This window comes from Taudactylus pleione, unplaced genomic scaffold, assembly GCF_031769625.1.
Source record: "Taudactylus pleione unplaced genomic scaffold, aTauple2 ptg001716l, whole genome shotgun sequence".
Classification (NCBI taxonomy): domain Eukaryota; kingdom Metazoa; phylum Chordata; class Amphibia; order Anura; family Myobatrachidae; genus Taudactylus; species Taudactylus pleione.
This window is the reverse complement of record NW_028286113.1, coordinates 728,184-872,362: the sequence shown is the minus strand read 5'-3', so window position 1 is coordinate 872,362 and position 144,179 is coordinate 728,184. Positions and strand designations below refer to the sequence as shown.

Genomic DNA, 144,179 nt, shown 5'->3' with positions numbered 1-144,179 from the left:
GACTCCTAGATCCCTTTCCTCCTCAGTACTTTCCAGTATAGTGCCATTAATACTATATTTAGCCTTTATGTCACCTGAAATAGTGACTCCTTGATCCCTTTCCTCCTCAGTAGTTTCCAGTATAGTGCCATTACTACTATATTTAGCCTTTATGTCACCTGAAATAGTGACTCCTAGATCCCTTTTCTCCTCAGTAGTTTCCAGTATAGTGCCACTAATACTATATTTAGCCTTTATGTCACCAGAAATGGTGACTCCTACATCCCTTCCCTCCTCAGTAGTTTCCAGTATAGTGCCATTAATACTATATTTAGCTTTTAGGTCACCTGAAATAGTGACTCCTAGATCCCATTCCTCTTCAGTAGTTTCCAGTATAGTGCCATTATTACTATATTTAGCCTCTAGGTCACCGGAAATAGTGACTCCTAGATCCGTTTCCTCTTCAGTACTTTCCAGTATAGAGCCATTAATACTATCTTTAGCCTTTATGTCACCTGAAATACTGACTCCTAGATCCCTTTCCTCTTCAGTAGTTTCCAGTAGAGTGCCATTAATACTATATTTAGCCTATAAGTCACCTAAAATAGTGACTCCTAGATCCCTTTTCTCTTCAGTAGTTACCAGTATAGTGCCATTAATACTATATTTAGCCATTTTGTCACCAGAAATAGTGACTCCTAGATCCCTTTCCTCTTCAGTAATTACCAGTATAGTGCCATTAATACTATATTTATCCTTTATGTCACCTGAAATAGTGACTCCTAGATCCCTTTCCTCCTCAGTAGTTTCCAGTATAGTGCCATTAATACTATATTTAGCAATCATGTCACCTGAAATAGTGACTCCAAGATCCGTTTCCTCTTCAGTACTTTCCAGTATAGTGCCATTAATACTATATTTATCCTTTAGGTCACCTGAAATAGTGACTCCTAGATCCCTTTCCTCTTCAGTACTTTCCAGTATAGTGCCATTATTACTATACTTAGCCTTTATGTCACCTGAAATAGTGACTCCTAGATCCCTTTCCTTTTCAGTACTTTCTAGTATAGTGCCATTAATACTATATTTCGCCTTTATGTCACCTGAAATAGTGACTCCTAGATCCCTTTCCTCTTCAGTAGTTTCCAGTATAGTGCCATTAATACTATATTTAGCCTTTATGTCAACTGAAATAGTGACTCCTAGATGCCTTTCCTCCTCTGTACTTTCCAGTATAGTGCCATTACTACTATATTTAGCCTTTATGTCACCTGAAATAATGACTCCTAGAAGCCTTTCCTCCTCAGTACTTTCCAGTATAGTGCCATTAATACTATATTTAGCCTTTAGGTCACCGTAAATAGTGACTACTAGATCCCTTTCCTCTTCAGTACTTTCCAGTTTAGTGCCATTAATACTATATTTAGAATTTATGTCACCTGAAATAGTGACTCCTAAATCCCTTTCCTCTTCAGTACTTTCCAGTATAGTACCATTAATACTATATTTAGCCTTTATGTCACCTGAAGTAGTGACTCCTAGATCCCTTTCCTCCTCAGTAGTTTCCAGTATAGTGCCATTACTACTAAATTTAGCCTTTATGTCACCTGAAGTAGTGACTCCTAGATCCCTTTCCTCCAAAATAGTTTCCAGTATAGTGCCATTTCTACTATATTTACCCTTTAGGTCACCTGAAATAGTGACTCCTAGATCCCTTTCCTCCTCAGTACTTTCCAGTATAGTGCCATTATTACTATATTTAGCCTTTATGTCACCTGAAATAGTGACTCCTTAATCCCTTTCCTCCTCAGTATTTTCCAGTATAGTGCCATTACTACTATATTTAGCCTTTATGTCACCTGAAATAGTGACTCCTAAATCCCTTTTCTCCTCAGTAGTTTCCAGTATAGTGCCATTAATACTATATTTAGCCTTTATGTCACCTAAAATGGTGACTCCTAGATCCCTTCCCTCCTCAGTAGTTTCCAGTATAGTGCCATTAATACTATATTTAGCCTTTAGGTCACCTGAAATAGTGACTCCTAGATCCCTTTCCTCTTCAGTAGTTTCCAGTATAGTGCCATTAATACTATATTTAGCCTTTAGGTCACCGTAAATAGTGACTCCTAGATCTCTTTCCTCTTCAGTACTTTCCAGTATAGAGCCATTAATACTATATTTAGCCTTTGTGTCACCTGAAATAGTGACTCCTAGATCCGTTTCCTCTTCAGTACTTTCCAGTATAGTGCCATTAATACTATATTTACCCTTTATGTCACCTGAAATAGTGACTCCGAGATCCCTTTCCTCTTCAGTAGTTTCCAGTATAGTGCCATTAATACTATATTTAGCCTTTATGTCACCTGAAATAGTGACTCCTAGATCCCTTTCCTCTTCAGTAATTACCAGTATAGTGCCATTAATACTATATTTATCCTTTATGTCACCTGAAATAGTGACTCCTAGATCCCTTTCCTCCTCAGTAGTTTCCAGTATAGTGCCATTAATACTATATTTAGCAATCATGTCACCTGAAATAGTGACTCCAAGATCCGTTTCCTCTTCAGTACTTTCCAGTATAGTGCCATTAATACTATATTTATCCTTTAGGTCACCTGAAATAGTGACTCCTAGATCCCTTTCCTCTTCAGTACTTTCCAGTATAGTGCCATTATTACTATACTTAGCCTTTATGTCACCTGAAATAGTGACTCCTAGATCCCTTTCCTTTTCAGTACTTTCTAGTATAGTGCCATTAATACTATATTTCGCCTTTATGTCACCTGAAATAGTGACTCCTAGATCCCTTTCCTCTTCAGTAGTTTCCAGTATAGTGCCATTAATACTATATTTAGCCTTTATGTCAACTGAAATAGTGACTCCTAGATGCCTTTCCTCCTCTGTACTTTCCAGTATAGTGCCATTACTACTATATTTAGCCTTTATGTCACCTGAAATAATGACTCCTAGAAGCCTTTCCTCCTCAGTACTTTCCAGTATAGTGCCATTAATACTATATTTAGCCTTTAGGTCACCGTAAATAGTGACTACTAGATCCCTTTCCTCTTCAGTACTTTCCAGTTTAGTGCCATTAATACTATATTTAGAATTTATGTCACCTGAAATAGTGACTCCTAAATCCCTTTCCTCTTCAGTACTTTCCAGTATAGTACCATTAATACTATATTTAGCCTTTATGTCACCTGAAGTAGTGACTCCTAGATCCCTTTCCTCCTCAGTAGTTTCCAGTATAGTGCCATTACTACTAAATTTAGCCTTTATGTCACCTGAAGTAGTGACTCCTAGATCCCTTTCCTCCAAAATAGTTTCCAGTATAGTGCCATTTCTACTATATTTACCCTTTAGGTCACCTGAAATAGTGACTCCTAGATCCCTTTCCTCCTCAGTACTTTCCAGTATAGTGCCATTATTACTATATTTAGCCTTTATGTCACCTGAAATAGTGACTCCTTAATCCCTTTCCTCCTCAGTATTTTCCAGTATAGTGCCATTACTACTATATTTAGCCTTTATGTCACCTGAAATAGTGACTCCTAAATCCCTTTTCTCCTCAGTAGTTTCCAGTATAGTGCCATTAATACTATATTTAGCCTTTATGTCACCTGAAATAGTGACTCCTAGATCCCTTTCCTCTTCAGTAATTACCAGTATAGTGCCATTAATACTATATTTATCCTTTATGTCACCTGAAATAGTGACTCCTAGATCCCTTTCCTCCTCAGTAGTTTCCAGTATAGTGCCATTAATACTATATTTAGCAATCATGTCACCTGAAATAGTGACTCCAAGATCCGTTTCCTCTTCAGTACTTTCCAGTATAGTGCCATTAATACTATATTTATCCTTTAGGTCACCTGAAATAGTGACTCCTAGATCCCTTTCCTCTTCAGTACTTTCCAGTATAGTGCCATTATTACTATACTTAGCCTTTATGTCACCTGAAATAGTGACTCCTAGATCCGTTTCCTCTTCAGTACTTTCCAGTATAGTGCCATTAATACTATATTTACCCTTTATGTCACCTGAAATAGTGACTCCGAGATCCCTTTCCTCTTCAGTAGTTTCCAGTATAGTGCCATTAATACTATATTTAGCCTTTATGTCACCTGAAATAGTGACTCCTAGATCCCTTTCCTCCTCAGTACTTTCCAGTATAGTGCCATTAATACTATATTTAGCCTTTATGTCACCTCAAATAGTGACTCCTAGATCCCTTTCCTCCTCAGTACTTTCCAGTATAGTGCCATTAATACTATATTTAGCCTTTATGTCACCTGAAATAGTGACTCCTAGATGCCTTTCCTCCTCAGTACTTTCCAGTATAGTGCCATTAATACTATATTTAGCCTATATGTTACCTGAAATAGTGACTCCGAGATCCCTTTCCTCCTCAGTAGTTTCCAGTATAGTGCCATTAATACTATATTTAGCCTTTATGTCACCTGAAATAGTGACTCCGAGACCCCTTTCCTCTTCAGGAGTTTCCAGTATAGTGCCATTAATACTATATTTAGCCTTTATGTCACCTGAAATAGTGACTCCTAGATCCCTTTCCTCCTCAGTACTTTCCAGTATAGTGCCATTAATACTATATTTAGCCTTTATGTCACCTGAAATAGTGACTCCTATATGCCTTTCCTCCTCAGTACTTTCCAGTATAGTGCCATTAATACTATATGTAGCCTATATGTTACCTGAAATAGTGACTCCGAGATCCCTTTCCTCCTCAGTAGTTTCCAGTATAGTGCCATTAATACTATATTTAGCCTTTATGTCACCTGAAATAGTGACTCCAACATCCGTTTCCTCTTCTGTACTTTCCAGTATAGTGCCATTAATACTATATTTATCCTTTAGGTCACCTGAAATAGGGACTCCTAGATCCCTTTCCTCTTCAGTACTTTCCAATATAGTGCCATTATTACTATACTTAGCCTTTATGTCACCTGAAATAGTGACTCCTAGATCCCTTTCCTTTTCAGTACATTCTAGTATAGTGCCATTAATACTATATTTAGCCTATAAGTCACCTGAAATAGTGACTCCTAGATCCCTTTCCTCTTCAGTAGTTTCCAGTATAGTGCCATTAATACTATATTTAGCCTTTATGTCACCAGAAATAGTGACTCCTAGATCCGTTTCCTCTTCAGTAGTTTCCAGTATAGTGCCATTAATACTATATTTAGCCTTTATGCCACCTAAAATACTGACTCCTAGATCCCTTTCCTCTTCAGTACTTTCCAGTATAGTGCCATTAATATTCTATTTAGAATTTATGTCACCTGAAATCGTGACTCCTAGATCCCTTTCCTCTTCAGTACTTTCCAGTATAGTACCATTAATACTATATTTAGCCTTTATGTCACCTGAAATAGTGACTCCTAGATCCCTTTCCTCCTCAGTACTTTCCAGTATAGTGCCATTAATACTATATTTAGCCTATATGTTACCTGAAATAGTGACTCCGAGATCCCTTACCTCCTCAGTAGTTTCCAGTATAGTGCCATTAATACTATATTTAGCCTTTATGTCACCTGAAATAGTGACTCCTAGATCCCTTTCCTCCTCAGGAGTTTCCAGTATAGTGCCATTAATACTATATTTAGCCTTTATGTCACCTGAAATAGTGACTCCTAGATCCCTTTCCTCCTCAGTAGTTTCCAGTATAGTGCCATTACTACTATATTTAGCCTTTATGTCACCTGAAGTAGTGACTCCTAGATCCCTTTCCTCCAAAATAGTTTCCAGTATAGTGCCATTAATACTATATTTAGCCTTTAGGTCACCTGAAATAGTGACTCCTAGATCCCTTTCCTCCTCAGTACTTTCCAGTATAGTGCCATTAATACTATATTTAGCCTTTATGTCACCTGAAATAGTGACTCCTTGATCCCTTTCCTCCTCAGTAGTTTCCAGTATAGTGCCATTACTACTATATTTAGCCTTTATGTCACCTGAAATAGTGACTCCTAGATCCCTTTTCTCCTCAGTAATTTCCATTATAGTGCCATTAATACTATATTTAGCCTTTATGTCACCAGAAATGGTGACTCCTAGATCCCTTCCCTCCTCAGTAGTTTCCAGTATAGTGCCATTAATACTATATTTAGCTTTTAGGTCACCTGAAATAGTGACTCCTAGATCCCATTCCTCTTCAGTAGTTTCCAGTATAGTGCCATTATTACTTTATTTAGCCTCTAGGTCACCGGAAATAGTGACTCCTAGATCCGTTTCCTCTTCAGTACTTTCCAGTATAGAGCCATTAATACTATCTTTAGCCTTTATGTCACCTGAAATACTGACTCCTAGATCCCTTTCCTCTTCAGTAGTTTCCAGTATAGTGCCATTAATACTATATTTAGCCATTTTGTCACCAGAAATAGTGACTCCTAGATCCCTTTCCTCTTCAGTAATTACCAGTATAGTGCCATTAATACTATATTTATCCTTTATGTCACCTGAAATAGTGACTCCTAGATCCCTTTCCTCCTCAGTAGTTTCCAGTATAGTGCCATTAATACTATATTTAGCAGTCATGTCACCTGAAATAGTGACTCCAAGATCCGTTTCCTCTTCAGTACTTTCCAGTATAGTGCCATTAATACTATATTTATCCTTTAGGTCACCTGAAATAGTGACTCCTAGATCCCTTTCCTCTTCAGTACTTTCCAGTATAGTGCCATTATTACTATACTTAGCCTTTATGTCACCTGAAATAGTGACTCCTAGATCCCTTTCCTTTTCAGTACTTTCTAGTATAGTGCCATTAATACTATATTTCGCCTTTATGTCACCTGAAATAGTGACTCCTAGATCCCTTTCCTCTTCAGTAGTTTCCAGTATAGTGCCATTAATACTATTTTTAGCCTTTATGTCAACTGAAATAGTGACTCCTAGATGCCTTTCCTCCTCTGTACTTTCCAGTATAGTGCCATTACTACTATATTTAGCCTCTATGTCACCTGAAATAATGACTCCTAGAAGCCTTTCCTCCTCAGTACTTTCCAGTATAGTGCCATTAATACTATATTTAGCCTTTAGGTCACCGTAAATAGTGACTACTAGATCCCTTTCCTCTTCAGTACTTTCCAGTTTAGTGCCATTAATACTATATTTAGAATTTATGTCACCTGAAATAGTGACTCCTAAATCCCTTTCCTCTTCAGTACTTTCCAGTATAGTACCATTAATACTATATTTAGCCTTTATGTCACCTGAAATAATGACTCCTAGATCCCTTTCCTCCTCAGTAGTTTCCAGTATAGTGCCATTACTACTAAATTTAGCCTTTATGTCACCTGAAGTAGTGACTCCTAGATCCCTTTCCTCCAAAATAGTTTCCAGTATAGTGCCATTACTACTATATTTAGCCTTTAGGTCACCTGAAATAGTGACTCCTAGATCCCTTTCCTCCTCAGTACTTTCCAGTATAGTGCCATTATTACTATATTTAGCCTTTATGTCACCTGAAATAGTGACTCCTTAATCCCTTTCCTCCTCAGTATTTTCCAGTATAGTGCCATTACTACTATCTTTAGCCTTTATGTCACCTGAAATAGTGACTCCTAAATCCCTTTTCTCCTCAGTAGTTTCCAGTATAGTGCCATTAATACTATATTTAGCCTTTATGTCACCTAAAATGGTGACTCCTAGATCCCTTCCCTCCTCAGTAGTTTCCAGTATAGTGCCATTAATACTATATTTAGCCTTTAGGTCACCTGAAATAGTGACTCCTAGATCCCTTTCCTCTTCAGTAGTTTCCAGTATAGTGCCATTAATACTATATTTAGCCTTTAGGTCACCGTAAATAGTGACTCCTAGATCTCTTTCCTCTTCAGTACTTTCCAGTATAGAGCCATTAATACTATATTTAGCCTTTGTGTCACCTGAAATAGTGACTCCTAGATCCGTTTGCTCTTCAGTACTTTCCAGTATAGTGCCATTAATACTATATTTACCCTTTATGTCACCTGAAATAGTGACTCCTAGATGCCTTTCCTCCTCAGTACTTTCCAGTATAGTGCCATTAATACTATATTTAGCCTATATGTTACCTGAAATAGTGACTCCGAGATCCCTTTCCTCCTCAGTAGTTTCCAGTATAGTGCCATTAATACTATATTTAGCCTTTATGTCACCTGAAATAGTGACTCCGAGATCCCTTTCCTCCTCAGGAGTTTCCAGTATAGTGCCATTAATACTATATTTAGCCTTTATGTCACCTGAAATAGTGACTCCTAGATCCCTTTCCTCCTCAGTACTTTCCAGTATAGTGCCATTAATACTATATTTAGCCTTTATGTCACCTGAAATAGTGACTCCTAGATGCCTTTCCTCCTCAGTACTTTCCAGTATAGTGCCATTAATACTATATGTAGCCTATATGTTACCTGAAATAGTGACTCCGAGATCCCTTTCCTCCTCAGTACTTTCCAGTATAGTGCCATTAATACTATATTTAGCCTTTATGTCACCTCAAATAGTGACTCCTAGATACCTTTCCTCCTCAGTACTTTCCAGTATAGTGCCATTAATACTATATTTAGCCTATATGTTACCTGAAATAGTGACTCCGAGATCCCTTACCTCCTCAGTAGTTTCCAGTATAGTGCCATTAATACTATATTTAGCCTTTATGTCACCTGAAATAGTGACTCCTAGATCCCTTTCCTCCTCAGGAGTTTCCAGTATAGTGCCATTAATACTATATTTAGCCTTTATGTCACCTGAAATAGTGACTCCTAGATCCCTTTCCTCCTCAGTACTTTCCAGTATAGTGCCATTAATACTATATTTAGCCTTTATGTCACCTGAAATAGTGACTCCTAGATGCCTTTCCTCCTCAGTACTTTCCAGTATAGTGCCATTAATACTATATGTAGCCTATATGTTACCTGAAATAGTGACTCTGAGATCCCTTTCCTCCTCAGTAGTTTCCAGTATAGTGCCATTAATACTATATTTAGCCTTTATGTCACCTGAAATAGTGACTCCAAGATCCGTTTCCTCTTCTGTACTTTCCAGTATAGTGCCATTAATACTATATTTATCCTTTAGGTCACCTGAAATAGTGACTCCTAGATCCCTTTCCTCTTCAGTACTTTCCAGTATAGTGCCATTAATACTATATTTAGCCTTTATGTCACCTGAAATAGTGACTCCTAGATCCCTTTCCTCTTCAGTAGTTTCCAGTATAGTGCCATTAATACTATATTTAGCCTTTATGTCACCAGAAATAGTGACTCCTAGATCCGTTTCCTCTTCAGTACTTTCCAGTATAGTGCCATTAATACTATATTTAGCCTTTATGTCACCTGAAATAGTGACTCCTAGATCCCTCTTCTCCTCAGTAGTTTCCAGTATAGTGCCATTAATACTATATTTAGCCTTATGTCACCTGAAATAGTGACTCCAATATCCCTTTCCTCCTCAGTAGTTTCCACTATACTGCCACTAATACTATATTTAGCCTTTAGGTCACCTGAAGTAGTGACTCCTAGATCCCTTTCCTCCTCAGTAGTTTCCAGTATAGTGCCATTACTACTATATTTAGCCTTTATGTCACCTGAAGTAGTGACTCCTAGATCCCTTTCCTCCAAAATAGTTTCCAGTATAGTGCCATTAATACTATATTTAGCCTTTAGGTCACCTGAAATAGTGACTCCTAGATCCCTTTCCTCCTCAGTACTTTCCAGTATAGTGCCATTAATACTATATTTAGCCTTTATGTCACCTGAAATAGTGACTCCTTGATCCCTTTCCTCCTCAGTAGTTTCCAGTATAGTGCCATTACTACTATATTTAGCCTTTATGTCACCTGAAATAGTGACTCCTAGATCCCTTTTCTCCTCAGTAATTTCCAGTATAGTGCCATTAATACTATATTTGGCCTTTATGTCACCAGAAATGGTGACTCCTAGATCCCTTCCCTCCTCAGTAGTTTCCAGTATAGTGCCATTAATACTATATTTAGCTTTTAGGTCACCTGAAATAGTGACTCCTAGATCCCATTCCTCTTCAGTAGTTTCCAGTATAGTGCCATTATTACTATATTTAGCCTCTAGGTCACCGGAAATAGTGACTCCTAGATCCGTTTCCTCTTCAGTACTTTTCAGTATAGAGCCAGTAATACTATCTTTAGCCTTTATGTCACCTGAAATACTGACTCCTAGATCCCTTTCCTCTTCAGTAGTTTCCAGTATAGTGCCATTAATACTATATTTAGCCTATAAGTCACCTAAAATAGTGACTCCTAGATCCCTTTTCTCTTCAGTAGTTACCAGTATAGTGCCATTAATACTATATTTAGCCATTTTGTCACCAGAAATAGTGACTCCTAGATCCCTTTCCTCTTCAGTAATTACCAGTATAGTGCCATTAATACTATATTTATCCTTTATGTCACCTGAAATAGTGACTCCTAGATCCCTTTCCTCCTCAGTAGTTTCCAGTATAGTGCCATTAATACTATATTTAGCAGTCATGTCACCTGAAATAGTGACTCCAAGATCCGTTTCCTCTTCAGTACTTTCCAGTATAGTGCCATTAATACTATATTTATCCTTTAGGTCACCTGAAATAGTGACTCCTAGATCCCTTTCCTCTTCAGTACTTTCCAGTATAGTGCCATTAATACTATATTTAGCCTTTATGTCACCTGAAATAGTGACTCCTAGATGCCTTTCCTCCTCAGTACTTTCCAGTATAGTGCCATTAATTCTATATGTAGCCTATATGTTACCTGAAATAGTGACTCCGAGATCCCTTTCCTCCTCAGTAGTTTCCAGTATAGTGCCATTAATACTATATTTAGCCTTTATGTCACCTTAAATAGTGACTCCAAGATCCGTTTCCTCTTCTGTACTTTCCAGTATAGTGCCATTAATACTATATTTATCCTTGAGGTCACCTGAAATAGTGACTCCTAGATCCCTTTCCTCTTCAGTACTTTCCAATATAGTGCCATTATTACTATACTTAGCCTTTATGTCACCTGAAATAGTGACTCCTAGATCCCTTTCCTTTTCAGTACATTCTAGTATAGTGAAATTAATACTATATTTAGCCTATAAGTCACCTGAAATAGTGACTCCTAGATCCCTTTCCTCTTCAGTAGTTTCCAGTATAGTGCCATTAATACTATATTTAGCCTTTAGGTCATCGGAAATAGTGACTCCTAGATCCGTTTCCTCTTCAGTACTTTCCAGTATAGTGCCATTAATACTATATTTAGCCTTTATGTCACCAGAAATAGTGACTCCTAGATCCGTTTCCTCTTCAGTACTTTCCAATATAGTGCCATTACTACTATATTTAGCCTTTATGTCACCTGAAATAGTGACTCCTAGATCCCTTTCCTCCTCAGTACTTTCCAGTATAGTGCCATTAATACTATATGTAGCCTTTATGTCACCTGAAATAGTGACTCCTAGATCCCTTTCCTCCTCAGTACTTTCCAGTATAGTGCCATTACTACTATATTTAGCCTCAATGTCACCTGAAATAATGACTCCTAGAAGCCTTTCCTCCTCAGTAATTTCCAGTATAATGCCATTACTACTATATTTAGCCTTTATGTCACCTGAAATAGTGACTCCTAGATCCCTTTTCTCCTCGGTAAATTCAAGTATAGTGCCATTAATACTATATTTAGCCTTTATGTCACCTGAAATAGTGACTCCTAGATCCCTTTCCTCCTCAGTACTTTCCAGTATAGAGCCATTAATACTATATTTAGCCTTTAGGTCACCTGAAATAGTGACTCCTAGATGCCTTCCCTCCTCAGTAGTTTCCAGTATAGTGCCATTAATACTATATTTAGCTTTTATGTAACCTGAAATAGAGACTCCTAGATCCCTTTCCTCCTTAGTACTTTCCAGTATAGTGTCAATAATACTATATTTAGCCTTTATGTCACCTGAAATAGTGACTCCTAGATGCCTTTCCTCCTCAGTACTTTCCAGTATAGTGCCATTAATACTATATGTAGCCTATATGTTACCTGAAATAGTGACTCCTAGATCCCTTCCCTCTTCAGTACTTTCCAGTATAGTGCCATTATTTCTATACTTAGCCTTTATGTCACCTGAAATAGTGACTCCTAGATCCCTTTCCTTTTCAGTACATTCTAGTATAGTGCCATTAATACTATATTTAGCCTTCATGTCACCTGAAATAATGACACCTAGATCCCTTTCCTCTTCAGTTCTTTCCGGTATAGTGCCATTAATACTATATTTAGCCTTTATGTCACCAGAAATAGTGACTCCTAGATCCCTTTCCTCTTCTGTACTTTCCAGTATAGAACCATTAATACTATATTTAGCCTTTATGTCACCTGAAATAGTGACTCCTAGATCCCTCTTCTCCTCAGTAGTTTCCAGTATAGTGCCATTAATACTATATTTAGCCTTTATGTCACCTGAAATAGTAACTCCTAGATCCCTTTCCTCCTCAGTAGTTTCCAGTATAGTGCCATTAATACTATATTTAGCCTTTAGGTCACCTGAAATAGTGACTCCTAGATCCCTTTCCTCTTCAGTAGATTCCAGAATAGTGCCATTAATACTATATTTAGCCTTTATGTCACCTAAAATAGTGACTCCTAGATCCCTTTCCTCTTCAGTACTTTCCAGTATAGTGCCATTAATACTATATTTAGAATTTATGTCACCTGAAATAGTGACTCCTAGATCCCTTTCCTCTTCAGTACTTTCCAGTAAAGTACCATTAATACTATATTTATCCTTTATGTCACCTCAAATAGTGACTCCTAGATCCCTTTCCTCCTCAGTAGTTTCCAGTATAGTGCCTTTACTACTATATTTAGCCTTTATGGCACCTGAAGTAGTGACTCCTAGATCTCTTTCCTCCAAAATAGTTTCCAGTATAGTGCCATTACTACTATATTTAGCCTTTAGGTCACCTGAAATAGTGACTCCTAGATCCCTTTCCTCCTCAGTACTTTCCAGTATAGTGCCATTCATACTATATTTAGCCTTTATGTCACCTGAAATAGTGACTCCTAGATGCCTTTCCTCCTCAGTACTTTCCAGTATAGTGCCATTAATACTATATTTAGCCTATATGTTACCTGAAATAGTGACTCCGAGATCCCTTTCCTCCTCAGTATTTTCCAGTATAGTGCCATTAATACTATATTTAGCCTTTATGTCACCTGAAATAGTGACTCCGAGATCCCTTTCCTCCTCAGGAGTTTCCAGTATAGTGCCATTAATACTATATTTAGCCTTTATGTCACCTGAAATAGTGACTCCTAGATCCCTTTCCTCCTCAGTACTTTCCAGTATAGTGCCATTAATACTATATTTAGCCTTTATGTCACCTGAAATAGTGACTCCTAGATGCCTTTCCTCCTCAGTACTTTCCAGTATAGTGCCATTAATACTATATGTAGCCTATATGTTACCTGAAATAGTGACTCCGAGATCCCTTTCCTCCTCAGTAGTTTCCAGTATAGTGCCATTAATACTATATTTAGCCTTTAGGTCACCTGAAATAGTGACTCCTAGATGCCTTCCCTCCTCAGCAGTTTCCAGTATAGTGCCATTAATACTATATTTAGCCTTTAGGTAACCGTAAATAGTGACTCCTAGATCCCTTTCCTCTTCAGTACTTTCCAGAATAGAGCCTTTAGTACTATATTTAGCCTTTGTGTCACCTGAAATAGTGACTCCTAGATCTGTTTCCTCTTCAGTACTTTCCAGTATAGTGCCATTAATACTATATTTACCCTTTATGTCACCTGAAATAGTGACTCCTAGATCCCTTTCCTCCTCAGTACTTTCCAGTATAGTGCCATTAATACTATATTTAGCCTTTATGTCACCTCAAATAGTGACTCCTAGATCCGTTTCCTCCTCAGTACTTTCCAGTATAGTGCCATTAATACTATATTTAGCCTTTATGTCACCTGAAATAGTGACTCCTAGATCCCTTTCCTCCTCAGTACTTTCCAGTATAGTGCCATTAATACTATATTTAGCTTTTACGTCACCTGAAATAGTGACTCCTAGATCCCTTTCCTCCTCAGTAGTTTCCAGTATAGTGCCATTAATACTATATTTAGCCTTTAGGTCACCTGAAATAGTGACTCCTAGATCCCTTTCCTCTTCAGTACTTTCCAGTATAGTGCCATTAATACTATATTTAGCCTTTATGTCACCTAAAATAGTGACTCCTAGATCCCTTTCCTCTTCAGTACTTTCCAGTATAGTGCCATTAATACTATTTTTAGAATTTATGTCACCTGAAATAGTGACTCCTTGATCCCTTTCCTCCTCAGTAGTTTCCAGTATAGTGCCATTACTACTATATTTAGCCTTTATGTCACCTGAAATAGTGACTCCTAAATCCCTTTTCTCCTCAGTAGTTTCCAGTATAGTGCCATTAATACTATATTTAGCCTTTATGTCACCTGAAATGGAGACTCCTAGATCCCTTCACTCCTCAGTAGTTTCCAGTATAGTGCCATTAATACTATATGTAGCCTATATGTTACCTGAAATAGTGACTCCGAGATCCCTTTCCTCCTCAGTAGTTTCCTGTATAGTGCCATTAATTCTATATTTAGCCTTTATGTCACCTGAAATAGTGACTCCTAGATCCCTTTCCTCTTCATTACTTTCCAGTATAGTGCCATTAATACTATATTTATCCTTTTGGTCACCTAAAATAGTGACTCCTAGATCCCTTTCCTCTTCAGTACTTTCCAGTATAGTGCCATTATTACTATAATTATCCTTTATGTCACCTGAAATAGTGACTCCTAGAACCCTTTCCTTTTCAGTACTTTCTAGTATAGTGCCATTAATACTATATTTAGCCTTTATGTCACCTGAAATAATGACTCCTAGATCCCTTTCCTCTTCAGTTCTTTCCAGTATAGTGCCATTAATACTATATTTAGCCTTTATGTCACCAGAAATAGTGACTCCTAGATCCCTTTCCTCTTCTGTACTTTCCAGTATAGTGCCATTAATACTATATTTAGCCTTTATGTCACCTGAAATAGTGACTCCTAGATCAATCTTCTCCTCAGTAGTTTCCAGTATAGTGCCATTAATACTATATTTAGCCTTATGTCACCTGAAATAGTGTCTCCTAGATCCCTTTCCTCCTCAGTAGTTTCCAGTATAGTGCCATTAATACTATATTTAGCCTTTAGGTCACCTGAAATAGTGACTCCTAGATCCCTTTCCTCTTCAGTACTTTCCAGTATAGTGCCATTAATACTATATTTAGCCTTTATGTCACCTAAAATAGTGACTCCTAGATCCCTTTCCTCTTCAGTACTTTCCAGTATAGTGTCATTACTACTATATTTAGCCTTTAGGTCACCTGAAATAGTGACTCCTAGATCCCTTTCCTCCTCAGTACTTTCCAGTATAGTGCCATTAATACTATATTTATCCTTTATGTCACCTGAAATAGTGACTCCTTGATCCCTTTCCTCCTCAGTAGTTTCCAGTATAGTGCCATTACTACTATATTTAGCCTTTATGTCACCTGAAATAGTGACTCCTAAATTCCTTTTCTCCTCAGTAGTTTCCAGTATAGTGCCATTAATACTATATTTAGCCTTTATGTCACCTGAAATGGAGACTCCTAGATCCCTTCACTCCTCAGTAGTTTCCAGTATAGTGCCATTAATACTATATTTAGCTTTTAGGTCACCTGAAATAGTGACTCCTAGATCCCTTTCCTCTTCAGTAGTTTCCAGTATAGTGCCATTATTACTATATTTAGCCTTTAGGTCACCGGAAATAGTGACTCCTAGATCCGTTTCCTCTTCAGTACTTTCCAGTATAGTGCCATTAATACTATATTTAGCTTTTACGTCACCTGAAATAGTGACTCCTAGATCCGTTTCCTCTTCAGTACTTTCCAGTATAGAGCCATTAATACTAAATTTAGCCTTTCTGTCACCTGAAATACTGACTCCTAGATCCCTTTCCTCTTCAGTAGTTTCCAGTATAGTGCCATTAATACTATATTTAGCCTATAAGTCACCTGAAATAGTGACTCCTAGATCCCTTTTCTCTTCAGTAGTTACCAGTATAGTGCCATTAATACTATATTTAGCCTTTATGTCACCTGAAATAGTGACTCCTAGATCCCTTTCCTCTTCAGTAGTTAACAGTATAGTGCCATTAATACTATATTTAGCCTTTATGTCACCTGAAATAGTGACTCCTAGATCCCTTTCCGCTTCGGTACTTTCCAGTATAGTGCCATTAATACTATAGTTAGCCTTTATGTCACCTGAAATAGCAACTCCTAGATCCCTTTCCTCTTCAGTACTTTCCAGTATAGTGCCATTAATACTATATTTAACCTTTATGTCACCTGAAAGAGTGACTCCTAGATTCCTTTCCTCCACAGTAGTTACCAGTATAGTGCCATTACTACTATATTTAGCCTTTATGTCACCTGCAATAGTGACTCCAAGATCCCTTTCCTCCTCAGTAGTTTACAGTATAGTGCCATTAATACTATATTTAGCCTTTAGGTCACCTGAAATAGTGACTCGTAGATGCCTTCCCTCCTCAGTAGTTTCTAGTATAGTGCCATTAATACTATATTTAGCCTTTAGGTCACTGGAAATAGTGACTCCTAGATCCCTTTCCTCTTCAGTACTTTCCAGTATAGAGCCATTAATACTATATTTAGCCTTTGTGTCACCTGAAATAGTGACTCCTAGATCCGTTTCCTCTTCAGTACTTTCCAGTATTGTGCCATTAATACTATATTTACCCTTTATGTCACCTGAAATAGTGACTCCTAGATCCCTTTCCTCTTCAGTGCTTTCCAGTATTTTGCCATTACTACTATATTTAGCCTTTATGTCACCTGAAATAGTGACTCCTAGATCCCTTTCCTCCTCAGTACTTTCCAGTATAGTGCCATTAATACTATATTTAGCCTTTAGGTCACCTGAAATAGTGACTTCTAGATCCATTTCCTCTTCAGTACTTTCCAGTATATTGTGCCATTAATACTATATTTATCCTTTAGGTCACCTGAAATAGTGACTCCTAGATCCCTTTCCTCTTCAGTACTTTCCAGTATAGTGCCATTCTTACTATACTTTGCTTTTATGTCACCTGAAATAGTGACTCCTAGATCCCTTTCCTTTTCAGTACTTTCTAGTTTAGTGCCATTAATACTATATTTAGCCTTTAGGTCACCTGAAATCGTGACTCCTAGATCCCTTTCCTCTTCAGTACTTTCCAGTATAGTGCCATTCTTACTATACTTTGCCTTTATGTCACCTGAAATAGTGACTCCTAGATCCCTTTCCTTTTCAGTACTTTCTAGTTTAGTGCCATTAATACTATATTTAGACTTTATGTCACCTGAAATAGTGACTCCTAGATCCCTTTCCTCTTCAGTACTTTCCAGTATAGTGCCATTAATACTATATTTAGCCTTTATGTCACCTGAAACAGTAACTCCTAGATCCCTTTCCTCTTCAGTACTTTCCAGTATAGTGCCATTAATACTATATTTAGCCTTTATGTCACCTGAAATAGTGACTCCTAGATCCCTCTTCTCCTCAGTAGTTTCCAGTATAGTGCCATTAATACTATATTTAGCATTATGTCACCTGAAATAGTGACTCCTAGATCCCTTTCCTCTTCAGTACTTTCCAGTATAGTACAATTAATACTATATTTAGCCTTTATGTCACCTGAAATAGTGACTCCTAGATCCCTTTCCTCCTCAGTAGTTTCCAGTATAGTGCCATTAATACTATATTTAGCCTTCATGTCACCTGAGATAGTGAATCCTAGATCCCTTTCCTCCTCAGTACTTTCCAGTATAGTGGCATTATTACTATACTTAGCCTTTATGTCACCTGAAATAGTGACTCCTAGAACCCTTTCCTTTTCAGTACTTTCTAGTATAGTGCCATTAATACTATCTTTAGCCTTTATGTCACCTGAAATAATGACTCCTAGATCCCTTTCCTCTTCAGTTCTTTCCAGTATAGTGCCATTAATACTATATTTAGCCTTTATGTCACCAGAAATAGTGACTCCTAGATCCCTTTCCTCTTCTGTACTTTCCAGTATAGTGCCATTAATACTATATTTAGCCTTTATGTCACCTGAAATAGTGACTCCTAGATCCCTCTTCTCCTCAGTAGTTTCCAGTATAGTGCCATTAATACTATATTTAGCCTTATGTCACCTGAAATAGTGTCTCCTAGATCCCTTTCCTCCTCAGTAGTTTCCAGTATAGTGCCATTAATATTATATTTAGCCTTTAGGTCACCTGAAATAGTGACTCCTAGATCCCTTTCCTCTTCAGTACTTTCCAGTATAGTGCCATTAATACTATAATTAGCCTTTATGTCACCTAAAATAGTGACTCCTAGATCCCTTTCCTCCTCAGTAGTTTCCAGTATAGTGCCATTAATACTATATTTAGCCTTTAGGTCACCTGAAATAGTGACTCCTAGATCCCTTTCCTCTTCAGTACTTTCCAGTATAGTGCCATTAATACTATATTTAGCCTTTATGTCACCTAAAATAGTGACTCCTAGATCCCTTTCCTCTTCAGTACTTTCCAGTATAGTGCCATTAATACTATATTTAGAATTTATGTCACCTGAAATAGTGACTCCTAGATCCCTTTCCTCCTCAGTAGTTTCCAGTATAGTGCCTTTACTACTATATTTAGCCTTTATGTCACCTGAAGTAGTGACTCCTAGATCCCTTTCCTCCAAAATAGTTTCCAGTATAGTGCCATTACTACTATATTTAGCCTTTAGGTCACCTGAAATAGTGACTCCTAGATCCCTTTCCTCCTCAGTACTTTCCAGTATAGTGCCATTAATACTATATTTATCCTTTGTATCACCTGAAATAGTGACTCCTTGATCCCTTTCCTCCTCAGTAGTTTCCAGTATAGTGCCATTACTACTATATTTAGCCTTTATGTCACCTGAAATAGTGACTCCTAAATCCCTTTTCTCCTCAGTAGTTTCCAGTATAGTGCCATTAATACTATATTTAGCCTTTATGTCACCTGAAATGGAGACTCCTAGATCCCTTCACTCCTCAGTAGTTTCCAGTATAGTGCCATTAATACTATATTTAGCTTTTAGGTCACCTGAAATAGTGACTCCTAGATCCAATTCCTCTTCAGTAGTTTCCAGTATAGTGCCATTATTACTATATTTAGCCTTTAGGTCACCGGAAATAGTGACTCCTAGATCCGTTTCCTCTTCAGTACTTTCCAGTATAGTGCCATTAATACTATATTTAGCTTTTACGTCACCTGAAATAGTGACTCCTAGATCCGTTTCCTCTTCAGTACTTTCCAGTATAGAGCCATTAATACTAAATTTAGCCTTTCTGTCACCTGAAATACTGACTCCTAGATCCCTTTCCTCTTCAGTAGTTTCCAGTATAGTGCCATTAATACTATATTTAGCCTATAAGTCACCTGAAATAGTGACTCCTAGATCCCTTTTCTCTTCAGTAGTTACCAGTATAGTGCCATTAATACTATATTTAGCCTTTATGTCACCTGAAATAGTGACTCCTAGATCCCTTTCCTCTTCAGTAGTTACCAGTATAGTGCCATTAATACTATATTTAGCCTTTATGTCACCTGAAATAGTGACTCCTAGATCCCTTTCCTCTTCGGTACTTTCCAGTATAGTGCCATTAATACTATAGTTAGCCTTTATGTCACCTGAAATAGCAACTCCTAGATCCCTTTCCTCTTCAGTACTTTCCAGTATAGTGCCATTAATACTATATTTAGCCTTTATGTCACCTGAAAGAGTGACTCCTAGATTCCTTTCCTCCACAGTAGTTACCAGTATAGTGCCATTACTACTATATTTAGCCTTTATGTCACCTGCAATAGTGACTCCTAGATCCCTTTCCTCCTCAGTAGTTTCCAGTATAGTGCCATTAATACTATATTTAGCCTTTAGGTCACCTGAAATAGTGACTCGTAGATGCCTTCCCTCCTCAGTAGTTTCTAGTATAGTGCCATTAATACTATATTTAGCCTTTAGATCACTGTAAATAGTGACTCCTAGATCCCTTTCCTCTTCAGTACTTTCCAGTATAGAGCCATTAATACTATATTTAGCCTTTGTGTCACCTGAAATAGTGACTCCTAGATCCGTTTCCTCTTCAGTACTTTCCAGTATTGTGCCATTAATACTATATTTACCCCTTTATGTCACCTGAAATAGTGACTCCTAGATCCCTTTCCTCTTCAGTACTTTCCAGTATTTTGCCATTACTACTATATTTAGCCTTTATGTCACCTGAAATAGTGACTCCTAGATCCCTTTCCACCTCAGTACTTTCCAGTATAGTGCCATTAATACTATATTTAGCCTTTATGTCACCTAAAATAGTGACTCCTAGATCCATTTCCTCTTCAGTACTTTCCAGGTATATTGTGCCATTAATACTATATTTATCCTTTAGGTCACCTGAAATAGTGACTCCTAGATCCCTTTCCTCTTCAGTACTTGTCAGTATAGTGCCATTCTTACTATACTTTGCCTTTATGTCACCTGAAATAGTGACTCCTAGATCCCTTTCCTTTTCAGTACTTTCTAGTTTAGTGCCATTAATACTATATTTAGCCTTTTGGTCACCTGAAATAGTGACTCCTAGATCCCTTTCCTCTTCAGTACTTTCCAGTACTAGTGCCATTCTTACTATACTTTGCCTTTATGTCACCTGAAATAGTGACTCCTAGATCCCTTTCCTTTTCAGTACTTTCTAGTTTAGTGCCATTAATACTATATTTAGACTTTATGTCACCTGAAATAGTGACTCCTAGATCCCTTTCCTCTTCAGTACTTTCCAGTATAGTGCCATTAATACTATATTTAGCCTTTATGTCACCTGAAACAGTAACTCCTAGATCCCTTTCCTCTTCAGTACTTTCCAGTATAGTGCCATTACTTACTATATTTAGCCTTTATGTCACCTGAAATAGTGACTCCTAGATCCCTTTCCTCCTCAGTACTTTCCAGTATAGTGCCATTAATACTATATTTAGCCTTTAGGTCACCTGAAATAGTGACTTCTAGATCCATTTCCTCTTCAGTACTTTCCAGTATATTGTGCCATTAATACTATATTTATCCTTTAGGTCACCTGAAATAGTGACTCCTAGATCCCTTTCCTCTTCAGTACTTTCCAGTATAGTGCCATTCTTACTATACTTTGCTTTTATGTCACCTGAAATAGTGACTCCTAGATCCCTTTCCTTTTCAGTACTTTCTAGTTTAGTGCCATTAATACTATATTTAGCCTTTAGGTCACCTGAAATCGTGACTCCTAGATCCCTTTCCTCTTCAGTACTTTCCAGTATAGTGCCATTCTTACTATACTTTGCCTTTATGTCACCTGAAATAGTGACTCCTAGATCCCTTTCCTTTTCAGTACTTTCTAGTTTAGTGCCATTAATACTATATTTAGACTTTATGTCACCTGAAATAGTGACTCCTAGATCCCTTTCCTCTTCAGTACTTTCCAGTATAGTGCCATTAATACTATATTTAGCCTTTATGTCACCTGAAACAGTAACTCCTAGATCCCTTTCCTCTTCAGTACTTTCCAGTATAGTGCCATTAATACTATATTTAGCCTTTATGTCACCTGAAATAGTGACTCCTAGATCCCTCTTCTCCTCAGTAGTTTCCAGTATAGTGCCATTAATACTATATTTAGCATTATGTCACCTGAAATAGTGACTCCTAGATCCCTTTCCTCTTCAGTACTTTCCAGTATAGTACAATTAATACTATATTTAGCCTTTATGTCACCTGAAATAGTGACTCCTAGATCCCTTTCCTCCTCAGTAGTTTCCAGTATAGTGCCATTAATACTATATTTAGCCTTCATGTCACCTGAGATAGTGAATCCTAGATCCCTTTCCTCCTCAGTACTTTCCAGTATAGTGGCATTATTACTATACTTAGCCTTTATGTCACCTGAAATAGTGACTCCTAGAACCCTTTCCTTTTCAGTACTTTCTAGTATAGTGCCATTAATACTATATTTAGCCTTTATGTCACCTGAAATAATGACTCCTAGATCCCTTTCCTCTTCAGTTCTTTCCAGTATAGTGCCATTAATACTATATTTAGCCTTTATGTCACCAGAAATAGTGACTCCTAGATCCCTTTCCTCTTCTGTACTTTCCAGTATAGTGCCATTAATACTATATTTAGCCTTTATGTCACCTGAAATAGTGACTCCTAGATCCCTCTTCTCCTCAGTAGTTTCCAGTATAGTGCCATTAATACTATATTTAGCCTTATGTCACCTGAAATAGTGTCTCCTACATCCCTTTCCTCCTCAGTAGTTTCCAGTATAGTGCCATTAATACTATATTTAGCCTTTAGGTCACCTGAAATAGTGACTCCTAGATCCCTTTCCTCTTCAGTACTTTCCAGTATAGTGCCATTAATACTATAATTAGCCTTTATGTCACCTAAAATAGTGACTCCTAGATCCCTTTCCTCGTCAGTAGTTTCCAGTATAGTGCCATTAATACTATATTTAGCCTTTAGGTCACCTGAAATAGTGACTCCTAGATCCCTTTCCTCTTCAGTACTTTCCAGTATAGTGCCATTAATACTATATTTAGCCTTTATGTCACCTAAAATAGTGACTCCTAGATCCCTTTCCTCTTCAGTACTTTCCAGTATAGTGCCATTAATACTATATTTAGAATTTATGTCACCTGAAATAGTGACTCCTAGATCCCTTTCCTCCTCAGTAGTTTCCAGTATAGTGCCTTTACTACTATATTTAGCCTTTATGTCACCTGAAATAGTGACTCCTAGATCCCTTTCCTCCTCAGTACTTTCCAGTATAGTGCCATTAATACTATATTTATCCTTTGTATCACCTGAAATAGTGACTCCTTGATCCCTTTCCTCCTCAGTAGTTTCCAGTATAGTGCCATTACTACTATATTTAGCCTTTATGTCACCTGAAATAGTGACTCCTAAATCCCTTTTCTCCTCAGTAGTTTCCAGTATAGTGCCATTAATACTATATTTAGCCTTTATGTCACCTGAAATGGAGACTCCTAGATCCCTTCACTCCTCAGTAGTTTCCAGTATAGTGCCATTAATACTATATTTAGCTTTTAGGTCACCTGAAATAGTGACTCCTAGATCCCTTTCCTCTTCAGTAGTTTCCAGTATAGTGCCATTATTACTATATTTAGCCTTTAGGTCACCGGAAATAGTGACTCCTAGATCCGTTTCCTCTTCAGTACTTTCCAGTATAGTGCCATTAATACTATATTTAGCTTTTACGTCACCTGAAATAGTGACTCCTAGATCCGTTTCCTCTTCAGTACTTTCCAGTATAGAGCCATTAATACTAAATTTAGCCTTTCTGTCACCTGAAATACTGACTCCTAGATCCCTTTCCTCTTCAGTAGTTTCCAGTATAGTGCCATTAATACTATATTTAGCCTATAAGTCACCTGAAATAGTGACTCCTAGATCCCTTTTCTCTTCAGTAGTTACCAGTATAGTGCCATTAATACTATATTTAGCCTTTATGTCACCTGAAATAGTGACTCCTAGATCCCTTTCCTCTTCAGTAGTTACCAGTATAGTGCCATTAATACTATATTTAGCCTTTATGTCACCTGAAATAGTGACTCCTAGATCCCTTTCCTCTTCGGTACTTTCCAGTATAGTGCCATTAATACTATAGTTAGCCTTTATGTCACCTGAAATAGCAACTCCTAGATCCCTTTCCTCTTCAGTACTTTCCAGTATAGTGCCATTAATACTATATTTAGCCTTTATGTCACCTGAAAGAGTGACTCCTAGATTCCTTTCCTCCACAGTAGTTACCAGTATAGTGCCATTACTACTATATTTAGCCTTTATGTCACCTGCAAAAGTGACTCCTAGATCCCTTTCCTCCTCAGTAGTTTCCAGTATAGTGCCATTAATACTATATTTAGCCTTTAGGTCACCTGAAATAGTGACTCGTAGATGCCTTCCCTCCTCAGTAGTTTCTAGTATAGTGCCATTCTTACTATACTTTGCCTTTATGTCACCTGAAATAGTGACTCCTAGATCCCTTTCCTCTTCGGTACTTTCCAGTATAGTGCCATTAATACTATATTTAGCCTTTGTGTCACCTGAAAGAGTGACTCCTAGATTCCTTTCCTCCACAGTAGTTACCAGTATAGTGCCATTACTACTATATTTAGCCTTTATGTCACCTGCAAAAGTGACTCCTAGATCCCTTTCCTCCTCAGTAGTTTCCAGTATAGTGCCATTAATACTATATTTAGCCTTTAGGTCACCTGAAATAGTGACTCGTAGATGCCTTCCCTCCTCAGTAGTTTCTAGTATAGTGCCATTAATACTATATTTAGCCTTTAGATCACTGTAAATAGTGACTCCTAGATCCCTTTCCTCTTCAGTACTTTCCAGTATAGAGCCATTAATACTATATTTAGCCTTTGTGTCACCTGAAATAGTGACTCCTAGATCCGTTTCCTCTTCAGTACTTTCCAGTATTGTGCCATTAATACTATATTTACCCTTTATGTCACCTGAAATAGTGACTCCTAGATCCCTTTCCTCTTCAGTACTTTCCAGTATTTTGCCATTACTACTATATTTAGCCTTTATGTCACCTGAAATAGTGACTCCTAGATCCCTTTCCTCCTCAGTACTTTCCAGTATAGTGCCATTAATACTATATTTAGCCTTTAGGTCACCTGAAATAGTGACTCCTAGATCCATTTCCTCTTCAGTACTTTCCAGTATATTGTGCCATTAATACTATATTTATCCTTTAGGTCACCTGAAATAGTGACTCCTAGATCCCTTTCCTCTTCAGTACTTTCCAGTATAGTGCCATTCTTACTATACTTTGCCTTTATGTCACCTGAAATAGTGACTCCTAGATCCCTTTCCTTTTCAGTACTTTCTAGTTTAGTGCCATTAATACTATATTTAGCCTTTAGGTCACCTGAAATAGTGACTCCTAGATCCCTTTCCTCTTCAGTACTTTCCAGTATAGTGCCATTCTTACTATACTTTGCCTTTATGTCACCTGAAATAGTGACTCCTAGATCCCTTTCCTTTTCAGTACTTTCTAGTTTAGTGCCATTAATACTATATTTAGACTTTATGTCACCTGAAATAGTGACTCCTAGATCCCTTTCCTCTTCAGTACTTTCCAGTATAGTGCCATTAATACTATATTTAGCCTTTATGTCACCTGAAACAGTAACTCCTAGATCCCTTTCCTCTTCAGTACTTTCCAGTATAGTGCCATTAATACTATATTTAGCCTTTATGTCACCTGAAATAGTGACTCCTAGATCCCTCTTCTCCTCAGTAGTTTCCAGTATAGTGCCATTAATACTATATTTAGCATTATGTCACCTGAAATAGTGACTCCTAGATCCCTTTCCTCTTCAGTACTTTCCAGTATAGTACAATTAATACTATATTTAGCCTTTATGTCACCTGAAATAGTGACTCCTAGATCCCTTTCCTCCTCAGTAGTTTCCAGTATAGTGCCATTAATACTATATTTAGCCTTCATGTCACCTGAGATAGTGAATCCTAGATCCCTTTCCTCCTCAGTACTTTCCAGTATAGTGCCATTATTACTATACTTAGCCTTTATGTCACCTGAAATAGTGACTCCTAGAACCCTTTCCTTTTCAGTACTTTCTAGTATAGTGCCATTAATACTATATTTAGCCTTTATGTCACCTGAAATAATGACTCCTAGATCCCTTTCCTCTTCAGTTCTTTCCAGTATAGTGCCATTAATACTATATTTAGCCTTTATGTCACCAGAAATAGTGAATCCTAGATCCCTTTCCTCTTCTGTACTTTCCAGTATAGTGCCATTAATACTATATTTAGCCTTTATGTCACCTGAAATAGTGACTCCTAGATCCCTCTTCTCCTCAGTAGTTTCCAGTATAGTGCCATTAATACTATATTTAGCCTTATGTCACCTGAAATAGTGTCTCCTAGATCCCTTTCCTCCTCAGTAGTTTCCAGTATAGTGCCATTAATACTATATTTAGCCTTTAGGTCACCTGAAATAGTGACTCCTAGATCCCTTTCCTCTTCAGTACTTTTCAGTATAGTGCCATTAATACTATATTTAGCCTTTATGTCACCTAAAATAGTGACTCCTAGATCCCTTTCCTCTTCAGTACTTTCCAGTATAGTGCCATTAATACTATTTTTAGAATTTATGTCACCTGAAATAGCGACTCCTAGATCCCTTTCCTCCTCAGTAGTTTCCAGTATAGTGCCATTACTACTATATTTAGCCTTTATGTCACCTGAAATAGTGACTCCTAAATCCCTTTTCTCCTCAGTAGTTTCCAGTATAGTGCCATTAATACTATATTTAGCCTTTATGTCACCTGAAATGGAGACTCCTAGATCCCTTCACTCCTCAGTAGTTTCCTGTATAGTGCCATTAATTCTATATTTAGCCTTTATGTCACCTGAAATAGTGACTCCTAGATCCCTTTCCTCTTCATTACTTTCCAGTATAGTGCCATTAATACTATATTTATCCTTTTGGTCACCTAAAATAGTGACTCCTAGATCCCTTTCCTCTTCATTACTTTCCAGTATAGTGCCATTAATACTATATTTATCCTTTTGGTCACCTAAAATAGTGACTCCTAGATCCCTTTCCTCTTCAGTACTTTCCAGTATAGTGCCATTATTACTATACTTAGCCTTTATGTCACCTGAAATAGTGACTCCTAGAACCCTTTCCTTTTCAGTACTTTCTAGTATAGTGCCATTAATACTATATTTAGCCTTTATGTCACCTGAAATAATGACTCCTAGATCCCTTTCCTCTTCAGTTCTTTCCAGTATAGTGCCATTAATACTATATTTAGCCTTTATGTCACCAGAAATAGTGACTCCTAGATCCCTTTCCTCTTCTGTACTTTCCAGTATAGTGCCATTAATACTATATTTAGCCTTTATGTCACCTGAAATAGTGACTCCTAGATCCCTCTTCTCCTCAGTAGTTTCCAGTATAGTGCCATTAATACTATATTTAGCCTTATGTCACCTGAAATAGTGTCTCCTAGATCCCTTTCCTCCTCAGTAGATTCCAGTATAGTGCCATTAATACTATATTTAGCCTTTAGTTCACCTGAAATAGTGACTCCTAGATCCCTTTCCTCTTCAGTACTTTCCAGTATAGTGCCATTAATACTATATTTAGCCTTTATGTCACCTAAAATAGTGACTCCTAGATCCCTTTCCTCTTCAGTACTTTCCAGTATAGTGCCATTAATACTATATTTAGAATTTATGTCACCTGAAATAGTGACTCCTAGATCCCTTTCCTCCTCAGTAGTTTCCAGTATAGTGCCTTTACTACTATATTTAGCCTTTATGTCACCTGAAGTAGTGACTCCTAGATCCCTTTCCTCCAAAATAGTTTCCAGTATAGTGCCATTACTACTATATTTAGCCTTTAGGTCACCTGAAATAGTGACTCCTAGATCCCTTTCCTCCTCAGTACTTTCCAGTATAGTGCCATTAATACTATATTTATCCTTTATGTCACCTGAAATAGTGACTCCTTGATCCATTTCCTCCTCAGTAGTTTCCAGTATAGTGCCATTACTACTATATTTAGCCTTTATGTCACCTGAAATAGTGACTCCTAAATCCCTTTTCTCCTCAGTAGTTTCCAGTATAGTGCCATTAATACTATATTTAGCCTTTATGTCACCTGAAATGGAGACTCCTAGATCCCTTCACTACTCAGTAGTTTCCAGTATAGTGCCATTAATACTATATTTAGCTTTTAGGTCACCTGAAATAGTGACTCCTAGATCCCTTTCCTCTTCAGTAGTTTCCAGTATAGTGCCATTATTACTATATTTAGCCTTTAGGTCACCGGAAATAGTGACTCCTAGATCCGTTTCCTCTTCAGTACTTTCCAGTATAGTGCCATTAATACTATATTTAGCTTTTACGTCACCTGAAATAGTGACTCCTAGATCCGTTTCCTCTTCAGTACTTTCCAGTATAGAGCCATTAATACTAAATTTAGCCTTTCTGTCACCTGAAATACTGACTCCTAGATCCCTTTCCTCTTCAGTAGTTTCCAGTATAGTGCCATTAATACTATATTTAGCCTATAAGTCACCTGAAATAGTGACTCCTAGATCCCTTTTCTCTTCAGTAGTTACCAGTATAGTGCCATTAATACTATATTTAGCCTTTATGCCACCTGAAATAGTGACTCCTAGATCCCTTTCCTCTTCAGTAGTTACCAGTATAGTGCCATTAATACTATATTTAGCCTTTATGTCACCTGAAATAGTGACTCCTAGATCCCTTTCCTCTTCGTTACTTTCCAGTATAGTGCCATTAATACTATATTTAGCCTTTATGTCACCTGAAATAGTGACTCCTAGATCCCTTTCCTCCTCAGTAGTTTCCATTATAGTGCTATTACTACTATATTTAGCCTTTATGTCACCTGAAGTAGTGACTCCTAGATCCCTTTCCTCCAAAATAGTTTCCAGTATTGTACCTTTAATACTATATTTAGCCTTTAGGTCACCTGAAAAAGTGACTCCTACATCCCTTTCCTCCTCAGTACTTTCCAGTATAGTGCCATTAATACTATATTTAGCCTTTATGTCACCTGAAATAGTGACTCCTTGATCCCTTTCCTCCTCAGTAGTTTCCAGTATAGTGCCATTACTACTATATTTAGCCTTTATGTCACCTGAAATAGTGACTCCTAGATCCCTTTTCTCCTCAGTAGTTTCCATTATAGTGCCATTAATGACTATATTTAGCCTTTATGTCACCTGAAATGGTGACTCCTAGATCCCTTCCCTCCTCAGTAGTTTCCAGTATAGTGCCATTATTACTACATTTAGCCTTTAGGTCACCTGAAATAGTGACTCCTAGATCCCTTTCCTCTTCAGTAGTTTCCAGTATAGTGCCATTATTACTACATTTAGCCTTTAGGTCACCGGAAATAGTGACTCCTAGATCCTTTCCTCTTCAGTACTTTCCAGTATAGAGCCATTAATACTATATTTAGCCTTTATGTCACCTGAAATACTGACTCCTAGATCCCTTTCCTCTTCAGTAGTTTCCAGTATAGTGCCATTAATACTATATTTAGCCTATAAGTCACCAGAAATAGTGACTCCTAGATCCCTTTTCTCTTCAGTAGTTACCAGTATAGTGCCATTAATACTATATTTAGCCTTTATGTCACCTGAAATAGTGACTCCTGGATCCCTTTCCTCTTCAGTAGTTACCAGTATAGTGCCATTAATACTATATTTATCCTTTATGTCACCTGAAATAGTGACTCCTAGATCCCTTTCCTCTTCAGTACTTTCCAGTATAGTGCCATTACTACTATATTTAGCCTTTATGTCACCTGAAATAGTGACTCCTAGATCCCTTTCCTCCTCAGTACTTTCCAGTATAGTACCATTAATACTATATTTAGCCTTTATGTCACCTGAGATAGTGACTCCTAGATCCCTTTCCTCCTCAGTACTTTCCAGTATAGTGCCATTAATACTATATTTAGCCTTTATGTCACCTGAAATAGTGACTCCTAGATCCCTTTCCTCTTTGGTACTTTCCAGTATAGTGCCATTACTACTATATTTAGCCTTTATGTCACCTGAAATAGGGAATCCTAGATCCGTTTCCTCCTCAGTACTTTCCAGTATAGTGCCATTAATACTATAGTTAGCCTTTATGTCACCTGAAATAGTGACTCCTAGATCCCTTTCCTCTTCAGTACTTTCCACTATAGTGCCATTACTACTATATTTAGCTTTTATGTCACCTGAAATAGTGACTCCTAGATCCCTTTCCTCCTTAGTACTTTCCAGTATAGTGCCATTAATACAATATTTATCCTTTATGTCACCTGAAATAGTGACTCCTAGATCCCTTTTCTCCTCAGTAAATTCAAGTATAGTGCCTTTAATACTATATTTAGCCTTTAGGTCACCTGAAATAGTGACTCCTAGATGCCTTCCCTCCTCAGTAGTTTCCAGTATAGTGCCATTAATACTATATTTAGCCTTTAGGTCACCGTAAATAGTGACTCCTAGATCCCTTTCCTCCTCAGTACTTTCCAGTATAATGCCATTAATACTATATTTAGTCTTTATGTCACCTGAAATAGTGACTCTTAGATCCCTTTCCTCTTCAGTACTTTCTAGTATAGTGCCATTAATACTATATTTAGCCTTTATGTCAGCTGAAATAGTGACTCCTAGATCCCTTTCCTCCTCAGTAGTTTCCAGTATAGTGCCATTACTACTATATTTAGCCTTTATGTCACCTGAAGTAGTGACTCTAAGATCCCTTTCCTCCTCTGTAGTTAACAGTATAGTGCCATTAATACTATATTTAGCCTTTATGTCATCTGAAATAGTGACTCCTAGATCCCTTTCCTCCTCAGTAGTTTCCAGTATAGTGCCATTACTATTATATTTAGCCTTTATGTCACCTGAAATAGTGACTCCTAGATCCCTTTCCTCCTCAGTAGTTTCCAGTATAGTGCCATTAATACTATATTTAGCCTTTAGGTCACCTGAAAGTGACTCCTAGATCCCTTTCCTCTTCTATAGTTACCAGTATAGTGCCATTAATACTATATTTAGCCTTTAGGTCACCTGAAATAGTGACTCCTAGATCCCTTTCCTCTTCAGTAGTTTCCAGTATAGTGCCATTAATACTATATTTAGCCTTTAGGTCACTGGAAATAGTGACTCCTAGATCCCTTTCCTCTTTAGTAGTTACCAGTAGAGTGCCATTAATACTATATTTAGCCTTTATGTCACCTGAAATAGTGACTCCTAGATCCCTTTCCTCTTCAGTACTTTCCAGTATAGTGCCATTACTACTATATTTACCCTTTATGTCACCTGAAATAGTGACTCCTAGATCCCTTTCCTCCTCAGTACTTTCCAGTATAGTGCCATTAATACTATATTTAGCCTTTGTCACCTGAAATAGTGACTCCTAGATCCCTTTCCTCCTCAGTATAGTACCATTAATACTATATTAATTGTTCTTAGTCGCTCGTCGCTAGTTACTGGATGGTAGTCGCTGGTCGTTAGTTGCTGGTTGGTAGTCGCTGTTCGCTAGTTACTGGTTGGTAGTCGCTGGTTGCTAGTTACTGGCCTGTAGTCACTAGTTGCTAGTTACTGGTTGGTAGTCGCTGGTCGCTAGTTACTGGTTGGTAGTCTCTGGTCACTAGTTACTGGTTGGTATTCGCTGGTCGCTAGTTTCTGGCCTGTAGTCACTGGTCGCTAGTTACTGGTTGGTAGTCACTGGTCGCTAGTTACTGGTTGGTAGTCGCTGGTCGCTAGTTGCTGGTCGCTAGTTGCTGGTTGGTAGTCGCTGGTCGCTAGTTACTGGTTGGTAGTCGCTGGTCGCTAGTTACTGGTTGGTAGTCGCTGGTCACTAGTTACTGGTTGGTAGTCACTGGTCGCTAGTTACTGGCCTGTAGTCGCTGGTCGCTAGTTACTGGTTGGTAGTCACTAGTTGCTGGTTGGTAGTCGCTGGTCGCTAGTTACTGGTTGGTAGTCGCTGGTCGCTAGTTACTGGTTGGTAGTCGCTGGTCACTATTTGCTTGCCTCCTCCTTGCTCCCATTTTTGTGCACTTGTCAGGTTAACTTTGACACTTAGATGGTGTTGTTTGTGCTCTCATTCAATCTGATATAAACGCGATGTGCTGCAGATATAGCCACTATAACATGGCATGATCAAAGACTCGTACTCGCGCTCTAGTAGTATCACAGCCCCACCATTCTTTCTCTGTGCCGTTGCTCCACGCAGTGTAACACTTGTAGCTTGCCTTACGAAGCCGTCACTATTAATTGTTTAGTGAGCTACCACACAATGCCACGATCATCGGCTTTTAGGCTGCACTCACCCGTGTATACATGTTGCACTCAAACATAATTTATATTAAACAGCATGTTATTGAGGAGAGAGAGTAATTATAAAGCTTAGGTCACGCTATGCATGGCGTGCCTCTGCAGTCCTGACGCACGTTTCACTTGTCAGCTTAGTCATAGGAGCAAACAGACCACTGGGTTCCCTCAAGCTATATCCTGGTCTTCCTCCAATTACTATCGGATTCCATGATTGACATTTTGCTAAACCAATAGGATGTGCTTGTCATAATTTCTATTGGTGATGGTAATCCTTCGCTAACCCCCCTTTCCCTAGCCTAAACCTAGCCTTCCATGGGGGTGCCTAACCCTAAGTCCCCCCCGGGAACCCTAAACCTAACCCTCCCCCCCACAGCTATCCACGCTTGGCACCCGGTGTCGGGCTCCCAGCGTATGTCTAATAACAGGCGTAGACCCTTGCCGGGATATAACAGTCGGAAGACGGCGGTCAGGATTAGGTCCGCTGGCTTCCCGACTGCATACCGAAAACATAAGTGTCCACTATAAAGTTACACATCTAGTCCTACTTTTATATATGATACATAGTTATTAGGTAAATAAAATATATTTATAACCTGAATATATATTACATGAATAATAATTGTATAAATCCAAAATGTATACATCATTAGTTCTACTATTTATTGCAAGCATATCTTAATTATTGTGTCTGAGAAACACTTCAAATAAATAGAATATTTTAATAACCCTACTATATAATTATAAATATTAATAACCAATAGGAAATAATAAGATAATGTGAAACATTGATTGATGCTACATCCTGTGAGTAAGACGTAATATATATATTTCATTTATTCCCAAAAGTGACAATACAATTTTTCAAACAAAAATTATAATAAAATAAAATATACAAAATACCTCCAGTATGTTATAAATATGATAATTATAATATTATTCACTAATGAAAACATACTATAACATTTATAATCCTTCAATATTCATAACAGATATATCTTAATGTGTCTAAATAGAATTTAACCTTTCTATATACTTACAGGCATTAATGTCCAATGGAAAACAATAAAATAATAATTAACAACCCAATGTGAAGTGTTGATTGATGCTACATCCCGTGAACCAAACTTAATATATTTGATTCATAATTACCAAGTCATAATACAGTTTTACAAAGTATATAATGAAAAATACCTCCAGCGTGTTATGAATATTAAAATTATAATATAATTCACTACTTAAAATACACTGTAAAAATATATAATCCATTACTCAAATCAATCATAATTTTTTTTTAAATACTATTAAACCATCCCGAATACTCTCATGTATTTTGGATCACCATGATGGTGGCTATAGAAGTGTCTTGAAACCGAAGAGAATTGTTTAAACTTCACCAGGTCCGACCCAGAATTCCTTATATTACCTGCATGTTCAAGTACTCTGTTTAAAGGGTCTAGATGTCGTGCCAATATACCGTTTCTCACATGTACATGTGATCCAGTATAATACCCCAGCAGTATTACAATTAATGTAATCATGTATTGTGTGTTCTTTATTATATTTATCCTTGAACTTCGTTGTTCAGGTCATGTAGTTGCAAGCCTTGCAGCAGAGCCGTAACTAGACTTTTTGGTGCCCTGTGCCAGAAAGAGCACTGGCGCCCCCCTCATTTTTCAAAGGGACATAATACACCCAAAAAAGGGCCATGACCTCATTGGGAAGGGCCAGGGAAGAGATAGGGGAGGCCAGGAGATGCTGGGGATAAATAGGGACATAATATAGTGCATCTGAGAGAGGGCCATGGCCTCATGGGGAAGGGCCAGGGAAGAGATAGGGGAGGACAGGAGATGCTGAGGATAAATAGGGACATAATATAGTGCACCTGAGAGAGGGCCATGGCCTCATGGGGAAGGGCCAGGGAAGAGATAGGGGAGGCCAGGAGATGCTGGGGATAAATAGTGACATAATATAGTGCACCTGAGAGAGGGCCATGGCCTCATGGGGACGGGCCAGGGAAGAGATAGGGGAGGCCAGGAGATGCTGGGGATAAATAGGGACATAATATAGTGCACCTGAGAGAGGGCCATGGGCTCATGAGAAGGGCCAGGGAAGAGATAGGGGAGGCCAGGAGATGCTGGGGATAAATAGGGACATAATATAGTGCACCTGAGAGAGGGCCATGGCCTCATTGGGAAGGGCCAGGGAAGAGATAGGGGAGGCCAGGAGATGCTGGGGATAAATAGGGACATAATATAGTGCACCTGAGGGCCATGGCCTTATGGGGAAGGGCCAGGGAAGAGATAGGGGAGGCCTGGAGATGCTGGGGATAAATAGGGACATAATATAGTGCACCTGAGAGAGGGCCATGGCCTCATTGGGAAGGGCTAGGGAAGAGATAGGGGAGGCCAGGAGATGCTGGGGATAAATAGGGACATAATATAGTGCACCTGAGAGAGGGCCATGGCCTCATTGGGAAGGGCCGGGGAAGAGATAGGGGAGGCCAGGAGATGCTGGGGATAAATAGGGACATAATATAGTGCACCTGAGAGAGGGCCATGGCCTCATGGGGAAGAGATAGGGAAGAGATAGGGGAGGCCAGGAGATGCTGGGGATAAATAGGGACATAATATAGTGCACCTGAGAGAGGGCCATGGCCTCATTGGGAAGGGCCGGGGAAGAGATAGGGGAGGCCAGGAGATGCTGTGGATAAATAGGGACATAATATAGTGCACCTGAGAGAGGGCCATGGCCTCATTGGGAAGGGCCGGGGAAGAGATAGGGGAGGCCAGGAGATGCTGGGGATAAATAGGGACATAATATAGTGCACCTGAGAGAGGGCCATGCCCTCATTGGGAAGGGCCAGGGAAGAGATAGGGGAGGCCAGGAGATGCTGGGGATAAATAGGGACATAATATAGTGCACCTGAGAGAGGGCCATGGCCTCATGGGGAAGGGCCAGGGAAGAGATAGGGGAGGCCAGGAGATGCTTGGGATAAATAGGGACATAATATAGTGCACCTGAGAGAGGGCCATGGCCTCATGGGGAAGGGCCAGGGAAGAGATAGGGGAGGCCAGGAGATGCTGGGGATAAATAGGGACATAATATAGTGCACCTGAGAGAGGGCCATGGCCTCATTGGGAAGGGCCAGGGAAGAGATAGGGGAGGCCAGGAGATGCTGGGGATAAATAGGGACATAATATAGTGCACCTGAGAGAGGGCCATGGCCTCATGGGGAAGGGCCAGGGAAGAGATAGGGGAGGCCAGGAGATGCTGGGGATAAATAGGGACATAATATAGTGCACCTGAGAGAGGGCCATGGCCTCATGGGGAAGGGCAAGGGAAGAGATAGGGGAGGCCAGGAGATGCTGGGGATAAATAGGGACATAATATAGTGCACCTGAGAGAGGGCCATGGCCTCATGGGGAAGGGCCAGGGAAGAGATAGGGGAGGCCAGGAGATGCTGGGGATAAATAGAGACATAATATAGTGCACCTGAGAGAGGGCCATGGCCTCATGGGGAAGGGCCAGGGAAGAGATAGGGGAGGCCAGGAGATGCTGGGGATAAATAGGGACATAATATAGTGCACCTGAGAGAGGGCCATGGCCTCATGGGGAAGGGCCAGGGAAGAGATAGGGGAGGCCAGGAGATGCTGGGGATAAATAGGGACATAATATAGTGCACCTGAGAGAGGGCCATGGCCTCATGGGGAAGGGTCAGGGAAGTGATAGGGGAGACCAGGAGATGCTGGGGATAAATAGGGACATAATATAGTGCACCTGAGGGAGGGCCATGGCCTCATGGGGAAGGGTCGGGGAAGTGATAGGGGAGAGCAGGAGATGCTGGGGATAAATAGGGACATAATATAGTGCACCTGAGAGAGGGCCATGGCCTCATGGGGAAGGGCCGGGGAAGAGATAGGGGAGGCCAGGAGATGCTGGGGATAAATAGGGACATAATATAGTGCACCTGAAAGAGGGCCATGGCCTCATGGGGAAGGGCCGGGGAAGAGATAGGGGAGGCCAGGAGATGCTGGGGATAAATAGGGACATAATATAGTGCACCTGAGAGAGGGCCATGGCCTCATGGGGAAGGGCCAGGGAAGAGATAGGGGAGGCCAGGAGATGCTGGGGATAAATAGGGACATAACCTAGTGCACCTTAGAGAGGGCCATGGCCTCATGGGGAAGGGCCAGGGAAGAGATAGGGGAGGCCAGGAGATGCTGGGGATAAATAGTGACATAATATAGTGCACCTGAGAGAGGGCCATGGCCTCATGGGGAAGGGCCAGGGAAGAGATAGGGGAGGCCAGGAGATGCTGGGGATAAATAGGGACATAATATAGTGCACCTGAGAGAGGGCCATGGCCTCATGGGGAAGGGCCAGGGAAGAGATAGGGGAGGCCAGGAGATGCTGGGGATAAATAGGGACATAATATAGTGCACCTGAGAGAGGGCCATGGCCTCATGGGGAAGGCCCAGGGAAGAGATAGGGGAGGCCAGGAGATGCTGGGGATAAATAGGGACATAATATAGTGCACCTGAGAGAGTGCCATGGCCTCATGGGGAAGGGCCAGGGAAGAGATAGGGGAGGCCAGGAGATGCTGGGGATAAATAGGGACATAATATAGTGCACCTGAGAGAGGGCCATGCCCTCATTGGGAAGGGCCAGGGAAGAGATAGGGGAGGCCAGGAGATGCTGGGGATAAATAGGGACATAATATAGTGCACCTGAGAGAGGGCCATGGCCTCATGGGGAAGGGTCAGGGAAGTGATAGGGGAGACCAGGAGATGCTGGGGATAAATAGGGACATAATATAGTGCACCTGAGGGAGGGCCATGGCCTCATGGGGAAGGGTCGGGGAAGTGATAGGGGAGAGCAGGAGATGCTGGGGATAAATAGGGACATAATATAGTGCACCTGAGAGAGGGCCATTGCCTCATGGGGAAGGGCCGGGGAAGAGATAGGGGAGGCCAGGAGATGCTGGGGATAAATAGGGACATAATATAGTGCACCTGAAAGTGGGCCATGGCCTCATGGGGAAGGGCCGGGGAAGAGATAGGGGAGGCCAGGAGATGCTGGGGATAAATAGGGACATAATATAGTGCACCTGAGAGAGGGCCATGGCCTCATGGGTAAGGGCCGGGGAAGAGATAGGGGAGGCCAGGAGATGCTGGGGATAAATAGGGACATAACATAGTGCACCTGAGAGAGGGCCATGGCCTCATGGGGAAGGGCCAGGGAAGAGATAGGGGAGGCCAGGAGATGCTGGGGATAAATAGTGACATAATATAGTGCACCTGAGAGAGGGCCATGGCCTTATGGGAAAGGGCCAGGGAAGAGATAGGGGAGGCCAGGAGATGCTGGGGATAATAGGGACATAATATAGTGCACCTGAGAGAGGGCCATGGCCTCATGGGGAAGGCCCAGGGAAGAGATAGGGGAGGCCAGGAGATGCTGGGGATAAATAGGGACATAATATAGTGCACCTGAGAGAGGGCCATGGCCTCATGGGGAAGGCCCAGGGAAGAGATAGGGGAGGCCAGGAGATGCTGGGGATAAATAGGGACATAATATAGTGCACCTGAGAGAGGGCCATGGCCTCATTGGGAAGGGCCAGGGAAGAGATAGGGGAGGCCAGGAGATGCTGGGGATAAATAGGGACATAATATAGTGCACCTGAGAGAGGGCCATGGCCTCATTGGGAAGGGCCAGGGAAGAGATAGGGGAGGCCAGGAGATGCTGGGGATAAATAGGGACATAATATAGTGCACCTGAGAGAGGGCCATGGCCTCATGGGGAAGAGATAGGAGAGGCCATGAGATGCTGGGGGTGAAATAAGAGGAAACTACAAGTGAGAATGATAATAAACAGAAATTTGACAGGCACAACCAGCGCCCCCTGACCTGTGCGATGGCACCGGCTGCACTACCCTTAGCTACGGCCCTGTCTTGCAGCTAGCATTTAAAAGAACCTCCTTCTGCCATTTTTCTCTCTCTCTTACTGCTAAAATGACTACGAACCAATTTATCCTTTAAATTAGCTGACCGTCTCCAGCTTATTAGGGCCTTGGATCCGAGAGCTTCATCTATGGTAAGTACAGACCATTATTTTTGTATTATTTGCCATTCCCTACAGAAATCCCCCACGAAGTGAATCACTTCCAGTTCACCAATCTAAATTCTATCAGAGTATAGTAAAGAATTTCTATTATTTTGATTGGCTTCTTGCCATGCCATTTACTATACCACCTCTTCAACAGGATCTTGCTAAAGACCTCAGACCCAAGGCCTCAATAAGCTGTAGCCTATTAATTGCTAGATTGCGATGAATATTTCATAAGGACATGAATAGGATGTGAAAACCATGCAGGCCACACATATGATATATTGACACTAAGGGCCTGATTCAGACCCACTCGCAAGCGGCTGTCCGCTCGCAAGTGGGTCGATGTTGTGCACAGCGCATGCGCACGACGGCGGGAGCTCCGTCGTGCGCATGCGCCAGACGCGACGAGCGTAGGACTTTCCTTCGCTCGTTGTGCCTGATCAAAGGGGGCGTGCTGTCGATGTTGATTGACAGCACGCCCCCTTTGGTGGGCGTGCCTCCCTGACGGGGACGTTCCCAAGGGAACGCCTACCGTCAGAAGCAGGCCCACTGACATCACTAGTGATGTCAGTGGGAGTGATTTTGGCTCTGATAGAGCCAAAATCACTCCGGGCCTTGCGGTTGAAAAACTCAACCGCAGGCTCCGGCTCGCAGTGGCGATGGTCGCGATGGTCAAGACCATCGCGGCCATCAATCTGCACGCTCGTATAGGCTATGGGTGGTGACCCACAGCTATACGAGCGTCCAGGAGAACGCTCCATAATTATGGAGGGCGGCCCTCATTCAGAGCGTACGGCTCTGAATGAGGGCCTAAGTGTCTCTATTCATAGAATTCAAACTAACAATTCTTTTTGAGGTTTATTTTGAAACAGTGTCAAATAAACTATTAGTGGCAAATGTAACATACAAGTAAGATCTATAGGATCAGAGGTGTAGGGGATATTGAATTAAGTTTCTTCTGGATAGTTACCATATTGAGCACCTATTTGAATTACTGAGTTTAATTGGTACGAGAACATAAGTGGGTTATCACTCAAAGCAAAAGCAATATATAATAAACATATTACACGGTGCAATAATAAATTATATGTATGCACTCAAAATATTAAGCAGATATACATGTGGCATATGTACCATAAGACTATGACTTAGTAGACTATTGTGGAGGACACAAGTTTTAATCTAATAGCACATTTTTGTTTTCACGTTATTTTATAACATATTTCACTGACCTCATTTTCAAGGCCTCAATAAAAGTAACATTTTATTAATTGAAAGGTCACGAGACGTTGTAGTATTAGATATGATTAATCCATGAGTGCACCCGCTATAGGGATACTTTGCTGTGTCCAGGCTTCTTCTCTAACAATGAGCATGAGGGAGAATAAAGAAGTGTCCAAGATCTATCACTACTCTCTTATACTCCTCACTCTCTGTGATCTCCTCTGTATCCAGGCTTCTTCTCTCTCAAATAATGATGAGGGAAAATATAGAAGTGCCCAATATCTCTCACCACTCTCTTATACTCCTCTCTCTCTGTGATCTCCTCTGTGTCCTGGCTTCTTCTCTCTCTAACAATGAGGATGAGGGAGAATAAAGTATACAAGATCTCTCACCACTCTCTTATACTCCTCACTCTCTGTGATCTCCTCTGTGTCCTGGCTTCTCTCTCTAACAATGAGGATGAGGGAGAATATAGAAGTGTCCAATATATCTCACTACTCCCTTATACTCCTCACTCTCTGTGATCTCCTGTGTGTCCTGGCTTCTTCTCTAACAATGATGAGGGAGAATAAAGTATCCAAGATCTATCACCAATCTCTTGTACTCCTCACTCTCTGTGATCTCCTGTGTCCAGGCTTCTTCTTTATTCTCCCTCATCCTCATTGTTGGGTGAAGCCTGGACGCAGAGATCAAAGTGAGGAGTATGAGTTGTGAGAGATCTTGGGCACTTCTTTATTTTCCCTCATTATCCTCATTGTTAGAGAAGCCTGGACACAGAGAGTGAGGAGTATAAGAGAGTGGTGAGAGATCTTGGACACTTCTTCATTCTCCCTCATCCCCATTGTTAGAGAGAGAAGCCTGGACACAAGAGATCACAGAGAGTGAGGAACATAAGAGTGGTGGGAAATCTTGGGCACTTCTTTATTCTCCTTCATTGTTGGAGAGAAGCCTGGACACAGGAGATCACAGAGTGAGGAGTATAAGAGTGGTGAGAGGTCTTGGACACTTTGTTCTCCCTCATCCTCATTGTTGGAGAGAAGTGTCCAAGATCTCTCACCACTCTCTTATACTCCTCACTCTCTGTGATCTCCTGTGTGTCCAGGTTTCTTCTCTCTCTAACAATAAGGGTAATGAGGAAGAATGAAGAAGTGTCCAAGATCTCTCACCACTCTCTTATACTCCTCACTCTCTGTGATCTCCTGTGTCCTGGCTTCTTCTCTCTCTAACAATGATGATGAGGGAGAATATAGAAGTGCCCAATATCTCTCACCACTCTCTTATACTCCTCACTCTCTGTGATCTCCTGTGTTCAGGCTTCTTCTCTCTCTAACAATGAGGATGAGGGAGAATATAGAAGTGTCCAATATCTCTCACCACTCTCTTATACTCCTCACTCTCTGTGATATCCTGTGCCCAGGCTTCTTCTTCTCTCTAACAATGAGGGATAATATAGAAGTGCCCAAGATCTCTCACACTCCTCACTCTCTGTGATCTCCTGTATCCTGGCTTCTTCTCTCTCTAACAATGATGATGAGGGAGAATATAGAAGTGCCCAATATCTCTCACCACTCTCTTATACTCCTCACTCTCTGTGATCTCCTGTGTCCTGGCTTCTTCTCTCTCTAACAATGATGATGAGGGAGAATATAGAAGTGCCCAATATCTCTCACCACTCTCTTATACTCCTCACTCTCTGTGATCTCCTGTGTTCAGGCTTCTTCTCTCTCTAACAATGAGGATGAGGGAGAATATGGAAGTGTCCAATATCTCTCACCACTCTCTTATACTCCTCACTCTCTGTGATATCCTGTGCCCAGGCTTCTTCTTCTCTCTAACAATGAGGGAGAATATAGAAGTGCCCAATATCTCTCACCACTCTCTTATACTCCTCACTCTCTGTGATCTCCTGTGTCCTGGCTTCTTCTCTCTCTAACAATGAGGATGAGGGAGAATATAGAAGTGCCCAATATCTCTCACCTCTCTCTTATACTCCTCACTCTCTATGATCTCCTGTGTCCTGGCTTCTTCTCTCTGTAACAATGAGGATGAGGGAAAATAAAGAAGTGTCCAATATCTCTCACCACTCCCTTATACTCCTCACTCTGTGATCACCTCTGTATCCGGGCTTCTTCTCTAACAATGATGAGGGAGAATAAAGTATCCAAGATCTATCACCAATCTCTTGTACTCCTCACTCTGTGATCTCCTGTGCCCAGGCTTCTTCTCTCTCTATAACAATGATGATGAGGGAGAATATAGAAGTGTCCAAGATCTCTCACCACCCTTTTATACTCCTCACTCTCGGTGATCTCCTCTGTGTCCAGGCTTCTTCTCTCTCTAACAATGATGATGAGGGAGAATATAGAAGTGTCCAAGATCTCTCACTACTCTCTTATACTCCTCACTCTCTGTGTTAGGAGCAGATTTAACTTCCAGGCCTCTGGGTATTATTTGATTTGACTTCTAGTATTGAAATGTAGTAAATTCCCACCAAATCCTACTTTATTACAAGCCTGTATAAAAGATATATTCCTGTGAGTAGGTGGAATACGATAATAGAATCCCAGTTGTGGTTACCTTCTACACCTGCAAGAGTTCACAAAAAGGTTTGGAAACTTACGACACCAGTGTGGACTTTACAGGACAATACTGAATGTACCCTAATAAGAAGGCATTTATTTATTCATTGTTTATTCTATAAAATACAAACATTATGTTTAAGGTGTTACATAGATTGTAGCTTCTCATCAATTACAGCACAATTGTCACCGACACACCACTCAAGCAGATATAATTGTGGAGGCATTATTTACCACACAATTGCTTTATAAAGTACCTCAGTGATGTCACTGGTTCAAAGGGAAGTGATAGATAGCATTATCAGTGATGTCACTGGTTCCTAGGGAAGTGATAGATAGCATTATCAGTGATGTCACTGGTTCCTAGGGAAGTGATAGATAGTATTATCCGTGATGTCGCTGGTTCCTAGTGAATAGGATTAATCATAGATATTCTTTCAGCCCACTAAAGAACTGTAAAAGTTGCAAGTTCAACATGAGTAAAATGTTCGTTTTATGTTGTCTTTTGTAAGTCACACTCATGGCATGCTCTCACATGACCACACACATTAGGATCTCACATGCAGTGTCATTCACATGCATAAGGTCACACTCACGGCAGGTTCTCACATGTAGGGTAATTTACAGCAGGTTCGCACACGTGCATAAGGTCACACTCGCAGCAGGTTCTCACATGTAGGGTAATGTACAGCAGGCTCTCACACTCACAGCAGGTTCTCACATGTAGGGTAATTTACAGCAGGCTCTCACACGTGGATAAGCTCACACTCACAGCAGGTTCTCACACGTGCATAAGGTCACACTCACAGCAGGTTCTCACATGTAGGGTAATTTACAGCAAGCTCTCACACGTGCATAAGGTCACACTCACAGCAGGTTCTCACATGTAGGATAATTTACAGCAGGCTCTCACACGTGCATAAGGTCACACTCACAGCAGGTTCTCACACGTGCATAAGGTCACACTCGCAGCAGGTTCTCACATGTAGGGTAATGTACAGCAGGCTCTCACACGTGCATAAGGTCACACTCGCAGCAGGTTATCACATGTAGGATGATTTACAGCAGGCTCTCACATGTGCATAAGGTCACACTCGCAACAGGTTCTCACATGTAGGGTAATTTACAGCAGGCTCACACACTCACAGCAGGTTCTCACATGTAGGGTAATTTACAGCAGGCTCTCACACTCACAGCAGGTTCTCACATTTAGGGTAATTTACAGCAGGCTCTCACACTCACAGCAGGTTCTCACATGTAGGGTAATTTACAGCAGGCTCTCACACGTGCATAAGGTCACACTCGCAGCAGGTTCTCACATGTAGGATGATTTACAGCAGGCTCTCACACGTGCATAAGGTAACACTCGCAGCAGGTTCTCACATGTAGGATGATTTACAGCAGGCTCTCACATGTGCATAAGGTCACACTCGCAGCAGGTACTCACATGTAGGGTAATTTACAGCAGGTTCTCACACTCACAGCAGGTTCTCACATGTAGGGTAATTTGCAGCAGGTTCTCACATGTAGGGTAATTTACAGCAGGCTCTCACACGTGCATAAAGTCACACTCACAGCAGGTTCTCACATGTAGGGTAATTTACAGCAGCTTCTCACACGTGCATAAGGTCACACTCACAGCAGGTTATCACATGTAGGATGATTTACAGCAGGCTCACATGTGCATAAGGTCATGCTCGCAGCAGGTTCTAACATGTAGGATGATTTACAACAGGCTCTCACACGTGCATAAGGTCACACTCGCAGCATGGTTCTCACATGTAGGGTAATTTACAGCAGGCTCTCACATTCACAGCAGGTTCTCACATGTAGGGTAATTTACAGCAGGCTCTCACACACAGCAGGTTCTCACATGTAGGGTAATTTACAGCAGGCTCTCACACGTGCATAAGGTCACACTCACAGCAGGTTCTCACATGTAGGGTAATTTACAGCAGGCTCTCACACGTGCATAAGGTCACACTCGCAGCAGGTTCTCACATGTAGGGTAATTTACATCAGGCTCTCACATCCACAGCAGGTTCTCACATGTAGGGTAATTTACAGCAGGCTCTCACACACAGCAGGTTCTCACATGTAGGGTAATTTACAGCAGGCTCTCACATGTGCATAAGGTCACACTCGCAGCAGGTTATCACATGTAGGATGATTTACAGCAGGCTCTCACATGTGCATAAGGTCATGCTCGCAGCAGGTTCTAACATGTAGGATGATTTACAGCAGGCTCTCACACGTGCATAAGGTCACACTCGCAGCAGGTTGTCACATGTAGGGTAATTTACAGCAGGCTCTCACATTCACAGCAGGTTCTCACATGTAGGGTAATTTACAGCAGGCTCTCACACGTGCATAAGGTCACACTCACAGCAGGTTCTCACATGTAGGGTAATTTACAGCAGGCTCTCACACGTGCATAAGGTCACACTCACAGCAGGTTCTCACATGTAGGGTAATTTACAGCAGGCTCTCACACGTGCATAAGGTCACACTCACAGCAGGTTCTCACATGTAGGGTAATTTACAGCAGGCTCTCACTCACAGCAGGTTCTCACATGTAGGGTAATTTACAGCAGGCTCTCACATGTGCATAAGGTCACACTTACAGCAGGTTCTCACATGTAGGGTAATTTACAGCAGGCTCTCACTCACAGCAGGTTCTCACATGTAGGGTAATTACAGCAGGCTCTCACACGTGCATAAGGTCACACTTACAGCAGGTTCTCACATGTAGGGTAATTTACAGCAGGCTCTCACACATGCATAAGGTCACACTTGCAGCAGGTTCTCACATGTAGGGTAACTTACAGCAGGCTCTCACACTCACAGCAGGTTCTCACATGTAGAGTAATTTACAGCAGGTTCTCACACGTGCATAAGGTCACACTCGCAGCAGGTTGTCACATATACAGCACAGCAGATATATAGGGAAGACAAAGGGTCACACAGAAACTATATAGTGAACCCCTCCCTCTTACCTTATATTTGAGGCTGCCTAGTGGTTACCCTGGAGCTGCTCATCCCTTTTCCATCTATCATGGTGCATCTAGGAGTCAGTGGCAAGAGCTATATACCTTCCCTCTGGATCAGACTTTCCCCTACCCCTTTGCCTCTATGGCAGCTTACCGTTTTGCAGTTATTAATAATGGAAACCAGTGTTATCTGCTCCCCTCATTGCCATTGAAGTATGCTCAGTACATGTAATTATGCTCATTTCCATTACTATGCATAATAGCATAGTTAGAGTTGCTGCATCACTGTACTGGAGTTTGAAGTATGATTTCCGCCAAGGTTTTATTTGTGTGGAGTTTATATGTTCTCTCCATGCTTGTGTGGATTACCACTGCTTATTCTGATTTTCTTTCACAAAGTTCATAACAAACTGCAATTTTTAGTAGCTTCTGACAAAAAATGGAACATGGTGTGTAATATGGAACTAGATTGTAAGCTCCAGTGTGGCATAGACCAACATGACTGAATACATAGAATACTTTGAACACGCCCAAGATGGCTGCGTACTCTTAGACAAATATGCAAAGTTCTTTGACCCCCTATTGTGAAAAAGGTGCTATATACACACAAATTAGTTATTTTATGTAAAATATTAGAGTAACCTCATTTCAGGTCTATCAACTAGAGAAAATTAAACTGTGAACTTTATGATGCCTTGCAATAGCTGGTTCTCACCTGTGTGACTTTTCTGATGTCTATCGAGTTGTGACTTCTGAATAAAACTTTTCCCACACTCAGGACATAGAAATGGTTTCTCACCTGTGTGACTTCTCTGGTGTATAATGAGATTTGATTTCTTTGTAAAATATTTCCCACACTCAGAACATGAAAATGGTTTCTCACCTGTGTGACTTCTCTCATGTCTAACAAGATTTGATTTATCTGTAAACCGTTTCCCACACTCAGAACACAAAAATGGTTTCTCAACTGTGTGACTTTTCTGATGTGTAACAAGCTCTGATTTACATGTAAAACATTTTCCACACTCAGAACATGGAAATGGTTTCTCACCTGTGTGACGTCTCTGATGTGTAACAAGATCCGATTTCTGTGTAAATCTTTTCCCACACTCAGAACACGGAAATGGTTTCTCATCCATGTGAGTTCTCTGATGTTTAACAAGATCTGATTTACATGTAAAACATTTCCCACACTCAGGACATGGAAATAGATTCTCACCTGTGTGACGTCTCTCATGTCTAACAAGATTTGATTTGCGTGTAAAACGTTTCTCACACTCAGAACATGGAAATGGTTTCTCACCTGTGTGACTTCTCAGATGTATAAGAAGATCTGATTTGTGTGTAAAACATTTCCCACACTCAGAGCATGGAAATGGTTTCTCACCTGTGTGACGTCTCTGATGTGCAAAAAGATCTGATTTCAGTGTAAAACATTTCCCACACTCAGAACACGGAAATGGCTTCTCACCTGTGTGAAATTTTTTGTGTCTAAAAAGAGTAGCTTTATCTGTGAAACATTTCATACACTGAGAACATGGGAATGGTTTCTCACCTGTGTGACTTCTCTGATGTGTAACAAAATGTGATTTCTGTGTAAAACATTTCCCACACTCAGAACATATAAATGGTTTTTCACCTGAGTGATGTGTCTGATGTCTAATAAGGGACATTTTCTCTGTAAAACATTTCCCACACTCAGAACATGGAAATGGTTTCTCACCTGTGTGACATCTCTGATGTCTAACAAGCTCTGATTTACGTGTAAAACATTTCCCACACTCAGAACATGGAAATGGTTTCTCACCTGTGTGATATCTTTGATGTGCAACAAGATCTGATTTACGTGTAAAACATTTCCCACACTCAGAACATGGAAATGGCCTCTCACCTGTGTGACTTCTATGATGTGTAACAAGACATGATTTCTGGGTAAAACATTTCCCACACTCAGAACATGGAAATGGTCTCTCACCTGTGTGACTTCTCTCATGTATAACAAGAGCAGATTTGTGTATAAAACATTTCCCACACTCATGACATGGAAATGGATTCTCACCTATGTGACGTCTCTCATGTATAACAAGATCTGATTTCTGTGTAAAACTTTTCCCACATTCAGATGAAATGACTGTATCACTGCTATGATCTGTACTATGTGCAGCAATATGTGAGTTACAAGGAGAACATTCCTCAAGATTAGAGGGATCAGATGATATATCTGCACTAAGAAGAGTTGGATGTATATTTAGGGTAATGCGGTTTTCTTCTGGAGACCCTTGTGCGATGTCCTTATCTTCTAATTTAAAATCTGCATACCATACGAGATGCCCCTCCGAGGTCTTCCGTGTATTGTGTCCATCTGGTAGAAATAAAATAGTTATCCAAGTATCCCACAGCAAAGCCATCATTAATCATTATTTATCTCACCCCTATTCCCATAGGTTTGTGCTTAGTACAACTTTATGTGAAACACTTTGGGCTGGTACCGGTCACACTCAAACAATACTGGAGAAGAAAGGAAAGAAGGGAACTTTTGGAGTGTGACTGGGTAGCCCAGCAGATGGAGCTGTTTGTCTCTTACTCATCCCTGTGGATGTCAGATCTGGAGAATATCATTGTGTGAGACATGCAGGTTTTTCCTTTTGTAGTGCAATGGCAAGCTTGAACCCAAAGGCATTCAAACTCAGCCAATCAGTGCCTCCAATTTCAAGCATGGAACCCCTGGTGTGCGATAGAAGGCACTGCCAGTTGTCAGCAGATCCGCAAGCTGTGAGTTTGGAGAGAGCTGAGACCAGCAGCAGCAAGAAGACTCTGAGGTGGCACCTAAGCAGTAATGACAGTGACTAGTGATGAAATTCAAGAGAGAAGCGGAGGACTGGAGAGGTCGGCAGTGGTGGGAAGCGAGAGAGCTATACAATGCTTTCCATGAAGTCTTTCCCTTTAGACCAGGTCGGTGTCCTTGGGACCTCTCTACTTACCTATAACCCCCTGGACCACCAGGGAGTACTAGGCCCATAAGGACCCTAAGTTCGGGTGCTGGGTCTGAGGTGCATAACAATTTCAGGTGCTAAGCCCGTAACTCTTGATAGGCATGAGACTTTATCTAATAACAAAAATGTTCAAATATCCTGCGCTCCCGTAATGCAGCCTAGTTCACGCTCTGGAGCACCACACCTTCAGATACACAGAAATATGAGCGGTTCCAATGACACTGTCCTTTGGGGGTTCACGTCTGAATGTGGCTGTTGAATTACACCAGCCCCATAAGAGAAAGACACTGTTATATCACAATCGGTCTATATTCTGTTTTTTTGTAGGTGGAGATATTATTCTCCACTCACCTGATCACAAAGAAATGTGTTCACTGAAAGGTATCTCTAGTATTCACCTCATGTAGTCTAGCAAGCATATATCGACATAGACAATGTCCCAAATGGAACCAAGCTCACCTGAATGTAAGTACAGGCGTTCCGCAAAAGGTTTCTTTAGGCTTCAACTTTTATAGGAGGAGAATTCATAGGCACCATACAAAGTAGTATTCTTCATATATATTTATTCCAAAAAGTTTAAAACAAAGAAACGTCAAAAAACAATAACTGGGTAATCCCTCCGGTGATAGATCACTATATTTTGATGCAGTGTAACACCTGAGGAATTACCCAGTTATTGTTTTTGCAGTAACTCGAGTTTGAATGTTCTACATTACTTAAAGGAGCAAAAAGAGATCTTTATTCATATATGTCATTTCACAAAGTGCCGTCTCCTTTCTTTGCTTATCGCTGTGTGCATGCATAAGGACCCTTGTGCAAAATCTGGTCAAACAGAAGACTCCAGCTTTTGGGTCCGCTTGGTGAGCCACGGTGCTCCGTGACTAGCAGCCGATGCTTCCTCTCTTTAGCCGGGCTCTGTCGGCAAGGTGGCATGCGAAGGTAACCGCTGGATCGCACGGCTTCTGTGTGCGCTTCTCTCACCAACTAGTTTCTCCCCATCACAGGGCTTCCTCAGGGTCATGTCAAATTGGTTCTCCTTGCACAGGATCATGTTAGGCACTCATATGAAAATGTAAAAAGAACATCCCTAAGGGATGGGGGAGGTCAGAGACCGCACTTCTAGAAGGCAGTGCCTGCTGAGCTGCAGCAGATAGCATTCAAAACCAGAAGTGACAACCGACTCAGGGTTTCCACCAAGTCTAAGGTTGTTGCTCCTTTGACAGTTCTCAAGGTCTTATGTCTCATTCTTGGTGGTGAAGGCAGTTAATTTTGTAAAGAGCATCAGCAAGAAGTATAAAATCAGCATTCAGTTTAGATCCTGTAGCCTCCATCTGTTGTAACAAATCAGAAACATCCTTATGAGCCTCCCCAATCACTTTTGTTGGAGGTCAGCAGTGACTTTGTACCAAAACTATTCTTCATATCAGATTTAGTAACCAACCCGCAAGTGTGATCCATATCAGCATCCATAAATAGAGGAAGAAGGGGATTGTGGAGGCACTTCCTGGCTGGACTGCAATCCCTTCTTAGATTAAAGTGAACTCTTCTGCATGGTATCGAGAGAAAAATAAAAATATAATACAGGCATCAGGGAATTAAAAAAAAAAAAAAAACTATTCGGGAGGGCTTCTAAGGGACAAAAAAACAAATGAAAAAAACAGCATCCCAAAATAAATGTCCTCAGTGGCACAGAGCTGTACAGGGAAACATAGATGCGCACGATTACAGGAAAAGAGTGCTGCCCAAATGAACAGGAGCTGTACAGGGTCCAAAGAAACTGGTAAAAGGCCGAGACGATTGTAGAATGCAGGGAGGCACCACGATGTGTCAGCAGAGTCCAGCAGATGCCAAGAAAAACCTGTGTACAGTGGTCAGGTCGCCGTGAAGGTTTCTCGGGTAGGTGGGGAGCACCAGAACATGATGCAATGTGTGACGGGCAGCCTCCAACAGAGCACCGGAAGAATCCAAGACAGAACAGCACCTCAGGTCTTCTTGGCACTGACAGTCCAATATGCACCATAAACTTCCCAGGGAGCCACAGGCATCAGAATGGACCCCCCCTACAGCCTTCATGACAGGAGCAGCTGCAGATCCGATGTGTGGCACACAGTAAACGGATGGTAAAGCCTCTTCAGGTAAGGCCGCGCACAGAAACAGGAGGGCTACCACAGAAACTGGAATGATGAACACTCCAGTCAAGTAGAGCTGCCAGGGCCCGCTAGCGCCAAGGACTCAGCGCATCCAGGGGGAAGAGGACGACTGTCAAGGAAAGGCTTGCAGGCCTCACAGTGTAGGAGGCCATGGATCTTTGGGTGTCAGCTGTGGTTTGTAGCACTATGAAGCTGTAACAGGGTAAAGCCAGGAGACCAGATGATGTGGGTTTAGAGATGGGCAACATAGGGCTTTAAAGACTAATATAAGTGGGTTTAAAATTCAGGCTTCAGAGCCACTCAGGGGCGCGTCTAATTTGGTTGCCATCAGGGCGTGCTCTCCTCTCCCTACTTATTGTTGTTTGGACAATCACGTCATGTGGCAAAGAATCTGTAATTGTACTGGAATGAGGAAGAGAACGGTGGAGGAGAATCGGCAACAGCTGAAGACCACTCATGAGTTGGCAGAAAAGCACATTGGGTCCCGGGTACACTCTCATACAGGATCAGCTGAGACTGAACCATTTATAGTGGAACAACAGGTCCTGGTATAAGTGAAGAGTGGTAAACTGTTGGAGAGCTGGGAAGTATTGCTCTAGACAATCAAGAGGCTCCTGAAGGACTGGTGTAAGTGGCCAGTGTAATGTACCCAGATGGCGATGAATGGAGGAAAATCTTACATCATAGTATGTTATGACATCGCCTCTTTCCGGACTGTGTGACTGCAGAAACCCCTAGGGATGCTAAGGAAGACTGAAGAATGCCAGTGATCCTAGATACTTCCACCCATGGTCCTTCAGAGTCTACGACTGCACCTTTACGTGGGGGATCACTACAAAACGACTTTGGCTGGCCAGCAGGGTTATTTGCTTAGTAAATTTACCCCTATTAGTCAGGTCAGGATGTTCAGTTATTTCATTTCAATTCGCAAAGAGAGATAATTTTATTAGAAAGATAAATGTACAAACAGCAAATAGGACTCTTGTTATATGGATAAAATATCACACACAGCAAAGACCCAGCAAAGAGTGTCACTGCCCTCACATACACACAGTCCTCACACACACATTGCCCTCACATACACACACACTGCCCTCACATACACACACACTGCCCTCACATACACACACACTGCCCTCACACACACACACACTGACCACACATACACACACTGCCCTCACATACACACACACTGCCCTCACATACACACACTGCCCTCACACACACACCCTGCCCTCACACACACACCCTGCCCTCACATACACACACTGCCCTCACATACACACACTGCTCTCACATACACACAAACTGCTCTCACATACACACAAACTGCTCTCACATACACACACTGCCCACACATACACACACAGTGCCCTCACATACACACAGTCCTCACACACACACACTGCCCACACACTGCCCTCACACACACACACACTGCCCACACATACACACACACTGCCCACACATACACACACACACTGCCCATACATACACACACACACTGCCCTCACATAACACACTGCATAGACCCAGCCACAGTGACATGCACACATCACCCAACATAGACATTAGCCAGTGTCACAATCCAGTCACACACACTGCATAGACCCAGCCACAGTGACATGCACACATCACCCAACATAGACATTAGCCAGTGTCACTACCCAGATACACAAACTGCATAGACCCAGCCACACTGACATGCACACATCACCCAACATAGACATTAGCCAGTGTCACTACCCAGGCACACACACTGCATAGACCCAGCCACAGTGACATACACACATCACCCAACATAAACATTAGCCAGTGTCACAACCCAGATACACACACTGCATAGACCTAGCGACACTGACATGCACACATCACCCAACATAGACATCAGCCAGTGTTACTACCCACATACACACACTGCATAGACCCAGCCACACTGACATGCTCACATCACCCAACATAGACATTAGCCAGCGTCACTACCCAGATACACACACTGCATAGGCCCAGCCACACTGACATGCACACATCACCCAAACATAGTCATTAGCCAGTGTCACTACCCAGATACACACACTGCATAGACCCAGCCACAGAGACATGCACACATCACCCAACATAGACATTAGCCAGTGCCACTACCCAGTCACACACACTGCATAGGCCCAGCCACAGTGACATGCACACATCACCCAACATAGACATTAGCCAGTGTCACTACCCAGGCATGATACCCACACACTGCATAGACCCAGCCACACTGACATACACACATCACCCAACATAAACATTAGCCAGTGTCACTACAGAGGCACACACACTGCATAGACCCAGCCACAGTGACATGCACACATCACCCAACATAGACATCAGCCAGTGTCACTACCCAGAAACACACACTGCATAGACCCAGCCACAGTGACATGCACACATCACCCAACATAGACATTAGCCAGTGTCAATACCCAGATACACACACTGCATAGGCCAAGCCACACTGACATACAAACATCACCCAACATAGACATTAGCCAGTGTCACTGCCCAGCCACACACACTGCATAGACCCAGCCACACTGACATGCACACATCACCCAACATAGACATTAGCCAGTGTCACTACCCAGGCACACACACTGCACAGACCCAGCCACAGTGACATGCACACATCACCCAACATAGACATCAGCTAGTGTTACTATCTAGGCACACACACTGCATAGACCCAGCCACACTGACATGCACACATCACCCAACATAGACATTAGCCAGTGTCACTACCCAGATACACACACTGCATAGACCCAGCCACACTGACATGCACACATCACCCAACATAGACATTAGCCAGTGTGACTACCCAGATACACACACTGCATAGACCCAGCCACACATCACCCAACATAGACATTAGCCAGTGTCACTACCCAGATACACACACTGCATAGACCCAGCCACAGTGACATGCACACATCACCCAACATAGACATTAGGCAGTGTCAATACCCAGATACACACACTGCATAGACCCAGCCAAACATCACCCAACATAGACATTAGCCAGTGTCACTACCCAGATACACTGCATAGACCCAGCCACACTGACATGCACACATCACCCAACATAGACATTAGCCAGTGTGACTACCCAGATACACACACTGCATAGACCCAGCCACAGTGACATGCACACATCACCCAACATAGACATTAGCCAGTGTGACTACCCAGATACACACACTGCATAGACCCAGCCACAGTGACATGCACACATCACCCAACATAGACATTAGCCAGTGTCACTACCCAGGCACACACACTGCATAGACCAAGTCACAGTGACATGCACACATCACCCAACATAGACATTAGCCAGTGTCACTACCCAGGCACACACACTGCATAGACCCAGCCACAGTGACATACATACATCACCCAACATAGACTTTAGCCAGTGTCACTACCCAGATACACACACTGCATAGACCCAGCCACAGTGACATGCACACATCACCCAACATAGACATTAGCCAGTGTCACTACCCAGATACACACACTGCATAGACCTAGCGACACTGACATGCACACATCACCCAACATAGACATCAGCCAGTGTTACTACCCACATACACACACTGCATAGACCCAGCCACACTGACATGCACACATCACCCAACATAGACATTAGCCAGCGTCACTACCCAGGCACACACACTGCATAGGCCCAGCCACACTGACATGCACACATCACCCAACATAGACATTAGCCAGCGTCACTACCCAGGCACACACACTGCATAGACCCAGCCACACTGACATGCACACATCACCCAACATAGACATTAGCCAGTGTCACTACCCAGCCACACACACTGCATAGACCCAGCCACAGTGACATGCACACATCACCCAACATAGACATTAGCCATTGTCACTACCCAGATACACTGCATAGACCCAGCCACAGGGACATACATACAACACCCAACATAGACATTAGCCAGTGTCACTACCCAGGCACACACACTGCATAGACCCAGCCACACTGACATGCACACATCACCCAACATAGACATTAGCCAGTGTCACTATCCAGATACACACACTGCATAGACCCAGCCACACTGACATGCACACATCACCCAACATAGACATTAGCCAGTGTCACTACCCAGGCACACACACTGCATAGGCCCAGCCACACTGACATGCACACATCACCCAACATAGACATTAGCCAGTGTCACTACCCAGATACACACACTGCATAGACCCAGCCACACTGACATGCACACATCACCCAACATAGACATTAGCCAGTGTCACTACCCAGATACACTGCATAGACCCAGCCACAGTGACATGCACACATCACCCAACATAGACTTTAGCCAGTGTGACTACCCAGATACACACACTGCATAGACCCAGCCACACATCACCCAACAAAGACATTAGCCAGTGTCACTACCCAGATACACACACTGCATAGACCCAGCCACAGTGACATGCACACATCACCCAACATAGACATTAGCCAGTGTCACTACCCAGATACACTGCATACACCAAGCCACACTGACATGCACACATCACCCAACATAGACATTAGCCAGTGTGACTACCCAGATACACACACTGCATAGACCCAGCCACGGTGACATGCACACATCACCCAACATAGACATTAGCCAGTGTGACTACCCAGATACACACACTGCATAGACCCAGCCACAGTGACATGCACACATCACCCAACATAGACATTAGCCAGTGTCACTACCCAGGCACACACACTGCATAGACCAAGTCACACTGACATGCACACATCACCCAACATAGACATTAGCCAGTGTCACTACCCAGATACACACACTGCATGAACCCAGCCACAGAGACATGCACACATCACCCAACATAGACATTAGCCAGTGTCACTACCCAGGCACCCACACTGCATAGACCCAGCCACAGTGACATACATACATCACCCAACATAGACATTAGCCAGTGTCACTACCCAGATACACATACTGCATAGACCCAGCCACAGTGACATGCACACATCACCCAACATAGACATTAGCCAGTGTCACTACCCAGATACACACACTGCATAGACCTAGCGACACTGACATGCACACATCACCCAACATAGACATCAGCCAGTGTTACTACCCACATACACACACTGCATAGACCCAGCCACACTGACATGCACACATCACCCAACATAGACATTAGCCAGTGTGACTACCCAGATACACACACTGCATAGACCCAACATAGACATTAGCCAGTGTCACTACCCAGATACACACACTGCATAGACCCAGCCACAGTGACATGCACACATCACCCAACATAGACATTAGCCAGTGTCACTACCCAGATACACTGCATAGACCCAGCCACAGTGACATGCACACATCACCCAACATAGACATTAGCCAGTGTGACTACCCAGATACACACACTGCATAGACCCAGCCAAACATCACCCAACATAGACATTAGCCAGTGTCACTACCCAGATACACTGCATAGACCCAGCCACACTGACATGCACACATCACCCAACATAGACATTAGCCAGTGTGACTACCCAGATACACACACTGCATAGACCCAGCCACAGTGACATGCACACATCACCCAACATAGACATTAGCCAGTGTGACTACCCAGATACACACACTGCATAGACCCAGCCACAGTGACATGCACACATCACCCAACATAGACATTAGCCAGTGTCACTACCCAGGCACACACACTGCATAGACCAAGTCACAGTGACATGCACACATCACCCAACATAGACATTAGCCAGTGTCACTACCCAGGCACACACACTGCATAGACCCAGCCACAGTGACATACATACATCACCCAACATAGACTTTAGCCAGTGTCACTACCCAGATACACACACTGCATAGACCCAGCCACAGTGACATGCACACATCACCCAACATAGACATTAGCCAGTGTCACTACCCAGATACACACACTGCATAGACCTAGCGACACTGACATGCACACATCACCCAACATAGACATCAGCCAGTGTTACTACCCACATACACACACTGCATAGACCCAGCCACACTGACATGCTCACATCACCCAACATAGACATTAGCCAGCGTCACTACCCAGATACACACACTGCATAGACCTAGCCACACTGACATGCTCACATCACCCAACATAGACATTAGCCAGTGTCACTACCCAGATACACACACTGCATAGAACTTGCCACACTGACATGCTCACATCACCCAACATAGACATTAGCCAGTGTCACTACCCAGATACACACACTGCATAGACCCAGCCACAGTGACATGCACACATCACCCAACATAGACATTAGCCATTGTCACTACCCAGATACACTGCATAGACCCAGCCACAGTGACATGCACACGTCACCCAACATAGACATTAGCCAGTGTTACTATCTAGGCACACACACTGCATAGACCCAGCCACACTGACATGCACACATCACCCAACATAGACATTAGCCAGTGTCACTACCCAGGCACACACACTGCATAGGCCCAGCCACACTGACATGCACACATCACCCAACATAGACATTAGCCAGCGTCACTACCCAGGCACACACACTGCATAGACCCAGCCACACTGACATGCACACATCACCCAACATAGACATTAGCCAGTGTCACTACCCAGCCACACACACTGCATAGACCCAGCCACACTGACATACATACATCACCCAACATAGACATTAGCCAGTGTCACTACCCAGCCACACACACTGCAAAGACCCAGCCACACTGACATACATACAACACCCAACATAGACATTAGCCAGTGTCACTACCCAGGCACACACACTGCATAGACCCAGCCACACTGACATGCACACATCACCCAACATAGACATTAGCCAGTGTCACTATCCAGATACACACACTGCATAGACCCAGCCACACTGACATGCACACATCACCCAACATAGACATTAGCCAGTGTCACTACCCAGGCACACACACTGCATAGGCCCAGCCACACTGACATGCACACATCACCCAACATAGACATAAGCCAGTGTCACTACCCAGATACACACACTGCATAGACCCAGCCACACTGACATGCACACATCACCCAACATAGACATTAGCCAGTGTCACTACCCAGATACACTGCATAGACCCAGCCACAGTGACATGCACACATCACCCAACATAGACTTTAGCCAGTGTGACTACCCAGATACACACACTGCATAGACCCAGCCACACATCACCCAACAAAGACATTAGCCAGTGTCACTACCCAGATACACACACTGCATAGACCCAGCCACAGTGACATGCACACATCACCCAACATAGACATTAGCCAGTGTCACTACCCAGATACACTGCATAGACCCAGCCACAGTGACATGCACACATCACCCAACATAGACATTAGCCAGTGTGACTACCCAGATACACACACTGCATAGACCCAGCCACACATCACCCAACATAGACATTAGCCAGTGTCACTACCCAGATACACTGCATACACCAAGCCACACTGACATGCACACATCACCCAACATAGACATTAGCCAGTGTGACTACCCAGATACACACACTGCATAGACCCAGCCACGGTGACATGCACACATCACCCAACATAGACATTAGCCAGTGTGACTACCCAGATACACACACTGCATAGACCCAGCCACAGTGACATGCACACATCACCCAACATAGACATTAGCCAGTGTCACTACCCAGGCACACACACTGCATAGACCAAGTCACACTGACATGCACACATCACCCAACATAGACATTAGCCAGTGTCACTACCCAGATACACACACTGCATGAACCCAGCCACAGAGACATGCACACATCACCCAACATAGACATTAGCCAGTGTCACTACCCAGGCACCCACACTGCATAGACCCAGCCACAGTGACATACATACATCACCCAACATAGACATTAGCCAGTGTCATTACCCAGATACACATACTGCATAGACCCAGCCACAGTGACATGCACACATCACCCAACATAGACATTAGCCAGTGTCACTACCCAGATACACACACTGCATAGACCTAGCGACACTGACATGCACACATCACCCAACATAGACATCAGCCAGTGTTACTACCCACATACACACACTGCATAGACCCAGCCACACTGACATGCACACATCACCCAACATAGACATTAGCCAGTGTCACTACCCAGATACACTGCATAGACCCAGCCAGTGACATGCACACATCACCCAACATAGACTTTAGCCAGTGTGACTACCCAGATACACACACTGCATAGACCCAGCCACACATCACCCAACAAAGACATTAGCCAGTGTCACTACCCAGATACACACACTGCATAGACCCAGCCACAGTGACATGCACACATCACCCAACATAGACATTAGCCAGTGTCACTACCCAGATACACTGCATAGACCCAGCCACAGTGACATGCACACATCACCCAACATAGACATTAGCCAGTGTGACTACCCAGATACACACACTGCATAGACCCAGCCACACATCACCCAACATAGACATTAGCCAGTGTCACTACCCAGATACACTGCATACACCAAGCCACACTGACATGCACACATCACCCAACATAGACATTAGCCAGTGTGACTACCCAGATACACACACTGCATAGACCCAGCCACAGTGACATGCACACATCACCCAACATACACATTAGCCAGTGTGACTACCCAGATACACACACTGCATAGACCCAGCCACAGTGACATGCACACATCACCCAACATAGACATTAGCCAGTGTCACTACCCAGGCACACACACTGCATAGACCAAGTCACACTGACATGCACACATCACCCAACATAGACATTAGCCAGTGTCACTACCCAGATACACACACTGCATGAACCCAGCCACAGAGACATGCACACATCACCCAACATAGAAATTAGCCAGTGTCACTACCCAGGCACCCACACTGCATAGACCCAGCCACAGTGACATACATACATCACCCAACATAGACATTAGCCAGTGTCACTACCCAGATACACATACTGCATAGACCCAGCCACAGTGACATGCACACATCACCCAACATAGACATTAGCCAGTGTCACTACCCAGATACACACACTGCATAGACCTAGCGACATTGACATGCACACATCACCCAACATAGACATCAGCCAGTGTTACTACCCACATACACACATTGCATAGACCCAGCCACACTGACATGCTCACATCACCCAACATAGACATTAGCCAGCGTCACTACCCAGATACACACACTGCATAGACCTAGCCACACTGACATGCTCACATCACCCAACATAGACATTAGCCAGTGTCACTACCCAGATACACACACTGCATAGACCTAGCCACACTGACATGCTCACATCACCCAACATAGACATTAGCCAGTGTCACTACCCAGATACACACACTGCATAGACCCAGCCACACTGACATGCTCACATCACCCAACATAGACATTAGCCAGCATCACTACCCAGACACACACACTGCATAGACCCAGCCACACTGACATGCACACATCACCCAACATAGACATTAGCCAGTATCACTACCCAGATACACACACTGCATAGACCCAGCCACACTGACATGCACACATCACCCAACATAGACATTAGCCTGTGTCACTACCCAGATACACACACTGTATAGGCCCAGCCACACTGACATGCACACATCACCCAACATAGACATTAGCCAGTGTCACTACCCAGATACACACGCTGCAAGGACCCAGCCACACTGACATGCACACATCACCCAACATAAACATTAGCCAGTGTCACTACCCAGGTACACACACACTGCATAGACCGAGCCACAGTGTCATGCACACATCACCCAACATAGACATTAGCCAGTGTCACTACCCAGGCACACACATTGCATAGACCCAGCCACACTCACATGCACACATCACCCAACATAGACATTAGCCAGTGTCACTACTCAGATACACACACTGCATAGACCCAGCCACACTGACATGCACACATCACCCAACATAGACATTAGCCAGTGTCACTACCCAGTCACACACACTGCATAGGCCCTACCACACTGACATGCACACATCACCCAACATAGACATTAGCCAGCGTCACTACCCAGGCACTCACACTGCATAGACCCAGCCACACTGACATGCACACATCACCCAACATAAACATTAGCCAGTGTAACTACCCAGATACACACACTGCATAGACCCAGCCACACTGACATGCACACATCACCCAACATAGACATCAGCCAGTGTCACAACCCAGATACACACACTGCATAGACCCAGCCACAGTGACATGCACACATCACCCAACATAGACATTAGCCAGTGTTACTACCCACATACACACACTGCAGACCCAGCCACACTGACATGCACACATCACCCAACATAGACATTAGCCAGTGTCACTACCCAGATACACACACTGCATAGACCCAGCCACACTGACATGCACACATCACCCAACATAGACATTAGCCAGTGTCACTACCCAGATACACACACTGCATAGACCCAGCCACACTGACATGCACACATCACCCAACATAGACATTAGCCTGTGTCACTACCCAGATACACACACTGTATAGGCCCAGCCACACTGACATGCACACATCACCCAACATAGACATTAGCCAGTGTCACTACCCAGATACACACGCTGCATAGACCCAGCCACACTGACATGCACACATCACCCAACATAAACATTAGCCAGTGTCACTACCCAGGTACACACACACTGCATAGACCGAGCCACAGTGTCATGCACACATCACCCAACATAGACATTAGCCAGTGTCACTACCCAGGCACACACATTGCATAGACCCAGCCACACTCACATGCACACATCACCCAACATAGACATTAGCCAGTGTCACTACTCAGATACACACACTGCATAGACCCAGCCACACTGACATGCACACATCACCCAACATAGACATTAGCCAGTGTCACTACCCAGTCACACACACTGCATAGACCCAGCCACACTGACATGCACACATCACCCAACATAGACATTAGCCAGTGTCACTACCCAGGTACACACACTGCATAGGCCCTACCACACTGACATGCACACATCACCCAACATAGACATTAGCCAGCGTCACTACCCAGGCACTCACACTGCATAGACCCAGCCACACTGACATGCACACATCACCCAACATAAACATTAGCCAGTGTAACTACCCAGATACACACACTGCATAGACCCAGCCACACTGACATGCACACATCACCCAACATAGACATCAGCCAGTGTCACAACCCAGATACACACACTGCATAGACCCAGCCACAGTGACATGCACACATCACCCAACATAGACATTAGCCAGTGTTACTACCCACATACACACACTGCAGACCCAGCCACACTGACATGCACACATCACCCAACATAGACATTAGCCAGTGTCACTACCCAGATACACACACTGCATAGACCCAGCCACACTGACATGCACACATCACCCAACATAGACATTAGCCAGTGTCACTACCCAGATACACACACTGCATAGACCAAGCCACAGTGACAAGCACACATCACCCAACATAGACATTAGCCAGTGTCACTACCCAGATACACACACTGCATAGACCCAGCCAGTGACATGCACACATCACCCAACATAGACATTAGCCATTGTCACTACCCAGATACACTGCATAGACCCAGCCACAGTGACATGCAGACGTCACACAACATAGACATTATCCAGTGTCACTACCCAGGCACACACACTGCATAGACCCAGCCACAGTGACATGCACACATCACCCAACATAGACATTAGCCAGTGTTACTATCTAGGCACACACACTGCATAGACCCAGCCACACTGACATGCACACATCACCCAACATAGACATTAGCCAGTGTTACTACCCACATACACACACTGCATAGACCCAACCACACTGACATGCACACATCACCCAACATAGACATTAGCCAGTGTCACTACCCAGATACACACACTGCATAGACCCAGCCACACTGACATGCACACATCACCCAACATAGACATTAGCCAGTGTCACTACCCAGATACACACACTGCATAGACCCAGCCACACTGACATGCACACATCACCCAACATAGACATTAGCCAGTGTCACTACCCAGATACACACACTGCATAGACCCAGCCACACTGACATGCACACATCACCCAGCATAGACATTAGCCAGTGTCACTACCCAGATACACACACTGCATAGACCCAGCCACACTGACATGCACACATCACCCAACATAGACATCAGCCAGTGTGACTACCCAGCCACACACACTGCATAGACCCAGCCACACTGACATGCACACACCACCCAACATAGACATTAGCCAGTGTCACTACCCAGATACACACACTGCATAGACCCAGCCACAGTGACATGCACACATCACCCAACATAGACATTAGCCAGTGTCACTACCCAGGCACACACACTGCATAGACCCAGCCACACATCACCCAACATAGACATTAGCCAGTGTTACTACCCAGATACACACACTGCATAGACCCAGCCACACTGACATACATACATCACCCAACATAGACATTAGCCAGTGTCACTACCCAGGCACACACACTGCATAGACCCAGCCACACTGACATACATACATCACCCAACATAGACATTAGCCAGTGTCACTACCCAGGCACACACACTGCATAGACCCAGCCACACTGACATGCACACATCACCCAACATAGACATTAGCCAGCGTCACTACCCAGATTCACACACTGCATAGACCCAGCCACACTGACATGCACACATATCCCAACATAGACATTAGCCATTATCACTACCCAGATACACACACTGCATAGGCCCAGCCATACTGACATGCACACATCACCCAACATAGACATTAGCCAGTGTCACTACCCAGGCACACACACTGCATAGACCCAGCCACAGTGACATGCACACATCACCCAACATAGACATTAGCCAGCGTCACTACCTAGGCACACACTGCATAGACCCAGCCACAGTGACATGCACACATCACCCAACATAGACATTAGCCAGTGTCACTACCCAGGCACACACACTGCATAGACCCAGGCACACTGACATGCACACATCACCCAACATAGACATTAGCCAGTGTCACAACCCAGGCATGATACCCACACACTGCCTCCATACACACTGCATAGACCCAGCCACAGTGACATGCACACATCACCCAACATAGACATTAGCCAGTGTCACTACCCAGGCACACACACTGCATAGACCCAGCCACAGTGACATACATACATCACCCAACATAGACTTTAGCCAGTGTCACTACCCAGATACACACACTGCATAGACCCAGCCACAGTGACATGCACACATCACCCAACATAGACATTAGCCAGTGTCACTACCCAGATACACACACTGCATAGACCTAGCGACACTGACATGCACACATCACCCAACATAGACATCAGCCAGTGTTACTACCCACATACACACACTGCATAGACCCAGCCACACTGACATGCTCACATCACCCAACATAGACATTAGCCAGCGTCACTACCCAGATACACACACTGCATAGACCTAGCCACACTGACATGCTCACATCACCCAACATAGACATTAGCCAGTGTCACTACCCAGATACACACACTGCATAGAACTTGCCACACTGACATGCTCACATCACCCAACATAGACATTAGCCAGTGTCACTACCCAGATACACACACTGCATAGACCCAGCCACAGTGACATGCACACATCACCCAACATAGACATTAGCCATTGTCACTACCCAGATACACTGCATAGACCCAGCCACAGTGACATGCACACGTCACCCAACATAGACATTAGCCAGTGTTACTATCTAGGCACACACACTGCATAGACCCAGCCACACTGACATGCACACATCACCCAACATAGACATTAGCCAGTGTCACTACCCAGGCACACACACTGCATAGGCCCAGCCACACTGACATGCACACATCACCCAACATAGACATTAGCCAGCGTCACTACCCAGGCACACACACTGCATAGACCCAGCCACACTGACATGCACACATCACCCAACATAGACATTAGCCAGTGTCACTACCCAGCCACACACACTGCATAGACCCAGCCACACTGACATACATACATCACCCAACATAGACATTAGCCAGTGTCACTACCCAGCCACACACACTGCAAAGACCCAGCCACACTGACATACATACAACACCCAACATAGACATTAGCCAGTGTCACTACCCAGGCACACACACTGCATAGACCCAGCCACACTGACATGCACACATCACCCAACATAGACATTAGCCAGTGTCACTATCCAGATACACACACTGCATAGACCCAGCCACAGTGACATGCACACATCACCCAACATAGACATTAGCCAGTGTCACTACCCAGGCACACACACTGCATAGGCCCAGCCACACTGACATGCACACATCACCCAACATAGACATTAGCCAGTGTCACTACCCAGATACACACACTGCATAGACCCAGCCACACTGACATGCACACATCACCCAACATAGACATTAGCCAGTGTCACTACCCAGATACACTGCATAGACCCAGCCACAGTGACATGCACACATCACCCAACATAGACTTTAGCCAGTGTGACTACCCAGATACACACACTGCATAGACCCAGCCACACATCACCCAACAAAGACATTAGCCAGTGTCACTACCCAGATACACACACTGCATAGACCCAGCCACAGTGACATGCACACATCACCCAACATAGACATTAGCCAGTTTCACTACCCAGATACACTGCATACACCAAGCCACACTGACATGCACACATCACCCAACATAGACATTAGCCAGTGTGACTACCCAGATACACACACTGCATAGACCCAGCCACGGTGACATGCACACATCACCCAACATAGACATTAGCCAGTGTGACTACCCAGATACACACACTGCATAGACCCAGCCACAGTGACATGCACACATCACCCAACATAGACATTAGCCAGTGTCACTACCCAGGCACACACACTGCATAGACCAAGTCACACTGACATGCACACATCACCCAACATAGACATTAGCCAGTGTCACTACCCAGATACACACACTGCATGAACCCAGCCACAGAGACATGCACACATCACCCAACATAGACATTAGCCAGTGTCACTACCCAGGCACCCACACTGCATAGACCCAGCCACAGTGACATACATACATCACCCAACATAGACATTAGCCAGTGTCACTACCCAGATACACATACTGCATAGACCCAGCCACAGTGACATGCACACATCACCCAACATAGACATTAGCCAGTGTCACTACCCAGATACACACACTGCATAGACCTAGCGACACTGACATGCACACATCACCCAACATAGACATCAGCCAGTGTTACTACCCACATACACACACTGCATAGACCCAGCCACACTGACATGCACACATCACCCAACATAGACATTAGCCAGTGTGACTACCCAGATACACACACTGCATAGACCCAGCCACACATCACCCAACATAGACATTAGCCAGTGTCACTACCCAGATACACACACTGCATAGACCCAGCCACAGTGACATGCACACATCACCCAACATAGACATTAGCCAGTGTCACTACCCAGATACACTGCATAGACCCAGCCACAGTGACATGCACACATCACCCAACATAGACATTAGCCAGTGTGACTACCCAGATACACACACTGCATAGACCCAGCCAAACATCACCCAACATAGACATTAGCCAGTGTCACTACCCAGATACACTGCATAGACCCAGCCACACTGACATGCACACATCACCCAACATAGACATTAGCCAGTGTGACTACCCAGATACACACACTGCATAGACCCAGCCACAGTGACATGCACACATCACCCAACATAGACATTAGCCAGTGTGACTACCCAGATACACACACTGCATAGACCCAGCCACAGTGACATGCACACATCACCCAACATAGACATTAGCCAGTGTCACTACCCAGGCACACACACTGCATAGACCAAGTCACAGTGACATGCACACATCACCCAACATAGACATTAGCCAGTGTCACTACCCAGGCACACACACTGCATAGACCCAGCCACAGTGACATACATACATCACCCAACATAGACTTTAGCCAGTGTCACTACCCAGATACACACACTGCATAGACCCAGCCACAGTGACATGCACACATCACCCAACATAGACATTAGCCAGTGTCACTACCCAGATACACACACTGCATAGACCTAGCGACACTGACATGCACACATCACCCAACATAGACATCAGCCAGTGTTACTACCCACATACACACACTGCATAGACCCAGCCACACTGACATGCTCACATCACCCAACATAGACATTAGCCAGCGTCACTACCCAGATACACACACTGCATAGACCTAGCCACACTGACATGCTCACATCACCCAACATAGACATTAGCCAGTGTCACTACCCAGATACACACACTGCATAGAACTTGCCACACTGACATGCTCACATCACCCAACATAGACATTAGCCAGTGTCACTACCCAGATACACACACTGCATAGACCCAGCCACAGTGACATGCACACATCACCCAACATAGACATTAGCCATTGTTACTACCCAGATACACTGCATAGACCCAGCCACAGTGACATGCACACGTCACCCAACATAGACATTAGCCAGTGTTACTATCTAGGCACACACACTGCATAGACCCAGCCACACTGACATGCACACATCACCCAACATAGACATTAGCCAGTGTCACTACCCAGGCACACACACTGCATAGGCCCAGCCACACTGACATGCACACATCACCCAACATAGACATTAGCCAGCGTCACTACCCAGGCACACACACTGCATAGACCCAGCCACACTGACATGCACACATCACCCAACATAGACATTAGCCAGTGTCACTACCCAGCCACACACACTGCATAGACCCAGCCACACTGACATACATACATCACCCAACATAGACATTAGCCAGTGTCACTACCCAGCCACACACACTGCAAAGACCCAGCCACACTGACATACATACAACACCCAACATAGACATTAGCCAGTGTCACTACCCAGGCACACACACTGCATAGACCCAGCCACACTGACATGCACACATCACCCAACATAGACATTAGCCAGTGTCACTACCCAGGCACACACACTGCATAGGCCCAGCCACACTGACATGCACACATCACCCAACATAGACATTAGCCAGCGTCACTACCCAGGCACACACACTGCATAGACCCAGCCACACTGACATGCACACATCACCCAACATAGACATTAGCCAGTGTCACTACCCAGCCACACACACTGCATAGACCCAGCCACACTGACATACATACATCACCCAACATAGACATTAGCCAGTGTCACTACCCAGCCACACACACTGCAAAGACCCAGCCACACTGACATACATACAACACCCAACATAGACATTAGCCAGTGTCACTACCCAGGCACACACACTGCATAGACCCAGCCACACTGACATGCACACATCACCCAACATAGACATTAGCCAGTGTGACTACCCAGATACACACACTGCATAGACCCAGCCACACTGACATGCACACATCACCCAACATAGACATTAGCCAGTGTCACTACCCAGGCACACACACTGCATAGGCCCAGCCACACTGACATGCACACATCACCCAACATAGACATAAGCCAGTGTCACTACCCAGATACACACACTGCATAGACCCAGCCACACTGACATGCACACATCACCCAACATAGACATTAGCCAGTGTCACTACCCAGATACACTGCATAGACCCAGCCACAGTGACATGCACACATCACCCAACATAGACATTAGCCAGTGTCACTACCCAGGCACACACACTGCATAGACCAAGTCACAGTGACATGCACACATCACCCAACATAGACATTAGCCAGTGTCACTACCCAGGCACACACACTGCATAGACCCAGCCACAGTGACATACATACATCACCCAACATAGACTTTAGCCAGTGTCACTACCCAGATACACACACTGCATAGACCCAGCCACAGTGACATGCACACATCACCCAACATAGACATTAGCCAGTGTCACTACCCAGATACACACACTGCATAGACCTAGCGACACTGACATGCACACATCACCCAACATAGACATCAGCCAGTGTTACTACCCACATACACACACTGCATAGACCCAGCCACACTGACATGCTCACATCACCCAACATAGACATTAGCCAGCGTCACTACCCAGATACACACACTGCATAGACCTAGCCACACTGACATGCTCACATCACCCAACATAGACATTAGCCAGTGTCACTACCCAGATACACACACTGCATAGAACTTGCCACACTGACATGCTCACATCACCCAACATAGACATTAGCCAGTGTCACTACCCAGATACACACACTGCATAGACCCAGCCACAGTGACATGCACACATCACCCAACATAGACATTAGCCATTGTCACTACCCAGATACACTGCATAGACCCAGCCACAGTGACATGCACACGTCACCCAACATAGACATTAGCCAGTGTTACTATCTAGGCACACACACTGCATAGACCCAGCCACACTGACATGCACACATCACCCAACATAGACATTAGCCAGTGTCACTACCCAGGCACACACACTGCATAGGCCCAGCCACACTGACATGCACACATCACCCAACATAGACATTAGCCAGCGTCACTACCCAGGCACACACACTGCATAGACCCAGCCACACTGACATGCACACATCACCCAACATAGATATTAGCCAGTGTCACTACCCAGCCACACACACTGCATAGACCCAGCCACAGTGACATGCACACATCACCCAACATAGACATTAGCCAGTGTCACTACCCAGGCACACACACTGCATAGACCAAGTCACACTGACATGCACACATCACCCAACATAGACATTAGCCAGTGTCACTACCCAGATACACACACTGCATGAACCCAGCCACAGAGACATGCACACATCACCCAACATAGACATTAGCCAGTGTCACTACCCAGGCACCCACACTGCATAGACCCAGCCACAGTGACATACATACATCACCCAACATAGACATTAGCCAGTGTCATTACCCAGATACACATACTGCATAGACCCAGCCACAGTGACATGCACACATCACCCAACATAGACATTAGCCAGTGTCACTACCCAGATACACACACTGCATAGACCTAGCGACACTGACATGCACACATCACCCAACATAGACATCAGCCAGTGTTACTACCCACATACACACACTGCATAGACCCAGCCACACTGACATGCACACATCACCCAACATAGACATTAGCCAGTGTCACTACCCAGATACACTGCATAGACCCAGCCAGTGACATGCACACATCACCCAACATAGACTTTAGCCAGTGTGACTACCCAGATACACACACTGCATAGACCCAGCCACACATCACCCAACAAAGACATTAGCCAGTGTCACTACCCAGATACACACACTGCATAGACCCAGCCACAGTGACATGCACACATCACCCAACATAGACATTAGCCAGTGACACTACCCAGATACACTGTATAGACCCAGCCACAGTGACATGCACACCTCACCCAACATAGACATTAGCCAGTGTGACTACCCAGATACACACACTGCATAGACCCAGCCACACATCACCCAACATAGACATTAGCCAGTGTCACTACCCAGATACACTGCATACACCAAGCCACACTGACATGCACACATCACCCAACATAGACATTAGCCAGTGTGACTACCCAGATACACACACTGCATAGACCCAGCCACAGTGACATGCACACATCACCCAACATACACATTAGCCAGTGTGACTACCCAGATACACACACTGCATAGACCCAGCCACAGTGACATGCACACATCACCCAACATAGACATTAGCCAGTGTCACTACCCAGGCACACACACTGCATAGACCAAGTCACACTGACATGCACACATCACCCAACATAGACATTAGCCAGTGTCACTACCCAGATACACACACTGCATGAACCCAGCCACAGAGACATGCACACATCACCCAACATAGAAATTAGCCAGTGTCACTACCCAGGCACCCACACTGCATAGACCCAGCCACAGTGACATACATACATCACCCAACATAGACATTAGCCAGTGTCACTACCCAGATACACATACTGCATAGACCCAGCCACAGTGACATGCACACATCACCCAACATAGACATTAGCCAGTGTCACTACCCAGATACACACACTGCATAGACCTAGCGACATTGACATGCACACATCACCCAACATAGACATCAGCCAGTGTTACTACCCACATACACACATTGCATAGACCCAGACACACTGACATGCTCACATCACCCAACATAGACATTAGCCAGCGTCACTACCCAGATACACACACTGCATAGACCTAGCCACACTGACATGCTCACATCACCCAACATAGACATTAGCCAGTGTCACTACCCAGATACACACACTGCATAGACCTAGCCACACTGACATGCTCACATCACCCAACATAGACATTAGCCAGTGTCACTACCCAGATACACACACTGCATAGACCCAGCCACACTGACATGCTCACATCACCCAACATAGACATTAGCCAGCATCACTACCCAGACACACACACTGCATAGACCCAGCCACACTGACATGCACACATCACCCAACATAGACATTAGCCAGTATCACTACCCAGATACACACACTGCATAGACCCAGCCACACTGACATGCACACATCACCCAACATAGACATTAGCCTGTGTCACTACCCAGATACACACACTGTATAGGCCCAGCCACACTGACATGCACACATCACCCAACATAGACATTAGCCAGTGTCACTACCCAGATACACACGCTGCATAGACCCAGCCACACTGACATGCACACATCACCCAACATAAACATTAGCCAGTGTCACTACCCAGGTACACACACACTGCATAGACCGAGCCACAGTGTCATGCACACATCACCCAACATAGACATTAGCCAGTGTCACTACCCAGGCACACACATTGCATAGACCCAGCCACACTCACATGCACACATCACCCAACATAGACATTAGCCAGTGTCACTACTCAGATACACACACTGCATAGACCCAGCCACACTGACATGCACACATCACCCAACATAGACATTAGCCAGTGTCACTACCCAGTCACACACACTGCATAGACCCAGCCACACTGACATGCACACATCACCCAACATAGACATTAGCCAGTGTCACTACCCAGGTACACACACTGCATAGGCCCTACCACACTGACATGCACACATCACCCAACATAGACATTAGCCAGCGTCACTACCCAGGCACTCACACTGCATAGACCCAGCCACACTGACATGCACACATCACCCAACATAAACATTAGCCAGTGTAACTACCCAGATACACACACTGCATAGACCCAGCCACACTGACATGCACACATCACCCAACATAGACATCAGCCAGTGTCACAACCCAGATGCACACACTGCATAGACCCAGCCACAGTGACATGCACACATCACCCAACATAGACATTAGCCAGTGTTACTACCCACATACACACACTGCAGACCCAGCCACACTGACATGCACACATCACCCAACATAGACATTAGCCAGTGTCACTACCCAGATACACACACTGCATAGACCCAGCCACACTGACATGCACACATCACCCAACATAGACATTAGCCAGTGTCACTACCCAGATACACACACTGCATAGACCCAGCCACACTGACATGCACACATCACCCAACATAGACATTAGCCTGTGTCACTACCCAGATACACACACTGTATAGGCCCAGCCACACTGACATGCACACATCACCCAACATAGACATTAGCCAGTGTCACTACCCAGATACACACGCTGCATAGACCCAGCCACACTGACATGCACACATCACCCAACATAAACATTAGCCAGTGTCACTACCCAGGTACACACACACTGCATAGACCGAGCCACAGTGTCATGCACACATCACCCAACATAGACATTAGCCAGTGTCACTACCCAGGCACACACATTGCATAGACCCAGCCACACTCACATGCACACATCACCCAACATAGACATTAGCCAGTGTCACTACTCAGATACACACACTGCATAGACCCAGCCACACTGACATGCACACATCACCCAACATAGACATTAGCCAGTGTCACTACCCAGTCACACACACTGCATAGACCCAGCCACACTGACATGCACACATCACCCAACATAGACATTAGCCAGTGTCACTACCCAGGTACACACACTGCATAGGCCCTACCACACTGACATGCACACATCACCCAACATAGACATTAGCCAGCGTCACTACCCAGGCACTCACACTGCATAGACCCAGCCACACTGACATGCACACATCACCCAACATAAACATTAGCCAGTGTAACTACCCAGATACACACACTGCATAGACCCAGCCACACTGACATGCACACATCACCCAACATAGACATCAGCCAGTGTCACAACCCAGATACACACACTGCATAGACCCAGCCACAGTGACATGCACACATCACCCAACATAGACATTAGCCAGTGTTACTACCCACATACACACACTGCAGACCCAGCCACACTGACATGCACACATCACCCAACATAGACATTAGCCAGTGTCACAACCCAGATACACACACTGCATAGACCCAGCCACAGTGACATGCACACATCACCCAACATAGACATTAGCCAGTGTTACTACCCACATACACACACTGCAGACCCAGCCACACTGACATGCACACATCACCCAACATAGACATTAGCCAGTGTCACTACCCAGATACACACACTGCATAGACCCAGCCACACTGACATGCACACATCACCCAACATAGACATTAGCCAGTGTCACTACCCAGATACACACACTGCATAGACCCAGCCACACTGACATGCACACATCACCCAACATAGACATTAGCCTGTGTCACTACCCAGATACACACACTGTATAGGCCCAGCCACACTGACATGCACACATCACCCAACATAGACATTAGCCAGTGTCACTACCCAGATACACACGCTGCATAGACCCAGCCACACTGACATGCACACATCACCCAACATAAACATTAGCCAGTGTCACTACCCAGGTACACACACACTGCATAGACCGAGCCACAGTGTCATGCACACATCACCCAACATAGACATTAGCCAGTGTCACTACCCAGGCACACACATTGCATAGACCCAGCCACACTCACATGCACACATCACCCAACATAGACATTAGCCAGTGTCACTACTCAGATACACACACTGCATAGACCCAGCCACACTGACATGCACACATCACCCAACATAGACATTAGCCAGTGTCACTACCCAGTCACACACACTGCATAGACCCAGCCACACTGACATGCACACATCACCCAACATAGACATTAGCCAGTGTCACTACCCAGGTACACACACTGCATAGGCCCTACCACACTGACATGCACACATCACCCAACATAGACATTAGCCAGCGTCACTACCCAGGCACTCACACTGCATAGACCCAGCCACACTGACATGCACACATCACCCAACATAAACATTAGCCAGTGTAACTACCCAGATACACACACTGCATAGACCCAGCCACACTGACATGCACACATCACCCAACATAGACATCAGCCAGTGTCACAACCCAGATACACACACTGCATAGACCCAGCCACAGTGACATGCACACATCACCCAACATAGACATTAGCCAGTGTTACTACCCACATACACACACTGCAGACCCAGCCACACTGACATGCACACATCACCCAACATAGACATTAGCCAGTGTCACTACCCAGATACACACACTGCATAGACCCAGCCACACTGACATGCACACATCACCCAACATAGACATTAGCCAGTGTCACTACCCAGATACACACACTGCATAGACCAAGCCACAGTGACAAGCACACATCACCCAACATAGACATTAGCCAGTGTCACTACCCAGATACACACACTGCATAGACCCAGCCAGTGACATGCACACATCACCCAACATAGACATTAGCCATTGTCACTACCCAGATACACTGCATAGACCCAGCCACAGTGACATGCAGACGTCACACAACATAGACATTATCCAGTGTCACTACCCAGGCACACACACTGCATAGACCCAGCCACAGTGACATGCACACATCACCCAACATAGACATTAGCCAGTGTTACTATCTAGGCACACACACTGCATAGACCCAGCCACACTGACATGCACACATCACCCAACATAGACATTAGCCAGTGTTACTACCCACATACACACACTGCATAGACCCAACCACACTGACATGCACACATCACCCAACATAGACATTAGCCAGTGTCACTACCCAGATACACACACTGCATAGACCCAGCCACACTGACATGCACACATCACCCAACATAGACATTAGCCAGTGTCACTACCCAGATACACACACTGCATAGACCCAGCCACACTGACATGCACACATCACCCAACATAGACATTAGCCAGTGTCACTACCCAGATACACACACTGCATAGACCCAGCCACACTGACATGCACACATCACCCAGCATAGACATTAGCCAGTGTCACTACCCAGATACACACACTGCATAGACCCAGCCACACTGACATGCACACATCACCCAACATAGACATCAGCCAGTGTGACTACCCAGCCACACACACTGCATAGACCCAGCCACACTGACATGCACACACCACCCAACATAGACATTAGCCAGTGTCACTACCCAGATACACACACTGCATAGACCCAGCCACAGTGACATGCACACATCACCCAACATAGACATTAGCCAGTGTCACTACCCAGGCACACACACTGCATAGACCCAGCCACACATCACCCAACATAGACATTAGCCAGTGTTACTACCCAGATACACACACTGCATAGACCCAGCCACACTGACATACATACATCACCCAACATAGACATTAGCCAGTGTCACTACCCAGGCACACACACTGCATAGACCCAGCCACACTGACATACATACATCACCCAACATAGACATTAGCCAGTGTCACTACCCAGGCACACACACTGCATAGACCCAGCCACACTGACATGCACACATCACCCAACATAGACATTAGCCAGCGTCACTACCCAGATTCACACACTGCATAGACCCAGCCACACTGACATGCACACATATCCCAACATAGACATTAGCCATTATCACTACCCAGATACACACACTGCATAGGCCCAGCCATACTGACATGCACACATCACCCAACATAGACATTAGCCAGTGTCACTACCCAGGCACACACACTGCATAGACCCAGCCACAGTGACATGCACACATCACCCAACATAGACATTAGCCAGCGTCACTACCTAGGCACACACTGCATAGACCCAGCCACAGTGACATGCACACATCACCCAACATAGACATTAGCCAGTGTCACTACCCAGGCACACACACTGCATAGACCCAGGCACACTGACATGCACACATCACCCAACATAGACATTAGCCAGTGTCACAACCCAGGCATGATACCCACACACTGCCTCCATACACACTGCATAGACCCAGCCACAGTGACATGCACACATCACCCAACATAGACATTAGCCAGTGTCACTACCCAGGCACACACACTGCATAGACCCAGCCACAGTGACATACATACATCACCCAACATAGACTTTAGCCAGTGTCACTACCCAGATACACACACTGCATAGACCCAGCCACAGTGACATGCACACATCACCCAACATAGACATTAGCCAGTGTCACTACCCAGATACACACACTGCATAGACCTAGCGACACTGACATGCACACATCACCCAACATAGACATCAGCCAGTGTTACTACCCACATACACACACTGCATAGACCCAGCCACACTGACATGCTCACATCACCCAACATAGACATTAGCCAGCGTCACTACCCAGATACACACACTGCATAGACCTAGCCACACTGACATGCTCACATCACCCAACATAGACATTAGCCAGTGTCACTACCCAGATACACACACTGCATAGAACTTGCCACACTGACATGCTCACATCACCCAACATAGACATTAGCCAGTGTCACTACCCAGATACACACACTGCATAGACCCAGCCACAGTGACATGCACACATCACCCAACATAGACATTAGCCATTGTCACTACCCAGATACACTGCATAGACCCAGCCACAGTGACATGCACACGTCACCCAACATAGACATTAGCCAGTGTTACTATCTAGGCACACACACTGCATAGACCCAGCCACACTGACATGCACACATCACCCAACATAGACATTAGCCAGTGTCACTACCCAGGCACACACACTGCATAGGCCCAGCCACACTGACATGCACACATCACCCAACATAGACATTAGCCAGCGTCACTACCCAGGCACACACACTGCATAGACCCAGCCACACTGACATGCACACATCACCCAACATAGACATTAGCCAGTGTCACTACCCAGCCACACACACTGCATAGACCCAGCCACACTGACATACATACATCACCCAACATAGACATTAGCCAGTGTCACTACCCAGCCACACACACTGCAAAGACCCAGCCACACTGACATACATACAACACCCAACATAGACATTAGCCAGTGTCACTACCCAGGCACACACACTGCATAGACCCAGCCACACTGACATGCACACATCACCCAACATAGACATTAGCCAGTGTCACTATCCAGATACACACACTGCATAGACCCAGCCACAGTGACATGCACACATCACCCAACATAGACATTAGCCAGTGTCACTACCCAGGCACACACACTGCATAGGCCCAGCCACACTGACATGCACACATCACCCAACATAGACATTAGCCAGTGTCACTACCCAGATACACACACTGCATAGACCCAGCCACACTGACATGCACACATCACCCAACATAGACATTAGCCAGTGTCACTACCCAGATACACTGCATAGACCCAGCCACAGTGACATGCACACATCACCCAACATAGACTTTAGCCAGTGTGACTACCCAGATACACACACTGCATAGACCCAGCCACACATCACCCAACAAAGACATTAGCCAGTGTCACTACCCAGATACACACACTGCATAGACCCAGCCACAGTGACATGCACACATCACCCAACATAGACATTAGCCAGTGTCACTACCCAGATACACTGCATACACCAAGCCACACTGACATGCACACATCACCCAACATAGACATTAGCCAGTGTGACTACCCAGATACACACACTGCATAGACCCAGCCACGGTGACATGCACACATCACCCAACATAGACATTAGCCAGTGTGACTACCCAGATACACACACTGCATAGACCCAGCCACAGTGACATGCACACATCACCCAACATAGACATTAGCCAGTGTCACTACCCAGGCACACACACTGCATAGACCAAGTCACACTGACATGCACACATCACCCAACATAGACATTAGCCAGTGTCACTACCCAGATACACACACTGCATGAACCCAGCCACAGAGACATGCACACATCACCCAACATAGACATTAGCCAGTGTCACTACCCAGGCACCCACACTGCATAGACCCAGCCACAGTGACATACATACATCACCCAACATAGACATTAGCCAGTGTCACTACCCAGATACACATACTGCATAGACCCAGCCACAGTGACATGCACACATCACCCAACATAGACATTAGCCAGTGTCACTACCCAGATACACACACTGCATAGACCTAGCGACACTGACATGCACACATCACCCAACATAGACATCAGCCAGTGTTACTACCCACATACACACACTGCATAGACCCAGCCACACTGACATGCACACATCACCCAACATAGACATTAGCCAGTGTGACTACCCAGATACACACACTGCATAGACCCAGCCACACATCACCCAACATAGACATTAGCCAGTGTCACTACCCAGATACACACACTGCATAGACCCAGCCACACTGACATGCACACATCACCCAACATAGACATTAGCCAGTGTCACTACCCAGATACACTGCATAGACCCAGCCACAGTGACATGCACACATCACCCAACATAGACATTAGCCAGTGTGACTACCCAGATACACACACTGCATAGACCCAGCCAAACATCACCCAACATAGACATTAGCCAGTGTCACTACCCAGATACACTGCATAGACCCAGCCACACTGACATGCACACATCACCCAACATAGACATTAGCCAGTGTGACTACCCAGATACACACACTGCATAGACCCAGCCACAGTGACATGCACACATCACCCAACATAGACATTAGCCAGTGTGACTACCCAGATACACACACTGCATAGACCCAGCCACAGTGACATGCACACATCACCCAACATAGACATTAGCCAGTGTCACTACCCAGGCACACACACTGCATAGACCAAGTCACAGTGACATGCACACATCACCCAACATAGACATTAGCCAGTGTCACTACCCAGGCACACACACTGCATAGACCCAGCCACAGTGACATACATACATCACCCAACATAGACTTTAGCCAGTGTCACTACCCAGATACACACACTGCATAGACCCAGCCACAGTGACATGCACACATCACCCAACATAGACATTAGCCAGTGTCACTACCCAGATACACACACTGCATAGACCTAGCGACACTGACATGCACACATCACCCAACATAGACATCAGCCAGTGTTACTACCCACATACACACACTGCATAGACCCAGCCACACTGACATGCTCACATCACCCAACATAGACATTAGCCAGCGTCACTACCCAGATACACACACTGCATAGACCTAGCCACACTGACATGCTCACATCACCCAACATAGACATTAGCCAGTGTCACTACCCAGATACACACACTGCATAGAACTTGCCACACTGACATGCTCACATCACCCAACATAGACATTAGCCAGTGTCACTACCCAGATACACACACTGCATAGACCCAGCCACAGTGACATGCACACATCACCCAACATAGACATTAGCCATTGTCACTACCCAGATACACTGCATAGACCCAGCCACAGTGACATGCACACGTCACCCAACATAGACATTAGCCAGTGTTACTATCTAGGCACACACACTGCATAGACCCAGCCACACTGACATGCACACATCACCCAACATAGACATTAGCCAGTGTCACTACCCAGGCACACACACTGCATAGGCCCAGCCACACTGACATGCACACATCACCCAACATAGACATTAGCCAGCGTCACTACCCAGGCACACACACTGCATAGACCCAGCCACACTGACATGCACACATCACCCAACATAGACATTAGCCAGTGTCACTACCCAGCCACACACACTGCATAGACCCAGCCACACTGACATACATACATCACCCAACATAGACATTAGCCAGTGTCACTACCCAGCCACACACACTGCAAAGACCCAGCCACACTGACATACATACAACACCCAACATAGACATTAGCCAGTGTCACTACCCAGGCACACACACTGCATAGACCCAGCCACACTGACATGCACACATCACCCAACATAGACATTAGCCAGTGTGACTACCCAGATACACACACTGCATAGACCCAGCCACACTGACATGCACACATCACCCAACATAGACATTAGCCAGTGTCACTACCCAGGCACACACACTGCATAGGCCCAGCCACACTGACATGCACACATCACCCAACATAGACATAAGCCAGTGTCACTACCCAGATACACACACTGCATAGACCCAGCCACACTGACATGCACACATCACCCAACATAGACATTAGCCAGTGTCACTACCCAGATACACTGCATAGACCCAGCCACAGTGACATGCACACATCACCCAACATAGACATTAGCCAGTGTCACTACCCAGGCACACACACTGCATAGACCAAGTCACAGTGACATGCACACATCACCCAACATAGACATTAGCCAGTGTCACTACCCAGGCACACACACTGCATAGACCCAGCCACAGTGACATACATACATCACCCAACATAGACTTTAGCCAGTGTCACTACCCAGATACACACACTGCATAGACCCAGCCACAGTGACATGCACACATCACCCAACATAGACATTAGCCAGTGTCACTACCCAGATACACACACTGCATAGACCTAGCGACACTGACATGCACACATCACCCAACATAGACATCAGCCAGTGTTACTACCCACATACACACACTGCATAGACCCAGCCACACTGACATGCTCACATCACCCAACATAGACATTAGCCAGCGTCACTACCCAGATACACACACTGCATAGACCTAGCCACACTGACATGCTCACATCACCCAACATAGACATTAGCCAGTGTCACTACCCAGATACACACACTGCATAGAACTTGCCACACTGACATGCTCACATCACCCAACATAGACATTAGCCAGTGTCACTACCCAGATACACACACTGCATAGACCCAGCCACAATGACATGCACACATCACCCAACATAGACATTAGCCATTGTCACTACCCAGATACACTGCATAGACCCAGCCACAGTGACATGCACACGTCACCCAACATAGACATTAGCCAGTGTTACTATCTAGGCACACACACTGCATAGACCCAGCCACACTGACATGCACACATCACCCAACATAGACATTAGCCAGTGTCACTACCCAGGCACACACACTGCATAGGCCCAGCCACACTGACATGCACACATCACCCAACATAGACATTAGCCAGCGTCACTACCCAGGCACACACACTGCATAGACCCAGCCACACTGACATGCACACATCACCCAACATAGATATTAGCCAGTGTCACTACCCAGCCACACACACTGCATAGACCCAGCCACACTGACATACATACATCACCCAACATAGACATTAGCCAGTGTCACTACCCAGCCACACACACTGCAAAGACCCAGCCACACTGACATACATACAACACCCAACATAGACATTAGCCAGTGTCACTACCCAGGCACACACACTGCATAGACCCAGCCACACTGACATGCACACATCACCCAACATAGACATTAGCCAGTGTCACTATCCAGATACACACACTGCATAGACCCAGCCACACTGACATGCACACATCACCCAACATAGACATTAGCCAGTGTCACTACCCAGGCACACACACTGCATAGGCCCAGCCACACTGACATGCACACATCACCCAACATAGACATAAGCCAGTGTCACTACCCAGATACACACACTGCATAGACCCAGCCACACTGACATGCACACATCACCCAACATAGACATTAGCCAGTGTCACTACCCAGATACACTGCATAGACCCAGCCACAGTGACATGCACACATCACCCAACATAGACTTTAGCCAGTGTGACTACCCAGATACACACACTGCATAGACCCAGCCACACATCACCCAACAAAGACATTAGCCAGTGTCACTACCCAGATACACACACTGCATAGACCCAGCCACAGTGACATGCACACATCACCCAACATAGACATTAGCCAGTGTCACTACCCAGATACACTGCATAGACCCAGCCACAGTGACATGCACACATCACCCAACATAGACATTAGCCAGTGTGACTACCCAGATACACACACTGCATAGACCCAGCCACACATCACCCAACATAGACATTAGCCAGTGTCACTACCCAGATACACTGCATACACCAAGCCACACTGACATGCACACATCACCCAACATAGACATTAGCCAGTGTGACTACCCAGATACACACACTGCATAGACCCAGCCACGGTGACATGCACACATCACCCAACATAGACATTAGCCAGTGTGACTACCCAGATACACACACTGCATAGACCCAGCCAAAGTGACATGCACACATCACCCAACATAGACATTAGCCAGTGTCACTACCCAGGCACACACACTGCATAGACCAAGTCACACTGACATGCACACATCACCCAACATAGACATTAGCCAGTGTCACTAGCCAGATACACACACTGCATGAACCCAGCCACAGAGACATGCACACATCACCCAACATAGACATTAGCCAGTGTCACTACCCAGGCACCCACACTGCATAGACCCAGCCACAGTGACATACATACATCACCCAACATAGACATTAGCCAGTGTCATTACCCAGATACACATACTGCATAGACCCAGCCACAGTGACATGCACACATCACCCAACATAGACATTAGCCAGTGTCACTACCCAGATACACACACTGCATAGACCTAGCGACACTGACATGCACACATCACCCAACATAGACATCAGCCAGTGTTACTACCCACATACACACACTGCATAGACCCAGCCACACTGACATACACACATCACCCAACATAGACATTAGCCAGTGTCACTACCCAGATACACTGCATAGACCCAGCCAGTGACATGCACACATCACCCAACATAGACTTTAGCCAGTGTGACTACCCAGATACACACACTGCATAGACCCAGCCACACATCACCCAACAAAGACATTAGCCAGTGTCACTACCCAGATACACACACTGCATAGACCCAGCCACAGTGACATGCACACATCACCCAACATAGACATTAGCCAGTGTCACTACCCAGATACACTGCATAGACCCAGCCACAGTGACATGCACACATCACCCAACATAGACATTAGCCAGTGTGACTACCCAGATACACACACTGCATAGACCCAGCCACACATCACCCAACATAGACATTAGCCAGTGTCACTACCCAGATACACTGCATACACCAAGCCACACTGACATGCACACATCACCCAACATAGACATTAGCCAGTGTGACTACCCAGATACACACACTGCATAGACCCAGCCACAGTGACATGCACACATCACCCAACATAGACATTAGCCAGTGTGACTACCCAGATACACACACTGCATAGACCCAGCCACAGTGACATGCACACATCACCCAACATAGACATTAGCCAGTGTCACTACCCAGGCACACACACTGCATAGACCAAGTCACACTGACATGCACACATCACCCAACATAGACATTAGCCAGTGTCACTACCCAGATACACACACTGCATGAACCCAGCCACAGAGACATGCACACATCACCCAACATAGAAATTAGCCAGTGTCACTACCCAGGCACCCACACTGCATAGACCCAGCCACAGTGACATACATACATCACCCAACATAGACATTAGCCAGTGTCACTACCCAGATACACATACTGCATAGACCCAGCCACAGTGACATGCACACATCACCCAACATAGACATCAGCCAGTGTTACTACCCACATACACACACTGCATAGACCCAGCCACACTGACATGCTCACATCACCCAACATAGACATTAGCCAGCGTCACTACCCAGATACACACACTGCATAGACCTAGCCACACTGACATGCTCACATCACCCAACATAGACATTAGCCAGTGTCACTACCCAGATACACACACTGCATAGACCTAGCCACACTGACATGCTCACATCACCCAACATAGACATTAGCCAGTGTCACTACCCAGATACACACACTGCATAGACCCAGCCACACTGACATGCTCACATCACCCAACATAGACATTAGCCAGCATCACTACCCAGACACACACACTGCATAGACCCAGCCACACTGACATGCACACATCACCCAACATAGACATTAGCCAGTATCACTACCCAGATACACACACTGCATAGACCCAGCCACACTGACATGCACACATCACCCAACATAGACATTAGCCTGTGTCACTACCCAGATACACACACTGTATAGGCCCAGCCACACTGACATGCACACATCACCCAACATAGACATTAGCCAGTGTCACTACCCAGATACACACGCTGCATAGACCCAGCCACACTGACATGCACACATCACCCAACATAAACATTAGCCAGTGTCACTACCCAGGTACACACACACTGCATAGACCGAGCCACAGTGTCATGCACACATCACCCAACATAGACATTAGCCAGTCACTACCCAGGCACACACATTGCATAGACCCAGCCACACTCACATGCACACATCACCCAACATAGACATTAGCCAGTGTCACAACCCAGATACACACACTGCATAGACCCAGCCACACTGACATGCACACATCACCCAACATAGACATTAGCCAGTGTCACTACCCAGTCACACACACTGCATAGACCCAGCCACACTGACATGCACACATCACCCAACATAGACATTAGCCAGTGTCACTACCCAGGTACACACACTGCATAGGCCCTACCACACTGACATGCACACATCACCCAACATAGACATTAGCCAGCGTCACTACCCAGGCACTCACACTGCATAGACCCAGCCACACTGACATGCACACATCACCCAACATAAACATTAGCCAGTGTCACTACCCAGATACACACACTGCATAGACCCAGCCACACTGACATGCACACATCACCCAACATAGACATCAGCCAGTGTCACAACCCAGATACACACACTGCATAGACCCAGCCACAGTGACATGCACACATCACCCAACATAGACATTAGCCAGTGTTACTACCCACATACACACACTGCAGACCCAGCCACACTGACATGCACACATCACCCAACATAGACATTAGCCAGTGTCACTACCCAGATACACACACTGCATAGACCCAGCCACACTGACATGCACACATCACCCAACATAGACATTAGCCAGTGTCACTACCCAGATACACACACTGCATAGACCAAGCCACAGTGACAAGCACACATCACCCAACATAGACATTAGCCAGTGTCACTACCCAGATACACACACTGCATAGACCCAGCCAGTGACATGCACACATCACCCAACATAGACATTAGCCATTGTCACTACCCAGATACACTGCATAGACCCAGCCACAGTGACATGCAGACGTCACACAACATAGACATTATCCAGTGTCACTACCCAGGCACACACACTGCATAGACCCAGCCACAGTGACATGCACACATCACCCAACATAGACATTAGCCAGTGTTACTACCCAGATACACACACTGCATAGACCCAGCCACACATCACCCAACATAGACATTAGCCAGTGTTACTACCCAGATACACACACTGCATAGACCCAGCCACACTGACATACATACATCACCCAACATAGACATTAGCCAGTGTCACTACCCAGGCACACACACTGCATAGACCCAGCCACACTGACATACATACATCACCCAACATAGACATTAGCCAGTGTCACTACCCAGGCACACACACTGCATAGACCCAGCCACACTGACATGCACACATCACCCAACATAGACATTAGCCAGCGTCACTACCCAGATTCACACACTGCATAGACCCAGCCACACTGACATGCACACATATCCCAACATAGACATTAGCCATTATCACTACCCAGATACACACACTGCATAGGCCCAGCCATACTGACATGCACACATCACCCAACATAGACATTAGCCAGTGTCACTACCCAGGCACACACACTGCATAGACCCAGCCACAGTGACATGCACACATCACCCAACATACACATTAGCCAGCGTCACTACCTAGGCACACACTGCATAGACCCAGCCACAGTGACATGCACACATCACCCAACATAGACATTAGCCAGTGTCACTACCCAGGCACACACACTGCATAGACCCAGGCACACTGACATGCACACATCACCCAACATAGACATTAGCCAGTGTCACAACCCAGGCATGATACCCACACACTGCCTCCATACACACTGCATAGACCCAGCCACAGTGACATGCACACATCACCCAACATAGACATTAGCCAGTATCACTACCCAGATACACACACTGCATAGACCCAGCCACACTGACATGCACACATCACCCAACATAGACATTAGCCAGTATCACTACCCAGATACACACACTGCATAGACCCAGCCAGTGACATGCACACATCACCCAACATAGACATTAGCCATTGTCACTACCCAGATACACTGCATAGACCCAGCCACAGTGACATGCAGACGTCACACAACATAGACATTATCCAGTGTCACTACCCAGGCACACACACTGCATAGACCCAGCCACAGTGACATGCACACATCACCCAACATAGACATTAGCCAGTGTTACTACCCAGATACACACACTGTATAGGCCCAGCCACACTGACATGCACACATCACCCAACATAGACATTAGCCAGTGTCACTACCCAGATACACACGCTGCATAGACCCAGCCACACTGACATGCACACATCACCCAACATAAACATTAGCCAGTGTCACTACCCAGGTACACACACACTGCATAGACCGAGCCACAGTGTCATGCACACATCACCCAACATAGACATTAGCCAGTCACTACCCAGGCACACACATTGCATAGACCCAGCCACACTCACATGCACACATCACCCAACATAGACATTAGCCAGTGTCACAACCCAGATACACACACTGCATAGACCCAGCCACACTGACATGCACACATCACCCAACATAGACATTAGCCAGTGTCACTACCCAGTCACACACACTGCATAGACCCAGCCACACTGACATGCACACATCACCCAACATAGACATTAGCCAGTGTCACTACCCAGGTACACACACTGCATAGGCCCTACCACACTGACATGCACACATCACCCAACATAGACATTAGCCAGCGTCACTACCCAGGCACTCACACTGCATAGACCCAGCCACACTGACATGCACACATCACCCAACATAAACATTAGCCAGTGTCACTACCCAGATACACACACTGCATAGACCCAGCCACACTGACATGCACACATCACCCAACATAGACATCAGCCAGTGTCACAACCCAGATACACACACTGCATAGACCCAGCCACAGTGACATGCACACATCACCCAACATAGACATTAGCCAGTGTTACTACCCACATACACACACTGCAGACCCAGCCACACTGACATGCACACATCACCCAACATAGACATTAGCCAGTGTCACTACCCAGATACACACACTGCATAGACCCAGCCACACTGACATGCACACATCACCCAACATAGACATTAGCCAGTGTCACTACCCAGATACACACACTGCATAGACCAAGCCACAGTGACAAGCACACATCACCCAACATAGACATTAGCCAGTGTCACTACCCAGATACACACACTGCATAGACCCAGCCAGTGACATGCACACATCACCCAACATAGACATTAGCCATTGTCACTACCCAGATACACTGCATAGACCCAGCCACAGTGACATGCAGACGTCACACAACATAGACATTATCCAGTGTCACTACCCAGGCACACACACTGCATAGACCCAGCCACAGTGACATGCACACATCACCCAACATAGACATTAGCCAGTGTTACTACCCAGATACACACACTGCATAGACCCAGCCACACATCACCCAACATAGACATTAGCCAGTGTTACTACCCAGATACACACACTGCATAGACCCAGCCACACTGACATACATACATCACCCAACATAGACATTAGCCAGTGTCACTACCCAGGCACACACACTGCATAGACCCAGCCACACTGACATACATACATCACCCAACATAGACATTAGCCAGTGTCACTACCCAGGCACACACACTGCATAGACCCAGCCACACTGACATGCACACATCACCCAACATAGACATTAGCCAGCGTCACTACCCAGATTCACACACTGCATAGACCCAGCCACACTGACATGCACACATATCCCAACATAGACATTAGCCATTATCACTACCCAGATACACACACTGCATAGGCCCAGCCATACTGACATGCACACATCACCCAACATAGACATTAGCCAGTGTCACTACCCAGGCACACACACTGCATAGACCCAGCCACAGTGACATGCACACATCACCCAACATACACATTAGCCAGCGTCACTACCTAGGCACACACTGCATAGACCCAGCCACAGTGACATGCACACATCACCCAACATAGACATTAGCCAGTGTCACTACCCAGGCACACACACTGCATAGACCCAGGCACACTGACATGCACACATCACCCAACATAGACATTAGCCAGTGTCACAACCCAGGCATGATACCCACACACTGCCTCCATACACACTGCATAGACCCAGCCACAGTGACATGCACACATCACCCAACATAGACATTAGCCAGTATCACTACCCAGATACACACACTGCATAGACCCAGCCACACTGACATGCACACATCACCCAACATAGACATTAGCCAGTATCACTACCCAGATACACACACTGCATAGACCCAGCCAGTGACATGCACACATCACCCAACATAGACATTAGCCATTGTCACTACCCAGATACACTGCATAGACCCAGCCACAGTGACATGCAGACGTCACACAACATAGACATTATCCAGTGTCACTACCCAGGCACACACACTGCATAGACCCAGCCACAGTGACATGCACACATCACCCAACATAGACATTAGCCAGTGTTACTACCCAGATACACACACTGCATAGACCCAGCCACACATCACCCAACATAGACATTAGCCAGTGTTACTACCCAGATACACACACTGCATAGACCCAGCCACACTGACATACATACATCACCCAACATAGACATTAGCCAGTGTCACTACCCAGGCACACACACTGCATAGACCCAGCCACACTGACATACATACATCACCCAACATAGACATTAGCCAGTGTCACTACCCAGGCACACACACTGCATAGACCCAGCCACACTGACATGCACACATCACCCAACATAGACATTAGCCAGCGTCACTACCCAGATTCACACACTGCATAGACCCAGCCACACTGACATGCACACATATCCCAACATAGACATTAGCCATTATCACTACCCAGATACACACACTGCATAGGCCCAGCCATACTGACATGCACACATCACCCAACATAGACATTAGCCAGTGTCACTACCCAGGCACACACACTGCATAGACCCAGCCACAGTGACATGCACACATCACCCAACATAGACATTAGCCAGCGTCACTACCTAGGCACACACTGCATAGACCCAGCCACAGTGACATGCACACATCACCCAACATAGACATTAGCCAGTGTCACTACCCAGGCACACACACTGCATAGACCCAGGCACACTGACATGCACACATCACCCAACATAGACATTAGCCAGTGTCACAACCCAGGCATGATACCCACACACTGCCTCCATACACACTGCATAGACCCAGCCACAGTGACATGCACACATCACCCAACATAGACATTAGCCAGTATCACTACCCAGATACACACACTGCATAGACCCAGCCACACTGACATGCACACATCACCCAACATAGACATTAGCCAGTGTTACTACCCACATACACACTGCATAGACCCAGCCACACTGACATGCACACATCACCCAACATAGACATTAGCCAGTGTCACTACCCAGATACACACACTGCATAGACCCAGCCACACTGACATGCACACATCACCCAACATAGACATTAGCCAGTGTCACTACCCAGATACACACACTGCATAGACCCAGCCACACTGACATGCACACATCACCCAACATAGACATTAGCCAGAGTCACTACCCAGATACACACACTGCATAGACCCAGCCACACTGACATGCACACATCACCCAACATAGACATTAGCCAGTGTCACTACCCAGGCACACACACTGCATAGGCCCAGCCACACTGACATGCACACATCACCCAACATAGACATTAGCCAGTGTCACTACCCAGATACACACACTGCATAGACCCAGCCACAGTGACATGCACACATCACCCAACATAGACATTAGCCAGTGTCACTACCCAGCCACACACACTGCATAGACCCAGCCACACTGACATGCACACATCACCCAACATAGACATTAGCCAGTGTCACTACCCAGCCACACACACTGCATAGACCCAGCCACACTGACATGCACACATCACCCAACATAGACATTAGCCATTATCACTACCCAGATACACACACTGCATAGGCCCAGCCATACTGACATGCACACATCACCCAACATAGACATTAGCCAGTGTCACTACCCAGGCACACACACTGCATAGACCCAGCCACAGTGACATGCACACATCACCCAACATAGACATTAGCCAGCGTCACTACCCAGGCACACACACTGCATAGACCCAGCCACAGTGACATGCACACATCACCCAACATAGACATTAGCCAGTGTCACTACCCAGGCACACACACTGCATAGACCCAGGCACACTGACATGCACACATCACCCAACATAGACATTAGCCAGTGTCACAACCCAGGCATGATACCCACACACTGCCTCCATACACACTGCATAGACCCAGCCACAGTGACATGCACACATCACCCAACATAGACATTAGCCAGTATCACTACCCAGATACACACACTGCATAGACCCAGCCACAGTGACATATAGATTATACACCTTATATCCAGGCTGTGGTACCATCTCAATACATTGAAATTAGCCAGTGTCACTGCCCAGCCACACACTGCCCTCACATACACACACACACACACACTGCCCTCACATACACACGTAGTGGCCCAACCGTGGGTTACATTACATGACGTTCTTCAAGTGAGCACACAGCTAGCACAACCAGTGGGCAGAATCTAAAAATCCCTGTGGTTGCCCTCCAGGAGCAGAGCCCAGCAGCCAGAGTCTTACTGATAATCTAGGCTGAGGCTTCCGTGTAGACCAGGTACTGAGAGGGAAAGACAGGAATTAGCAACCAAGAATGGTGGAAAAACAGCAGTGAGTTGGAGTAGAATGGGGTGTGCAGGATACCAGAGTCCCCAATCACAGAGACTGGAGAGAACTAGAACAGAATGACAGGTGTTTAGTGGTGACAAGTGTGAGCTTAGGGTGAGAGAAATCACTTACTACTTTTCTTTACTATTGCAGTATGAAACCAAATAATGAGTTATTATTACACCAGTAAGATAAAAGTAATATCACATGGCGTAGTGCATAGGAAGATTCATTAGCAATTTCACATGACGTCTCATCCCACTCATAAGTGATGGAATCACCTTGTACTGATGTATAACAATCACCAGAGTGTAGGGGAGGAGACAGGTCAGGTCTCTGGGCTGGTAACACACAGTGACATGACGTGAGTAGGAGAACAAGAGTCTAATAATGGCTGATGGCTCCCGACTCCCACACTTGGCAAATACATTTCCCTCGTTAGTTTGTACTGGCAGAGAAAAATGCAGGATAAGAGATTGTTGTAGTGACTGAACAAGGTATATATGTGACTCTTTTCTGTAATGTGTTTACTACTCACCTGTTGTGATATCTGTAGGGATTTCCTCCTCCTTACACTGCTGATCACCCCTCACATACGTCTCTTCTTCTCCCTCTATATCTTCTGCCTTTATATCAGTCACATATGTCTCTTCTTCTCCCTCTATATCTTCTGCCTTTATATCAGTCACATAAGTCTCTTCTTCTCCCTCTATATCTTCTGCCTTTATATCAGTCACATACGTCTCTTCTTCTCCCTCTATATCTTCTGCCTTTATATCAGTCACATATGTATCTTCTTCTCCCTCTATATCTTCTCCCTTCATATCAGTCACATACGTCTCTTCTCCCTCTGTATCGTCTGCCTTAATATCAGTCACATACGTCTCTTCTTCTCGCTCTATATCTTCTGCCTTAATATCAGTCACATACGTCTCTTCTTCTCCCATTAGATCTTCTGTCTTTATATCAGTCACATATGTCTCTGCTTCTCCCGCTATATCTTCTTCCTTATTATCAGTCACATATGTCTCTTCTTCTCCCTCTATATCTTCTGCCTTTATATCAATCACATATGTCTCTTCTTCTCCCATTAGATCTTCTGCCTTTATATCAGTCACATACGTCTCTGCTTCTCCCGCTATATCTTCTTCCTTATTATCAGTCACATATGTCTCTTCTTCTCCCGCTATATCTTCTGCCTTTAGATCAGTCACATACGTCTCTTCTTCTCCCTCTGTATCTTCTTCCTTATCAGTCACATAAGACTCTTCTTCTCCCTCTATATATTCTGCCTTTATATCAGTCAGATCATCAACCTAATTAACCCATTAAACAATAAAATTAAACTTTAGTAACATTTAATTTCAATAATGGAGATTACGCAATGTCAGTATATAAAACAAACACAGATTCTCTACAGATCATATCGTGATAGTCACTTTGGTATATTGGTGACACCCTAAAACCCATCTACCTGATTCTCCTGTGGGATCCTGTAATTCTCCTCTGTACAATCCTGTGAATAAAGAGGACGGGGACATCTCTCTGGGGTATTTCTGTTACTGAGTCCATCTGTGGGAGACACACAGTGAGTGAGTACATTGTATATACATGATTATCAGGTGATGTGTGTGTATAGGGGACCCCTATACCTGATCCCCCCAGCACATACAAGATAGTCTCCTCTTACCTAGTGATGTGAGGGGCCGGTGATTCTCCAATATCACGTCCTTGCATAAACCCCTGTGTTCCTCTATATACTCCCCCTCCTGCATGGAGACATAGACAGTGACATCCTGACACCTTATAGGAATCTGACACACACAATGATACAGTCATCACCCAGACACATCCCAGGTGTTACTGTATAATGTCCCATTCCCAGCAGTCACCTCTCCAGTCATCACCCAGACACCTCCCCCGGTGTTACTGTATAATGTCCCATTCCCAGCAGTCACCTCTCCAGTCATCACCCAGACACATCCCCTGGTGTTACTGTATAATGTCCCATTCCCAGCAGTCACCTCTCCAGTCATCACCCAGACACCTCCCCTGGTGTTACTGTATAATGTCCCATTCCCAGCAGTCACCTCTCCAGTCATCACCCAGACACCTCCCCTGGTGTTACTGTATAATGTCCCATTCCCAGCAGTCACCTCTCCAGTCATCACCCAGACACATCCCCTGGTGTTACTGTATAATGTCCCATTCCCAGCAGTCACCTCTCCAGTCATCACCCAGACACATCCCCTGGTGTTACTGTATAACGTCCCATTCCCAGCAGTCACCTCTGCAGTCATCACCCAGACACCTCCCCTGGTGTTACTGTATAATGTCCCATTCCCAGCAGTCACCTCTCCAGTCATCACCCAGACACATCCCCTGGTGTTACTGTATAATGTCCCATTCCCAGCAGTCACCTCTCCAGTCATCACCCAGACACATCCCCTAGTGTTACTGTATAATGTCCCATTCCCAGCAGTCACCTCTCCAGTCAGCAGCTGAATGATCTTGTTGGTGAGTTCCAGGATCTTCTGGTCATTGCGTCTCTCATGTATCAGTGAGTGAGATGGAGGCACTGTGATGGGGCTCTGGATCCTTCTCAGTCCTCCTGACACACGGGGATGGCTGCTGGGCGTCTCACACGCACTGGATTTTTTCACTACTGTGTAGTCCTGTATATTGGGGAAGACATCATATATCCCTGCATACACACCCAGATCTCCTCATCTCCCCAGTTATGTCCCTGTATTATTACTATGTGATGTCACTGTGACACTCCCAGATCCTCTCACCTCCCCAGTCATGTCCCTGTATTATTACTATAGATATACGAGATGTCACTGTGACACTCCCAGATCCTCTCACCTCCCCAGTCATGTCCCTGTATTATTACTATACATATAAGTGATGTCACTGTGACACCCCCAGACCCTCTCACCTTCCCAGTCATGTCCCTGTATTATTACTATAGATATAAAGGATCTCACTGTGACACTCCAAGATCCCCTCACCTCCCCAGTCATGTCCCTGTATTATTACTATAGATATAAGTGATGTCACTGTGACACTCCCAGATCCCCTCACCTCCCCAGTTATGTCCCTGTATAATTACTATAGGTATAAGTGATGTCACTGTGACACTTCCAGATCCCCTCACCTCCCCAGTCATGTCCCTGTATTATTACTATAGATATAAGAGATGTCACTGTGACACTCCCAGATCCTCTCACCTCCCCGGACATGTCCCTGTATTACTATAGATATAAGTGATTTCACTGTGACACTCCCAGATCCCCTCACCTCCCCAGTCATGTCCCTGTATTATTACTATAGATATAAGTGATGTCACTGTGACACCCCCAGATCCCCTCACCTCCCCAGTCATGTCCCTGTATTATTACTATAGATATAAGTGATGTCACTGTGACACTCCCAGATCCCCTCACCTCCCTGGTCATGTCCTTGTATTATTACTATAGATATAAGTGATGTCACTGTGACACTCCCAGATCCTCTCACCTCCCCAGTCATGTCCCTGTATTATTACTATAGATATAAGAGATGTCACTGTGACACTCCCAGATCCTCTCACCTCCCCGGACATGTCCCTGTATTACTATAGATATAAGTGATTTCACTGTGACACTCCCAGATCCCCTCACCTCCCCAGTCATGTCCCTGTATTATTACTATAGATATAAGTGATGTCACTGTGACACCCCCAGATCCCCTCACCTCCCCAGTCATGTCCCTGTATTATTACTATAGATATAAGTGATGTCACTGTGACACTCCCAGATCCCCTCACCTCCCTGGTCATGTCCTTGTATTATTACTATAGATATAAGTGATGTCACTGTGACACTCCCAGATCCCCTCACCTCCCCAGTCATGTCCCTGTATTATTACTATAGATATAAGTGATGTCACTGTGACACTCCCAGATCCCCTCACCTCCCCGGTCATGTCCCTGTATTATTACTATAGATATAAGTGATGTCACTGTGACACTCCCAGATCCCCTCACCTCCCCAGTCATGTCACTGTATTATTACTATAGATATAAGTGATGTCACTGTGACACTCCCAGATCCCCTCACCTCCCCAGTCATGTCCCTGTATTATTACTATAGATATATGTGATGTCACTGTGACACTCCCAGATCCCCTCACCTCCCCGGTCATGTCCCTGTATTATTACTATAGATATAAGTGACGTCACTGTGACACTCCCAGATCCCCTCACCTCCCCGGTCATGTCCCTGTATTATTACTATAGATATAAGTGATTTCACTGTGACACTCCCAGATCCTCTCACCTCCCCAGTCATGTCTCTGTATTATTACTATAGATATAAGTGATGTCACTGTGACACTCCCAGATACCCTCACCTCCCCAGTCATGTCCCTGTATTATTACTATAGATATAAGTGATGTCACTGTGACACTCCCAGATCCCCTCACCTCCCCAGTCATGTCCCTGTATTATTACTATAGATATAGGTGATGTCACTGTGACACTCCCAGATCCTCTCACCTCCCCAGTCATGTCCCTGTATTATTACTATAGATATAAGTGATGTCACTGTGACACTCCCAGATCATGTCCCTGTATTATTACTATAGATATAAGTGATGTCACTGTGACACTCCCAGATCCCCTCACATCCCCAGTCATGTCCCTGTATTAGTACTATAGGTATAAGTGATGTCACTGTGACACCCCAAGATCCCCTCACCTCCCCAGTCATGTCCCTGTAATTACTATAGATATAAGTGATGTCACTGTGACACCCCCAGATCCCCTCACCTCCCCAGTCATGTCCCTGTATTATTACTATAGATATAAGTGATGTCACTGTGACAGTCCCAGATCCCCTCACCTCCCCAGTCATGTCCCTGTATTATTACTATAGATATAAGTGATGTCACTGTGACACTCCCAAATCCCCTCACCTCCCCAGTCATGTCCTTGTATTACTATAGATATAAGTGATGTCACTGTGACACTCCCAGATCCCCTCACCTCCCCAGTTATGTCCCTGTATTATTACTATAGATATAAGTGATGTCACTGTGACACTCCCAGATCCCCTCACCTCCCCAGTCATGTCCCTGTATTATTACTATAGATATAAGTGATGTCACTGTGACACCCCCAGATCCCCTCACCTCCCCAGTCATGTCCCTGTATTATTACTATAGATACAAGTGATGTCACTGTGACACTCCCAGATCCCCTCACCTCCCCAGTCATGTCCCTGTATTATTACTATAGATATAAGTGATGTCACTGTGACACAAGCAGATCCCCTCACCTCCCCAGTTATGTCCCTGTATTATTACTATAGATATAAGTGATGTCACTGTGACACCCCCAGATCCTCTCACCTCCCCAGTCATGTCCCTGTATTATTACTATAGATATAAGTGATGTCACTGTGACACTCCCAGATCCTCTCACCTCCCCAGTCATGTCCCTGTATTATTACTATAGATATAAGTGATGTCACTGTGACACTCCCAGATACCCTCACCTCCCCAGCCATGTCCCTGTATTATTACTATAGATATGTGATGTCACTGTGACACTCCCAGGTCCCCTCACCTCCCCAGTCATGTCCCTGTATTATTACTATAGATATATAAGTGATGTCACTGTGACACTCCCAGATCCTCTCACCTCCCCAGTCATGTCCCTGTATTATTACTATAGATATAAGTGATGTCACTGTGACACTCCCACATCCCCTCACCTCCCCAGTCATGTCCCTGTATTATTACTATAGATATAAGTGATGTCACTGTGACACCCCCAGATCCCCTCACCTCCCCGGTCATGTCCCTGTATTATTACTATAGATATAAGTGATGTCACTGTGACACTCCCAGAGCCCCTCACCTCCCCAGTCATGTCCCTGTATTATTACTATAGATATAAGTGATGTCACTGTGACACTCCCACATCCCCTCACCTCCCCAGTCATGTCCCTGTATTATTACTATAGATATAAGTGATGTCACTGTGACACTCCCAGATGATGTCCCTGTATTATTACTATAGATATAAGTGATGTCACTGTGACACTCCCAGATCCTCTCACCTCCCCAGTCATGTCCCTGTATTATTACTATAGATATAAGTGATGTCACTGTGACAATCCCAGATCATGTCCCTGTATTATTACTATAGATATAAGTGATGTCACTGTGACACTCCCAGATCCCCTCACCTCCCCAGTCATGTCCCTGTATTATTACTATAGCTATAAGTGATGTCACTGTGACACTCCCAGATCCCCTCACCTCCCCGGTCATGTTCCTGTATTATTACTATAGATATAAGTGATGTCACTGTGACACTCCCAGATCCCCTCACCTCCCCAGTCATGTCCCTGTATTATTACTATAGATATAAGTGATGTCACTGTGACACTCCCAAATCCCCTCACCTCCCCGGTCATGTCCCTGTATTATTACTATAGATATAAGTGATGTCACTGTGACACTCCCAGATCTCCTCACCTCCCCAGTCATGTCCCTGTATTATTACTATAGATATAAGTGATGTCACTGTGACACTCCCAGATCCCCTGACCTCCCCAGTCATGTCCCTGTATTATTACTATAGATATAAGTGATGTCACTGTGACACTCCCAGATCCCCTCACCTCCCCAGTCATGTCCCTGTATTATTACTATAGATATAAGTGATGTCACTGTGACACTCCCAGATCCCCTCACCTCCCCAGTCATGTCCCTGTATTATTACTATAGATATAAGTGATGTCACTGTGACACTCCCAGATCCCCTCACCTCCCCAGTCATGTCCCTGTATTATTACTATAGATATAAGTGATGTCACTGTGACACTCCCAGATCCCCTCACCTCCCCAGTCATGTCCCTGTATTATTACTATAGATATAAGTGATGTCACTGTGACACTCCCAGATCCCCTCACCTCCCCAGTCATGTCCCTGTATTATTACTATAGATATAAGTGATGTCACTGTGACACCCCCCAGATCATGTCCCTGTATTATTACTATAGATATGTGATGTCACTGTGACACTCCCAGATCCTCTCACCTCCCCAGTCATGTCCCTGTATTATTACTATAGATATAAGTGATGTCACTGTGACACTCCCAGATCCCCTCACCTCCCCAGTCATGTCCCTGTATTATTACTATAGATATAAGTGATGTCACTGTGACCCTCCCAGATCATGTCCCTGTATTATTACTATAGATATGTGATGTCACTGTGACACTCCCAGATCCTCTCACCTCCCCAGTCATGTCCCTGTATTATTACTATAGATATAAGTGATGTCACTGTGACACCCCCAGATCCCCTCACCTCCCCAGTCATGTCCCTGTATTATTACTATAGATATAAGTGATGTCACTGTGACACCCCCAGATCCCCTCACCTCCCCAGTCATGTCCCTGTATTATTACTATAGATATAAGTGATGTCACTGTCACACTCCCAGATCCCCTCACCTCCCCAGTCATGTCCCTGTATTATTACTATAGATATAAGTGATGTCACTGTCACACTCCCAGATCCCCTCACCTCACCAGTCATGTCCCTGTATTATTACTATAGATATAAGTGATGTCACTGTGACACTCCCAGATCCTCTCACCTCCCCAGTCATGTCCCTGTATTATTACTATAGATATAAGTGATGTCACTGTGACACCCCCAGATCCCCTCACCTCCCCGGTCATGTCCCTGTATTATTACTATAGATATAAGTGATGTCACTGTGACACCCCCTGATCCCCTCACCTCCCCGGTCATGTCCCTGTATTATTACTATAGATATAAGTGATGTCACTGTGACACCCCCAGATCCCCTCACCTCCCCAGTCATGTCCCTGTATTATTACTATAGATATAAGTGATGTCACTGTGACACTCCCAGATCCCCTCACCTCCCCGGTCATGTCCCTGTATTATTACTATAGATATAAGTGATGTCACTGTGACACTCCCAGATCCCCTCACCTCCCCGGTCATGTCCCTGTATTATTACTATAGATATAAGTGATGTCACTGTGACACTCCCAGAGCCCCTCACCTCCCCAGTCATGTCCCTGTATTATTACTATAGATATAAGTGATGTCACTGTGACACTCCCACATCCCCTCACCTCCCCAGTCATGTCCCTGTATTATTACTATAGATATAAGTGATGTCACTGTGACACTCCCAGATGATGTCCCTGTATTATTACTATAGATATAAGTGATGTCACTGTGACACTCCCAGATCCTCTCACCTCCCCAGTCATGTCCCTGTATTATTACTATAGATATAAGTGATGTCACTGTGACAATCCCAGATCATGTCCCTGTATTATTACTATAGATATAAGTGATGTCACTGTGACACTCCCAGATCCCCTCACCTCCCCAGTCATGTCCCTGTATTATTACTATAGCTATAAGTGATGTCACTGTGACACTCCCAGATCCCCTCACCTCCCCGGTCATGTTCCTGTATTATTACTATAGATATAAGTGATGTCACTGTGACACTCCCAGATCCCCTCACCTCCCCGGTCATGTCCCTGTATTATTACTATAGATATAAGTGATGTCACTGTGACACTCCCAAATCCCCTCACCTCCCCGGTCATGTCCCTGTATTATTACTATAGATATAAGTGATGTCACTGTGACACTCCCAGATCTCCTCACCTCCCCAGTCATGTCCCTGTATTATTACTATAGATATAAGTGATGTCACTGTGACACTCCCAGATCCCCTGACCTCCCCAGTCATGTCCCTGTATTATTACTATAGATATAAGTGATGTCACTGTGACACTCCCAGATCCCCTCACCTCCCCAGTCATGTCCCTGTATTATTACTATAGATATAAGTGATGTCACTGTGACACTCCCAGATCCCCTCACCTCCCCAGTCATGTCCCTGTATTATTACTATAGATATAAGTGATGTCTCTGTGACACTCCCAGATCCCCTCACCTCCCCAGTCATGTCCCTGTATTATTACTATAGATATAAGTGATGTCACTGTGACACTCCCAGATCCCCTCACCTCCCCAGTCATGTCCCTGTATTATTACTATAGATATAAGTGATGTCACTGTGACACTCCCAGATCCCCTCACCTCCCCAGTCATGTCCCTGTATTATTACTATAGATATAAGTGATGTCACTGTGACACCCCCCAGATCATGTCCCTGTATTATTACTATAGATATGTGATGTCACTGTGACACTCCCAGATCCTCTCACCTCCCCAGTCATGTCCCTGTATTATTACTATAGATATAAGTGATGTCACTGTGACACTCCCAGATCCCCTCACCTCCCCAGTCATGTCCCTGTATTATTACTATAGATATAAGTGATGTCACTGTGACCCTCCCAGATCATGTCCCTGTATTATTACTATAGATATGTGATGTCACTGTGACACTCCCAGATCCTCTCACCTCCCCAGTCATGTCCCTGTATTATTACTATAGATAAGTGATGTCACTGTGACACCCCCAGATCCCCTCACCTCCCCAGTCATGTCCCTGTATTATTACTATAGATATAAGTGATGTCACTGTGACACCCCCAGATCCCCTCACCTCCCCAGTCATGTCCCTGTATTATTACTATAGATATAAGTGATGTCACTGTCACACTCCCAGATCCCCTCACCTCCCCAGTCATGTCCCTGTATTATTACTATAGATATAAGTGATGTCACTGTCACACTCCCAGATCCCCTCACCTCACCAGTCATGTCCCTGTATTATTACTATAGATATAAGTGATGTCACTATGACACTCCCAGATCCTCTCACCTCCCCGGTCATGTCCCTGTATTATTACTATAGATATAAGTGATGTCACTGTGACACCCCCAGATCCCCTCACCTCCCCGGTCATGTCCCTGTATTATTACTATAGATATAAGTGATGTCACTGTGACACCCCCTGATCCCCTCACCTCCCCGGTCATGTCCCTGTATTATTACTATAGATATAAGTGATGTCACTGTGACACCCCCAGATCCCCTCACCTCCCCAGTCATGTCCCTGTATTATTACTATAGATATAAGTGATGTCACTGTGACACCCCCAGATCCCCTCACCTCCCCAGTCATGTCCCTGTATTATTACTATAGATATAAGTGATGTCACTGTGACACTCCCAGATCCCCTCACCTCCCCAGTCATGTCCCTGTATTATTACTATAGATATAAGTGATGTCACTGTGACACCCCCAGATCCTCTCACCTCCCCAGTTATGTCCCTGTATTATAACTATAGATATAAGTGATGTCACTGTGACACCCCCAGATCCCCTCACCTCCCCAGTCATGTCCCTGTATTATTACTATAGATATAAGTGATGTCACTGTGACACTCCCAGATCCCCTCACCTCCCCGGTCATGTCCCTGTATTATTACTATAGATATAAGTGATGTCACTGTGACACTCCCAGATCCTCTCACCACCCCGGTCATGTCCCTGTATTATTACTATAGATATAAGTGATGTCACTGTGACACTCCCAGATCCCCTCACCTCCCCAGTCATGTCCCTGTATTATTACTATAGATATAAGTGATGTCACTGTGACACTCCCAGATCCTCTCACCTCCCCAGTCATGTCCCTGTATTATTATAGATATAAGTGATGTCACTGTGACACTCCCAGATCCTCTCACCTCCCCAGTCATGTCCCTGTATTATTATAGATATAAGTGATGTCACTGTGACACTCCCAGATCCTCTCACCTCCCCAGTCATGTCCCTGTATTATTACTATAGATATAAGTGATGTCACTGTGACACCCCCAGATCCTCTCACCTCCCCAGTTATGTCCCTGTATTATTACTATAGATATAAGTGATGTCACTGTGACACTCCCAGATCCTCTCACCTCCCCAGTCATGTCCCTGTATTATTACTATAGATATAAGTGATGTCACTGTGACACTCCCAGATCCCCTCACCTCCCCAGTCATGTCCCTGTATTATTACTATAGATATAAGTGATGTCACTGTGACACCCCCAGATCCCCTCACCTCCCCAGTCATGTCCCTGTATTATTACTATAGATATAAGTGATGTCACTGTGACACTCCCAGATCCCCTCACCTCCCCAGTCATGTCCCTGTATTATTACTATAGATATAAGTGATGTCACTGTGACACTCCCAGATCCCCTCACCTCCCCAGTCATGTCCCTGTATTATTACTATAGATATAAGTGATGTCACTGTGACACCCCCAGATCCCCTCACCTCCCCAGTCATGTCCCTGTATTATTACTATAGATATAGGTGATGTCACTGTGACACTCCCAGATCTCCTCACCTCCCCAGTCATGTCCCTGTATTATTACTATAGATATAAGTGATGTCACTGTCACACTCCCAGATCCCCTCACCTCCCCAGTCATGTCCCTGTATTATTACTATAGATATAAGTGATGTCACTGTGACACCCCCAGATCCCCTCACCTCCCCAGTCATGTCCCTCTATTATTACTATAGATATAAGTGATGTCACTGTGACACCCCCAGATCCTCTCACCTCCCCAGTTATGTCCCTGTATTATAACTATAGATATAAGTGATGTCACTGTGACCCTCCCAGATCCTCTCACCTCCCCGGTCATGTCCCTGTATTATTACTATAGATATAAGTGATGTCACTGTGACACCCCCAGATCCCCTCACCACCCCGGTCATGTCCCTGTATTATTACTATAGATATAAGTGATGTCACTGTGACACTCCCAGATCCTCTCACCTCCCCGGTCATGTCCCTGTATTATTACTATAGATATAAGTGATGTCACTGTGACACTCCCAGATCCCCTCACCTCCCCAGTCATGTCCCTGTATTATTACTATAGATATAAGTGATGTCACTGTGACACTCCCAGATTCCCTCACCTCCCCAGTCATGTCCCTGTATTATTACTATAGATATAAGTGATGTCACTGTGACACTCCCAGATCCCCTCACCTCCCCAGTCATGTCCCTGTATTATTACTATAGATATAAGTGATGTCACTGTGACACTCCCAGATTCCCTCACCTCCCCAGTCATGTCCCTGTATTATTACTATAGATATAAGTGATGTCACTGTGACACTCCCAGATCCCCTCACCTCCCCAGTCATGTCCCTGTATTATTACTATAGGTATAAGTGATGTCACTGTGACACTCCCAGATCCTCTCACCTCCCCAGTCATGTCCCTGTATTATTACTATAGATATAAGTGATGTCACTGTGACACTCCCAGATCCCCTCACCTCCCCAGTCATGTCCCTGTATTATTACTATAGATATAAGTGATGTCACTGTGACACTCCCAGATCCCCTCCCCAGTCATGTCCCTGTATTATTACTATAGATATAAGTGATGTCACTGTGACACTCCCAGATCCCCTCACCTCCCCAGTCATGTCCCTGTATTATTACTATAGATATAAGTGATGTCACTGTGACACTCCCAGATCCCCTCACCTCCCCAGTCATGTCCCTGTATTATTACTATAGATATAAGTGATGTCACTGTGACACCCCCAGATCCCCTCACCTCCCCAGTCATGTCCCTGTATTATTACTATAGATACAAGTGATGTCACTGTGACACTCCCAGATCCCCTCACCTCCCCAGTCATGTCCCTGTATTATTACTATAGATATAAGTGATGTCACTGTGACACTCCCAGATCCTCTCACCTCCCCAGTCATGTCCCTGTATTATTACTATAGATATAAGTGATGTCACTGTGACACCCCCAGATCCTCTCACCTCCCCAGTCATGTCCCTGTATTATTACTATAGATATAAGTGATGTCACTGTGACACCCCCAGATCCTCTCACCTCCCCAGTCATGTCCCTGTATTATTACTATAGATATAAGTGATGTCACTGTGACTCCCCCAGATCCCCTCACCTCCCCAGTCATGTCCCTGTATTATTACTATAGATATAAGTGATGTCACTGTGACACTCCCAGATCCCCTCACCTCCCCAGTCATGTCCCTGTATTATTATAGATATAAGTGATGTCACTGTGACACCCCCAGATCCCCTCACCTCCCCAGTCATGTCCCTGTATTATTACTATAGATATAAGTGATGTCACTGTCACACTCCCAGATCCCCTCACCTCCCCAGTCATGTCCCTGTATTATTACTATAGATATAAGTGATGTCACTGTGACACCCCCAGATCCTCTCACCTCCCCAGTCATGTCCCTGTATTATTACTATAGATATAAGTGATGTCACTGTGACTCCCCCAGATCCCCTCACCTCCCCAGTCATGTCCCTGTATTATTACTATAGATATAAGTGATGTCACTGTGACACTCCCAGATCCCCTCACCTCCCCAGTCATGTCCCTGTATTATTATAGATATAAGTGATGTCACTGTGACACCCCCAGATCCCCTCACCTCCCCAGTCATGTCCCTGTATTATTACTATAGATATAAGTGATGTCACTGTGACACTCCCAGATCCCCTCACCTCCCCAGTCATGTCCCTGTATTATTACTATAGATATAAGTGATGTCACTGTGACACTCCCAGATCCCCTCACCTCCCCAGTCATGTCCCTGTATTATTACTATAGATATAAGTGATGTCACTGTGACACTCCCAGATCCTCTCACCTCCCCAGTCATGTCCCTGTATTATTACTATAGATATAAGTGATGTCACTGTGACACTCCCAGATCCTCTCACCTCCCCAGTCATGTCCCTGTATTATTACTATAGATATAAGTGATGTCACTGTGACACTCCCAGATCCTCTCACCTCCCCAGTCATGTCCCTGTATTATTACTATAGATATAAGTGATGTCACTGTGACACTCCCAGATCCTCTCACCTCCCCAGTCATGTCCCTGTATTATTACTATAGATATAAGTGATGTCACTGTGACACCCCCAGATCCCCTCACCTCCCCAGTCATGTCCCTGTATTATTACTATAGATATAAGTGATGTCACTGTGACACCCCCAGATCCCCTCACCTCCCCAGTCATGTCCCTGTATTATTACTATAGATATAAGTGATGTCACTGTGACACTCCCAGATCCTCTCACCTCCCCAGTCATGTCCCTGTATTATTACTATAGATATAAGTGATGTCACTGTGACACTCCCAGATCCTCTCACCTCCCCAGTCATGTCCCTGTATTATTACTATAGATATAAGTGATGTCACTGTGACACTCCCAGATCCTCTCACCTCCCCAGTCATGTCCCTGTATTATTACTATAGATATAAGTGATGTCACTGTGACACCCCCAGATCCTCTCACCTCCCCAGTCATGTCCCTGTATTATTACTATAGATATAAGTGATGTCACTGTGACACCCCCAGATCCTCTCACCTCCCCAGTCATGTCCCTGTATTATTACTATAGATATAAGTGATGTCACTGTGACTCCCCCAGATCCCCTCACCTCCCCAGTCATGTCCCTGTATTATTACTATAGATATAAGTGATGTCACTGTGACACTCCCAGATCCCCTCACCTCCCCAGTCATGTCCCTGTATTATTATAGATATAAGTGATGTCACTGTGACACCCCCAGATCCCCTCACCTCCCCAGTCATGTCCCTGTATTATTACTATAGATATAAGTGATGTCACTGTCACACTCCCAGATCCCCTCACCTCCCCAGTCATGTCCCTGTATTATTACTATAGATATAAGTGATGTCACTGTGACACCCCCAGATCCTCTCACCTCCCCAGTCATGTCCCTGTATTATTACTATAGATATAAGTGATGTCACTGTGACTCCCCCAGATCCCCTCACCTCCCCAGTCATGTCCCTGTATTATTACTATAGATATAAGTGATGTCACTGTGACACTCCCAGATCCCCTCACCTCCCCAGTCATGTCCCTGTATTATTATAGATATAAGTGATGTCACTGTGACACCCCCAGATCCCCTCACCTCCCCAGTCATGTCCCTGTATTATTACTATAGATATAAGTGATGTCACTGTGACACTCCCAGATCCCCTCACCTCCCCAGTCATGTCCCTGTATTATTACTATAGATATAAGTGATGTCACTGTGACACTCCCAGATCCCCTCACCTCCCCAGTCATGTCCCTGTATTATTACTATAGATATAAGTGATGTCACTGTGACACTCCCAGATCCTCTCACCTCCCCAGTCATGTCCCTGTATTATTACTATAGATATAAGTGATGTCACTGTGACACTCCCAGATCCTCTCACCTCCCCAGTCATGTCCCTGTATTATTACTATAGATATAAGTGATGTCACTGTGACACTCCCAGATCCTCTCACCTCCCCAGTCATGTCCCTGTATTATTACTATAGATATAAGTGATGTCACTGTGACACTCCCAGATCCTCTCACCTCCCCAGTCATGTCCCTGTATTATTACTATAGATATAAGTGATGTCACTGTGACACCCCCAGATCCCCTCACCTCCCCAGTCATGTCCCTGTATTATTACTATAGATATAAGTGATGTCACTGTGACACCCCCAGATCCCCTCACCTCCCCAGTCATGTCCCTGTATTATTACTATAGATATAAGTGATGTCACTGTGACACTCCCAGATCCTCTCACCTCCCCAGTCATGTCCCTGTATTATTACTATAGATATAAGTGATGTCACTGTGACACTCCCAGATCCTCTCACCTCCCCAGTCATGTCCCTGTATTATTACTATAGATATAAGTGATGTCACTGTGACACTCCCAGATCCTCTCACCTCCCCAGTCATGTCCCTGTATTATTACTATAGATATAAGTGATGTCACTGTGACACTCCCAGATCCTCTCACCTCCCCAGTCAGCAGGTAGATTATCTCCAGGGTGAGATGTAATATTTTTTCTGTTGTTGCATTTTTATCCTTGTCCATCCTGAGATAATTGGTAAAAGGAAGATATATTTCTTTTCTTCTAATTTAAAAAAATCAGTCTCACAGCCTGGAAAATAATGGATTCATAAAGATTATTTGACATATTCTATTTATTTTTATTGAAGTCAATTTTTATTAAACATTATTAAACAAATAGGCATCTGCCGGGTACTCTCAGCCACCTCAACTCTGCACCACCCTGTTTTACCCTGGCTGCTACAGACATGATGGAAAAGAGGAAGAGGGGTGGTCCCAGCAGAAGACAGATATAGTTAATTAAAGGCCAACATGTCTATGAAGGAAAGAGCAAGAAAAAGTACTTCAAAGCTACATCAGTGATTGGATATGAAAAAAGTCCAGTGTACGTGATGATTGGATGCCACATGGGTGGAATTATAATTTGTTGGAAAGTGCAAAGTGTATGATAAAACCTAATAATTAATAAATGAGGGGAAAATAATTCAACAGTGAATCAATTAGACAGAAATTGTGTAAGGGTTTGTGATTAAGTATATACAATAGCGTTAAAACTCCGTGAAACAGTGAATTACATAAAGGATTTGCTGTAGATTTTTGTTCAAATATAGGATTTAAAAAAAAAGAAAAAAATATATTATTATAAATGAATACACATAATTATCTGGGTTATTTTCTGTTAAGAAATGCTCCAAAATACATAAACTAATTTAGTCCCTGTGGATTCACTGTATTTAGATTATTTATGTATTTAGATTTTAACTTATTTTTTGTCTAATACCCATTTTCCACCAAAATTTTGGGTCTGACCCGGAGTTGGAACAGGGTTCCTATCCGGATCAGACCCGGAATTTAGATATTCCCGAGTCGGCGCCGCTCACACCGCAGTTGGGTCTGCATAGACCCGGCTTTTCCGGCGTGAAAGTGGACGCTTGGAGATGACGTCATCTCCAAGCGCCACTGAAGCCGGACAATCGGCCGGCTTGCGGCGCACTGCAGGTCATCAAGACCCGGACTGCGCCATACACACAGCAGGATTTCACGGGTCACTCCCGTGTTAAACCCTGATATTTACCTGGGTTGGATTGCCGGGTCACTCGACCCGGCGATCCAACCCTCACCCCTTTTACACCAAGGAGCTGCCCGGGTTAACCCTGCAATAACCCGGGTTTTAGCTCCGGTGTAAAAGGGGTATTATACTACCACATCCCTCACTTATTTTAGACATCACCATGTCTAGTGCATTTATATTTGTTTTTTAAACTGGCAGATTGTGACTTGAATGGTGGACAATAATTAGGTCTCTCTTTCCCACTTGCTGTCTCTGTTATATGTATGTTTTGTCCTAGTATGTCCAAATCTAAAATAAGATTTTAAGAAAAAAACATGTGTGCCCCTAATAGTACTTTTTCCTTCACAGACATAACGGCCTAATTTCCACCATAGTCTAATTTTATAATAATAGATACAAATAAAACAACAGCACAAGTAGCAGAAAGTACATTATTACGCTCTGATGTTACGTAGAACAAATGCTCAGAAAGGACGGAGGAAGCAGTCACACAAATCTCTCCTATACGTACTACAGATGTGTCCTCATACGCCAAACCTCAATGCGCCATATGGTGCGAGACGTCTGGCGCAACTGAGCCACAATAAGTGGTGTAGCGCAGCCACTTATTTACATTTGCGTCCTATTAGCATCGCAGATGTATCGTACACCAATCATTCTGTATTAGAGATGCTGCGCTGCGACTTTAACAGCACAATGTAACTTGGCGTGAGAAGAAGCCGCGGCCGCTGCGACGTAGCATTTAATATACAGATTCAGACTCCATCGCACACAGATGCACAAATGTCGCACATTAAATGATCAGCACAATCTACATAAGATTTGTTGCATTGACTTGTTTTATTAGTGTGAATACAGTAAGTGCAAATTGTGAGCGACTAAGACACTCGGAGAAGTCGCACGGGACCTGGCGCACCAAAAGGGGCTATTTGGCGAGACTGCGGAAATAATGTATGAGGACGCATCTGTATGTACAGATATAAAATACTGAAATACAGGGAAAAAAACTCTGCTCCACGTACAGCTATCACACACCTCCACATACAACTATCACACACCTCCACGTACAGCTATCACACACCTCCACGTACAGCTGTCACACACCTCCACGTACAGCTATCACACACCTCCACATACAACTATCACACACCTCCGCGTACAGCTATCACACATCTCCACATACAGCTGTCACACACCTCCGCGTACAGCTGTCACACACCTCCGTGTACAGCTGTCACACACATTCGCGTACAGCTGTCACACACCTCCGCGTACAGCTGTCACACACCTCCGCGTACAGCTATCACACACCTCCGCGTACAGCTATCACACACCTCCGCGTACAGCTATTACACACCTCCGCGTACAGCTATTACATCCGCATACAACTATCACACACCTCCACGTACAGCTATCACACACCTCCACGTACAGCTATCACACACCTCCACATACAACTATCACACACCTCCACGTACAGCTATCACACACCTCCACGTACAGCTATCACACACCTCCACGTACAGCTATTACATCCGCATACAACTATCACACACCTCCACGTACAGCTATCACACACCTCCACGTACAGCTATCACACACCTCCACATACAACTATCACACACCTCCACGTACAGCTATCACACACCTCCACGTACAGCTATCACACACCTCCACGTACAGCTATCACACACCTCCACGTACAGCTATCACACACCTCCACGTACAGCTATCACACACCTCCGCGTACAGCTATCACACACCTCCGCGTACAACTATCACACACCTCCGCGTACAGCTATCACACACCTCCGAGTACAGCTATCACACACCTCCGCGTACAGCTATCACACACCTCCGCGTACAGCTATCACACACCTCCGCGTACAGCTATCACACACCTCCGCGTACAGCTATCACACACCTCCGCGTACAGCTATCACACACCTCCACATACAGCTATCACACACCTCCGCGTACAGCTATCACACACCTCAGCGTACAGCTATCACACACCTCAGCGTACAGCTATCACACACCACCGAGTACAGCTATCACACACCTCCACTTACAGCTATCACACACTTCCGCGTACAGCTATCACACACCACCGAGTACAGCTATCACACACCTCCGCGTACAGCTATCACACACCTCCGCGTACAGCTATCACACACCTCCGCGTACAGCTATCACACACCTCCGCGTACAGCTATCACACACCTCCGCGTACAGCTATTACATCCGAATACAGCTATCACACACCTCCGCGTACAGCTATCACACATCTCCACATACAGCTGTCACACACCTCCGCGTACAGCTGTCACACACCTCCGTGTACAGCTGTCACACACATCCGCGTACAGCTGTCACACACCTCCGCGTACAGCTGTCACACACCTCCGCGTACAGCTATCACACACCTCCGCGTACAGCTATTACACACCTCCGCGTACAGCTATTACATCCGCATACAGCTATCACACACCTCCGCGTACAGCTATCACACACCTCCGCGTACAGCTATCACACACCTCCGCGTACAGCTATCACACACCTCCGCGTACAGCTATCACACACCTCCGCGTACAGCTATCACACACCTCCGCGTACAGCTATCACACACCTCCGCGTACAGCTATCACACACCTCCGCGTACAGCTATCACACACCTCCGCGTACAGCTATCACACACCTCCGGGTACAGCTATCACACACCTCCGCGTACAGCTATCACACACCTCCGCGTACAGCTATTACATCCGCATACAGCTATCACACACCTCCACGTACAGCTATCACACACCTCCGCATACAACTATCACACACCTCCGCATACAGCTGTCACACACCTCCGCATACAACTATCACACACCTCCGCATACAACTATCACACACCTCCACGTACAGCTATCACACACCTCCGCGTGCAGCTATCACACACCTCCGCGTACAGCTATCACACACCTCCGCGTACAGCTATCACACACCTCCGCGTACAGCTATCACACACCTCCGCGTACAGCTATCACACACCTCCACATACAGCTATCACACACCTCCGCGTACAGCTATCACACACCTCAGCGTACAGCTATCACACACCTCAGCGTACAGCTATCACACACCACCGAGTACAGCTATCACACACCTCCACTTACAGCTATCACACACTTCCGCGTACAGCTATCACACACCACCGAGTACAGCTATCACACACCTCCGCGTACAGCTATCACACACCTCCGCGTACAGCTATCACACACCTCCGCGTACAGCTATCACACACCTCCGCGTACAGCTATCACACACCTCCGCGTACAGCTATTACATCCGAATACAGCTATCACACACCTCCGCGTACAGCTATCACACATCTCCACATACAGCTGTCACACACCTCCGCGTACAGCTGTCACACACCTCCGTGTACAGCTGTCACACACCTCCGCGTACAGCTGTCACACACCTCCGCGTACAGCTGTCACACACCTCCGCGTACAGCTGTCACACACCTCCGCGTACAGCTGTCACACACCTCCGCGTACAGCTATCACACACCTCCGCGTACAGCTATTACACACCTCCGCGTACAGCTATTACATCCGCATACAGCTATCACACACCTCCGCGTACAGCTATCACACACCTCCGCGTACAGCTATCACACACCTCCGCGTACAGCTATCAAACACCTCCGCGTACAGCTATCACACACCTCCGCGTACAGCTATCCCACACCTCCGCGTACAGCTATCCCACACCTCCGCGTACAGCTATCACACACCTCCGCGTACAGCTATCACACACCTCCGCGTACAGCTATCACACACCTCCGCGTACAGCTATCACACACCTCCGGGTACAGCTATCACACACCTCCGCGTACAGCTATTACATCCGAATACAGCTATCACACACCTCCGCGTACAGCTATCACACATCTCCACATACAGCTGTCACACACCTCCGCGTACAGCTGTCACACACCTCCGTGTACAGCTGTCACACACCTCCGCGTACAGCTGTCACACACCTCCGCGTACAGCTGTCACACACCTCCGCGTACAGCTGTCACACACCTCCGCGTACAGCTGTCACACACCTCCGCGTACAGCTATCACACACCTCCGCGTACAGCTATTACACACCTCCGCGTACAGCTATTACATCCGCATACAGCTATCACACACCTCCGCGTACAGCTATCCCACACCTCCGCGTACAGCTATCCCACACCTCCGCGTACAGCTATCACACACCTCCGCGTACAGCTATCACACACCTCCGCGTACAGCTATCACACACCTCCGCGTACAGCTATCACACACCTCCGGGTACAGCTATCACACACCTCCGCGTACAGCTATCACACACCTCCGCGTACAGCTATTACATCCGCATACAGCTATCACACACCTCCACGTACAGCTATCACACACCTCCGCGTACAGCTATCACACACCTCCACCTACAGCTATCACACACCTCCACCTACAGCTATCACACACCTCCACCTACAGCTATCACACACCTCCGCGTACAGCTATCACACACCTCCGCGTACAGACATTACATCCGCAAACAGCTATCACACACCTCCGCGTACAGCTATCACACACCTCCACGTACAGCTATCACACACCTCCACATACAGCTATCACACACCTCCGCGTACAGCTATCACACACCTCCGCGTACAGCTATCACACACCTCCGCGTACCAGCTATCACACACCTCCGCGTACAGCTATCACACACCTCCGCGTACAGCTATTACATCCGCATACAGCTATCACACACCTCCACGTACAGCTATCACACACCTCCACGTACAGCTATCACACACCTCCACGTACAGCTATCACACACCTCCACGTACAGCTATCACACACCTCCGCGTACAGCTATTCCACACCTCCGCGTACAGCTATTCCACACCTCCGTGCACAGCTATCACACACCTCCGTGTACAGCTATTCCACACCTCCGCGTACAGCTATTACACACCTCCGCGTACAGCTATTACACACATCCGCGTATTCCACACCTCCACGTACAGCTATTCCACACCTCCGTGTACAGCTATTACACACATCCGCGTATTCCACACCTCCACGTACAGCTATTCCACACCTCCGTGTACAGCTATCACACACCTCCGTGTACAGCTATTCCACACCTCCACGTACAGCTATCACACACCTCCACGTACAGCTATCACACACCTCCGCGTACAGCTATCACACACCTCCGCGTACAGCTATCACACACCTCCGCGTACAGCTATTACACACCTCCGCGTACAGCTATCACACACCTCCGCGTACAGCTATTACATCCGCGTACAGCTATCACACACCTCCGCGTACAGCTATTACATCCGCATACAGCTATCACACACCTCCACGTACAGCTATCACACACCTCCGCGTACAGCTATCACACACCTCCGCGTACAGCTATTCCACACCTCCGTGTACAGCTATTCCACACCTCCGTGTACAGCTATCACACACCTCCACGTACAGCTATTCCACACCTCCACGTACAGCAATTCCACACCTCCGTGTACAGCTATCACACACCTCCACGTACAGCTATTCCACACCTCCGTGTACAGCTATCACACACCTCCGCGTACAGCTATTACACACCTCCGCGTACAGCTATTCCACACCTCCGCGTACAGCTATTCCACACCTCCGTGTACAGCTATCACACACCTCCGTGTACAGCTATTCCACACCTCCGCGTACAGCTATCACACACCACCGCGTACAGCTATTACACACCTCCGCGTACAGCTATCACACACCTCCGCGTACAGCTATCACACACCTCCGCGTACAGCTATCACACACCTCCGCGTACAGCTATCACACACCTCCGCGTACAGCTATCACACACCTCCGCGTACAGCTATTACACACCTCCACGTACAGCTATTACACACCTCCACGTACAGCTATTACACACCTCCACACTTCAATTAACAGCTATTACAGACCTCCAAGTACAGCTATAACACACCTACACGTACAGCTATTACACACCTCCACGTAGGAAATCACAAGAAAGACAATATTGTGCGATAAACCAGAGAATGGGACAAGATGTGACGTCCTTCTATCATTTATGGTCCTGTGGGTCCAGCATTCTGATCTCGGAAGCTAAGCAGAATTGTCCTAGGTCTGTCTGTGGATGGGAGACCTCAGAATGATTGACATCATGATCCCCAGTAGGGTATGCTCGTTATCATATACTGTGTGGTTTTATATACATGGACAGTGCGCAGGTCTTAGTCCCCTCTAACAATGGCTATACGGCCACGTTCACCAACCTACTACACTACATGCTACTGCTGATGAAATGCGCCAGGCTATTATTATCAGGAACACATTGGCCTATCAGGCTGTGCTATGCTTTGGCATTGTGCTGCCCTATTTTCCCGTGTTGAACCTGATTGTGCTATCCAATCAGGTAACGTTATATTGGGCGTGATCAGAAGGGCTGATTACAGATGAGCCGCATTGATTTGTGATCAGGGCTGATCTCCTAGTACACAGCTTCCCCCTTTATTCTTCTATCTATAGCTGCGCCGCATTTTTCTTTTTGGGACCAACATATCTTCAGGGCTCCCTATCCCCTATATAATAATACTACCACATATCAGTGTGTGCTGGGAGCTGTGTAATTCCCCCTCATATATCACTGTACAGTCCCCTCTCCCCCTATATAATAATACCACATATCAGTGTGTGCTGGGAGCTGTGTTATTCCCCCTCATATATCACTGTACAGTCCCCTCTACCCTGTATAATAATAATACCACATATCAGTCTGTGCTGGGAGCTGTGTTATTCCCCCTCATATATCACTGTACAGTCCCCTCTCCACTATATAATAATAATACCACATATCAGTGTGTGCTGGGAGCTGTGTTATTCCCCCTCATATATCACTGTACAGTCCCCTCTACCCTGTATAATAATAATACCACATATCAGTCTGTGCTGGGAGCTGTGATTTTCCCCCTCATATATCACTGTACAGTCCCCTCCCCCTATCTAATAATAATAGCACATATCAGTGAGTGCTGGGAGCGGTGTTATTCCCCCTCATATATCACTGTACAGTCCCCTCCCCCTATATAATAATAATACCACATATCAGTGTGTGCTGGGAGCTGTGTTATTCCCCCTCATATATCACTGTACAGTCCCCTCTCCCCAATATAATAATAATAATACTACTAATACCACATATCAGTCTGTGCTGGGAGCTGTGTTATTCCCCCTCATATATCACTGTACGGTCCCCTCTCTCCTATATAATAATAATAGCACAGTGTGTGCTGGGAGCTGTGTTATTCCCGCTCATATATCACTGTACGGTCCCCTCTCCCCTATATAATAATATCACATATCAGTGTGTGCTGGGAGCTGTGTTATTCCCCTTCATATATCACTGTACAGTCCCCTCCCCCTATATAATAATAATAGCACATATCAGTGAGTGCTGGGAGCGGTGTTATTCCCCCTCATATATCACTGTACAGTCCCCTCCCCCTATATAATAATAATACCACATATCAGTGTGTGCTGGGAGCTGTGTTATTCCCACTCATATATCACTGTACAGTCCCCTCTCCTCAATATAATAATAATAATACTACTAATACCACATATCAGTGTGTGCTGGGAGCTGTGTTATTCCCCCTCATATATCACTGTACAGTCTCCTCTCCCCCTATATTATAATAATAATAATAATACCACATGTCAGTGTGTGCTGGGAGCTGTGCTATTCCCCCTCATATATCACTGTACAGTCCCCTCTCCCCTATATAATAATACCATATATCAGTGTGTGCTGGGAGCTGTGTTACTCCCCCTCATATATCACTGTATGGTCCCCTCTCCCCCTAAATTATAATAATACAACATATCAGTGTGAGCAGGGAGCTGTGTTATTTCCTCTCATATATCACTGTACAGTCCCCTCTCCTCCTATATAATAATAATACCACATAGTGTGTGCTGGGAGCTGTGTTATTCCCCCTCATATATCACTGTACAGTCCCCTCTACACCTATATAATAATAATACCACATAGTGTGTGCTGGGAGCTGTGTTATTCCCCCTCATATATCACTGTACGGTCCCCTACCCCCTATATAATAATACCACATATCAGTGTGTGCTGGGAGCTGTGTTATTCCCCCTCATATATCACTGTACAGTCCCCTCTACCCTATATAATAATACCACATATCAGTGTGTGCTGGAAGCTGTGTTATTCCCCTTCATATATCACTGTACAGTCCCCTCTCCCCCTATATAATAATACCACATATCAGTGTGTGCTGGGAGCTGTGTTATTCCCCCTCATATATCACTGTACAGTCCCCTCTACCCTGTATAATAATAACACCACATATCAGTCTGTGCTGGGAGCTGTGTTATTCCCCCTCATATATCACTGTACAGTCCCCTCTCCCCTATATAATAATAATACCACATATCAGTGTGTGCTGGGAGCTGTGTTATTCCCCCTCATATATCACTGTACGGTCCCCTCTCCTCCTATATAATAATACCACATATCAGTGTGTGCTGGGAGCTGTGTTATTCCCCCTCATATATCACTGTACAGTCACCTCTCCCCTATTTAATAATAATACCACATATCAGTGTGTGCTGGGAGCTGTGTTATTCCCCCTCATATATCACTGTACAGTCCCCTCTCCCCCTATATAATAATAATACCACATATCAGTGTATGCTGGGAGCTGTGTTATTCCCCCTCATATCACTGTACGGTCCCCTCTCTCCAATATAATAATAATACCACAGTGTGTGCTGGGAGCTGTGTTATTCCCGCTCATATATCACTGTACGGTCCCCTCTCCCCTATATAATAATAATTCCACATATCAGTGTGTGCTGGGAGCTGTGTTATTCCCCCTCATACATCACTGTACAATCCTCTCCCCAATATAATAATAATAATACTAATACCACATACCAGTGTGTGCTGGGAGCTGTGTTATTTCCCTCTCATATATCACTGTACAGTCCCCTCTCCCCTTATATAATAATAATAATAATACCACATGTCAGTGTGAGCTGGAAGCTGTGCTATTCCCCCTCATATATCACTGTACAGTCCCCTCTCCCCTATATAATAATACCATATATCAGTGTGTGCTGGGAGCTGTGTTATTCCCCCTCATATATCACTGTACGGTACCCTCTCCCCCTAAATTATAATAATACAACATATCAGTGTGAGCTGGGAGCTGTGTTAATCCCCCTCATATATCACTGTACAGTCCCCTCTACGCCTATATAATAATAATACCACATAGTGTGTGCTGGTGGCTGTGTTATTCCCCCTCATATATCACTGTACAGTCCCCTCTCCCCCTAAATTATAATAATACAACATATCAGTGTGAGCTGGGAGCTGTGTTATTACCTCTCATATATCACTGTACGGTCCCCTCCCCCCTATATAATAATAATACCACATATCAGTGTGTGCTGGGAGCTGTGTTACTCCCCCGCATATATCACTGTATGGTCCCCTCACCCCTATATAATAATAATACCACATATCAGTGTGTGCTGAGAGCTGTGTTATTCCCCCTCATATATCACTGTAAAGTCGACTCTCCCTTATATAATAATAATAATACCACTTATCAGTGTGTGCTGGGAGCTGTGTTATTCCCCCTCATATATCACTGTACAGTCCCCTCTCCCCTATATAATAATACCACATATCAGTGTGTGCTGGGAGCTGTGTTACTCCCCCTCATATATCAATGTACAGTCCCCTCTCCACTATATAATAATACCACATATCAGTGTGTGCTAGGAGCTGTGTTACTCCCCCTCATATATCACTGTAAAGTCCCCTCTCCCCTATATAATAATAATACCACATATCAGTGTGTGCTGGGAGCTGTGTTATTCCCCCTCATATATCACTGTACAGTCCCCTCTCCCCCTATATAATAATAATAACACATATCAGTGTATGCTGATAGATGTGTTATTCCCCCTCGTATATCACTGTACAGTCCCCTCTCCCCTATATAATAATAATACCACATATCAGTGTGTGCTGGGAGCTGTGTTACTCCCCCTCATATATCACTGTACGGTCCCCTCTCCCCTATATAGTAATAATAATATCACTTATCAATGTGTGCTGGGAGCTGTGTTATTCCCACTCATATCACTGTACGGTCCCCTACCCTATATAATAATACCACATATCAGTGTGTGCTGGGAGCTGTGTTATTCCCCCCCATATATATTACTGTACAGTCCCCTCTCCCCCTATATAATAATAACACCACATATCAGTGTGTGCAGGGAGCTGTGTTATTCTCCCTCATATATTACTGTACAGTTCCCTCTCCCCTATATAATGATAATAACACATATCAGAGTGTACTGGGAGCTGTGTTTTTACCCCTCTTATATCACTATACACTCCCCTCTCCCCTATATAATGATAATACCACATATCAGTGTGTGCTGGGAGCTGTGTTATTCCCCCTCATATATCACTGTACACTCCCCTCTCCCTTATATAATACCACATATCAGTGTATGCTCGGAGCTGTGTTATTCCCCCTCATATATTACTGTACGGTACCCTCTCCCATATATAATAATATCACATATCAGGGTGTGTGTTGCAAGCTGTGTTATTCCCTCTCATATATCACTGTACAGTCCCCTCTCCCTTATATAATAATAATACCACATATCAGTGTGTGCTGGGAGCTGTGTTACTCCCCCTCATATATCACTGTATGGTCCCCTCACCCCTATATAATATTAATACCACATACTGTATGCTCGGAGCTGTGTTATTCCCCTTCATGTATCACTGTACGGTCCCCTCTTCCGTATATAATAATAATACCACATAGCAGTGTGTGCTGGGAGCTATGTTATTCCCCCCCTCATATCACTGTACAGTCCCGTCTCCCCTATATAATAATAATACCACATAGCAGTGTGTGCTGGGAGCTGTGTTATTCCCCCTCATATATCACTGTACAGTCACCTCTCCCCTATTTAATAATAATATCACATATCAGTGTGTGCTGGGAGCTGTGTTATTCCCCCTCATATATCACTGTATGGTCCCCTCACCCCTATATAATAATAATACCACATATCAGTGTGTGCTGGGAGCTGTGTTATTCCCCCTCATATATCACTGTAAAGTCCACTCTCCTTTATATAATAATAATAATACCACATATCAGTGTGTGCTGGGAGCTGTGTTATTCCCCCTCATATATCACTGTACAGTCCCCTCTCCCCCTATATAATAATAATACCACATATCAGTGTATGCTGGGAGCTGTGTTACTCCCCCTCATATATCAATGTACGGTCCCCTCTCTCCTATATAATAATAATACCACAGTATGTGCTGGGAGCTGTGTTATTCCTGCTCATATATCACTGTATGGTCCCCTCTCCCCTATATAATAATATACCACATATCAGTGTGTGCTGGGAGCTGTGTTATTCCCCCTCATATATCACTGTACAGTCCCCTCTCCCCTATATAATAATAATAATACCACATATCAGTGTGTGCTGGGAGCTGTGTTATTCCCCCTCAGATATCACTGTACAGTCCCCTCTCCCCTATATAATAATAATACCACATATCAGTTTGTGCTGGGAGCTGTGTTATTCCCCCTCATATATCACTGTACGGTCCCCTCTCCCCTATATAATAATAATACCACATATCAGTGTGTGCTGGGAGCTGTGTTATTCCCCCTCATATATCACTGTACGGTCCCCTCTCCCCTATATAATAATAATACCACATATCAGTGTGTGCTGGGAGCTGTGTTATTCCCCCTCATATATCACTGTACAGTCCCCTCTCCCCTATATAATAATAATACCAGATATCAGTGTGTGCTGGGAGCTGTGTTATTCCCCCTCATATATCACTGTACAGTCCCCTCTCCCCTATATAATAATAATACCACATATCAGTGTGTGCTGGGAGCTGTGTTATTCCCCCTCATATATCACTGTACAGTCCCCTCTCCCCCTATATAATAATACCACATATCAGTGTGTGCTGGGAGCTGTGTTATTCCCCCTCATATATCACTGTACAGTCCCCTCTCCCCTATATAATAATATACCACATATCAGTGTGTGCTGGGAGCTGTGTTATTCCCCCTCATATATCACTGTACAGTCCCCTCTCCCCTATATAATAATATTACCACATATCAGTGTGTGCTGGGTGCTGTGTTATTCCCCCTCATATATCACTGTACGGTCCCCTCTCCCCTATATAATAATAATAGCACATATCAGTGTGTGCTGGGAGCTGTGTTATTCCCCTCATATATCACTGTACAGTCCCCTCTCCCCTATATAATAATAATACCACATATCAGTGTGTGCTGGGAGCTGTGTTATTCCCCCTCATATATCACTGTACAGTCCCCTCTCCCCTATATAATAATATACCACATATCAGTGTGTGCTGGGAGCTGTGTTATTCCCCCTCATATATCACTGTACAGTCCCCTCTCCCCTATATAATAATAATACCACATATCAGTGTGTGCTGGTAGCTGTGTTATTCCCCCTCATATATCACTGTACAGTCCCCTCTCCCCTATATAATAATAATACCACATATCAGTGTGTGCTGGGAGCTGTGTTATTCCCCCTCATATATCACTGTACGGTCCCCTCTCCCCTATATAATAATAATACCACATATCAGTGTGTGCTGGGAGCTGTGTTATTCCCCCTCATATATCACTGTACGGTCCCCTCTCCCCTATATAATAATAATACCACATATCAGTGTGTGCTGGGAGCTGTGTTATTCCCCCTCATATATCACTGTACAGTCCGCTCCCCCTATATAATAATAATACCACATATCAGTGTGTGATGGGAGCTGTGTTATTCCCCCTCATATATCACTGTACAGTCCCCTCTCCCCTATATAATAATAATACCACATATCAGTGTGTGCTGGGAGCTGTGTTATTCCCCCTCATATATCACTGTACGGTCCCCTCTCCCCTATATAATAATAATACCACATATCAGTGTGTGCTGGGAGCTGTGTTATTCCCCCTCATATATCACTGTACGGTCCCCTCTCCCCTATATAATAATAATACCACATATCAGTGTGTGCTGGGAGCTGTGTTATTCCCCCTCATATATCACTGTACAGTCCGCTCCCCCTATATAATAATAATACCACATATCAGTATGTGCTGGGAGCTGTGTTATTCCCCCTCATATATCACTGTACAGTCCCCTCTCCCCTATATAATAATAATACCACATATCAGTGTGTGCTGGGAGCTGTGTTATTCCCCCTCATATATCACTGTACAGTCCGCTCCCCCTATATAATAATAATACCACATATCAGTGTGTGCTGGGAGCTGTGTTATTCCCCCTCATATATCACTGTACAGTCCGCTCCCCCTAAATAATAATAATACCACATATCAGTGTGTGCTGGGAGCTGTGTTATTCCCCTCATATATCACTGTACAGTCCCCTCTCCCCTATATAATAATAATACCACATATCAGTGTGTGCTGGGAGCTGTGTTATTCCCCCTCATATATCACTGTACAGTCCCCTCTCCCCTATATAATAATATACCACATATCAGTGTGTGCTGGGAGCTGTGTTATTCCCCCTCATATATCACTGTACAGTCCCCTCTCCCCTATATAATAATAATACCACATATCAGTGTGTGCTGGTAGCTGTGTTATTCCCCCTCATATATCACTGTACAGTCCCCTCTCCCCTATATAATAATAATACCACATATCAGTGTGTGCTGGGAGCTGTGTTATTCCCCCTCATATATCACTGTACGGTCCCCTCTCCCCTATATAATAATAATACCACATATCAGTGTGTGCTGGGAGCTGTGTTATTCCCCCTCATATATCACTGTACAGTCCGCTCCCCCTATATAATAATAGTACCACATATCAGTGTGTGATGGGAGCTGTGTTATTCCCCCTCATATATCACTGTACAGTCCCCTCTCCCCTATATAATAATAATACCACATATCAGTGTGTGCTGGGAGCTGTGTTATTCCCCCTCATATATCACTGTACAGTCCGCTCCCCCTATATAATAATAGTACCACATATCAGTGTGTGATGGGAGCTGTGTTATTCCCCCTCATATATCACTGTACAGTCCCCTCTCCCCTATATAATAATAATACCACATATCAGTGTGTGCTGGGAGCTGTGTTATTCCCCCTCAGATATCACTGTACAGTCCCCTCTCCCCTATATAATAATAATAGCACATATCAGTGTGTGCTGGGAGCTGTGTTATTCCCCCTCATATATCACTGTACAGTCACCTCTCCCCAATATAATAATAATACCACATATCAGTGTGTGCTGGGAGCTGTGTTATTCCCCCTCATATATCACTGTACAGTCCCCTCTCCCCTATATAATAATAATAGCACATATCAGTGTGTGCTGGGAGCTGTGTTATTCCCCCTCATATATCACTGTACAGTCCCCTCTCCCCCTATATAATAATAATACCACATATCACTGTGTGCTGGGAGCTGTGTTATTCCCCCTCATATATCACTGTACAGTCCCCTCTCCCCCTATATAATAATAATACCACATATCAGTGTGTGTTGGGAGCTGTGTTATTCCCCCTCATATATCACTGTACAGTCCCCTCTCCCCTATATAATAATAATACCACATATCAGTGTGTGCTGGGAGCTGTGTTATTCCCCTCATATATCACTGTACAGTCCCCTCTCCCCTATATAATAATAATACCACATATCAGTGTGTGCTGGGAGCTGTGTTATTCCCCCTCATATATCACTGTACAGTCCGCTCCCCCTATATAATAATAATACCACATATCAGTATGTGCTGGGAGCTGTGTTATTCCCCCTCATATATCACTGTACAGTCCGCTCCCCCTATATAATAATAATACCACATATCAGTGTGTGCTGGGAGCTGTGTTATTCCCCCTCATATATCACTGTACGGTCCCCTCTCCCCTATATAATAATAATAGCACATATCAGTGTGTGCTGGGAGCTGTGTTATTCCCCCTCATATATCACTGTACGGTCCCCTCTCCCCTATATAATAATAATAGCACATATCAGTGTGTGCTGGGAGCTGTGTTATTCCCCCTCATATATCACTGTACGGTCCCCTCTCCCCTATATAATAATACCACATATCAGTGTGTGCTGGGAGCGGTGTTATTCCCCCTCATATATCACTGTACAGTCCCCTCTCCCCTATATAATAATAATACCACATATCAGTGTGTGCTGGGAGCTGTGTTATTACCGCTCATATCACTGTACAGTCCCCTCTCCCCTATATAATAATAATAGCACATATCAGTGTGTGCTGGGAGCTGTGTTATTCCCCCTCATATATTACTGTACAGTCCGCTCCCCCTATATAATAATAATACCACATATCAGTATGTGCTGGGAGCTGTGTTATTCCCCCTCATATATCACTGTACAGTCCCCTCTCCCCTATATAATAACTATATATGATATAACAGATATATATTACCTCAGGTATATTCCTGCTAACTAAAAGGGGTCAGGTCTCTGGATCAGGAAGAGTCTGTGGCTCCGCCCCCGGCAACATCACGTGGTTACAGCTGTTGAATGAGATGTGTCTTAGAGACTACGGGGAAATGGCCGCCGTGCAGCAGAATAAAGTTTTCCTTTAGTGGTTATAATGTAACCAATCAAATGCTGTATACTGGTCACATGACACGGATAGTCTCGGTATGTTACTATAGAAACAAGTTGAGACCATGACTGTGTACTACAGGAAAATGGCCGCCGCTCCCATATATACTGATGGAATGGTTCTATAATGTTCTCCCTTCATCACAGAGGGGGGGGTCACACGGCGGCACAGAGGGGGGGGGTCACACGGCGGCACAGAGGGGGGTCACACGGCGGCACAGAGGGGGGTCACACGGCGGCACAGAGGGGGGGGGGTCACACGGCGGCACAGAGGGGGGGGTCACACGGCGGCACAGAGGGGGGTCACACGGCGGCACAGAGGGGGGTCACACGGCGGCAGCTCCCTCATATTCTTCTCCCTCCTGTGTCCCTGGTGTTCTTCATCTTTCCCACAATGCCGACACCTTTTATTACACTCTACTCTCTGTACAATCAGCGCCGACTCATCCGTCTCTCTCATCTCCCTCTACTCTCTGTACAATCAGCGCCGACTCATCCGTCTCTCTCATCTCCCTCTACTCGCTGTACAATCAGCACCGACTCATCCGTCTCTCTCATCTCCCGCTACTCTCTGTACAATCAGCGCCGACTCATCCGTCTCTCATCTCCCTCTACTCTCTGTACAATCAGCGCCGACTCATCCGTCTCTCTCATCTCCCTCTACTCTCTGTACAATCAGCGCCGACTCATCCGTCTCTCTCATCTCCCGCTACTCTCTGTACAATCAGCGCCGACTCATCCGTCTCTCATCTCCCTCTACTCTCTGTACAATCAGCGCCGACTCATCCGTCTCATCTCCCGCTACTCGCTGTACAATCAGCCCCGACTCATCCGTCTCTCTCATCTCCCTCTACTGGCTGTACAATCAGCGCCGACTCATCCGTCTCTCTCATCTCCCTCTACTGGCTGTACAATCAGCGCCGACTCATCCGTCTCATCTCCCGCTACTCGCTGTACAATCAGCCCCGACTCATCCGTCTCTCATCTCCCGCTACTCGCTGTACAATCAGCCCCGACTCATCCGTCTCTCATCTCCCGCTACTCTCTGTACAATCAGCGCCGACTCATCCGTCTCTCTCATCTCCCTCTACTCTCTGTACAATCAGCGCCGACTCATCCGTCTCTCTCATCTCCCTCTACTCGCTGTACAATCAGCGCCGACTCATCCGTCTCTCATCTCCCGCTACTCTCTGTACAATCAGCGCCGACTCATCCGTCTCTCATCTCCCTCTACTCGCTGTACAATCAGCGCCGACTCATCCGTCTCTCTCATCTCCCTCTACTCGCTGTACAATCAGCGCCGACTCATCCGTCTCTCATCTCCCGCTACTCTCTGTACAATCAGCGCCGACTCATCCGTCTCTCATCTCCCTCTACTCGCTGTACAATCAGCGCCGACTCATCCGTCTCTCTCATCTCCCTCTACTCTCTGTACAATCAGCGCCGACTCATCCGTCTCTCTCATCTCCCTCTACTCGCTGTACAATCAGCGCCGACTCATCCGTCTCTCATCTCCCGCTACTCTCTGTACAATCAGCGCCGACTCATCCGTCTCTCATCTCCCTCTACTCGCTGTACAATCAGCGCCGACTCATCCGTCTCTCTCATCTCCCTCTACTCTCTGTACAATCAGCGCCGACTTATCCGTCTCTCTCATCTCCCTCTACTCTCTGTACAATCAGCGCCGACTTATCTGTCTCTCATCTCCCTCTACTCGCTGTACAATCAGCGCCGACTCATCCGTCTCTCTCATCTCCCGCTACTCTCTGTACAATCAGCGCCGACTCATCCGTCTCTCATCTCCCTCTACTCGCTGTACAATCAGCGCCGACTTATCCGTCTCTCTCATCTCCCTCTACTCTCTGTACAATCAGCGCCGACTCATCCGTCTCTCTCATCTCCCTCTACTCTCTGTACAATCAGCGCCGACTCATCCGTCTCTCTCATCTCCCTCTACTCGCTGTACAATCAGCGCCGACTCATCCGTCTCTCTCATCTCCCTCTACTCGCTGTACAATCAGCGCCGACTCATCCGTCTCTCATCTCCCTCTACTCGCTGTACAATCAGCGCCGACTCATCCGTCTCTCTCATCTCCCGCTACTCTCTGTACAATCAGCGCCGACTCATCCGTCTCTCTCATCTCCCTCTACTCGCTGTACAATCAGCGCCGACTCATCCGTCTCTCTCATCTCCCTCTACTCGCTGTACAATCAGCACCGACTCATCCGTCTCTCATCTCCCGCTACTCGCTGTACAATCAGCGCCGACTCATCCGTCTCTCATCTCCCTCTACTCGCTGTACAATCAGCGCCGACTCATCCGTCTCTCATCTCCCGCTACTCTCTGTACAATCAGCGCCGACTCATCCGTCTCTCATCTCCCTCTACTCGCTGTACAATCAGCGCCGACTCATCCGTCTCTCTCATCTCCCTCTACTCGCTGTACAATCAGCGCCGACTCATCCGTCTCTCATCTCCCGCTACTCTCTGTACAATCAGCGCCGACTCATCCGTCTCTCATCTCCCTCTACTCGCTGTACAATCAGCGCCGACTCATCCGTCTCTCTCATCTCCCTCTACTCTCTGTACAATCAGCGCCGACTCATCCGTCTCTCTCATCTCCCTCTACTCGCTGTACAATCAGCGCCGACTCATCCGTCTCTCATCTCCCGCTACTCTCTGTACAATCAGCGCCGACTCATCCGTCTCTCATCTCCCTCTACTCGCTGTACAATCAGCGCCGACTCATCCGTCTCTCTCATCTCCCTCTACTCTCTGTACAATCAGCGCCGACTTATCCGTCTCTCTCATCTCCCTCTACTCTCTGTACAATCAGCGCCGACTTATCTGTCTCTCATCTCCCTCTACTCGCTGTACAATCAGCGCCGACTCATCCGTCTCTCTCATCTCCCGCTACTCTCTGTACAATCAGCGCCGACTCATCCGTCTCTCATCTCCCTCTACTCGCTGTACAATCAGCGCCGACTTATCCGTCTCTCTCATCTCCCTCTACTCTCTGTACAATCAGCGCCGACTCATCCGTCTCTCTCATCTCCCTCTACTCTCTGTACAATCAGCGCCGACTCATCCGTCTCTCTCATCTCCCTCTACTCGCTGTACAATCAGCGCCGACTCATCCGTCTCTCTCATCTCCCTCTACTCGCTGTACAATCAGCGCCGACTCATCCGTCTCTCATCTCCCTCTACTCGCTGTACAATCAGCGCCGACTCATCCGTCTCTCTCATCTCCCGCTACTCTCTGTACAATCAGCGCCGACTCATCCGTCTCTCTCATCTCCCTCTACTCGCTGTACAATCAGCGCCGACTCATCCGTCTCTCTCATCTCCCTCTACTCGCTGTACAATCAGCACCGACTCATCCGTCTCTCATCTCCCGCTACTCGCTGTACAATCAGCGCCGACTCATCCGTCTCTCATCTCCCTCTACTCGCTGTACAATCAGCGCCGACTCATCCGTCTCTCTCATCTCCCTCTACTCGCTGTACAATCAGCGCCGACTCATCCGTCTCTCATCTCCCTCTACTCGCTGTACAATCAGCGCCGACTCATCCGTCTCTCTCATCTCCCGCTACTCTCTGTACAATCAGCGCCGACTCATCCGTCTCTCTCATCTCCCTCTACTCGCTGTACAATCAGCGCCGACTCATCCGTCTCTCTCATCTCCCGCTACTCTCTGTACAATCAGCGCCGACTCATCCGTCTCTCTCATCTCCCTCTACTCGCTGTACAATCAGCGCCGACTCATCCGTCTCTCATCTCCCGCTACTCTCTGTACAATCAGCGCCGACTCATCCGTCTCTCATCTCCCTCTACTCGCTGTACAATCAGCGCCGACTCATCCGTCTCTCTCATCTCCCTCTACTCGCTGTACAATCAGCGCCGACTCATCCGTCTCTCATCTCCCGCTACTCTCTGTACAATCAGCGCCGACTCATCCGTCTCTCATCTCCCTCTACTCGCTGTACAATCAGCGCCGACTCATCCGTCTCTCTCATCTCCCTCTACTCTCTGTACAATCAGCGCCGACTCATCCGTCTCTCTCATCTCCCTCTACTCGCTGTACAATCAGCGCCGACTCATCCGTCTCTCTCATCTCCCTCTACTCGCTGTACAATCAGCGCCGACTCATCCGTCTCTCATCTCCCGCTACTCTCTGTACAATCAGCGCCGACTCATCCGTCTCTCATCTCCCTCTACTCGCTGTACAATCAGCGCCGACTCATCCGTCTCTCTCATCTCCCTCTACTCTCTGTACAATCAGCGCCGACTTATCCGTCTCTCTCATCTCCCTCTACTCTCTGTACAATCAGCGCCGACTTATCTGTCTCTCATCTCCCTCTACTCGCTGTACAATCAGCGCCGACTCATCCGTCTCTCTCATCTCCCGCTACTCTCTGTACAATCAGCGCCGACTCATCCGTCTCTCATCTCCCTCTACTCGCTGTACAATCAGCGCCGACTTATCCGTCTCTCTCATCTCCCTCTACTCTCTGTACAATCAGCGCCGACTCATCCGTCTCTCTCATCTCCCTCTACTCTCTGTACAATCAGCGCCGACTCATCCGTCTCTCTCATCTCCCTCTACTCGCTGTACAATCAGCGCCGACTCATCCGTCTCTCTCATCTCCCTCTACTCGCTGTACAATCAGCGCCGACTCATCCGTCTCTCATCTCCCTCTACTCGCTGTACAATCAGCGCCGACTCATCCGTCTCTCTCATCTCCCGCTACTCTCTGTACAATCAGCGCCGACTCATCCGTCTCTCTCATCTCCCTCTACTCGCTGTACAATCAGCGCCGACTCATCCGTCTCTCTCATCTCCCTCTACTCGCTGTACAATCAGCACCGACTCATCCGTCTCTCATCTCCCGCTACTCGCTGTACAATCAGCGCCGACTCATCCGTCTCTCATCTCCCTCTACTCGCTGTACAATCAGCGCCGACTCATCCGTCTCTCTCATCTCCCTCTACTCGCTGTACAATCAGCGCCGACTCATCCGTCTCTCATCTCCCTCTACTCGCTGTACAATCAGCGCCGACTCATCCGTCTCTCTCATCTCCCGCTACTCTCTGTACAATCAGCGCCGACTCATCCGTCTCTCTCATCTCCCTCTACTCGCTGTACAATCAGCGCCGACTCATCCGTCTCTCTCATCTCCCTCTACTCTCTGTACAATCAGCGCCGACTCATCCGTCTCTCTCATCTCCCTCTACTCGCTGTACAATCAGCGCCGACTCATCCGTCTCTCTCATCTCCCTCTACTCGCTGTACAATCAGCGCCGACTCATCCGTCTCATCTCCTATTCGCTGTACAATCAGCGCCGACTCATCCGTCTCTCTCATCTCCCTCTACTCGCTGTACAATCAGCGCCGACTCATCCGTCTCTCTCATCTCCCGCTACTCGCTGTACAATCAGCGCCGACTCATCCGTCTCTCATCTCCCGCTACTCGCTGTACAATCAGCGCCGTCTCATCCGTCTCATCTCCCGCTACTCGCTGTACAATCAGCGCCGACTCATCCGTCTCATCTCCCGCTACTCGCTGTACAATCAGCCCCGACTCATCCGTCTCTCTCATCTCCCTCTACTCGCTGTACAATCAGCGCCGACTCATCCGTCTCTCTCATCTCCCTCTACTCGCTGTACAATCAGCGCCGACTCCTCCGTCTCTCTCATCTCCCTCTACTCGCTGTACAATCAGCGCCGACTCCTCCGTCTCTCTCATCTCCCGCTACTCGATGTACAATCAGCGCCGACTCATCCGTCTCTCATCTCCCGCTACTCGCTGTACAATCAGCTCCGACTCATCCGTCTCTCTCATCTCCCGCTACTCGCTGTACAATCAGCGCCGACTCATCCGTCTCTCTCATCTCCCTCTACTCGCTGTACAGTCAGCGCCGACTCATCCGTCTCTCATCTCCCTCTACTCGCTGTACAATCAGCGCCGACTCATCCGTCTCTCTCATCTCCCGCTACTCTCTGTACAATCAGCGCCGACTCATCCGTCTCTCTCATCTCCCTCTACTCGCTGTACAATCAGCGCCGACTCATCCGTCTCTCTCATCTCCCTCTACTCTCTGTACAATCAGCGCCGACTTATCCGTCTCTCTCATCTCCCTCTACTCTCTGTACAATCAGCGCCGACTTATCTGTCTCTCATCTCCCTCTACTCGCTGTACAATCAGCGCCGACTCATCCGTCTCTCTCATCTCCCGCTACTCTCTGTACAATCAGCGCCGACTCATCCGTCTCTCATCTCCCTCTACTCGCTGTACAATCAGCGCCGACTCATCCGTCTCTCTCATCTCCCGCTACTCTCTGTACAATCAGCGCCGACTCATCCGTCTCTCTCATCTCCCTCTACTCGCTGTACAATCAGCGCCGACTCATCCGTCTCTCTCATCTCCCTCTACTCGCTGTACAATCAGCGCCGACTCATCCGTCTCTCATCTCCCGCTACTCTCTGTACAATCAGCGCCGACTCATCCGTCTCTCATCTCCCTCTACTCGCTGTACAATCAGCGCCGACTCATCCGTCTCTCTCATCTCCCTCTACTCTCTGTACAATCAGCGCCGACTTATCCGTCTCTCTCATCTCCCTCTACTCTCTGTACAATCAGCGCCGACTTATCTGTCTCTCATCTCCCTCTACTCGCTGTACAATCAGCGCCGACTCATCCGTCTCTCTCATCTCCCGCTACTCTCTGTACAATCAGCGCCGACTCATCCGTCTCTCATCTCCCTCTACTCGCTGTACAATCAGCGCCGACTTATCCGTCTCTCTCATCTCCCTCTACTCTCTGTACAATCAGCGCCGACTCATCCGTCTCTCTCATCTCCCTCTACTCTCTGTACAATCAGCGCCGACTCATCCGTCTCTCTCATCTCCCTCTACTCGCTGTACAATCAGCGCCGACTCATCCGTCTCTCTCATCTCCCTCTACTCGCTGTACAATCAGCGCCGACTCATCCGTCTCTCATCTCCCTCTACTCGCTGTACAATCAGCGCCGACTCATCCGTCTCTCTCATCTCCCGCTACTCTCTGTACAATCAGCGCCGACTCATCCGTCTCTCTCATCTCCCTCTACTCGCTGTACAATCAGCGCCGACTCATCCGTCTCTCTCATCTCCCTCTACTCGCTGTACAATCAGCACCGACTCATCCGTCTCTCATCTCCCGCTACTCGCTGTACAATCAGCGCCGACTCATCCGTCTCTCATCTCCCTCTACTCGCTGTACAATCAGCGCCGACTCATCCGTCTCTCTCATCTCCCTCTACTCGCTGTACAATCAGCGCCGACTCATCCGTCTCTCATCTCCCTCTACTCGCTGTACAATCAGCGCCGACTCATCCGTCTCTCTCATCTCCCGCTACTCTCTGTACAATCAGCGCCGACTCATCCGTCTCTCTCATCTCCCTCTACTCGCTGTACAATCAGCGCCGACTCATCCGTCTCTCTCATCTCCCTCTACTCTCTGTACAATCAGCGCCGACTCATCCGTCTCTCTCATCTCCCGCTACTCTCTGTACAATCAGCGCCGACTCATCCGTCTCTCTCATCTCCCTCTACTCGCTGTACAATCAGCGCCGACTCATCCGTCTCTCTCATCTCCCTCTACTCTCTGTACAATCAGCGCCGACTCATCCGTCTCTCTCATCTCCCTCTACTCGCTGTACAATCAGCGCCGACTCATCCGTCTCTCTCATCTCCCTCTACTCGCTGTACAATCAGCGCCGACTCATCCGTCTCATCTCCTATTCGCTGTACAATCAGCGCCGACTCATCCGTCTCTCTCATCTCCCTCTACTCGCTGTACAATCAGCGCCGACTCATCCGTCTCTCTCATCTCCCGCTACTCGCTGTACAATCAGCGCCGACTCATCCGTCTCTCATCTCCCGCTACTCGCTGTACAATCAGCGCCGTCTCATCCGTCTCATCTCCCGCTACTCGCTGTACAATCAGCGCCGACTCATCCGTCTCATCTCCCGCTACTCGCTGTACAATCAGCGCCGACTCATCCGTCTCTCTCATCTCCCTCTACTCGCTGTACAATCAGCGCCGACTCATCCGTCTCTCTCATCTCCCGCTACTCGCTGTACAATCAGCGCCGACTCATCCGTCTCTCATCTCCCTCTTCTCGCTGTACAATCAGCACCGACTCATCCGTCTCTCATCTCCCTCTACTCGCTGTACAATCAGCGCCGACTTATCCGTCTCAACTCCCTCTACTCGCTGTACAATCAGCGCCGTCTCATCCGTCTCTCTCATCTCCCACTACTCGCTGTACAATCAGCACCGACTCATCCGTCTCTCATCTCCCGCTACTCGCTGTACAATCAGCACCGACTTATCCGTCTCTCATCTCCCGCTACTCGCTATACAATCAGCGCCGACTCATCCGTCTCTCATCTCCCGCTACTCGCTGTACAATCAGCGCCGACTCATCCGTCTCTCATCTCCCTCTACTCGCTGTACAATCAGCGCCGACTCATCCGTCTCTCATCTCCCTCTACTCGCTGTACAATCAGCGCCGACTCATCCGTCTCTCATCTCCCGCTACTCGCTGTACAATCAGCGCCGACTCATCCATCTCTCATCTCCCTCTACTCGCTGTACAATCAGCGCCGACTCATCCGTCTCTCTCATCTCCCTCTACTCGCTGTACAATCAGCGCCGACTCATCCGTCTCTCATCTCCCGCTACTCGCTGTACAATCAGCGCCGACTCATCCGTCTCTCATCTCCCTCTACTCGCTGTACAATCAGCGCCGACTTATCCGTCTCTCTCATCTCCCTCTACTCTCTGTACAATCAGCGCCGACTTATCCGTCTCTCTCATCTCCCGCTACTCGCTGTACAATCAGCGCCGACTCATCCGTCTCTCTCATCTCCCTCTACTCGCTGTACAATCAGCGCCGACTCATCCGTCTCTCTCATCTCCCGCTACTCGCTGTACAATCAGCGCCGACTCATCCGTCTCTCATCTCCCTCTACTCTCTGTACAATCAGCACCGACTCATCCGTCTCTCATCTCCCTCTACTCGCTGTACAATCAGCGCCGACTTATCCGTCTCATCTCCCTCTACTCGCTGTACAATCAGCGCCGTCTCATCCGTCTCTCTCATCTCCCACTACTCGCTGTACAATCAGCACCGACTCATCCGTCTCTCATCTCCCGCTACTCGCTGTACAATCAGCACCGACTTATCCGTCTCTCATCTCCCGCTACTCGCTATACAATCAGCGCCGACTCATCCGTCTCTCATCTCCCGCTACTCGCTGTACAATCAGCGCCGACTTATCCGTCTCTCATCTCCCGCTACTCGCTGTACAATCAGCGCCGACTCATCCGTCTCATCTCCCGCTACTCGCTGTACAATCAGCGCCGACTCATCCGTCTCTCTCATCTCCCTCTACTCTCTGTACAATCAGCGCCGACTCATCCGTCTCTCATCTCCCTCTACTCGCTGTACAATCAGCGCCGACTCATCCGTCTCTCTCATCTCCCTCTACTCGCTGTACAATCAGCGCCGACTCATCCGTCTCTCTCATCTCCCTCTACTCGCTGTACAATCAGCGCCGACTCATCCGTCTCTCTCATCTCCCTCTACTCTCTGTACAATCAGCTCCGACTCATCCGTCTCTCATCTCCCTCTACTCGCTGTACAATCAGCGCCGACTCATCCGTCTCTCATCTCCCTCTACTCGCTGTACAATCAGCGCCGACTCATCCGTCTCTCTCATCTCCCGCTACTCTCTGTACAATCAGCGCCGACTCATCCGTCTCTCATCTCCCTCTACTCTCTGTACAATCAGCGCCGACTCATCCGTCTCTCATCTCCCTCTACTCTCTGTACAATCAGCGCCGACTCATCCGTCTCTCTCATCTCCCTCTACTCGCTGTACAATCAGCGCCGACTCATCCGTCTCTCATCTCCCTCTACTCGCTGTACAATCAGCGCCGACTCATCCGTCTCTCTCATCTCCCTCTACTCGCTGTACAATCAGCGCCGACTCATCCGTCTCTCTCATCTCCCGCTACTCGCTGTACAATCAGCGCCGACTCATCCGTCTCTCTCATCTCCCGCTACTCGCTGTACAATCAGCGCCGACTCATCCGTCTCTCTCATCTCCCTCTACTCGCTGTACAATCAGCGCCGACTCATCCGTCTCATCTCCTATTCGCTGTACAATCAGCGCCGACTCATCCGTCTCTCTCATCTCCCTCTACTCGCTGTACAATCAGCGCCGACTCATCCGTCTCTCTCATCTCCCGCTACTCGCTGTACAATCAGCGCCGACTCATCCGTCTCTCATCTCCCGCTACTCGCTGTACAATCAGCGCCGTCTCATCCGTCTCATCTCCCGCTACTCGCTGTACAATCAGCGCCGACTCATCCGTCTCATCTCCCGCTACTCGCTGTACAATCAGCCCCGACTCATCCGTCTCTCTCATCTCCCTCTACTGGCTGTACAATCAGCGCCGACTCATCCGTCTCTCTCATCTCCCGCTACTCGCTGTACAATCAGCGCCGACTCATCCGTCTCTCTCATCTCCCTCTACTCGCTGTACAATCAGCGCCGACTCCTCCGTCTCTCTCATCTCCCTCTACTCGCTGTACAATCAGCGCCGACTCATCCGTCTCTCTCATCTCCCGCTACTCGCTGTACAATCAGCTCCGACTCATCCGTCTCTCTCATCTCCCGCTACTCTCTGTACAATCAGCGCCGACTCATCCGTCTCTCTCATCTCCCGCTACTCGCTGTACAATCAGCTCCGACTTATCCGTCTCTCTCATCTCCCTCTACTCGCTGTACAATCAGCACCGACTCATCCGTCTCTCATCTCCCGCTACTCGCTGTACAATCAGCTCCGACTTATCCGTCTCTCTCATCTCCCGCTACTCGCTGTACAATCAGCTCCGACTCATCCGTCTCTCTCATCTCCCTCTACTCGCTGTACAATCAGCGCCGACTCATCCGTCTCTCTCATCTCCCGCTACTCGCTGTACAATCAGCGCCGACTCATCCGTCTCTCATCTCCCGCTACTCTCTGTACAATCAGCGCCGACTCATCCGTCTCATCTCCCGCTACTCTCTGTACAATCAGCGCCGACTCATCCGTCTCTCTCATCTCCCTCTACTCGCTGTACAATCAGCGCCGACTCATCCGTCTCTCTCATCTCCCTCTACTCGCTGTACAATCAGCGCCGACTCATCCGTCTCTCATCTCCCTCTTCTCGCTGTACAATCAGCGCCGACTCATCCGTCTCTCTCATCTCCCTCTACTCGCTGTACAATCAGCGCCGACTCATCCGTCTCTCTCATCTCCCGCTACTCGCTGTACAATCAGCGCCGACTCATCCATCTCTCATCTCCCGCTACTCGCTGTACAATCAGCGCCGACTCATCCGTCTCTCTCATCTCCAGCTACTCGCTGTACAATCAGCTCCGACTCATCCGTCTCTCTCATCTCCCGCTACTCTCTCTGTACAATCAGCGCCGACTCATCCGTCTCTCTCATCTCCCTTTACTCGCTGTACCATCAGCGCCGACTCATCCGTCTCTCTCATCTCCCGCTACTCGCTGTACAATCAGCGCCGACTCATCCGTCTCTCATCTCCCTCTACTCGCTGTACAATCAGTGCCGACTCATCCGTCTCTCTCATCTCCCGCTACTCGCTGTACAATCAGCGCCGACTCATCCGTCTCTCTCATCTCCCGCTACTCGCTGTACAATCAGCGCCGACTCATCCGTCTCTCTCATCTCCCTCTACTCGCTGTACAATCAGCGCCGACTCCTCCGTCTCTCTCATCTCCCTCTACTCGCTGTACAATCAGCGCCGACTCATCCGTCTCTCATCTCCCGCTACTCGCTGTACAATCAGTGCCGACTCATCCGTCTCTCATCTCCCTCTACTCGCTGTACAATCAGCGCCGACTCATCCGTCTCTCATCTCCCTCTACTCGCTGTACAATCAGCGCCGACTCATCCGTCTCTCATCTCCCTCTACTCTCTGTACAATCAGCGCCGACTCCTCCGTCTCTCTCATCTCCCTCTACTCGCTGTACAATCAGCGCCGACTCATCCGTCTCTCTCATCTCCCGCTACTCGCTGTACAATCAGCGCCGACTCATCCGTCTCTCATCTCCCGCTACTCGCTGTACAATCAGCTCCGACTTATCCGTCTCTCTCATCTCCCTCTACTCGCTGTACAATCAGCGCCGACTCATCCGTCTCTCATCTCCCGCTACTCTCTGTACAATCAGCGCCGACTCATCCGTCTCTCATCTCCCGCTACTCTCTGTACAATCAGCGCCGACTCATCTGTCTCTCATCTCCCTCTACTCGCTGTACAATCAGCGCCGACTCATCCGTCTCTCTCATCTCCCGCTACTCTCTGTACAATCAGCGCCGACTCATCCGTCTCTCTCATCTCCCTCTACTCGCTGTACAATCAGCGCCGACTCATCCGTCTCTCTCATCTCCCTCTACTCGCTGTACAATCAGCGCCGACTCATCCGTCTCTCTCATCTCCCTCTACTCTCTGTACAATCAGCTCCGACTCATCCGTCTCTCATCTCCCTCTACTCGCTGTACAATCAGCGCCGACTCATCCGTCTCTCATCTCCCTCTACTCGCTGTACAATCAGCGCCGACTCATCCGTCTCTCTCATCTCCCGCTACTCTCTGTACAATCAGCGCCGACTCATCCGTCTCTCATCTCCCTCTACTCTCTGTACAATCAGCGCCGACTCATCCGTCTCTCTCATCTCCCTCTACTCGCTGTACAATCAGCGCCGACTCATCCGTCTCTCTCATCTCCCTCTACTCGCTGTACAATCAGCGCCGACTCATCCGTCTCTCATCTCCCTCTACTCGCTGTACAATCAGCGCCGACTCATCCGTCTCTCTCATCTCCCTCTACTCGCTGTACAATCAGCGCCGACTCATCCGTCTCTCTCATCTCCCGCTACTCGCTGTACAATCAGCGCCGACTCATCCGTCTCTCTCATCTCCCGCTACTCGCTGTACAATCAGCGCCGACTCATCCGTCTCTCTCATCTCCCTCTACTCGCTGTACAATCAGCGCCGACTCATCCGTCTCATCTCCTATTCGCTGTACAATCAGCGCCGACTCATCCGTCTCTCTCATCTCCCTCTACTCGCTGTACAATCAGCGCCGACTCATCCGTCTCTCTCATCTCCCGCTACTCGCTGTACAATCAGCGCCGACTCATCCGTCTCTCATCTCCCGCTACTCGCTGTACAATCAGCGCCGTCTCATCCGTCTCATCTCCCGCTACTCGCTGTACAATCAGCGCCGACTCATCCGTCTCATCTCCCGCTACTCGCTGTACAATCAGCCCCGACTCATCCGTCTCTCTCATCTCCCTCTACTCGCTGTACAATCAGCGCCGACTCCTCCGTCTCTCTCATCTCCCTCTACTCGCTGTACAATCAGCGCCGACTCCTCCGTCTCTCTCATCTCCCGCTACTCGATGTACAATCAGCGCCGACTCATCCGTCTCTCATCTCCCGCTACTCGCTGTACAATCAGCTCCGACTCATCCGTCTCTCTCATCTCCCGCTACTCGCTGTACAATCAGCGCCGACTCATCCGTCTCTCTCATCTCCCTCTACTCGCTGTACAGTCAGCGCCGACTCATCCGTCTCTCATCTCCCTCTACTCGCTGTACAATCAGCGCCGACTCATCCGTCTCTCTCATCTCCCGCTACTCTCTGTACAATCAGCGCCGACTCATCCGTCTCTCTCATCTCCCGCTACTCGCTGTACAATCAGCTCCGACTTATCCGTCTCTCTCATCTCCCTCTACTCGCTGTACAATCAGCGCCGACTCATCCGTCTCTCATCTCCCGCTACTCTCTGTACAATCAGCGCCGACTCATCCGTCTCTCATCTCCCTCTACTCTCTGTACAATCAGCTCCGACTTATCCGTCTCTCTCATCTCCCTCTACTCGCTGTACAATCAGCGCCGATTCATCCGTCTCTCTCATCTCCCGCTACTCGCTGTACAATCACACGCCCACAGCAATATTACCCCCGTCACTGACGTATATACAGACACATCACCCACATCACACGCCCACAGCAATATTACCCCCGTCACTGACGTATATACAGACACATCACCCACATCACACGCCCACAGCAATATTACCCCCGTCACTGACGTATATACAGACACATCACCCACATCACACGCCCACAGCAATATTACCCCCGTCACTGACTTATATACAGACACATCACCCACATCACACGCCCACAGCAATATCACCCCCGTCACTGACGTATATACAGACACATCACCCACATCACACGCCCACAGCAATATCACCCCCGTCACTGACGTATATACAGACATCACCCACATCACACGCCCACAGCAATATCACCCCCGTCACTGACTTATATACAGACACATCACACGCCCACAGCAATATTACCCCCGTCACTGACGTATATACAGACACATCACCCACATCACACGCCCACAGCAATATTACCCCCGTCACTGACGTATCTACAGACACATCACCCACATCACACGCCCACAGCAATATTACCCCCGTCACTGACGTATATACAGACACATCACCCACATCACACGCCCACAGCAATATTACCCCCGTCACTGACGTATATACAGACACATCACCCACATCACACGCCCACAGCAATATTACCCCCGTCACTGACGTATATACAGACACATAACCCACATCACACGCCCACAGCAATATTACCCCCGCCACTGACGTATATACAGACACATCACCCACATCACACGCCCACAGCAATATTACCCCCGTCACTGACGTATATACAGACACATCACCCACATCACACGCCCACAGCAATATCACCCCCGTCACTGACGTATATACAGACACATCACCCACATCACACGCCCACAGCAATATTACCCCCGTCACTGACGTATATACAGACACATCACCCACATCACACGCCCACAGCAATATTACCCCCGTCACTGACGTATATACAGACACAACACCCACATCACACGTCCACAGCAATATTACCCCCGTCACTGACGTATATACAGACACATCACCCACATCACACGCCCACAGCAATATTACCCCCGTCACTGACGTATATACAGACACATCACCCACATCACACGCCCACAGCAATATTACCCCCATCACTGACGTATATACAGACACATCACCCACATCACACGCCCACAGCAATATTACCCCCATCACTGACGTATATACAGACACATCACACGCCCACAGCAATATTAGCCCCGTCACTGACGTATATACAGACACATCACCCACATCACACGCCCACAGCAATATTACCCCCGTCACTGACTTATATACAGACATATCACCCACATCACACGCCCACAGCAATATTACCCCCGTCACTGATGTATATACAGACACATCACCCACATCACACGCCCACAGCAATATTACCCCCGTCACTGACGTATATACAGACATATCACACGCCCACAGCAATATTACCCCCGTCACTGATGTATATACAGACACATCACCCACATCACACGCCCACAGCAATATTACCCCCGTCACTGACTTATATACAGACATATCACACGCCCACAGCAATATTACCCCCGTCACTGACGTATATACAGACACATCACCCACATCACACGCCCACAGCAATATTACCCCCGTCACTGACGTATATACAGACACATCACCCACATCACACGCCCACAGCAATATCACCCCCGTCACTGACGTATATACAGACATATCACCCACATCACACGCCCACAGCAATATTACCCCCGTCACTGACGTATATACAGACACATCACACGCCCACAGCAATATTACCCCCGTCACTGACGTATATACAGACATCACCCACATCACACTCCCACAGCAATATTACCCCCGTCACTGACGTATATACAGACACATCACCCACATCACACGCCCACAGCAATATTACCCCCGTCACTGACGTATATACAGACACATCACCCACATCACACGCCCACAGCAATATTACCCCCGTCACTGACGTATATACAGACACATCACCCACATCACACGCCCACAGCAATATTACACCCGTCACTGACGTATATACAGACACATCACCCACATCACACGCCCACAGCAATATTACCCCCGTCTCTGACGTATATACAGACACATCACCCACAACACACGTCCACAGCAATATCACCCCCGTCACTGACGTATATACAGACACATCACCCACATCACACGCCCACAGCAATATTACCCCCGTCACTGACGTATATACAGACACATCACCCACATCACACTCCCACAGCAATATCACCCCCGTCACTGACGTATATAGAGACACATCACCCGCCCACAGCAATATTACACCCGTCACTGACGTATATACAGACATATCACCCACATCACACGCCCACAGCAATATTACCCCCGTCACTGACGTATATACAGACACATCACCCACATCACACGCCCACAGCAATATTACCCCCGTCACTGACGTATATACAGACACATCACCCACATCACACGCCCACAGCAATATTACCCCCGTCACTGACGTATATACAGACACATCACCCACATCACACGCCCACAGCAATATTACCCCCGTCACTGACGTATATACAGACACATCACCCACATCACACGCCCACAGCAATATTACCCCCGTCACTGACGTATATACAGACACATCACCCACATCACACGCCCACAGCAATATTACCCCCGTCACTGACGTATATACAGACACATCACCCACATCACACGCCCACAGCAATATTACCCCCGTCACTGACGTATATACAGACACATCACCCACATCACACGCCCACAGCAATATTACCCCCGTCACTGACGTATATACAGACACAACACCCACATCACACGTCCACAGCAATATTACCCCCGTCACTGACGTATATACAGACATATCACCCACATCACACGCCCACAGCAATATTACCCCCGTCACTGACGTATATACAGACACATCACCCACATCACACTCCCACAGCAATATTACCCCCGTCACTGACGTATATACAGACACATCACCCACATCACATGCCCACAGCAATATTACCCCCGTCACTGACGTATATACAGACACATCACCCACATCACACGCCCACAGCAATATCACCCCCGTCACTGACGTATATACAGACATATCACCCACATCACACGCCCACAGCAATAATACCCCCGTCACTGACGTATATACAGACACATCACCCACATCACACGCCCACAGCAATATTACCCCCGTCACTGACGTATATACAGACACATCACCCACATCACACGCCCACAGCAATAATACCCCCGTCACTGACGTATATACAGACACATCACCCACATCACACGCCCACAGCAATATTACCCCCGTCACTGACGTATATACAGACATCACCCACATCACACTCCCACAGCAATATTACCCCCGTCACTGACGTATATACAGACACATCACCCACATCACACGCCCACAGCAATATCACCCCCGTCACTGACTTATATACAGACACATCACCCACATCACACGCCCACAGCAATATTACCCCCGTCACTGACGTATATACAGACACATCACACGCCCACAGCAATATTACCCCCGTCACTGACGTATATACAGACACATCACCCACATCACACGCCCACAGCAATATCACCCCCGTCACTGACGTATATACAGACACATAACCCACATCACACGTCCACAGCAATATTACCCCCGTCACTGACGTATATACAGACACATCACCCACATCACACGCCCACAGCAATATCACCCCCGTCACTGATGTATATACAGACATATCACCCACATCACACGCCCACAGCAATATTACCCCCGTCACTGACGTATATACAGACATATCACCCACATCACACGCCCACAGCAATATTACCCCCGTCACTGACGTATATACAGACACATCACCCACATCACACGCCCACAGCAATATTACCCCCGTCACTGACGTATATACAGACACATCACCCACATCACACGCCCACAGCAATATCACCCCCGTCACTGACGTATATACAGACACATCACCCACATCACACGCCCACAGCAATATCACCCCCGTCACTGACGTATATACAGACACATCACCCACATCACACGCCCACAGCAATATTACCCCCGTCACTGACGTATATACAGACACATCACCCACATCACACGCCCACAGCAATATTACCCCCGTCACTGACGTATATACAGACACATCACCCACATCACACGCCCACAGCAATCTTACCCCCGTCACTGACGTATATACAGACACAACACCCACATCACACGCCCACAGCAATATTACCCCCGTCACTGACGTATATACAGACACATCACCCACATCACACGCCCACAGCAATATTACCCCCGTCACTGACGTATATACAGACATATCACCCACATCACACGCCCACAGCAATATTACCCCCGTCACTGACGTATAAACAGACACATCACCCACATCACACGCCCACAGCAATATTACCCCCGTCACTGACGTATATACAGACATATCACCCACATCACACGCCCACAGCAATATCACCCCCGTCACTGACGTATATACAGACACATCACCCACATCACACGCCCACAGCAATATTACCCCCGTCACTGACGTATATACAGACATATCACCCACATCACACGCCCACAGCAATATCACCCCCGTCACTGACGTATATACAGACACATCATCCACATCACACGCCCACAGCAATATCACCCCCGTCACTGACGTATATACAGACACATCACCCACATCACACGCCCACAGCAATATTACCCCCGTCACTGACGTATATACAGACACATCACCCACATCACACGCCCACAGCAATATTACCCCCGCCACTGACGTATATACAGACATATCACCCACATCACACGCCCACAGCAATATCACCCCCGTCACTGACGTATATACAGACACATCACCCACATCACACGCCCACAGCAATATCACCCCCGTCACTGACGTATATACAGACACATCACCCACATCACACGCCCACAGCAATATCACCCCCGTCACTGACGTATATACAGACACATCACCCACATCACACGCCCACAGCAATATTACCCCCGTCACTGACGTATATACAGACACATCACCCACATCACACGCCCACAGCAATATTACCCCCGTCACTGACGTATATACAGTCACATCACCCACATCACACGCCCACAGCAATATCACCCCCGTCACTGACGTATATACAGACACATCACCCACATCACACGCCCACAGCAATATCACCCCCGTCACTGACGTATATACAGACACATCACCCACATCACACGCCCACAGCAATATCACCCCCGTCACTGACGTATATACAGACACATCACCCACATCACACGTCCACAGCAATATTACCCCCGTCACTGACTTATATACAGACACATAACCCACATCACATGCCCACAGCAATATTACCCCCGTCACTGACGTATATACAGACACATCACCCACATCACACTCCCACAGCAATATCACCCCCGTCACTGACGTATATACAGACATCACCCACATCACACTCCCACAGCAATATTACCCCCGTCACTGACGTATATACAGACACATCACCCACATCACACGCCCACAGCAATATTACCCCCGTCACTGACGTATATACAGACACAACACCCACATCACACTCCCACAGCAATATCACCCCCGTCACTGACGTATATACAGACATCACCCACATCACACTCCCACAGCAATATTACCCCCGTCACTGACGTATATACAGACACATCACCCACATCCCACGCCCACAGCAATATTACCCCCGTCACTGACGTATATACAGACACATCACCCACATCACACGCCCACAGCAATATTACCCCCGTCACTGACGTATATACAGACACATCACCCACATCACACGCCCACAGCAATATCACCCCCGTCACTGACGTATATAGAGACACATCACCCGCCCACAGCAATATCACCCCCGTCACTGACGTATATACAGACATCACCCACATCACACTCCCACAGCAATATTACACCCGTCACTGACGTATATACAGACACATCACCCACATCACACGCCCACAGCAATATTACCCCCGTCACTGACGTATATAC

The 144,179-nt window shown here is 46.0% G+C and overlaps 1 protein-coding gene across 2 annotated transcripts; it reads right to left on the bottom strand.

Annotated features, from left to right (window-relative positions):
- Positions 1 to 42,009: 42,009 nt before the first annotated feature.
- LOC148439552 (uncharacterized) lies at positions 42,010 to 123,851 on the bottom strand. Of its 2 annotated transcripts, XM_088464595.1 has the most exons (8): positions 123,787 to 123,851; positions 114,188 to 114,329; positions 107,003 to 107,147; positions 93,603 to 93,791; positions 92,807 to 92,885; positions 92,591 to 92,688; positions 91,655 to 92,432; positions 42,010 to 47,264 (listed from the first exon to the last, which is right to left on the bottom strand). In XM_088464595.1, the coding sequence occupies exons 3-8, from the start codon at positions 107,078 to 107,080 to the stop codon at positions 45,574 to 45,576; spliced, it is 2,913 nt and encodes a 970-aa protein (XP_088320721.1). In that variant the 5' UTR covers positions 107,081 to 107,147; positions 114,188 to 114,329; positions 123,787 to 123,851; the 3' UTR covers positions 42,010 to 45,573. The 2 variants fall into 2 exon arrangements, with proteins under 2 accessions (XP_088320721.1, XP_088320722.1); XM_088464596.1 differs by lacking the exon at positions 114,188 to 114,329.
- Positions 123,852 to 144,179: the final 20,328 nt, after the last annotated feature.

Excerpts from the sequence above, each read along its gene's own strand:
- LOC148439552 (XM_088464595.1), bottom strand. The coding sequence starts at position 107,080 with ATGGACAAGGATAAAAATGCAACAACAGAAAAAATATTACATCTCACC. Across the intron at positions 92,886-93,602 it reads TTCAGCTGCTGACTGGAGAG|GAGGGGGAGTATATAGAGGA; the intron begins GTGACTGCTGGG and ends GTCTCCATGCAG. Across the intron at positions 92,433-92,590 it reads GGATCCCACAGGAGAATCAG|GTTGATGATCTGACTGATAT; the intron begins GTAGATGGGTTT and ends TGGGTTAATTAG.